This window comes from Melopsittacus undulatus, chromosome Z (genome assembly GCF_012275295.1).
Source record: "Melopsittacus undulatus isolate bMelUnd1 chromosome Z, bMelUnd1.mat.Z, whole genome shotgun sequence".
Taxonomy (NCBI): domain Eukaryota; kingdom Metazoa; phylum Chordata; class Aves; order Psittaciformes; family Psittaculidae; genus Melopsittacus; species Melopsittacus undulatus.
Window position 1 is genome coordinate 19,368,434 of NC_047557.1, and position 136,338 is coordinate 19,504,771.

Genomic DNA, 136,338 nt, shown 5'->3' on the forward strand with positions numbered 1-136,338 from the left:
CAGCTAAGAATAATTGCCAGTATGAAGACGGAGTCATGTGAACAGGAAACAATATTCATGTTGCAATCTTAGGTGACTATCAAGCTGAAATTAGAAACCAGAGAGTTTTCCCTTCACTAGCAATGTTTAGGTTTACTATTCTACCTACAGTATTCCTACACCTGTGAATCCTTTCAGATGAGCTGCTTTTCCGTTTTTCTTTTTCTTGTCCTTTTCCTTTCTTTTTGTTTTCTTTGTTTTCTTTTCCTTCCTGCCTTCTTTTCTTTTTCTTTTCTTTTTTCTTTTCTTTTCTTTTCTTTTCTTTTCTTTTCTTTTCTTTTCTTTTCTTTTCTTTTCTTTCTTTTCTTTTCTTTTCTTTTCTTTTCTTTTCTTTTCTTTTCTTTTCTTTTCTTTTCTTTTCTTTTCTTTTCTTTTCTTTTTCTTTTTTTCTTTTTTCTTTTTCTTTTTTCTTTTTTCTTTTTTCTTTTTCTTTTTTCTTTTTTCTTTTTTCTTTTTTCTTTTTTCTTTTTTCTTTTTTCTTTTTTCTTTTTTCTTTTTTCTTTTTTCTTTTTTCTTTTTTCTTTTTTCTTTTTTCTTTTTTCTTTTTTCTTTTTTCTTTTTTCTTTTTTCTTTTTTCTTTTTTCTTTTTTCTTTTTTCTTTCTCTTTTCTTTTCTCACCAGTGATTAAAATTCCTTTCTCAATAAGATCCTGAAATATTACATACAGACATACAACCATGTTAAATCCTGATAATCAATTAATTATAGTTCAGGAAATGCCCACTGAGGTGTACTAATACAATCAAAAATGTTTACAGGAGCTTAGAAACCACAGCTAAACCTATTCTCAAATTAGGTTACCTCTCAAATGCACATTAACATTTGCTCCCAGTTCTTCAAGAAAGCTTAAAAAGTTGTGTGCTATGAGTCTTTTTGGAATGTTGCCATCAGTTCCACTGTGAGGGTGGCTGAGTGTTGAGTGAGCAATTCTGAAAGTGCTTTCCAGTCATGTTTGAGAGTTGAGTATTGGAAAGCATGACCTACTCCAAAAGTATAGCCCACTGCATGGGGCAGCAAAAATATGGCAACTGTCAAGGACCACATGTAAGCATCATGCAATACATCTTTACATAGACTACTGTAAGCACTCACTGCTCTGGAAGTCATTAGATTGGAATAGGTTTCCAATAACAGAAATGTGTTAAGTAAATCATCATATATACCTGGATGGTGGTGAATCATGTCCAACAGGCATTCAGTGACAGAGAACAAATAACTGTTGCAGGCTTAAGGGCATTCACATTTTCAAGGTTAAGGTCTTCCAGTGTGTTCAGATACCTGAGAGAACACAATTTGAGGTGTCACTTTGCATTGACATGACAGATACCTGCACTCATACCACACAACTTGTGCAGGCATGCAGTCCTTAAAAGAAGCAGCAACTTTTGGCTCCAGTCAATAGTACGTGCATCTTGACACATTACTTTTGTTTAAGATCTTGGCTGGGAGTCCAACCTTTGGGTCACTGAGTCAGTACTGCACAGAAGATATTTTCCTGTATTTGGTAACACCAGATTTTTCAGAAACATATCAGTAGTGCTAAGTCCACATTTCATTTTTGTATTCCATATTCCCATATGTGCATATGGACATCATAATGTAACACTGCAACAGTTCCACTGACCTCTGATATTTCTTCAGTGCCAGTTGCAAGGATTTTGCTGATGAATATCTGAACCCTACCTGATATGCACCTTTTTCAGTAGAAAAGTTACCGTGCAACTGGTCATGCTCTGTTGCTGAGCATGTTTCGGACCATGCATTGGAACAGATAGCCTCACTCCAAAACTTCCACTGGATTTTGACTGACACATTGTAATCTACAAGAATCAATATGCTAATCGCTGTAAATTTGGCATCCTTTCTCTTACTGCAGCCCATGCTGTGTGATATTTCCTCCCCCAGTCTATATGAGAATACTGCAGTTAACTATATAAAACTTTCTTAACTTCAATATTCTTTGAAAGCCATGAGCAAAGCATCAGGCCTGAATTGCCCATACAGAACAGATCCAGACTACAAATGATAGACAACACACCTCAGAATGATGTACAAATGGTTCCCATGCAACTAAATGCCACTTTTTTTAAGGAGCAGGAATTAACATTGCAGCATACATACAAGACAGAAGCCTTCAGCAGCTTCCCTTTAGTGCAGTGCTCAGCTTGAAGACTGAAAGAAACTTCACAAGAGCACCACCAGCCCCAGCTCTGGTCAAACTGAGTTCAGGGGATAGCTTGTGAGATCAGGCCCTTTGTAACAGGCTAAATCCTGCTGTGCTAATACATCTTTTGCACAGTCTAGTGGTGGGATGCAGATCAAGAAACCTACCCTTTCTTCACAGATAGTTTGTCCAGGAACTGGCTGAGTCACCTCACACAAAGCCCTTTATCTGAGACTTCAGTGGCTGGTTTAGATGCCTTCAGATAAGGAGCTTCCAACAGAAGACATTACTTCCTGGCAGACAACTTATTCTAGAAGCAATGCTCCTCAGCTCTTCCCCCTACAGACTCACAAATACAACATGATGACCGTCATGGGTTTCATTTTGGGTGACTGCTTGTCTCTTGGGAAGAGCCTGGGCTGACTCTGGAGCACTGGCACACTAATGTTATTCATACACTGAAACTACTTACTACAACATCGTAGAGTGGCTTCCAAATACACCCCCTGCTTAGCTTGAATACATTTTACCATGACCTTCCACAGTACTTAATGGAATCCCTGGTGCACTTCAGCAGTGTACTCAGCAGAAGTCTATGAAAATGGATGAGATAAAAAGAGTTGTTTGTTTTTTTTTTTCAAAATTCTTCATGTTTCTGTCTGTCACAAGTAGTCAGAATTCCCTGTCCTACGGTTGGTGTAGTATTGTTAAGCCCTCCACACAGTTCTAAGATTGTTATAGCTATAAAATGGTTCTTAGTGAGCCCTACTTTCTTACTTGTGGGAAAAAGAAAACAGTATTATATCCCACAGCATGGCAAGCAAAACATATTTCATTTTAGACTACTATAAAAGCAAACACTAAAAATTGCTAGATGAAAACCTCAAGGTATTTACCAGAACATTTTCTGATTTTTTTTTTAATAAAAATGGTTGTGTTTTCCTTCCTTTTATATATAGATAGAGGACACTTTTTTCCCAGGATGCCTTCCTGAGGTTAAGACTTTGCGATGGGGGTAGAAGTTAAAATTAGAGTTATTTATTTATTTATTGTACCTAGGTACATGACTGGCACTTGGTTGCATTGTTTTCTCTTACAGTAAGTAATCAACATTTTTCTTTGTCATATCACATTTCAATCTTCATTTAGCAGTAGTTTAAACATATCAATATTAACAATTGTAAGCATACCCTGAAATAAACACACTACGGTGCAAGATGCCTCGTGTTCTGCTTTTAATTCCAATTAAAGGTTTAGTAGAAACTCTCCTGGAAGAAAATATAACCTCAAGCAAACTATTTTAATGCTGTAAGGGCAAACAAACTCTCATGGAAAGCTAAACACAGCTCACGGTAAATTACAGGCCAGTCTTTCCCAGAGTATGAAAAGATATAAGCAGACTAAACTGACTTTCTCCACATTCACAAAGGAGAAAGAACACGTGGCAGAGAGAGAAGTCATTTGTCTGACCCTGAAATAAAGACCCAGGATAATGTTATGATTACGGTTGTGGATATTCTCAATAGAACTGCTCTGCTTTATGCCCATCCCTGCAGACAGATCTCAGATGTGCAAGCATGCTCCCTTACAAACAGTTCTTCAATAAAAGACTAGAAAATATGAAAAATGTGAAAATGAGAAGAAGCCCACTTGTAACTTGTCTAACGTTAGGCAGGGATGTGCTAGACCTGTATTCTGACTGATGTCAAACACAGACCCTGTAGGGCCATTACTTTGTGTTATATATATAAACACCTTCTCCTGTGCCCTGACTTCCAAGACCAAGAAAACATTCTTATTTAGGTTCACAAGGAAAACAGAAGTAAAAAGTGTCTGGCAGTTTCTGAAGGAGAAACACGTTAATTACATGGAGACAGGCAGATTGCCTGCCTGTGGAAAGCTAAGTTTGATAGCTAGGCTTGATGTAAACTGGCCACCTGTTGAAGAGCTTTCCTGTTTAGTATTCACTTACAAGATAGCTAACCAAAGTGGAACCCCTTGTACTTCATTAATAGATGTTGTTACTAAAATGAAACCAATTTCCTGGATTCTTTTAAATAAAGCTACCCAAAATAATCTCGTACCACTGCCAAAAATTTAATGCAGTACAAATTCCCATGGAAAGCATCAGTGTGTAGTATTTTCTTCAGCTGGGGTATAATTACTGCCCAAATGAAATGCCACATGCCTCACCTGGAGTTTGGGAGCCACTGCCACGATCCATAAAAAAGGAGGCTATGTAGCATACTTCTTTTTCATGTTGCGTTGAAAGGAGAATGCTTATAATAATGAGGCATTGGAGGCAATGTTGTACTATAAGGGTTGTTCAATACATCAAATAGAAAATACAGTCTGTTCTAAAAAATTTGGCAATGGCTCTACATCAAAACTAATAAGGTCACAACAGGAGTACATATAGAAATCTGGAATCTAAGGGCCAAATCTTTTGAGATGCAGAGTGGTCTCATCTTACTCAGAGTATTAAGCGTTGTGTGGTCTCTGTAACTAGCCCCAGTTACAGAAGAATAAATGTAATAACTCATATCACGAGGTCAGAAAGACTAATACTGATACTAAAAATAGTTTCTTACGTGTTTTTAACTGTCCCAGACCCTAAGTTTACAGTTACGGAACACTACTCCTTTAACTGAGAACTTGTTAATCTTTCCCTTTGCATTTCAGTATAAGTCATCCTGGGGTTCCCTGCATGACCTGAGATTGCTCTTGGGAGCTGTTTTATAAATCAGTACTTGTGGCTAAGCTTGTACATTCTGATATCTCTGTTAGCTGCAGCAGTTTGTTAGTGTAATAGACTGTGGTATTAGCATTTAATTTCAGGATCTTTTATGAGCTTTGTGTGAGGCTCTGTTTTGTGCATTCCTTTTAAAAAGGACAGGATCAATATTGTTTCAATTGTGATTTGGTTCTTTTTGTATGCAAGATACACAAGAAACTCTCATCCTTAAAAGCATTTCCCTGCAATACAGCACTGTTCATTGTGACAGGGATCAGGAAATGCTGTGGAAACTGTGGATGGTTGAAGTCAGAAGAATGTAATTATGTAATGGAAAATTAGCTGCAGCAATGCTTTTCAACCTCTTCCTTTTGGGAGCACCTAAAAATCTGCAAGTGTGTACAAATCACTTTTCAGAACAGAAGTTACTTGCTAATGTACTGGTGTTCAGTTTGTCTTTCACAAACCCTTTAGAAGAGTAACTGCTAAGCTACAACATTATTACAGAGGTTCCTTCTTCACAATCTGGGAAATGCCAAGGGTTTTTTATCATAACTTGTGGTGAGAACATCAGTTGCTAGGATTTTAACCACTGAAAAGTTATTTATTTCAGCAACAGCATGCACAAACACCCTCCTGATTTGAGCTGTTGCAAAGAAAAGCCATATTGGTATCTTCTGACAGTTATTTGGATTTTTCTTGGCCGAATGCTCTACAGCTTTAGTAATACTTAATTTTACATTTCCTGTCATCATGGACTGAAACGATCTATTTCCAACAGAGTCATTCTTAATTGTCAGTATTAACTAGCACGGATTCTGTTGTTCAGTGGTTATACAGCTATGAACTTGCTGAATGGTGTTCTATGATTTGACTGTACTTGCTGAATAATTTATGTCTTATATTTATTTGTTCATTTTTAAAATATTAGGAGAATAATGTCAGCTTCTATCTCCTTTTCTCCCTCTACAACTTCATCTAGTAAGTGTCCTGTCTACACTTCATCCCTCTACTACATCCCTATCTGAAAACAAAGATAAACATTCTCTGAGAGATATATGGCACAGATGATAAAGCATCATTCTCAAGGAAGAATCTTGATCAATTTGCATCCCTGCTCTTTTGTGTTTAGAGCACTAGAACTCCATTATGATAATCACATATTTCGGAGGGACTTTAGACTCCAATACTATTTGCTCTTCAAGCACAGGAACTATCCACATTGTAGGAATTCTTTCTTTCATAAATATCCAGTCAAGATTTATTCCTTGCACACAAATGCCCTCCTCCTCTGAGCTTTGAGAAACTGCGAATCCTTCCCAGGGTGAATCATAAATAAAGATTCTTGCTACACTGAATTTTTACATAAGAGCCTCTAGCCTTCAGCCTTAGTAATCAAGCTTGGTTACTAAAATATGTGGTTATTTTTGGTTAATGAGAACTTTTGAAGTTACACTTGAATGTTTGGTTTTTTCCTTTCCCTGTATCTCCCTGTTCATAGCATTTTCCATTAGCAGTTGTGTCAACATCGCTTAGAGAAATTGGAAGGAAACAAGCTAGAAGACTTTTAGCATGTAGTCACTTTGTGGTATAAAGGTACTTATACAGATTATTGAAAAATTTTAAACACCTGGTGTGGATAAAAGACACGTGAATAATTTCTGATGGTCCGTGATTTTCTTACATTAAAGCAGCCATTGGGCTCTGTTTGGAAATAGAATTTGGTTATTTATTTTCATTTCCAATAGAAACCAGTATTTACTATTTAGCCCCTTTACACATCTTTAGTCATCCTTTAAAGTATTTCCTTGCAACACAACACTGCTCACGGAAATTGGAGATTTGTGTGAAGAAATGAGAAGTAAACAAATTGACATCACAATTGGAAATTTTGAAATGAATGTTACAACATAAAACCATTTTTATGTTCCATAACATAGCCTTGGGTTTCAATGTGACTGCATGGACCATCCAGCTTTGTGCTGGAACCAGGCTGGCAAAGAAACTGTTCCAGAATTTCTCCCAACAGCTGGAGCCTTCCTCAGAGCTGTAGGAAGTGTTTTTCTGGTTTCGAGCATACACATAAATGTGTAGCTTGATAGGTTCGGATTTATTACAGAAAGATGTGTTGTCACATGCAGCCACTGTGGAGTCTATTTCAAGCATACTTTTAATAGGAAGATACATGCAATAGAGAACTCCAAGGTAAAAAGACAGTGGACTAAATTATTTATTGTGAAATACAGTGTCCTCATGTAAGCCTAGCTTGTGAGAGGATGGGTTTTGTTCTGACAAGGAACTACTAGAAGACTTCTCTTGATTCCTGATGTAGAGGCTTCAGTGTCACATGGAAATGATCTAGGATATGTACTGAGTGGATATTCTCAAAGTGAGTAGCTATAAAATTTTTTCGCACATGGAAAATGATCTCATTGAAAGAGATGGCTTGAGACAAATGAAATTTAAATCTGAACATCTCTGGAGAAGTAGCTAACCAACAAAACAGCTGATGATCTTAATGAGTCATCTGGAGGTTTAAGAAAATAAAAGGTAGGTAATTTGTTAGAGGAAGAAATGATGAGAGATTGCACATTTTAGGAGATCAGTTGTGTTCATAAAGCCAGCAAGAGAACTGTTCCAAACTCTAGCCAGTGGAGATCCTGATCTCAGAGTGCCAAACTCAAATTTGTTAAAATGTGAAAGTAGTTGTTTGATTTACATATTTGTTGAGCCACTCAATGTGCTACGTGAGTTAGGAGTTGTTTGCATGGAGAGAGAAAGCAATGAACTGAAGCACTCACTTGGTCAGACTCCTAGAAAGCCTGGGCTGCAGACATGAAGCACTTCTATGGGCACCCAGACCACAGAGTCCTGTTAATCAGCTGGACAGCAAAGGGCACCTGGGCAACCATAGCTCAACTGCCCCATGATGCAGGAGCAAGGGATTTAGCTGGGGAGCACAGACCAGTCCTTGTACCTTTGCAATCTGAGATTGAAAATGCTTTGGGGCAGGGATTGCTTCACTGTTTCTGGTATAACAGTGGGATTCACATCTCAAGCACCACAATAAAGCAAATAATGACAGTCATCTCCAGTAAACCTACTGAACCCCTGACTCTATTTCAAGGAAGGCACCAGGATTATTAGTTCCTTGCTGGGTAACAAGTATAAACTCTCAGCATTTATTTTGCTCTCTAATTTTCTTTCAAGCTTTTTTTTTTTTAGTTAACTAAAATAATCCTTATTTTAATGAATAGCTTTTGAGCAGGTAAATACAGAGAGTGTATTAAGAGTTAGCCAATTTGAATTTGAATTTGAAGTGCCTACTTCTGTCCTTACCTCTGCTTTAAATGTACTTCATCAGAGAGGAAGCTATAAATAACGCAATCTTATATATTCTGTCTGTAGGACAGAGAATGCAAATGTCAGTGCATGCCTGAATGAGCACTGGAACTAAGCAGACTAGCCCATTCCAACATTTTGATGTGTTCTTACACATTATTAACATATTAATGTGTTGGAAACCATGGAAACACCTTAGAATGGCCACATAGGAATTAAGGCTTCTCCCCTGGAAAAGGTGGTGAAATCAATAGCCCAACTGAAGTGCATCTACACCAATGCACACAGGATGGGCAACAAACAGGAGGAGCTGGAAGCCATTGTGCAGCAGGAAAACTGTGACATAGTTGCTGTCACGGAAACATGGTGGGATGACTCACACAACTGGATTGCAGTGGATGGCTATAACCTCTTCAGAAGGACTAGGCAAGGACAGTGGAATAGGCTTGTATGGTGGGGAGGGTTTTGATTAGAATTTAATGATGGTAATAGTAAGGTTGAGCGTTTATGGGTAAGAACCAGGGGGAAGGCCAGCAAGGCAGATACCATGGTGGCAGTCTGTTACAGACCACCCAACCAGGAGGAGGAGGCAGATAAATTTTCCTATAAGCAGCAGGAAAAAGTCTCACAATTGCTATCCCTTGTTCTCATGAGGTACTTGAACTTACCAAGTGTCTGCTGGAAATACAACATAATGGAGAGGAAACAGTCTATGAGGTTCCTGGAGTGTGTGGAAGGTAACTTCCTGACAAGCTGGTGGAGACAAAGTTCTGGGTGAACAGAGAGCTTTGGATGGGAATCAAGTAGAAGGGAGTTCATGACCTTTGGAAGAAGGAGCGGGCAGCTCAGGAAGACTAAAAGGATGTCATGGGGTTATGTGAGGAGAAAATTACAAGGCCCAAAGAACAGCTACGACTTAACCTGCCCACAGCTGAAAAAGACTGTTTTTGCAAAAATTGTTTCTATAGATACATTACCAACAGAAGGAGGGCTGAGAAGAATCCCCATCCTTTATTGGATGCAGGCAGAAACAGTGAAAAATGATGAAGAAAAGGCTGAGGTACTTAATGCCTTCTTTGCCTCAGCCTGTAACAGTAAGACCAGTTGTTCTCTGGGTACCCAGCCCTCTGAGCTGGAAAACAGGGACAGGGAGCACAATGAAGCCCCCATAATCCAAGGGAAATGGTCATCAACCTGCCACACACCTTAGACACAAAAGTCTATGGGGCCAGATGGGACCCACACAAGAGACTGAGGGAGCTGGGGGAAGTGCTCACTCAGCCACTTCCTATCTTGCATCAGCAGTCCTGGCTGACCAGGGATGTCCCAGTTGACTGGAGGTTAACAAATGTGACTCCCATTTACAAGAAGGGCTGGAAGAGGGTCTGGGGAACTACAGGTCTGTCAAAACTGGCCTCGGTGCCAGGGATGGTTATGGAGCAGATCATCTTGAGTGCCATCACACGGCACATACAGCACAACCAGCTGATCAGGCCCAGTCAGCATGGGGTTAGGAAAGGCAGGTGCTGCTTGACCAACCTGATCTCCTGTCACAGGGTGATCCACTTAGTGGGTGAGGGAAAGGCTGTGGATATTATGTAGACTTTAGTAAAGCATTTAATAGAGCCTTTCTACCCTCCAGCAGATCAACACTCCTGCCCAACCTGTGTCATCTGCAGACTCACTGAATCTGTACTTGGCCCCCTTTGTCCAGGTCACTGATCAAGATATTAAACAGAACTGGAAAAATGGCCCAAATATTAAGCCCTGGTATATTTGATATCATAGAATCATAGAATAGTTAGGGTTGGAAAGGACCTTAAGATCATCTAGTTCCAACCCCTCTGCCATGGGCAGGGACACCTCACACTAAACCATATCACCCAAGACTTCATCCAACCTGGATATCAAATATATCTGAATCAAAGTGGTATGGTAGACAAATCTAACCAAAGTTTGTTACAGATTATCATGTTATGCATAATCCCATCTAGCCATTTAATAGTGAGCAAACCACATGAAAAATAATCTACAGACACTTTTATAACAGAGCTATTAAAGAAACAGGCTCTTCTATAAGATATGCATCTTAACAGCTGCTGACTGTGAGCAATAGAGAGGTTGAATTAATTTCTAAAAACCTGGCTATTTATTTAAGTGCTACATGTGGATTTAGGTGCATGAATGTCAACATGTATTTTATAATCTTTCAGTCATGTGGCCTTTTCAGATATGGATAAATTATGATCAGGCACAGTCACGTGCCCCAATTAACTTCAAGAAAGGCTGCAGCAGCACATTTGACACTAAAGAAGGGCTCAAATGGTCTAATACTTGCATGAGAAAGGAGGACAGATACTGCATAGGCCTTCATGCCTTGACTTGTAACTCATTCCCTGGCTCTGATCTGCTATAAAGCTGCCATTAGTTCAGTGCCTGGGTGTGCTGGAAACCATTGATGGAGTCACTGTTTTGACAGTGAAAAATGCTAGGCTGATAATGCCTGAATGTCTCCCACTGAGCACATGGCAGTCAACAGCAGGCTCTCACCTGGATTCATCTGTGTTTCTGTAGGGTACAAAGTCTTTCAATCCCATGTGCCTTGCACTTATTCCATGTATGTATAAAACTGGGCATCTCCCAGATGACTGTTAAGGGGACTACAGGCTATTATTTTTACCTAATTACAATAATGACTCATAAATCATTACCAGGACTTGCTCACTTCCTAGCAGCTCAGCCATTCAGCTGTACTGATGCAGGATAAGCTTCTCATTCCATTACTTTTCCAAGGCCCTGGGTCATGTTTGCCACTGACCCAACCATTGCCTTGAGGCCATGGGTCCTCATCAGTCCAGGGGTGACCCTCTTAAAGGTCTAGCTTAACCTCTAGTATCAGGTAAAAAAAAGAAACAATTGGGTGGGTTTTTTGAGGAAATGACAGATCTGCAGTTTGGTCTAGTTAGTTTCCATGCCATCCCTCATTCCTTAGAATACAGCAGGGAATGAGCACTCCTGGAGCCAGGGGTCTGAAATCAGTTTGTTGCAAAGGCAGTTATTCTCAAATCATAAACCCAAGAGTTAGAAATAGATGTCAGGCTGTTGCGTTCCTCTCATTGACAGTTTCCAGTTGTCAGAACATTTTTTAGCTGCTGTCTGACAAAGAGCTCTTAACTAAAAGGCAAACATGACACCTTTCTGAACTGATTCTAAACTTTCAATTTGTTTAATGGGTGGGGAATTGAAAAGAACATTTTGAAAGCCAAATGAATGTCTCTATTTTCCATCCTGTAAAGGCTGGAATGCCGCTTTTTGAAGTGTACAAAATAGAAACACATGCTGACATTTTAGCGACATGTCATTTCGATAACTGGTCATGCAGCATTATTTTATCCTGTTTGTGTTTGGGATACTTGATTAAGGTACTCACAACCCAGGATGAGTGTGAAGTCTGTTTCATATCCTATGACATATAAATAATCTCAAAGAAGACAAACACAAGGCTGTCTTCATTTTGTGAGGCTGATTAGGTTGCAAATCTTTTAAAAAAGCAGCAAATTATAATTTATATTAATATAGAATTACTACTGTGGCTCTTATAACACCAGTAGTCTCTAAATTAATGTAAGGATGTAGAGGACTGGTCTGAGGAAACCCAAGTGTGGGGCTAGTATTTCCACAGCCAGCCACTGACTTTATAGCAAATTCCTGCCGGAGATACTTAAGACTGTAAAATTTCCCCCATAAGAACATAGATCATTCTTGTCAAAGAAACTAGTATTAAGTGAAAAGCAGAAACATAAAACTTTAATGTCTTGACATCCTCGTCAGATTACGCTGTTTCTCCATATAATTAATCACACGGATTGTTCACGGCATGTTTTGTAGCACTTTCTGCTTTTACTGGTGGTGCTCATGTAACGGAAGTTTCTGACAGCACTAACATTTTTAAAAGGCTTCTTGTGAGTTCTTACCACAATTTAAAAATAATACATGATGATCAATCCTTTTACTAAATCTGGAAAAGAAAATAAGTAACACTTTTAACTGCATATTCCAATCAATCAAAGGGAGCAGTAAAAATACAAGAGGTCTGAACAAGATACTTTTTTATCTCTTCATCGCTCTTTTCTGTTAGTAGTGCTCAGATTTGTTTCCCAAAGTATAAGCAAACAACACCCTGAATTTTGTAAATACATGTTTGTTATCATGGCACCCAGGTTCAAACAATGCAAAAATAATACGTGTTCACTTATAAAAGATTAGGCTCAGACTTTTGGTCTGTCTGCTTTCTGTCTCCAGTCTTACACTTCTGCTTTTCTCTCTTGGCATTTTATCACCCAAAAGTGGCCTTTATCTATGCTGTATCTTTCCAGCTTTTCTTTCTCCCCTAGGTACTGATTTGGCCCTGAGTGGCTTAGGGCATTGAAGACCCCAAGGTAACTTCTTGTCTAAGACAGAGTAAGATGAACTACAGAACACAGCATAGGAATGCCTTCCTAAACTCAGTGTAAGCTTCTGGTTTTTAGGACTATCCTATCTTCTCTGTGATCAGTGCACATCATCCTTGTGAGTATGAGTGATGCTCTTGCTACAGCCTTGCATTTAGGGCAGCACAGGAGCGTAATCATGCACATCTTGAACCAAATTTTCCAGTGTTTGGGTTCACAAGTCTGCAAAAAGCTGAAGTGTAACTTGGATGTACCCAAAACTGCTTCCAGACTTCTGGGTTTTTTTCATTGCATGTATCTAAACAAGACAAGTCCAGGTTGGATGGGAAGTGAGCAACCTGATCTAGTGGAAGGTGTCCCTGCCCATGGCAGGGAGTGTTGGTACTACATGATCTTTAAGGTCCCTTCCAACCCAAAGCATTCTATGATTCTATGAAACACAAATGCATCAAGGTTTACTTAAGGCAACTAAAGGATTAATGAGTCTGGATCACAAGTGTATATCAGGTAAGTTTAAGTCCAGAAGAGCAGCTCTGTTTCCCTTGGCTCACAGCTCCCAGGTGCATTCTATGCATGAGTGTATCGAAGTCCTTCTCCATGCTTTCAGCAGAGCAGGTTCAACCTGATAACAATGATGAGTTTTCTGACAGAAGAAACAGTCTGTTGCACTGAAAATCCAGCTAACTGGAGAGCTTTCAAATCATGTTAAAGAAATCCAAACATCAGATGCTCTGTAATTCTTCAGAACCTGATGATCTAAGACCTATAACTGATTCAATGACGAACTTGAAGATTTTTCAGGATTGCATTAAACTCTGCACATAATTATGTAATAAGTACTTCCTAAGTAACTCCGACACAATGACTTTCATGGCCAGTCAAGTAACCTGTCCAACATTCCCCAAACAATGGGACATCAGGAAGCATTCTGGCACAGATACTACCATAAGCACCAGCTAATTCAATTTGTTCCAACAGCATAAGGCAGCGGTAAAACATTTTGTAAGCTGTCTTTAGTATTTTGCAAAATAAATCTTGGCCAAATGCATGATTCTGAGTTTTGTGTTCTCTTTTTTGAGTCCAGGAAAATATGTTTGACCCTGAACAATCACATTAACATAAAAAACACTTCTATTTAGATTAAACATTGCTGGTTTCTCCACTGTCAATACCCATGTCTTACTTTATGTTTTAAAGGAAAATTAACTTTCCTCTGCCTTTAATGTAAGTGCCAAAGGAATACGTTTTCATATTTATTCCAGTGTAAATTTTATGCCAAAGTTTGAAATGAAGACAAGTATTCCCTAATCTGCCCCTCTGCCCCTTACAGTATCTGGTATACTACAGAGGAGCAGGGCTGAAGCCCGATGGACTAACAGTAAAGTTCAGACAAGGCACCACACGCTTGTGTTGCAGCAACTAGCTATAAGAATGATCCGATTTTATATAAATGGTAGATTCCTTTCCCTGAATATAAGGCCTTGTTGTGCATCAAACTGCATCAAAAAGAAAGTGCTTTCAAGTGTTTTCTTAGGGAAAAAAAAACACAAAAAGACAAAAAACAACTAAAAAAACAGACCAAAAACCAAAACACTAAAAAAATAAAATTCCAAAAGACTTTTTCTGATTACTTTGTTTTTTTTCTGGACTCGAAGATTATTCCCCCCATTTTCTGTTGGGGTAATTGGTACCATGAAAAACAAGTTGAGAAGAGATGCGTTAAGCCTGAAATTTTCCCTGCTGTGCCAAAAAGCCATAAATGGTTTGGCAGAAAATAAATGACTTAAATTAGGCTTCAAATCTCTTTCCGATAAAGCCATTTCATGGTTTAATAAAAACACTACGTTTTTGTGACTGGAACAGCTATGAAGCTCCTTTATCTAAGCAGTACATCACAGGTTACGTGACAAAAGTACCCATTTGTGAATACAGTGTTACTGCTGCAATCCTTTCCTGCCCTGGGAGTCTCTTGACCTCTCATTTAGAAAGATGATCTCATTGGGTTTACATGATAAAAAAATGAAATAATAAGAAAAATTACTGCTCTAGCTCAATAATCTTAAGTTTCCTTCCAGAGAAGTATAATACCAGAAACATGCTTTGAACTACATTTTTCTAAGTAGGTAGTCTTGAGTGATTAATGTGAGTAAAAGGTACCTTATCAACCCCCTCCACCACTTCTTACATTCTGTGAAGAAAGTATCACATGTAGACACAACGGAATTCTTACGTATTTTTTAAAGCATGTTTTCCATTCATTTTACACTTCTGGGGAAGAGACAGCACCCAGCTGATGGGTGTCTGTGCAGATCATATAGCTCTTAGTAGGCTTTAAAACTGTCTTAATTATTAGTAGACCCAGAGCATGCATACCTTCAAACCTATTTAATCCTTGCTGAAATCAGTTCATCTTGTCTAAACACAAGGTGCTTCCTTTGCACATTGCTTATAAGATGATGATTGCTCTAAGGGACTTTATAATGCATATTCCCTTTCGGTTCTTTGAATTTTGATCTCCAAAATGGCTTTAGTAGTACTATTCTTGTGTTACAGGTTGTTAAAATACGTGAATGCACTGTAATTGAAAGAATATTGAAATTTTGCATGGCTATTCCGCATTTACTAAATGTACAACTTCAGCGCCAAGTACACACAGCTGTATTCATACGATCATGTTTCATCTTCTTATTCTTTCTCAGCTGCTAATCCCCTGCCAAGTTTCACTGCTGGCAGTTTTGTATAATATAGACTTGAAATCAGTATGCAGCTGGCAAAAATTACAGAAATTAGTTAAAGGATCCCAGTCCATTACTTATTTTTAAAGTGTCTTGACAATTTTCTTTCTCAAGTTAGTAGCACAAATCATCCCTTTTGTGTCTTGGGCTAGGCTTCTCTCAATTGCTGTTTCACAATATCAGTTTCACAACGCTGAGGCAACAGACAAACTAGTCTGCCTTGGCGACAGACATTGCTATCCGTTCACATTTCCTTTTAAATATTGCTGGAAAATTAGGGAGGAGGAGGGCTGCTGCAAAAATACAGTTTAATTGCATTGCCATTGTGTTAGCCATGAGAACAATGTTTATCTTTGGCTATAATTCCAAGAATTCAATATGAGATGTAATCAATGAACCTTGATATGACTTCAGATGTCCCAAGGTTTTTTCTTAGCAAGAACATGAGAGCACTTGGGTTTTGTCACCTCACAGGGGGCAGAGGGAAAAAACTGAGGTGATGACCATGGGCTTAGGTAACTGGGGTCATATCACTACGTTGAAACCCCAACCAGGAGGTACCACTGGAAAACAGATTATCTGGCTGTTGTAACTGGCCTGACAAAGCCTTTGTCTCATGGCTTCCCAGAGCAAAAGAAAGCATGCTTTGCTGCCGGTGCCAGTATCAAAGGCTTGTAGTGGGGCACATTAGTAGCTATCAGTGTGTTTATAACAAGGATCTCTCCATCCCTTGCAGTGAGCTGTGCCAGCCACTAGCATCCTACTGCTGCCGTGGGCAAAGGACTTCCTGCCACTCCAAAGCACAGACATACGGTGATTTCTTTGTCTGCAGAGATTAAACTCATCATTTTCTCATTCTTTTTATTTACACAGGGAAACATTAGAAGTCACAAATACGAACAGTGTTGTGATGACAGTCATCTCTACTGCCTTCCTCGAGGTCTTTGATGTTTCAGTCCCAGATAAATTATTTCTTTTGTCTGTTGTGTCTTCAAGACAGTAAAACTTTGATCTACACTTAAATGTGTGTAGTCATGGCCTTTATTTACATAGCTCAGATGTTAGGGAAGAAATGATGCTTCTGATCTTGAAGGCTCTGCCACTGGACTATTAAAACTCTGAGCATATGGTCCTTATATGTCTGGCTCAAAATGCAAGCAGACTCCATTTCTTACCTCTGTTTGCTGGTTATTGTGGTTGGGTAGAATGAGTTTTAGAAGTGCTTTGGATAGAAATAAGGGTAATGTCTCAGTGTCCCACTGCTCTGTGCAGTGTAGGCTGGGCTGTGTCCAGACCTTTTGCCAGACTCTGCTGGCTTGTTTCTCTTCAGAGAGAAGGGACCTGGCTCCTTAACACGCTCCATCTCAGCACACCCTGCGCAGAGTTGCTTTCAGACCTTGCCTACCAAAATGTCCCTAGTGTGACAGCCACAGCCAGACCCGGCACACAGAGCTGGGTATCAGTGTGTGTGGACAGTCCCTCCCGGGAAAGCATGTCAAGGGTGAGAAAGTCTATCAAGAGCTCCAGAAAAACTGCAGATCTCCCAGGCATCCTCCCGCCAACTTCTCTGACTGAGCTGCATTGGGTCTCAGCCATGCCAGAATCTCCCACAGCTGCGGTCCTTTGCACCCAGGGCATCAGGGAGGTTTGAGAATGAGGATGAGAATGTTTGTAAGGCCCATCTGACAGAAGATGACATTGTCAAGGTGGGGACAGCAGCAAATATTACCTGCAGATAACAATACAAGGAGATATTTTACAGCTAGTGGACTGAATTGCCATACTAGAGCAGGGTGTGGCTGTACATCAGCTCTGTCAAGACAGAAGGTGGTTTTCAAGTCATGGTTCCTTGTTTCTGCCTCCCATGCTAGAAGCTGCCACCTCTCTGTTGTGCCAGTAGCTATTGCTCTGGCTGCTCTTAAACTGGATATGTTTACGATCTGAATCAGAAAATAGCAAATGAACAAATAAACTAGATGTGGAGCCTTTAGAAAAGATTCTAATTCACCAGGGGGGAAAGCATACCTTGGGATGGTTGCCAAGGTCATTACTGACAATTTCATTTGCCACTCCCCAGTTACAGAGATGAATATGAACAAGTTGAATATGAACCAGCACAGTTTACAGTAGAATTTGAAAGCAAATGGCACATTGCCATTTGCAGTATTTCAGCAGCTCATCTGTCCATGCACAGAGGACAGTGTCCTGAGCCGCCAGCCTCAGCCATGCTGCATATGCTCAAGTCAGTGCTCTTGGCAGAATATGTTGGGGTTTTAAGCAGGATCATTGCACAACTTTAATTGAGACAAGCCATATAAGAAACAGAATAAACACGACTATGGGGATAGAAACTTTCGGGATGCTGAGACCAAACTGCCAGGCTTAGAAGTTTGGTAATGTCTTGAATAGATCTGCTCCCAACAGATTAATCATGTGTAATGGGAATCCAGTTTGGATGCAGAGATAACCCAGATCAGAGTGTAGGATTTGACTGTGACACAGCTTGTGATTCAGAAGGCTATAAAAGGAGAATATATGCATTCTGCAGTGCCAGTATTTGGAGGTTTATGCTCTCAAAATTTTCTGGGGTTTATGTGGTGAAAAAAATTGCTGTGTATAAAAAAAAACAACCTAAACTAAGAGAGACTAATAAGAAACATAAGTTTATTCAGTTTAAACTGAAGCAACAAAAGAGCTTTCTTCATACACCAGTGGTTTAGGAAAAGTTAGAAATCTATGGCCTATTCCTGTAAATTATTATTTGCAGCAAGTTCTTCCACATGTATATCTTAATTTCCTGTACTGCATTCTTCTTTAAATGCTCATTGCCAGAAAGCCCATACATCCACTTTCATTCTGAAAGTATTTTAAGGTATCTTTCAGAATATTCAACAAAAATAAGATTGTTGAACGTGAAATTTCACTTAATTTATTGCATATCCATTTTTCTTGATGGATTTGGTAACATTAGATGCATGAGCTGACAGTTTGTCAGCTGTTCTTCATCTGATGGTGCTGTGAGCAGTTACGTAAAAGGATGACATGGCTTTTGCAGCAACAAAAATTAGCAGGACCTCTGACTTGACATCTTAAAATATGTCTAATATATGTCTGTTGCTATGCGCATTATTGTATTTTTCAGCAGAAAAAAAATAAATAAAATTGGGCTTTGGATATGTCTTCTTAGCATCTTGCTACTTTTCTGTAACTGATAATTTCTAGAGTTGTAAAATAGCCACAACAAACCTATGCTTAGCAAGAACTTCAATGTCCTCATGTTGATACTGTCTGCTTCTGATTTTGTCTTGATTTGTGCATATTTCTTCTAGTAAGATATTGTTCTGTGAAGGAGCTTATCAGGAGACACTGAATAAATACCATTAACTTTCACTCTAAACAAAATAACTTTGATAGCTTCGATAAATGACCGTTCTAATTCTGCTTTACTGTTGCTCTAAAAACATCCAGTTCATCATCAGCTGCTCTGGAAGAACTCAGTAATATACAAAGGTTGTTCATAGTTGTACAGAGATATACAGAAATGTTTGAAACCAAATACATTTTAGGTGTCCCCAAAGAAAAAGCCTTGAACATAATTTGTTCAAAACCCAATACTTCTACCCAAAGGTTACCACTGCAGTCAAACTCCCAATGACATAAGGGAAGCCAAAATTTCACTTGTCTCTAAGAGTGTTCCAGAATCTTATAAATGTGACTAACAAAAGCCCTAAGCCAAGCAATTCACCAGCAGAAGGGTTTCTTCATTTAAAAATGGCTTTCTCTTGAATTCGAAATTAACACTCCAAAGGAAAAGTCTGAGGAGAAAAATAAATTAGCTGAAATCAACATAAACATTTTGTTCTGATAAGACATTTCGCTTTAGGTTTGACTGCTATATGATCAATTTATATACTATAATCTGAGATAAAAACTTAAAATGCACAGAAAAAATAATTAGAAAACAGTTTATGCCTTATCAGAATCCTTACAGGGCTTCTTTACCCAAACAACTATATGACAAACACTGCCACAGATGTGATACATTTCTAGGTAGAAAATGGTTCCCTTAACTGTTTCTGCCTGGCTCTAATTAATAGCAATGCACAGTATACTTGTGAAAATGGTTGCTTCAGATTAGCTATGCCCTACACAGAAGATAACATAGATGTTTATACTTCTTTTGCTTTGTCTTTTTCCTTGTGACAAAAGGGAAAGACAAAATGTCTTCCCATTTCTGATAAGGCATTGATAGTAAAATGAGTCTGTGGTACCTTTCCCATACTTGGATTTTTCTTGCAAGTCAGTAGCCTTTAGGAGCACTGGGCAAAAAGGAATGACAAAGGTTACAGATCACAATACAGATCACAAAAATTGCTGACCTACATAATTTTTATTTTTTTGTTGCAAAGGAAAAGACGAACCTGAACAGGAGCTAAGTATAATTTCTAATAGGAGCTCACCTTCTTATTCACCTGTAGAACTGGGTTAATGACTGCAACCTATTACTAAAATGCTTCAGCACCTCCTTATACACAACACAAGATTTAGTTTATATGAAAAACTGATTAATTCTTTCCTTGACAAAACAGACGGCATACCATAGCAAATCAAGTGTGTTCATTTTTTGAGATGAAGAATTTCACTAACTTGGCAATTCTACAGGAGTTTATCCATTCTCACGCTTTCTTTTTTTCTCAAGATACTACAGGCCAATCCAAATGTAAGATCCATTGAATTAACACCAAGTTTGAAACTGCAAGACCGTAGAAATGTTGTTTGGAAGGACTCTCTTGAGATTATATAGCCCAACCTCCTGCTCAAAGCAAGACTATTGCCAGCATTAAATCAGGTCAGTTGTGGTGGTGTCTAACTGAGCCTTGGAAACTTCCAAGGATGGAGATGTCACTACTCCCCTCAGGTTCCAGTGACAGAGAAATCATGTTTAACAGAAAAAACATCCACCAGCAGCCCACAGCTTGACAGCTCAATGTTAGAACAGCCTTACTGAAAGCATAACCTGAGTTTATGACTGCATCCTGAAGGCTGGAAGGAAGATAGGATATTGCATTTACTCGTTTTTATCTCTTCTTGCTCCTTCTTAAATTAGTTGCGTGCTTACACTTTGGCTGGTTTATGTTCAGCTATAGCACTGTATTTTGGCTATTAGATGGTTATTTATGATCTGAACATAACTTCAGAGCTAATTTTCTGTGGTCTGACTTTGGTGGAAGAAGAGAGGCTCTAGACAAATTACAGGTGATTCCAATAATTTTTTGCATGGCAAAAAAGTAAATTCTAAGAGGTGGACATTCTGTTAGGAGCTAACATTATATAAAACACACTTTAAAGTACAGCAAATAAGACCTATTATTTTGTATTTTTTTCAAGCTTATGACTACCATGAAATCACTGGCTCACCATTATAAGGTTAGCAGAAATGTGATCCTCAAAGCACATTCATGGCAGGAAAACTTGGAAACCCCATGTGGCTTTGTGGCTGAAACACTGAATTGGGCAGACACAGGTTTTTATTCCCAGCTTTCTACTTGCCCACATTAGGCAAATCATTTCATCTGTTCCCCATCTGAAAAACAGAGTAAATGGTAGTGACCTACTTTATAAACTGATCTATTGAATTAAAAAAAAAAAAAAAAGAAAGAAAGAAAAGAGACTTTGCTGATGCTAAATAACAGGCCTTATCTCTGGAAATTACTTAAAGGGGCTCCGAGTCTTCATACAAGAGGATTGCTCTGATTTAAATATGCTCCTTTAGAAAGTGATTGAGTTAAATCATTGCAATTTCTGTGGTATAGACAAGACCAAAGAAAAAATCTGAAGCAGTAAGTACAGGGGGAAGGGAATGTATTAATAGGTCAAGCAGTGCAGAGCAAAATTCTCTGAAGCAAGCACTTCAGTCACAACCAGTTCTCACTGGCTTTCACCTCATCCTGCTTTAACTTGGGATCACACTATGACAAAAAAGATCCAGCCCTTTTAACTGAAGCGCAACTACCCGTTGCTCTGTGCTGCTGTATAAACCATTCTTGTAACTTTCTGTAGATCATGAAGCCACAGAGCATAATTAAAAAGAGCTAAGGAACAACCTGTGCTAGACATGGACTTCCTACTATATTTTGAAGCAGAGATGATTCATTTTGGCAGCAGTACAAAGCCTGAGGCGAGGGGGCAGGGAGAGAGGGGGAGCAGGGAGCAGGCTGTAGGGTGCTTAGCCTGAAGGATAGATGGTGTTGTCACTGTCATCCTTCCTCATAGTTTTGTCTGGAACAGCTTAAGAGCCTTTTCAGCAGAGCATGCTGAATCAACTCATTCTTGGCCAGCTCAGTTTGCTTTTTGCTGAGTCCAGTGCAGGCAAAGAGGAGGGTGTGACCACCGCAGCCTCTTTATTCTGCAGACTTCCTAGTCCATTTGTCATGGTTTCTGCTACCTGGACCTAGTGAAAACTGATCTGTGTCCATTGTCCACTGTGACTTGTGATAGGAGTTGTAATTTTTATGCATGTCCTTAATGTGCAAAAAAATCTTTGTCATTTACTACAGTGCTTCTACAAGCACCCTTATCTGATGCATGTTTTCAAAAAGTTATTAGAGCTTAAAAATATTAATGTGGGCTTTTTTGACTTTAACAAGAAGAGGAAATAAATGACATAGAATGCAATGGCTTAGATTAATTAATTCGATCCTGGATGACATTCTATTAGTCTGTGGGAGAAATGCATGTGTTTGCAGCAAACTCTAGATGAGTCTGTAAGGATTCTGGTAAGAGTATTTTGATGCTTGTATGCAAGAGAAACAGTATCTAGCCAACCTACTATCATAACTGAAATCAATGGCATTTAGACTAAGAAGCACTGTACAGAGCACTGGATCTCTCTCTTCCAAACTTTGTTGCTAAGGCAAAGAGCAAGCCCAAGCCAGGACATGGAATCCCCATAAGTCCTTTATCTTTCCACAAGACATGCCTGGACCTAGTAACCAAAGTAGATGGTTCTTGTTCAGGTTAGACCATGAATTTTCTGTGTGATGGCAAGTTGTTTCACTTGTCTGTGCTTTAGGAATTGCTGTTATACAAATAAAGTCTGGATATTTAGATTTACAGTGTTAAAGGTGTGGGGCAATCTTAACACTTTACCTCACAATGGTTGCTTTGCAGTATTAATATAATATGCCACACACCTTTCATTCATTAGATGTACAGGAGAATGACACACAGTATTTTCACATATCTTTGCCTTATTTAGATAAAAATACCTTTAATTTTTTTAAGAGGCTCTTTTAAACATCTCACAGGGACAAGATCCAGAACTTGAATGTTGGGGTCTGGGCAAGAAAGGACTTTAGGCACATGTTGCTTTGCCTGGGCTCAGGGACTTTAGCAAGAATGATAATAGCATCCTTCCCCATCACTGGAATTGAACCATCTGGACCATGACTGTTGCTCTACAAAATCTAAGCTGAAATTGCAGTGGAGAAGTGGACAGATTTTGCCTTTCTGCTGTAATTTTGGAGTCGCCATGTATCATCTCCTAGACCAATGAATGCCAAAATACTTAGAAAATCATACAGTAAACTTGGGCTTATTAGCAAGATTTTCATTCATACTTTCCCATCTTCTGCAGCAAGACTAGAATGCAAGATATCACTGGAATTCAGACCTACGACCTTCTGAATATTCACAATGAACCCGCATTGAAAGCATTATACACTTCAATCTCAGGACAGCTTTTGTTGTCTTTGGAGTGGTACAATTACTAAAATAAGATGGTTGGAATGCCTTTCCATGTACCAACATAGACTACCAACATCCTCACACAGCTCATGCATCTGACGTTAAATCTAGTTTTGGTTATGGTTTCAAAAAAATTAATTGACAGACTTACAAAGCCAGTCTAAGTCTCAGATATGAATCTTTATTATTCCAAATAATAGTTATCTGTTTCATGCTTTGCTGGGGGGAAAATAGAAACATTTCTACAACTTCAGCTTTCATGACATCATAAAAATGCACTTCAATTTAGCTTCTCTACTTTCAGTACTTAAAAAAAAAAGAAAAAAGAGGTAAAGAGTTTATGTTACATATATCTCTAATATGCTGTCATTAGTAAGAGTTTTAGAATAAAAAATAAGAACTAAATATAAAAAAAAGACAAAGAATTTTGCATTTGTTGAACGATTAACACATATGTCCAGATGAGTCACAGAAATGGTTCTATTTAAGATATAAATAAATTGCTTTATACCACTCACATTAGGGGAAATTCTGGGTTTAAAATGTAGGATTTGTTTCTCTGCAGCATTTCCAATTGGCCATATTCTTCTTTCACAGTTTTCTCAAGTGATCCTTCTCTAACACTCTTCAGCTTCCTTCAAATATTGGGTAAATTAGAATGGTGAGCAAATGTGCTGTGATGTTCTCTGGTACCCAGACTCATACAGTAGTGTACATATTATCCCAAATCCTTCAAAATCTGAAAGAGAAGCTTCTTGTGGACAAGTATATTGCTCCATAGAAGTATGTATCTGACCATTGTGTTAAGATTGAAAATTCCCCTAAAAAAAAGTTGAGTTTTAGAAACCTGAAGGGATTTTTGGAAATGTGGAAAAGAATCAGGACTCTACTAGTCAGGGAGATAAGAGAGCTATATACTGATTAGTGATGCAGTGAGTGGCAATCTACTGTATTAAAATTTAATTGGCAGGATAAGAGAATAAAGGATTAACTCGAACTATGAGGCTGTTTTAACATATGAAAAGTACCTTTTCTTAGTGTTTAATGTGTTTAATGTCTGCCTGTAGTTTAACTGACATGGAGAGCTGGAGAGCTGGGCTTTCCTCACACTAAAGATGTTGCTGCAATTACGTGCGTTTCCTCACACTTAAAATAAATGTTGCTGTAATTATGTATAAGAGTTTTCACTGAACTAAACTCAAATAAATCTAGGTTTTCTGTGAAAAGAAGAAATACATATTGTCACAATTCATAGTAAATATGGGGACTTAGAATATACAAAGGAATGTGGGAATAACTCAGAAAGGTTGGGGTTTAGGAACTTAAAAAAAAAGATGAGGTGCTATTTTCTTTATTTAGCTTCTTCACCCTTCACTTTACCTTTACATTTTCTATCTCTCCATACTTAAAATATATATATGTATGATGCAGAGGGTGAAAGAAGTTATAAGAGACTGGCCTGCAGTAGTTCTTACCGTAGGCTGAAAGGTATGCTACCACCCTTAAAAGTATTGTTTGTTCTGGTAAGGATTGTTTGTTCTGGTTAAACACAGCAAACAGTTAAAATCTCAAGACTTCTGTGTCTGAGATTTGTTTACATATCTGACTAATATGTAAATGTGTTAATACATGTTCTTATCTTGCACAGAAATTAAAAAAAAAAACATTCTTTTCACCATAAAGCAGACAGTTCATGCAGCTTTATGATTAAGATGCAAGGGACTACATAATTAAGTTAATATAATGAAATTTGTGCTAATATTTGTAAGTAAAATTACTTCCAGATGTTCTGTCTAGAGGACAGAAAAGTAAGAGCAGCAGCTCAGTAGTGTTCCTTTGTTAAAGAAGTTCAAGGTAAAACAGTGACATGTATTTTTGGACTTGCACTGTTAGGATCATGCACAACAAGCTTGATTAAGGCACTGTCCTTGAAAAGCAGTTGTGCAACTGGCTGGAAGTGGTTTGCGTGGTTAATTCCTTCATCAGTAAGTGGTCAGTTATGCTCTTTGAGACTTGCAAGCCTTTGTCAAAAATCTGAAAAGTTTTTGGCTTAAACCACAAAGAACAAGGAAGGTAGGCAATTTATCAAAATATATTATTTGTCCTACCTTGGCAAGCATTAAATTAATGCCCTCCCTCTGATCCACAGAAACATCATCAGTCAAGGTCATTCTTTGCTTCTCGAGGCCTTTCATAGTGCATGTAAAGTCAGCTCAGTTTTATAGCCTGACAATGCTTTTAGGTTACAACACCAAGATAAAATGAAATAATCAAAATTAAAATTGCAAAATATAAACCCAATCTATTAAAGAATCAGTATATATACGCTGTCCATATTATAATATGTTGCCCATATGTTTATAGTAGATACATGTTTTTATGTTACACACAAATTACGTTTGGCAGTGCCAAAAATTATCAACTAATACAATATCTATTCTCTGTGATTTCTGTATCCAAAAGAAAGATGGCAAATATGCTGAAAGCGGAGGATTTGTCTACTGGTGGGATTCATTAGTATCTACAAACACGAATTTAAATGAACCAGGTGTAGGAAAGGAAGCTATGATATAGAGCAGCAATAGCCCTGGTCAGATCTGAAGAAAGGTATGAAATTTGTTTTGCAAAGTTACATTTGATTTCACTGTATTTCTTTTGGAGCCAGTTGCTCATGCAAGGTAGAGGTAAATTGTTCGGTTTTAATATTATCCAAATACTAAGACTGAGAATTTATTTTCTTCAGAATTCTCCAGTGCAATCTTTCTTTTTTTCCCAGAAACTGCCTTGGAAATATTTTTGTGATTCCTGCGCTCCTACTTCCTTCTGTATGCACAGAAGAGAAGACTGTTGAAGCAACACAACACTTAATTACTTTGTCTGAGGATAGGGAAATACCTACTGCTCATGTCCACATCATCTGGCTCTGGAGGATGTTTAGTTTAGATAGCAGCTTGGGAAACTGTGATTAACTATCTTTGGAAATACCTTTTTCAGGAACTGTCACTGGCACAAAAGCAATAAACTAGTGTTTCATCTACTATATTTGCTGCAGGGAATAACTTAAATTTATGAGCTTACTAAAAACATGGTGCAGCCTTTTCTAAAAAGGTGGTAAAAAGGTGGATATAATATAAATCTGACTGTTCAGACATAAAAGATCCCATAGCTATTTTTAAGATCTGTGGACTCCCTGTCATCATTACAGCAAAAAGCTGTCTGATTCACTTCTACCACTGTGACAGAAAATTGACAGGCCTGGTATAAAGGGATCACACAATGAGCTAGGCCCTAATGTCACTGCTGAGATTCTCTTACTCCTTCTGACAGCTGTGAGGGCCTTGACAGTTCTGCCTGCTGGATTAGGGAAGAGGAATAGCACTGCCATCACTGCTAGCCATCATGAATGAAAGCATACAGATAGTATTACTAGAGGGGCAGGGTGGGATGAACAGAAATAAAAAGGAGGGAGAGACTGAATCAGACTGGATGCCATTACTGTACCAAGAAATGGTTATTCAGATATGCACTGGCTCTAGAGAAAGCAAGCAGGATACTCTGTGGAAGGTCTTCTTGCCAGTTCCTTGCTGTCTGGTGATTATTTAGGGAGACAGTTATCCAGATACAGCTGTCAAATTGTGTCACTTTTGTCTGTTCCTCTTCTACAGGATTCTCATAAGGCTTGTGTGCTATGTGCTGGATATACCAACCACGCGAGACTGTTGTTTCACAGCCATAGCCACGCTGAGACACACCAACAAGACTTGCCCTTGTTTTTACATTTGTTGATGGCTGAATTTGTGTGTTGTCATGTTACTGTCCTCTAGCAGCTAAAGTTTATTGTTGGTATTGTATAGTTCTGCTGCTGGCAAAAAGATGACAGAGCAACTGGCAAGGGAAAAGAATAAATGCAGAGTCTCTGATGAAAGGGAGAAAGTGGTCCTTCTTCCACTGGCTTTTCATGCTCCCTTTCAGTAGGTTCCTGTATTGCCCTTAGAGACAAAAATAAGAATGAAATTCTTTCATCTGCTACCTTGTAATTTGGAAATCTATAGCTTCCAGTGGAGAAAAGCTTCCACAGTTGGTTAATAGCTGTGCTTTTATCTGTCTCTTTGTCTCACAGAACAGAAGCAATAATAAGCACCTAGGCTGAAAAAGATGTAACAGCCAGTGTTAGTAGTAGGGTAAAGGAAAACTAAGCTATTGCTGGTCTCCTGAGTCTGAAACGGTATAGTTACTTCCCCCTGGAGAGGAAACAGATAGTGGCACTAACTGCAGATCCAGGCAAGAGCTATGTGGTCAGTCAGGAGTCTGAAACAATGTAAGAGAAAGAGCTGAGTGCTGCAATAATTTTGTTAGCTCTTCGTAAGTGATGTACAAGAAGAGATTTAACAGGTCTTGCTCACTTCATTACTATACTTCCTTTGAGCAAGGTTCACCTGGAAACTCAGTATTAAATCCCTTGTGTCAGGCCTGAAGTAGGTATATGTATTTGTCACCCAGTTACAGTTGGAGAAAATTGAGCCATAAAAGGATGGTGGCTTATTCAAGGTCAGAAAAATCCTTGGTAGCACAGCCAAGAAAAATATTCAAAATAGACATCGAAGTAACAGTATTTTAAAGACTGAGGTCACAAAATGAGCTGATTTTATTAGTTAATGAAAGATGTACAAAATAGTGACCAGAAAAAATCAAGGCAGCAGATAGATTTCAGCTGTACAATGACGACAATCTAGCTTGATGATTGCTCTGTTCTTCATCTGCCTTTCGTATATAAATTGCAGACTCTTTGTAAACAGATTACCTTTTTCTTTTGGATCATATGGTGGATAGACCAAAGGATTCCCCAGTCCATAAGTACCTAGACCTTGGGCCCACTGTACGAGAGGATCTGGTTCAAGACCATCTTAAGAACCTGAATGTACACAAGTCCATGGGACCTGACCCATCCGTGGGTCCTGAAGGAGCTGGCGAACGAAGTTGCAAAGCCGCTGGCCATCCTGACCAATTTGGTGGCCTTCTATGATGAGGCTATGAAATAATGGACAGGGGCAGAGCAGTTGACGTCATCTACCTGGACTTGTGCAAAGCGTTTGACACTGTCCCACATGACATCCTTGTCTCTAAGTTGGAGTGTCATCAATTTGATAGGTGGACCACTCGGTGGATAAAGAACTGGCTGGATGGTCGCACTCAAAGAGTTGTGGTCAATGGCTCAATGTCCAGCTGGAGACCAGTAACGAGTGGTGTCCCTCAGGGATTGGTGTTGGGACCTGTCTTGTTTAATATCTTTGTCGTTGACATGGACAGTGGGATTGAGTGTGCCCTCAGCAAGTTTGCCCATGACACCAAGCTGTGTGGTTCTGTTGATACGCTGGAGGGAAGGAATGCCATTCAGAGGGACCTTGACACACTTGTGAGGTGGGCTGATGCCAACCTCATGAAGTTTAACCATGACAAGTGCAAGGTCCTACACCTGGGCCAGAGCAATCCCAGGCACAGCTACAGGTTGGGCAAAAAGGAAATTCAGAGCAACCCTGTGGAGAAGGACTTGGGGGTGTTGGTGGATGAGAAGCTGAACATGAGCTGGCTTCAGTGTGTGCTCACAGCCCAGAAAGCCAACCGTGTGCTGGGCTGCATCAAGAGGAGTGTGACCAGCAGGTCAAAGGAGGTGATCCTGCTCCTCTACTCTGCTCTCGTGAGACCTCACTTGCAGTATTGTGTGCAGTTCTGGTGTCCTCAACATAAAAAGGACATGGAACTGTTAGAACAAGTCCAGAGAAGGGACACGAGGATGATCAGGGGACTGGAGCACCTCCCGTATGAAGACAGGCTGAGAAAGTTGGGGCTGTTCAGTCTGGAGAAGAGAAGGCTGCGTGGAGACCTCATAGCAGCCTTCCAGTATCTGAAGGGGGCCTACAGGGATGCTGGAGAGGGACTGTTCTTTAGTGACTGTAGTGACAGGACAAGGGGTAACGGGTTGAAACTTAAACAGCAGAGGTTTAGACTGGATATAAGGAAGAAATTCTTTCCTGTTAGGGTGGTGAGGTACTCAAATGGGTTGCCCAAGGAAGCTGTGAATGCTCCATCCCTGGCAGTGTTCAAGGCCAGGTTGGACAGAGCCTTGGGTGACTTGGTTTAGTGTGAGGTGTCCCTGCCCATGGCAGGTGGGTTGGAACTAGATGATCTTGAGGTCCTTTCCAACCCTAACTATTCTATGATTCTATGATTCTATGCTACAGGACGAAAACTGATAACTGTCATTAATGTGACTAGACAGTGCAAGGCTGCTAGAAGAAACATCAGTATTCTTAGTTCTCAAAAAGAAACAGTAAACTGTTATCACATGTTTGGCAGAAAAAGGAGATTTATGTGCACCTCATATAATGTGTCTGACACCTAGGTCAAGACGTATTCTTAAGTTTTGTGGATCTGAAATACATCTTTAACAAAAGTTCAGCTCTGTGTGAGGGAAGAAATTTTTAAACACATGTTCCATGGAAATCAATGCTGAAATTAATAGGTAAACCAGTATGAAAAATACGTAAGTAACAGTGAGACTAGATAGTCTCAGTGTGTACTAAATCCACAGAATTTGCTGCAACAGATTCTGGTCTCACTCTCCTGAAAAGTCATATGTTATCCTGATTTTCTTCTTCTAAAAGGCATACACTATGAAGTTAGAACTGAGCATCAGCAAGATGGCAAAGCATTTCTACAGGTGAGACACCAGAAGATTTTCATCAGGTCCTACAAAAAAAAGAATGAAAAGGACCTCAGAGTCTATGTCCTAATTTAGTTGCTTGACTTCTTCATTACACACAGGAGTAAACAGGAAAGGATTATGGCTGAGGAGCAAGATTGTTTTCCCTTTCTCATAATGGAAAGAATGAATGGAAGATCAAGGTTAGGATAAGTCTTTCTACACAGAAGTACAAGACTGGGAGGATTTAATTTGTATGCAGTATTAAGTACTTTTTGCATGTTTAGTCAAGATCAGAAACTACGGACTGTGTTATCTCTCATATTTATTCTGTTTGTGGATGATGATGCCTAGGTCATGTAGTCAGGGGCATAGCAGATTCCTATCTCAAGCATGTTGAAAATTGTTGGTAAGTCATGACACTGTTACAGGTTTTGTGCAACAAGGAAAATCCTTGGCTTGCAAAATCTGAGTATGTTCCCAAACAGAAGTTTCTTTGTGTACAACAGTTGATGTTCCAAATGTTGCATGATGCTAATTTGAGGCCAAAGGCTTCTGTTTCATAACAAACCCTGGGTGCCGCTACTTATGACTTAGGGGGAAACAGGCCCTCTGCAAACTGCTAAAAGTCTCATTTTACCCTCCCGAGCTGTATTTTAGTTAGACTGAGAAATAATCTGTGCAAAAGGCAACTGACTGTCTTTCTGAGCTCTTTTGTAAATTTTATGCTTTTTACAAAACGGTCAACCAACTCACATTAATTAAGCACAGAAGGATTTTTAAGAGCAGATCATAAAAAACACAGATGTCAACCAGCATGTTCCGATACTGATTTCAGAATTTAGTACTTCCATTAAGGTCTCAACATTGTGCATAAATCCACATTGCATACAGGCACTGCTGTACCCAGAATTCTGGAGTGAGGCCTTGCAGGTGTTTTCTTTTTGCTGCTGCACCTGTCCTGGTCAGGGTAGAGTGGAGAAACATCCATCTGAGAGAGTAAGGTGAACTTAATGTTCATAGGCAAATTGTAACTCATTAGAGTTGGATTTCAGCCAGTAATCAGGGTATAAATAGCCCTTACAAGTCATGCCATGTATTCTTTGATGACTAAATTGTGAGTTTTTTACACTTTCCATCTTATCCAAAAGTAACTGGCCTTACTTAAAAAGAGCTGGCCTTACTCAAAAGGCAAAGTCATTCCTTAACAGGGATGGTGACAGCACTTGTCTGCACTTTATTATTTCTTATACTGGTGCCTCCCACTGCCCTTGGATTTCATGTTTTGCCCTGTTTAGCTGCTTTCCAGAAAGCATTTCACCTCAGTGCACATGCACATTCCTCAGCACCCATTGCCACCCTGACATTTTGCCTTGAATTTCCCAAGTTTTCTTCTCCTTTAGGCCTTGTTGGAGCCTTGGCACCCTGGGAGAGGTGTCCAATAGGACTCTGTCAGGCTGAAAGGATGTGTATGCACTCTTACCTCCTAGATTTATTAGAAGTTTGCTTTTTCTTCTCTGTATCCCTTTCCAGCCACTTGCTATTCAAAGCCATATTCCTCCTCTCTGTGACAAGTGTTTACTAAATTCATAAAGCTGTATTCTTTGCTGTTTAGAGTATTTTAAAAGCATTGGTATTTGGGGAGTTTGTGGGGGGTGTTTGGTTTGCAGTTTTTATTTGCTTGTTTTCCCATTAATGTGGGTTTATGGCTTATGGCAGAGAGGAATATTTGAAAAAAAAATTAGTGTAGTGTTTGTTGGTTTATTTTCTATATAAGACTAGAGAATCTTGTGTACATGCAGGTTACACTACCAGCAACTGGTAATAATTTGGGTTCGTTTCAACCATCTGCTTCAGCATTTGCATGCAACTAATCTCATGCTGCTTGTTCAAAGCACATACTTTGCTCTCTTCTTCCCTGCATTTAGTAACATACTCAATTTGACAATAAGGCTTGGCTTAGGAGTTTTCCAGAAAACCATCTCTAACTTATAGTAGAGGGTTTAAACAAGTGTTAAATACTATCCTTATTAAATTCAGAATTAATTTCTCTTTACATGTACATCCCTGAATTGTACATTATAGGAGCATATTTAGATGACCCGCTTATCCCAAAGGCACCCTACTTACAAGACAACAATGACAAAACTTTCCTACAACAACCTTCACTGGAAAACCCTCACATAGGTGGCTACAGTGTGGCATCTTGACAGACCACCTAAGTGACTCATTTAGTGTGACCTTGAGGCCATGTGCCTACTGACACTATTCTGCAATTACATGCAGTGAAAAGAGTTTCCTCGGGCTTTTGCTTCTGGAAGTCCAGGGGTAAAGACTTGTTCAAAACTGCCTGTCATACCGTTTAGCAAAGACTCTTAGATCAGCATCTGAACACGTCTGTAAGGCAAGAAACAATCTGCTTCTGTTAGGAGGCACTTCTCACTCAACTAGTGCTTCAGATCAAAGCAGTGATCCCAGCAAAGTGACCGTGCTAATAATCATTGCCGAAGTGCTTAGTTAATGTTACACTTGGGGTATACACAAGCAAATTCAGAAAAGCAAGGAATTTATTCAGCTAACGAGAATCACTTTGAACTGCGTGACTTCTAGGTGCGTGGAGAATCACTCCAGCCCGAAAACAGCCTTGTTAGCATAGTGACATTTCGTTTTCCTTCCCTTAGATTAAATCAGCACTCAAACTTGTAGGTTTGTTTAAAGGCAGTAACACCCTTCTGACAGCAACGCACTCCACTCTGTTCTCGTAAAACTGTAGGTCCCTTCTCTGCAGCTCGGGGTTGAAAGCAAAACCAGCCCGCTGTGGTCGGGTGGAAATCTAGACCAAGAGTAAATTCTGCTTGGACCTCCCCAAGGTTCTGGTCATGTGATGTCTCCTGCCTTTCTTCTCTCTCCCAGCCTGCTGGGACGCAGTCGCAGGGATCGGGGTGTGTTATAACCCAAGCTGGATGTGCGTACGTGTAGTTACGGTGTGCTCCGCGGAGAGCAGCGCTTCTGAGTAGTTACGGGGATGGAAAAGCGGCCAGGGACGGGTGAAGCGACGCCTGCCAAGTGAGGGCAGCCCAGGGAAGGACACGTGCAGGCTGCAAGCAAGGATGCGCATTGAATTTCGAGCTAATCCCGCAGAGGAATGAGCAGGTAAACTCGAGCACAGCAGCGACTTCCCGGCGGCGAGGCACCGCGGGTAGCTCAAACTCCCTCCTGCCCCATGGCTGGCTCCCTCCCCGGAGGGCGCCGCCTGGGGATGTTTTATGGAACGGGGGCACACAGCACACACCAGGGTGCCGCGACCGTGTCCGGAGCCGGCGTCACTTTCGGGAAGGGCTTCCCAGCGCCTCGCGCGACGGCGGCTGCTCCCCGGAGCCCCCGCCGCTCCCCCGCACGTGGGAAGGGCCCCTTGGGGGCGGGGACGCTCTCCCCTCCCAGCGCCTCCGCAGGCTCCCTGCCCGGCCCGGTCCGTCGGTCCGTCTGCGGGTGGCCAGTCCCGGCCCGGCCCTTCCCCTCACGGCCGGGAGCGGCGGGAGCGGGCGCGGCGCCGCCGAGCGCCAACACCTGCGCGGGGGCGGGCGGGGCGGGGCGCTGCACCTACAAGCGGCCGCCCCGCCCCTCGCCGCCTGCAGCCACCAATCGGTGGCCGCCTCTCTACGCCGGTTGCGTAGGCAGCGCTGTTTGCGCAGCGGGTCAGAGTGCTGTCTCCCCCCGGTCCTCGGGATCCCGATGTGACCCGCCAGAGAAAATGGCGGCGGCGGCGGGGAATCGCACCTCGTCGTCGGGATTACCCTCGGGCGGCAGCGCGGAGGCGGCCGCCGCCGCCGCCTGCGGGAGCCTGAAGGGCAGCGCGGTCGTGGGCAGCGTTGCTGGGAGCGGCGGGGGGCTCTTGCAAGAGGCGGGAGGCGGCTGCCGAGAGCAGCGCTCCGACTGGAGACGGAAGCAGCTGCGCAAAGTGCGGAGCGTGGAGCTGGACCGGCTGCCGGAGGCGCCCCTTTTCCTCGCCACCGCCCCGGCTGCCGCCTCCTCTTCCTCCTCCTCCTCCTCGCCGGAGACCCCCGAGACACTGCTGCTCCACTACCTGCCCGGGCCGCCGCGCTCCAGCCCCGCCAGCCCGGCTGCCTCTCCTAGCCGCTGCGCCGAGCTCCTGGAGCTGCTGACGGTGGGGAGCCCGGCGGGGACCGACTCCGCCGCGGAGCGGAGGATGGAACCGTCCCCTCCCGGGAGGTGAGCGGACACTGGGGGGAACTGAAGCGGTGTGCGGGGCTCGACCCCGGGCGGTGGCGGTGACAGCAGTGGCGGGGCGGCTGTTCCCGCGGGGAGAACTAGAGGTGGGCTCCAGCGCGCCGTTCCCCGCGGCGGGTCGGCTGCGGAGCGGCGGGAGCTGCCTGCGGAGAGCAGGGCTGGGGCGCAGGGGCACCCGGTGCGGTGTTGGGGTGCCCGCAGCTGTCAGCGGCGGCGGCTGCACGGAGCCCGGTAGTCGGAGGAGCGGGTCGGGCTGCGCGGCGTCCGAGCCGCGGGGGGTGGCGTGTGTGTTTGCGGGGGGTGCTTTTGTGTTTGACTCCTGCCGGAGTTCCGAAAGGCTTTGAAGTGTGAGTTGTGGTGGTGGCGGGGCCCGGGCCGGATGTGTCAGCTACTGGGTGTCGGGGCTAGCGCAGCCCGTGAGCTCTGCCGCAGCTCCGCCGTGCGGGGCAGGGCGCAGACTGTGCTCCTGTCTCCTCGGTGCTCACCGGGCACCTGGCCGCTGCCTGCATCTTCCCGGCGGTTCGCTGCACAACGTTACGGGTTTGCTTTTTGTGGTGCGGTTATTATTGAAGGACATTTCCGAATTCCTAATTACGATTTGTAGTATTGTGATATTGCAGAACTGATTTCCTTAATCTTTATGAACGGAGGGGAGGGGGGAGGCCTAGGGGGGGAAGAGATCCTTTCAGACGTCCACTCATTTCTTCAAGAGAAAGTAGTTCTGTGGTGGTTTCCTCTAGACTATGCATTCCAGTGGATTAATTTAGTGCCTTGTTGGTGTTTGTAGCCCCTGTTTGCCTTCCGTAGGTAATATTTGATAAGTCAATTTTCTTGAGGTTTCATAGAACTACTCACATTCTGCCTTTTGACATGTGTAGAAGTGTGGTGGATGTGAAAGCGAAGTCATGTCCGTGGTGAAGCAGTTTGAGTACTTAAGAATACTTTAGGCTTTAACGTGCAGTTGATAGGTCTAGCTGATACGTGTGTGGGAAGGCACTGCAGTGGTGATGGTGTAATTTTAATGTGAAGTTGACAAATTCATATGGATTTCTTGTAAGGTTTTGTATGATGTGGACTACACAGTTTAAGAACTTAGTATCAACATCTGAGGACCTGTTTTAATGCTGCCTTAAAGTTTGTGTGCCTAATTATTTAAACTCCTCAAGAAATCTAGTTTCAGCTTGAACATATGACTTGTATGTTCTTTTCAGTTGTGCCTTATATCATGTAAATCTCAAGGATATTTTTTAAAGGTTGACTTGTCTTGGGACTACTGTAGTAATGACTGTTTTGTAAAATAATGTTCTGTTGAATGAATTCCAAGCAATTCAGATGGATTTGTGTCTATTTCTAGGACAGTATAAAAATGCTTAATACAGTGCAGTCATAACAGGTAAGAAATAACTCTGTGCTTAGAGGGTTAGTGAGAAGTCTTGTGGGGGGAGGATAAGGTTTTAATTTTAGCAAATTACTTGTCTTTTTATGACTCTTAGCACCATCTTTGTCTCTATCAAGTAGTGAAATCATAATGTACTGTATCTTGTATTGCAATGTAACCAGTTTCATTACTTTCCAAGAAAATAAGATTCGGTGTCAGGATGTGTTTAAAATAAATCAGGGCCTTATGGTGATAGCAAACGAGAGTTAGGTTTGATATTAAAGGTTCAGGAAGGTCAATATATGTTGCATTGATGCTGAAACACTTAAGTCTATCCTTGCTAGTCTGTCACACAGCAGCAATGACAGAGGAGCTGTGGACCTTTTTTCCTTTGCCATGGACAGTTTTGCTTACTTTTAAGTACCTGCCTTTGGAGTGTGTGTACAAGTTAACCTTTCTACTAAATGCTCTCTGACATTTTGACTGGAAATGTTAACAACTTGTAGAAAATACTAAATGCCAAGTGCTTTTCTCTCTAATATTTTAGTAAGATAATCTACTTGGAATTTATCATCAGTTGAAAGTACATGGCAACATTAATAGACATTATTCTTCAGAAATATCCTATAAATGCTCATGTAGAGTATCTCAGCAATTCTGTATGTCATGTTACCAGTAAACAGATGTTAGACAAAGTACTACTTTGTCTGGCTCTATCAAGAATTTAAAACATCTCTCTGCCCTTACTGTGATATTAATTGACTTGCTCTAGCCAAAGGAGGGAGCTTTAATTTTTCTGTAAGTGTATTGCACATTAAATTTCAACATGCAGCTGTTTCCCAGACATTTATTAAGAAGCAAACTGAAGGGTATAATCAAAATGTATTATGTGGAGGTTTTCTGATCTGTTTTTAAATACAGTTGTCATATTTTCCTGTAATGATCTACTGTTAGTTAAGATACTGTGCTTGCTCTGAAGTCCCCCTACCAGTCTCCCTGGTGTTAACAGTTACTTTCATTTTAAACAGATTTTCTGTTTGTGTTTATGCTGGAAGACCTGCATGAGCTACAAAATGAAGCTAACAAAGGAAACTGACTCTGCTGTTAAATTCCAATTATAAATATTACCTTTTTTTTTTACTCCCTCAAGCATTCTGCTTGCTACAGCAGACAGCAAATAATTTCACTAAAAGCTGTGAAGGTTGTAAGTTATCTTAGTGTATCACTGTAAGGAGGAGGTGGTAGTTTTACTAGGAATTGCAGCTTCAATGTAAAGCACTTCACACCTCTTTTTCCATATCTGTAGTGACAGTATGCTGATTTGGTTTATATTAAAAGATTCAAATAGTGAGATCAGTTATAATTGTAGTATGATTTCTTGTAACTTGAGGGAAATCCATGAAGGCAAAATGCACCTCCTTCTCTGCAGCCTTAACAATGTTCTTTTAAAGCATTCAGACCCTGTAAGTGATATTTATTTGTGTCTGAAATTGGTGTAGGTGACTTTACATCTGTAAATACAGTATTAGTTATACTGCCATGACCATGTTTTTATAAAAAATTAAAAGGAGGAAATGATGTAGTTGATCTCAGCATACAGTAACTATGTGGTTTGTGTGAAAATTGTTTGAATTTGAAAATGCATATGCTAGATACAGCAGATTTGTCACAGTTCTGCTGCAAGACAATCTTGGCAGATATTTATACTGCATTTTCTGCAGTTGCTGTTTCGTACCTGCTAGAGACACCAAAGACACACGGTGAAACTGCAGTTTATATATACTATACTTATATATTATTATTTTATGTATACAGATATTATATATTTTATATATATATAATATATATATTATTATATATATTGCCCATATACTATATGGGCAAGCGTACTAATGAAAGCTTATCAGTTTTAGCTCTGCTCATCAATTTGTAGCACCTTTGACTTTTCAGAGGAGGGCACAAATGCTTTAAAAGAGCATTGGACTGGGCAGTGGAATGAGAACAGAGAGCATATACCGTCAAAGCACAGTATAGCCAAAGTTTGGGTGCTTTTTTTTTTTATTGTTGCACTGAAATGGTGATGACTTTGTGTTATCTAAAATACAGCTAGGGTAAAAAATGCAGCTGTTATTGACCTTCGGTATTCCTAGTTAAGGTAAAATATTTTGTGTTTTAACCAAGTTCATCATGCTTCATCTTTTTAACTGTCGGCTTAAATAAATCACCAGTTTGTCTGCTAGATATAGCTCTGAGAGAAAATTCACTTCCCACCTCTTCTGTGCTCTGTAGCTTGAGAGTACTTTTGGAAGAGGGTCACCCTCTACTGTGTCTGATTTTTATCACTCTTAGTTATTGCAAGTGGTAGGGTTCTGCTTAAATGGTCTGATCTGTTATGGCAGTTTCTTTGTTCCTGTGCAAAGTAAATAGATTGTAACTAACTAATCTGGAGCTTTCTGTCTCATTGGATTTACTGATACTAAAGGTTCAGTCTCCACTGTCAGTCAGTGGAGTCTAAGTACTGCTAAGTGCAATACCTGTGTGGAGACATGCGCAATTTGTGTCTTACCCAAAGGTCAAACATGTAGAGCGTAAGACTTGAAGATCAGTTTTCCTTCTGTGTGATAAATTTGAGCTTCATGGGATCTTTCAGTGTGCTGATGCACTTGTTTTGAAGTTGGAGTAAAGGTGAGGGTGCAGCTGTAGAAAAGCTTATCCTGGTGCAAAAGAGAATGAGGCTGAAGTGGAAATAAGCTGCTGGGGGTGGGGTGGCTGTGGGAATGCTTCTGTTGGCTTTCACAGGCTTCCAGTATTGGTGAAACTTGGCTTAAGCTTGTTTAAAATAGAAATTATACGTTGGCACGTAGCTGTTCTTTAAACAAACTTGTAAAGCTTGTTTTCAGCAGCAGTGGTGATAAGAGAATGGATCTGGTTTGAGTTTGAGTTTCTAATGCTAATCTCTGTGTTCTTGGAGGAATCTCTGTAAAGACCATAGGGTTATCTTATTTTACTTTTTATCTGCTCTCACTTAAAACTCTAGAATTACTGTTTATTCTTTTGCTGAAGGAAGAGTGGACAGAAAGGCTTTAAAAGCGCTTCATAACTTGTGTCTAGCTAGGAGAGATGGTTAAGTCGAAAGTTGTTTTCTGTTGCTTCCCTCCCTTTTTATCTTTACCCGGAGGCTGAGTGTGTTGCCTGCAGGATGCTTCTAATTTCCTGTCTCACTATGCTGCAGAACTGGAGAAACCTGGTCAGTGATGAATAGTGTTGATTATTTTTTGACTGAGAGAGATGTTTGGGGGCTTTTTGTTATTGCCTGTTTGTTTCTTAGTTTGTGGGGGTTCGGGGTGTATTGTTTTTTTCTTGGGTTTTGGATGTTAGCTTTTTTGGTGGCTGGGTGATTTGTCTAGGTTTTTTGAATCTTGGCTGAAAAATGTCCTGAAAAAAAAAAAGCAGTGCTATTTACTTGGTACTTAAGAGCCATTTGAAATTGGGATTTGTTTACCTTCTGTCTGGAAATGGATGAAGGACTTCTCAAATTTTCCTAATAAAAGCTGATACAGCCATAACTCCCTGTTAGAAAATTTGGCGCTTCTGAGTAAAATTTATAGTGCTTAGTACCATCTGATGACTGAGATTTGAAGGTGTTTGCAAAAAGAGACATGTTTCTTAAAAAAAATAAAAAGAAAAAAAGTAAAATGTCATTGAGTATTCCTATTTCTCTGCTGTGAGATTAAACTGGAAATCAAATCAGTCTACCTTTGTTTAATACTATCTCCACATATTTTCTTTGTGTCCCTAAAGCGTTAACTATTTACATCATTCATGGAAATATAATACTGTTTGTTCTCATCTTTGTTATCCTAATATTCAAATTTGTAGTGGAATGGCTACTAATTTACTTAAAATGACAGATGACAACAGGACTTCCCATCAGCAGATTTTGCACTGCCGTTGATACTGCAGTTCCTTGTAACTTACACAGAGGCAGTGTGGAAGGTGGGAGTGCTGGAAAAATGAATGGTGTCTGCCAGACCACACTGACATCGACCACATCTGACATCTTGTTTTCTAAGCTCTTTCATCCTTTTCTTGAGCATCCAGTCATCTTGCTTTTGAGCAAACTGTAATTAGCCTTTTCTCAGCTGTCAGCAGTGATGATCAGGTCCCTTTGTGAGCTGGTAAGTTAACCCTCAAAGGTGTGCAACTGACACTTTTTGTTTTGGCCCATAGATATGCATTTCATTTCCCTAGTTATTTCTTTCAAATAAAATTCTCTTAAATCCAGAGGTCCTTTTTGTATGTCCTAACTATCATGCTTATATCTTCAGGATTGTTCTTTTCAGATACTGACAAGTCTTTGTGTAAGTATTTTAAGTGTTGAAGAAAAGAAATAACTTTGTAATTATACCAAATTGAGAAGGTTTGGGGGCATTGGGGGTTTGGGTTTTTTTGTTTTGTTTTAAAATTAATTGTTTCTACCCATTCTACTGCCAATAAACGCTTGCAGAGTTTTATTTTCTTAATTTGTGTTTTCTAAAAACAATGCTTCAAAGCTCAGTGAATAATAGAATCTCCTGATTACCCCCAGGTAATATTTAACTGTTCCGCATCTGGAGAGGCATACAAAAAGTGTGGTAAAACTTGTAGTGACCTCCAGTTTGCAGTTCATGTAGAATTTATTGAGCTTGTCAGATTAATACACTCTAGCAGGCAAGTGTTCGTTTATTGTCATGGTTAAGACAATATCCTAACTGCTTTGGATTATGACAGTACCTGAATTTCTGGTCATTGAATCTGTACTTTGAAAACTCATGTGAATCAGTGAGTTTTCTCAGTTTATCAATAATTTATGCCTTTTTTTGTTTTCTAAGTTCTTCCATACTTTTAGACTGTGAAGTTGCTATGTATGGTAATATTCCTTTTGATTTTTTTTCTCTTGTTACAAGTTTTAACTCTACAACCATATATGTAATCAGTGTCTTGTATGTTCCCATAAAATACATCTGAAATAAATTTATTTCACTAAATACTTCTACAGATGTCTAGCTTATGACTAAAGACTTGTTTGCATAATGTATGAAAATATTGCAGTTGTCACTAGCATGGAGGCTCACTGAAGTAGTGTTAATGTGTTCTTAAAATTTTTGGAAAGTATCTCCCATATTAAAGATTTGTGTTGCTTACTGATTTTGTTGGATTATTCCTATAAATAAAACACAGGTGGTGGCTCTTATAGTTGTGTCAAGTTGTTAGGCAGTTCAAACTTGAAATGGAGATGTGAACAGCTGGTTTTTAAAAGGAGTGGAGCTGGATAGAATTTCTCTTAGAACTGTACTAAGATGCAGAAGTTTATTTCTAAAAGTTATTTCAGTAATGCCTGCATATAGTTCCAGAACATGAACTCTTCTGTAAATATAGGATGGACATTAATTTCTTGGGTTTTTAACTGTCAGTTGTGCATTTATTCTGTAAGCTCAATATGGTAGGTTTTCTGATCTCTGCAGCCACATCAGATGCCCCAGCCTGTAGGAAGTGCTTGGGCACTGCAGTCTGTAATAGGTTTTCCATGGTAAGTGTGAAAACTAGTTCTTCCTTAATGCCCAGCAAACACAGCCTGGTTCTTCACCACCTGCCCAGCTGTGGTGGCTGCTAGCTTCTGGCAAGTTCACTATATAGAGCAGAATGAACTTTCCCTTTGAATCTCCAAGGTTATGGCCAGGATTTTGTGCAGTGGGATATTCTACTCCACACAGCCTTGTTCACTCCTAACATGTTCCTAAAACCAAGTGTTCCCAGTTTCTTCCACTGACAACAATATGCAACTAATGTTTCTTATCCCTCACAGAGTCTCTTGTGAGGAAGGGCTGGGATACATGGAGAAGGGGACTCAGACATGCAGATTGTTCTCTGTATGTGTTTTAAGCTGGTATTGCAGGAAGAGGGAAGGAAAGGAGCTCCCACTCCCTCTGTCCTTGTGTATTAGAAGGCATGAAACAAAACTCCTGAGGCAGAGAGCAATGCAGATACTTTTCAGGGTTGTTGGTTGAGAATTGTGGTTTACTGAACTGATGCACAAGTGATTGGATGACAGATCTTCTTGGTTTCTCTCACTGTGAAGAAACATACAGACTGACATTCAGACTGCATTTTTTTTTTTGTGGAAAGAAGGCAGATAATCTCCATTAGGAAGCTGAGTAATAAAATATTTTGGATTAAACTAAGATGTCTTCCATCTGTTCAAAGTTGTAAGGTGCTTTCATGTAAGGATGTGTTCAGTGTTGTAAACCTGTATATACTGAATCCCTCAGCAAGCAGATTGAGGAGAAATAGTAATGGCTGGCAAAGTGTTTGGCTTGGGTGGTACAGGGCAATTTAGAATTGCTCCAGTGGGTTACAGTGGTGCCGTGTCATGTGTGATCATGGCTTTTGGCTTCTGCTTCAGTTCAGTATGCCTCCTTTCACAGTGGTTACTGTTATCAGCCATTTTAACTGTGTGGTTGATAGTGAAGGATTCAGTTTTTGGAGAAAACTTTTTCTTTGTGTAGCTACTTTAGAGCCAGGTGGGTCCAAGTGACTCACTTGGGAATGGAAAACTGGATTAAAGAGTTAGAAAGTAGATCAGTAAACTAAACAATGTGAACAGTTCCCTTATACATGCAGTGCTAATCATTTCAGCCCAAAAGAATTCTCAGGCCAAGCTTTTCTTCTGTCTGCAAAAGAGAAGTTTAGGTTTGCGGACTGCACTCCTAAACTCCGGTATGAATTCTCTTCACAGTGAAAGCTGGACTTCCCTTTCTGAAGGGGGGAAAAAAAATTGTTGAAAGGGTTTGGGCTGAAAGTTACCCTGTGAGATGTCCATGAGAAAGGTCTTGGTGACCTTATTCAAATGTTTACTGTCTGTACCTAATACATCAGTGGCAGTATCTTTCCCGGGCTGTGGCTCTTCCAATACTCTCTCTATTTTTTTTCTGTTTTTATTTTTATTTTTTACTGATAACATCTTAAACCTTTGTGAAAACCCTGGCCTTTCTCATCTTTAACCATCTCTCTCCCCTATTTTCTTACACAGTTTCATTAGTTTAATATCATTAAATGTTCATATTTCTATACTCAGGGTATAATTATTCTTGGTCTTGAAATAACATTATTTACATTGAAAACTTTGAAGTATATATTAGCTGTTTTTAAAGTTATGTGTACTTATGGGAAAAGAGCTACTGTTTCTTCAGTTTTGTCTTGTTCCAGCATGTTCAGGTACAATGGTAAACCATCTTATCCTGGTAAATATGCTGAAGTGTATAATTTGCCTTAGTATCTCAGCAGAAAATTAGTATGCTTTACTGTTTGCTTGTTCAGACTTGCTGAGCTGCATGGTTGTGGCAGAATTTTACAGTTCTGCCACTAGTGAGGGTGCCCAGCAAAATCAAGTGGGGAAGGACAGTTGCTTCAGCATTTTGAAATCATCTACGTGTGAATTGTGTTCCTGTATTTTAAAACCAACTGCAAAGAAAGTATAGGTCCAATGTAGAACCCTGGGAGGATAGGCTGCAGGGGAGAGCATATCCAGCTCTTCTGGCTTCCTTTCAGCCCATAGGGTGGACTGCTGAGTTGCTAACAAGGGGAAGTAGTGGGAAATGTGCCAGCTTCTACCATGTAGACAAAGTTCCATAGGAGCTTCACCAGAATGGGTCTCTGACTTTTTCTGGACTTACAGGGGTTTTTTTGAAAGGGTTTCTTTCTAGGCAGCAGTTTAGCTGTATTCATAAGTATTTCCACTGTCTTCAAAGTACTCACATGTGCATAAGTAGTTGAGACCTAAATAACCATAAATAGTTGTGACTTAAATAAAAATACAGGTTTTAAACTTGTGAGTGAGCCGCTAATAAACCCCTTATGCAGTGGTGGAGTCTCTTAGGCTTTTTGATATCCTTTATAAGCAGTTAATTTCTTGTGTATTTATCTCATTTGCAGTATTGGTGCCTTAGGCTGAGTAGGTGGAGCTATTCCAAGTTGGGTTTTGTTTGGAATATGAATCCCAGTTTAGAGGAAAAACAGAACCTGATTTACTGCTATGCCCACCTTGGAGCTGCATGTTATTTGCAGGTCTCTGAGAGAAGCTTCTCTGCTCACCAACTCTGAAGCCTCTGGCAGTAGGCAGTAGTAGCATAAAACATGTTGCACTTAAAATGACTAAGTAAGTGCTGTACATCTTCCGGTCTTTGGGGGGTAAAACGAAGGATACAGGATCTGGTGGTGTAGTATGTGTTACAAACTGCAAGTTCTGGTTCAAACAGGATCTCCACATACAAATGTGTGTTTGAGTTTACATAGGTTTTATACTCTTAGGTTGCTTCTGCCTAGGCCATGCTAATAGTGTTTTGGTACCTGCTAATTTGTGAAATATGTAAAAACTATGAGTTTCTGTTGATTCAAAGGATGTAACACTGAAAATTGCCAGAAGTATGGTGTTTTTTTTTCTCTAATACACGCAGGACCTTTTTAATTATAAATAGCTATACGTAAGGACCCATAAGAATTTGAAAATAATTTGTTTCTTCTGTTACTCAGAAATAATTTCTTTGTTCTAATTAATATTTGTAAGGGGTAGACTACTGAACAAATTTGCCTTCTCTGGTTGCCATTGGTAGAAAATGTACCGTAAGTTTCTGTGATTGTATAACCAAACTGGCTACATATCTCCCTCATTTACAATCCACTTTACTTAGTTGGTAGGTAAACTGGGTTGGAACAAAGCCAAAAACCACATGGAGGACTGGTTTATGCAGTTGCAGCATTTTCAGATCTGTGAAACGTGGTTATCTGTCTAAAAGCTGTACTGGTTATACTAGTTGGGACCAGCTGTGCTCTGTCTCCCCTCTGTGGGAAGAATGCAGCACATGTTATGGGAGCTGGTACCTTAAGGAGGACAGGCTCTTTAAGTATTCTCAGTTAATCTCTAGGGAAGAAGACACCATTGCCTCTGGATTTCAGAACACTTTCTCGTGCAGCAAATGTGATGGCAAATATATTTGTGATTTATTAGAGACACAAAGCAGGCCTCTGGATTTTGCCCTACAGAAAATTTTAAAACTTCCCCCCCCCCGAAACCACAAATAATTAGTGCATAATCATAAATGCAGCCAAAGTTTTCATTGTAGTCATAATTGGGTAAGGTTTTGTCATTTGTCAGTAGAATGTCTATCCAATTTTTCCTCTAGTTTCTTTACAATAACTTTTGGAAAATAAAATATACTATGCAGAGCTTGTTCTTCCCTCCACCCCTTATTCCCCAGCCAGGTTCACTTTAGAGAACCAACATTTCACTTTCTCTTCTGAAGGCCCAGTGTCTGCTTTATTGCGTTTCTGAGCCTTATTGTGACAAGCTCTGCATTTTGATACCTAAAAGGAAATAGGAAATGAGGCAATATGCGTCCTTTCCATGTTCAAATAAATGGCATGTTTTTATAGCTGGGAGGGGATAAAGCTGGCTCTCACAAGGGAAGTGGTTAGTGTAGCTGATTCTTACCGTGGTGACTTTTGATAAGGATTTGTTGGGTTATTGTATACTTCTTTGCTGTTGCTAAAATAATCTGTAATTACAGGATTTAAAACATTGGAGTCTTTTAGTTTAACTGTTCCTTCAGAAGCTGCAAATAGGCAGTCAGAATTGAAAGCTGCTTACCCATATTCATACAGAAGTTGTATGTAGAAATTTGTGTAGATATGTGGCTGGCTGGCTAATGCTTAACCCAGACATATTAAGCAAGTAGATAGGAAGGCTCTCTTTTGAAGCTGTTGACCTTTTCTATCTGCAGTGTTCAAAGAGCTACAGTTTGGGTCCTGTATCTGAATGTTCACCTAGTATTTGTTGCTAGAAATGGCTGAAGCTGACTATGCAAATGCCTTTAGTCTTCTAGGATAGTATTACATGACAGTATGTTCTTTGCTGGTCCTGTGCAGTCTGGATTGAGGTTGGCCTTGTTCTAACTCTGTTTCAGAGGCACGTCTTCCTCCGGTATCTGTGTGGACATGGGACTCCCAGCACCATAGTCATAGGCTGCCTGTCAGTTTAATGTAGCAATTAATTTAACAGGTGACATTAGTCTTCTTTTTTACAGACAGGTCAGTTCCAGTACACAGTATAAGATTAACTTGTTGAAAAAGGCATTTCCATAAACAGTCCGTTAGTAAGACACAAGGGCATGACTTGTGCCACACATGGACTTTCCCCCAACTGTAGTTCCAACAGTGTTTCATGGAAACTAGTCTTTATTTCTGGTCTCTTACATACCTGGTATAGTTTCATAGTGATTTGAAAAGCACTTGCACACCTGTTGAGACAGTTACAACTGCTTTCTCTGTTACTGTCTCATTCCTAAGAGGCTGCTTCTGTGATACAAGTCCCCATGGTAAGAAGTAAAATGAGTCTGAAGTCTTTTGTGATCTCAAATGTTTGATTAATCTTTGAATATTTAATTAAAATTTAAAAAGGAGTTTACCTGTGTGTTAAGACAAAAACTTTTTACTTCCTCTTAGACATTTGTCTTGTAAAGATCTTTTAGAATAGCATTCTTCTCATTGACCTTAAGATCAGCATATTGCAAATGTTTTTCAGTAATGTAAGACATCTAAAATGTCTTACAGGTTTTACTACGACTAACAAGATCATGCATTGATTTGACATAAGATTCCTTTTGTAATTTCTCAATATGTGGCAGTGCCATTAAAGAGGAACACCTTCCAGAATTGTAAGAGGTCTGGACTTTTTTCTGCTTTTTTCATTCTTTCCAAGTACATTGTATAGCAGAGTACAGAAAATGAAATTTGATTACAGATCTCTAATAATTAGACATATTCTGTGGTAGATTTCTTACTGTGTCATGTTAACACAAGCTGTTTGTAACTAAGGGTGAAAGTCCATTCAGAAGAGTTGTAACACAGCAGGGTGGTCACAAATGGGACTGTAATCTAGTACAGCTGCCATGCTGGTCAGACTGCTTGGCAGGTCAGCTGTTTAGCTCCTTGCTGCCTCATCTGCTTAATATGCTGAAGCACAGCTGATGAGTAAAAGCTTTCTTGGTAGAACCTCAGGGAACTACTTCAGATTCAGTTGTTGTTACAGAGGAAATATCTTTCACCCAAAGGAAATCAGTAACCAGGGGGTTAATTTCCCTTCAAGTTGGTTCAGTGAAACTTTGCAGTCTCATTTCCCATACTTTTATGACTATTTACTACTAAAAATTACTAGGTATTACTGTACTGCTTCAAGTCACTGTCTGAGTTTATTTCCTATATTTGTGTTGGTTAAAAACAAAACAAAACAAAAATCACAAAAAAACCCCACAAAAAACCCAACCCAAACAAAAAAAAAACCTGCTCTGCTTTAGATTACTACTGATTTGCGCATGGATTCAGATTTTAAATTCTCAAGTAGGTGGTGGAAGTGTGGACAACATACAACTTACTGAGATTTCACTTACAACTTTCTGGAAGAAACACCTATGACAATTTTAGAGGAAAGCTTTATAAGGTGGACTTGACAATGGGGTATTTCCCAATAAGAAGACATGAGCTTGAAGAAAATTAGCTCTTCATTTCATTTAATTTTGAGTAAGACAGTTACAGCCGCTTGCAAATAAGTCAGTTTAAAAACTGTTTATTGGTCTAAGTCTAGTACTAGACCACTAGAGTGAGCCACTAATAACTTGCTTCAGAAGAAAGAAGAAAAATATAAAAAAATATAGACACTCTTGAGCTGTGCATGTTTAGATTTTTTTTTACAGTGTGAAGATACTTTAACCTAATTGAGTGTACAGAGAATTACAGGAATCAGTTCAAACAGAAATTAGTTGTGCTTCATCAAATACAAAAAAAAAATAAAAAAAAAAAGGATTAGGTGAGTTGGGCCTCACCTGTAGCTTAAGTACATGCTGGTACTTGAGTAGGATCACAAACCAAGCCAAAACTCCTAGCTAGCAACTTCTTCATTTGTTTTTTTTTGTTGTTTTTTTTATATCCACTTGTATTCTTACTCAATCTTGTCTCATTTTCCTCATGATTAGGCTTTTTTCAAAGTAACTCATATTCCTTATTCAGTGTTTTTTAATATTGGACTTTTAAAACACATTCTAGTCTTCTGTTCCTGCATTCTAGATTTATACAGAACTTCCATCTGAATGTTCATACCAAAAAAAAACAGCCTTCAAGTTACACACATTTTGATTACATTTGAATAAATAGTTCAGAATTTCTCTTGCTAGTACTTGGTTTATGTTTTCTGGAGATGAATGCATATTCTTTTTGCTTTGCTGTGCCCTCCTTGATTAGAATTGCTTATGCAGAAAGTAAGGGTTGGGTTTTAAATAAATCTGAAATGCGGAATTAGGTTCTGAAATGTAAAGCCTAAATTTGGTACCATCTTTGGCTTTTTTTTTTTTTTATTACTTTTTTTAGAAAACCAGATTGCTCCTATGGATACTCCCATATGAGTTGGGAAGCTTTTGTAATGTGAAGGCAGGGAGGAGAATCATCCAGAGCAGCAGTCACTGGTAATCTTTCCCCTTCAGAAATGCACTGCTGTTGTTTTTCTGAAGCCAGCAATGGGAACAAATTAGCAGAAGAGTATGTTAGCCAGTTTGCTCAAGTGATGTGGTTTATTGTGACTTTTCTTAGGATTGAGTGCATGTATTATGCAATGCTATTTGCATTATTAATTTGAAGTTGGAAGCTGTTAAGTATCTCCTAAGTATAATGCCAAAATTTTACTTTTCTTTTGCTTGAGATGCTTTTTTAAGTGTTTTTGAAGAGACACTGGTTTGGCCTTTGTCCACCAATTTGAAAGCCAGTAAGATTTTTTTTTAAGGTCATCATTCTAATGGACCAGAATTTTTGCTGATGAAGAAATTTTCTGTGTGAACAGAAATGCAAGATCTGGTCAATGTCTATATAACCTTCCCTTAGACCACTGATAGAAAATTTACTGGGAAAGCTCCAGAAACCAGATTAATATACACTCAAAAGCATGGATTCATTTAGTCCCTTTCTTAATTTAGGACATCATGGTGGTCAAAACTACAGTAAAATCTTCAGGAGAAACTGGTAATAGATGGAAGAAAAAAAATGCAGCAGGAATATATGCATTAGTTTCAGAAATTTCTGTTAAAACTGCAGTGCAGAAAGAGGAGCCTTTGGACCTGTTGTAAGATAAAATGGTTTCCTAGCCAGCTTCCAGAGTTGTAGTCTGTGTTGGTAGGGCTTTATGTCTGGCAGTAAGATATGGGGAGGAAAAGAGACAGGTCTTGGCATTGCTGAAACTGGAGCTGGTTCAGCATTGTTATTTATGGCCTATTCTGGGTTTGCTTTTGTTGTGCACGTATGTTTCAATTATTTTCCATTTGTTGTTCTTCACTGTGCTAAACAGTATGGTCAAAGTTAAGGAAAAAATATTTCTGTAGTTAGGTTCTGTACTAGAACCTAGATCTTGGGAATGGGGTTTCTGATTTTGGAATGAATGCTCATTTAAGAAAGATGATTTTGTAGATGCAAAACCACGTAGATGGCTTTCAAACAACATTAAAAAAATAAAGCACATTCTTCCTTAATTATACTGATGTCTAGGTGAAATACTGTTGTTTAAAACCCCTTAAATTTATGTAGTATTTTTGAATCGTGTATACTACCAAGTCAGTCCTGCACTTTTAGTATTTTTTGGGATGGTTTCTTAAGGTTTTAAAATCAGAGAAATTGTATAATTATGGAGTTTGCTTTCATTGGAGATGCAAAAATCCTAACCTGCAGCGTGAAATTTTCTATCAGATAACCATTTCTATCAGATAACCAAGAAAGGTGTCCTAGATACATGGGGATAAAATCACACACAGTATTTGCTATGAAGTAGGAAATCTGGAAGCCACTTCTAAAGAATAAAGGTTAAAAAAATAAAAAAGTGGGAAATAAATATAAAAACTCCAGATAACTAACTTGCTTCACACATTGATTATATTTTTTTGTTGGCAACACATTAATGCATGGACTACTTTTCATGCTCAGCTTTATTCTCAGTAAGAACATTGCTTTTAAGTTAATACTGTTACATAGGTGTGAACACCTCTCTTTACTTATTGGGTCCTGGTCTGGAGGGAATATGGATTGCTGTTGCATGTCCTATGGTTGTGTAGGTAGTTTACTCTTTAATGCACTGTGAAATTGGAGTTGGTAAGTAGCAAATGGAACAGCCAGCTGCTACTTACAAAGTAACATCTCTCAAATTAGCTAATGTTTTTTTGCTGTACTGCTTCCAACTAGATGTATTACATGTGCATGACACAAGATTTCCTGTAAAAAGGATAATTTTATAAGATAAATATTTGTGTTTTGTGGACTGTAAAATGACTCTCTTTAAAGGCAGTTCTGAGTTTGTTGCTCCTCGATGAACTTTTAAAAATACTGCTGTAAAAGCCTGCAGAAATAAATTGCAGGTGACAAGGGTCTTGTACTTTTTTAGCTTAACTCATGCAGCTGAGTTTTTAGTCGATGGTGACTTTGCTGTGGATGAAGTTACATGAAGTAACTAACCAAATAGTTACTGCAGAGAATGGGCCCAGTGAGTGCATTCTGCAGTGCAAAGAAACAAGTCCTGATCTCCACTGAAGTGCTTCCTGTTGTGTTCTTAACAGCTCTGTGGCAGTAAATTGTTTATTACTTAAGCAAGTCGTCTGAGGAGAAGCTGAATTCTGACAGATTGTATAGTGTAGTGAAGTTCAGTTCTATGCTGATCATATCCAGTTTATGTAAGCATTGTGTACTTTAAATTGAGTCAGCACTGTACTGTGCTGTTCATAACAATTCAGTGTAAAAATCATTTAAGACTCATGTGTGTTTCCCTTTTTATAATTGTTGAAACAAACAGCTGTATTTCTACATTGTCTATTCTGGCTCTTTGAATGTAATGATCCATCAGAAAAGAATCGCGTCCTGAAACATGCTGAGATGTTAGAACAGGACTTGAAAATAATTTCTGTTTTCCAGATTTCTGCCTCCCATTAACTGAGTTTCACAGAGATTGGTTGTTGTTTGGTTGTTTGTTTTTGTTTTTTTTTTTTTGCATGGTACACCAGGAAAGAGAAGGGTTTTTTCTTGGCCAGATAAAAGAACCTGAAAGCATGCAGCTAACTTCTGCAAAATCTTTTCATTCTCCACTTCCGCAAGGGAAGGAGAACTTAAGAAGCTGCCTTTAACTTCTGTTAGTAACTATATTTGTCTTCATGCTGTTTGTGTTACAGCAAACATAATTTGAAAATCCTGTCTTTTTGTATTTATGTTTCAGAGAGAGCATGAGACTGTGTCTCTTTTTGACTAATGTCTGCTCTTGTTCTGTCTAGGCCTTGGAAAGAGATTGCCTATTTTTGTTGATGCCTTGAGGAATTTGAGGATGTTTTTTTGTTTTGTTTATCTTTAATTCTTCTGTCAGCTTTCCTTCACAGTGTGTTAATAAAACACTATCAGCGTTGATGTACAATAATCTCTTCATGTCCGTTAAATGTCGAAAAAGGGACAGTCATTTTGATAGCTTTGCAAAGCAGGAAATTGCAGACTTCTTACGCTTTGTCAGAAACTTCAATGCCTAGAGCAGGAAGAACTGCTGAGATCCCTAAGAACATGTTCCAAGATACAAACATAGTGTTTCTGTTTTAGCTTCACTGTTTGTAAGGAAATGTCTGACTGAACACTTTATTTTTTTTCTTAATAGTTTGTAGTAATTGATAATTATCTTGGTATTTGTTTAGGTATGACTTGCAAGTCATTTTTCAACAAGCCAAGGTGTGATTGGACCTTACTTCTAAGAATTCACTGCTAGTTTAGTTACCTCAGGGAAAGCCTTCATGAAATGAAACTTGTCTGCCTTCGTCATCTCTTCTGGGCTGTATGTATGTGATAACGCTGACAGATCTGTTTGTTGAATGTCTGGTTGCATGGCCAGCTTCTTTCAGAGCTTTAATGTAAACTGTAGTTGTACAGTTTCTCCTTGTTTCCTCTGCCAAAGGTCAAGTAGGTCATTTGGGATTTTCCATTTGCTGGTTTGAGTGAAGCTTACTGAGTATATCAAGCATTTTGTAGCAATATCAGATGTCCTAATCTTAAGTACCGTTTCTCTTCATCCTTATCCATCTTTTTTCTAAAAGGGGTCAGAAGTGTTAAGGAAAGCTAAGATAGTAGATTACATATACTGCTCTAGGAAATGCTGTGTGTAACTCATGGTAATATATATTAGTCTCTTGTTCTCTGCATTGGGAGAATTGTTTGGGGTTTGTAGTATAAACACAGTTGTATGTAGTGCATTTCTTGTGTAAGATTTTTCTGAATATTAAAACAGTGGGATTTCTTGAGTATTCTTGTGTATTAAAGATAATGACATGTAAGTAAGGATATGCAATGTCTTCTACATAGAGAAGGTAAGTACCTTCTTAAGATAAACTTACTCAGAGTAAAAATAAGGAAAGCAAAGCCTGTACTTTGTATATCAGTTAGTTTTCTCAATACTTTGAAGGATACCTGAGTACCCTTCTCCTTCTTGACTTAGCTGCAGGAGCAGATTGATGATTACAGGGTTTTTTTTATCTTGCCTTAGGATTTCAAAAGAAAACAGGAAGCTCAAAGTGTGTGTCTTTATGGGAATTCTTTAAGTTACTGTATTTGTAGGCCTTCAATATTTTGGTTTTGTAACAGCGAGTTTTGTTCTCTGACCTACATTTGTACAAAAGCTGGCATGTAAATTGAAATAAACAAAGTGCATTTACTGCTAACGTAACTTCTGTTAATTTCAGCTGTTTTTCCCTGAGGTCAGCCCAGCTTTTTTTAAACATCTCTGGTTACTTCATGTGACATACCTTTGGTTTCTAGAGTGCACACTACCTACAAACCAGCAGATGAGAGCTTATGTCAGATAAAAAAATCAGAGTGATCCTCCTCCAATTCCTCCCTGGAGCCTCACATTGCTGGTGAACATGGGGAAGAATCTAGGGGAAGAGGTTGCCCCTGTGGTTTTACTACAGAATGCACAGGCAGTTGCTGTTTGACGTAGGATACTGGGCTGGGTGGACTTCTGGTTTGGTCTTGTAGAGATGGTTTTATGGGGAGATCCTGTGGAGTGACAGACTGTGCAGCTGGGAGCCTTGTAAATGCACAAGGGTCTGCAGCTGCCTATAAGCAGTAAGCTCTGTTCTTATATTTATCTTTGAGTCACACTGCTGTGCTTTCTTTCTGTCCTGAAAATATAGTGGTTTATTCCTACCATAAATAGGAATCAAAGGAAGTAGTTATTTTGGGGGATCAACCTATTGAACAGAAAACAAACAAACAAGAAAAGTATTATTTGCTTTTGGAGTGTTAAGCTTTCATAGAATAACAGAATGGCTTGGGTTGGAAAGGGCCCTAAGATCATTTAGTTACAGCCCCACCACCATGGTCAGGGACACTTCACATTAGACTCTGTTGCCCAAGACTCTGTCTAACCTGGCCTTGAGCACTGCCAGGGGTGGAGCACTCAGCTTCCTTGGGCAGCCTGTGCTAGTGCCTCACCACCCTCACAATGAAGAACTTCCTTATATCTAAGCTAAACTTTCCCTGTTTAAGCCCATTACCCCTTGTCCTTTTGCTACGTATCTCATCTCATGGCTGCAGGACATATAACCCCTGCTAACTTGCTCAGTAAATTCAGGTTGAGGAGCAAACTTGAGATTTTGGGGGCTGTGGTTCCTTCTGCAGCTTCATTTTAATAATAACTTTCTTCATCCTATGGAACTCTAGTACTGAGTGTGGTAAATTCCACTGCATGCGGGGCATCTACTGGAATAACTTTATCACAGCATCAGTACTGTTAAAATGGAACACCTTACTATTATGTGTTAGAAGACTGACTGAAGCTTGTTAATCAGAAATGCCATCATGTCTATTTTCTTGGGAAATTGGTGCAGGACCATGTTATAATTGTACTGGAAATAAAATCCCATTAAGCAATTTTGCATTTTCTTCTTACCAACTTCAAATTTCAGAATGTGTGGTGTTGGTTTTACGGGATTTTATTGGTTTTTTTGTTTGTTTGGGGTTTCTTGTTTCTTTGTTTTTAAGTCAGGGCTGTATCAGAAAAGAGGAGTAGAAATTAATAATCGAGATGGGGAGCAGGAACTCCTCGAACTGAGGTTGCTTCTGAGAAGATGGTATATGCATTCAGGTTACCTGTGCAAGTTAGGATGACTCTGGCCCCTCCTTCCTCTGTAGTGGCATATATAGCTGTTCATTTAGAACCTAGGTATTTAAATTACCTAATGTGTTTCTAGGCTTCTTACTATGCCAGTTCTAATGTTAGTATTTGATCTAAGAATATTCTAGCAGCAAATTCAAGTTTCTGCTTGTATGTAAATATTTTATGGATCTTTTATTATTTTTTTAAATACTGCAGGGTTTTTTTATGTTTAAAAGCATCTTTATGTAACTTAAGTATTTATGGCTGAAATTTAGGTTCATAACTGAACTGAAAAACCTAAAGTACTCCCAACAGCTGTAACTTGGTTTTTCTTTAATGGATACTGAATGGCAAATAGGGGAGTTAAAAGGAATTATATTTGGATGTCTTGCTCAATCAAATGGGCTTGCTTTCAGATGAATACTCTGAAAAACTGTTAACTTTCTTGCTTTTTGCATAGATTTTGAAAGCTGCTTAGTAAAGAAACAAAAAAAGGGCAATTTTTATTTTTTGTGTTGTCCCTGAAATAAATTTTCAGTAATCATTATGAATCTCCAGTTTTACAAATGTTCTGCACATCATTTGGTTTGCCAGCATTCCATGAGATTCAGTTCAGCTACTGTTAAAGTCTGTATTACAATGCTCTACTCATTCTATGATTCTATAATGCTAAAATATCTCTTGTCACACACTGCTGTAAATTGGAAGTGTTTAGAACTTTGTTGCAGACTGCTATGAGCTGATTAATGTTGCAAAAAAAAATGCAGTACTTGTCATTCTCCTGTTTTATGATCTTGTGCAACTCTGGCCTGTGAAGTAGACACTGTGTCTAATTTCACGTCTGTTGTATGAGCATGTCATTTGCAATATTGAAAATATTGGAGCATTAAAAGTGTAATTGTCAGAATTACTTGGGTTTTAGTTAAAATTCGACATTCCTATTTAGTTGACTTTGTGTTTTCTGATGAGCTAATTAGGAAAAATGTATCTTGTGTTTATGCATGACAGGTTTTAAGAAATGAATTGCACAGTGTTTTTCTGTAGTAGCTTTAGTATTTCCTAATGTATTGAACATTAGGAAGTTAACTTAAAAACTGCCATCAGGAAGTAGTTATTTTGAACTGAACTACAGAGAAAACAAAGCTTTCCATTGAGGCTTATGTTCAAAATCTGCTGCTTTCATGTGGTAGCTAGCTCTATGCCAACAATATATCATTTCTTAACTGTGCCTCTTTCCTGAAAAGGGGAGCACAGCAGTCCTCATGCGTCTAAATGCATGTCACACACTGCTGTAACTGCATTTTGACACTAGCACTTGAGCTATATTTAAGGATGTCATTTTTACAGTAGCATGGTTTCCTGGTCTAACTGCATGTTTTACACACTCCACCCAGTGCTGAATTCTGTGTTACATTAGTTGCACTGACAGTGTTAGGCCCTAAGTCGAAAACTGGTCTGCTCTGGGAGTCCAGGGCTGCAATTGTGTTGTATCCCCCTAGAGCAGGTGAGTGTGGCTGTAAGCATGACCATGTTTCCTACTTTTTGTTATATTTGAATTGTCTGAAATAAAACACTGCTGGGGGCAGCATTAAAGTTTAATATGTTGGCAAATACAGGTAATGAGTAAAACACATCTGTGCATTTAAACAGTGTTCCTGTTAAAGTTTCCTTGTGCAGAAGGATACATGTAATATGCTTGCAGCAGCATCCAGAGTTGTTCTGCTTTTGAAACCTGACAGAGCTACAGAAGTACTGTCCTGTACATAGGGCTTTTGTAGCAGGCTCTCTGCTTAATGTGGATTTCTAGAATGTTAATGTATTTCTGGCAACAGAATTTACAATGAAGCACATTCATTTTATGATGCCTTCATAAATGAGACACTTGTACCAGAGACTGACACAGTTTTAAGTGCTTTTCCTGTATTACTTTAACTTCCCCTGCAGGTCCTTTTTTATAAAAATTAGAGAAAATAAACATTTTCTGAAGACAGTGGCAATACATGTGAAACTCTGGTGGTACTTTACAAAACCTAAGACATGCATGGATAATTTGAATAAAATATCTGCTGTTCAGGACCAAAGCTTCTATTGAGCTGTTTTACTTTAAATGTAAAAATGTTTTCATTTGCTGCCTGAATCATGCTCACTAATTTCTAATGATCATAGAGTAAGCTAGATTGGAAAAGACCTTTAAGATTATCAAGTCCAGCCATTACCCCAGGACTGCTGTGGTGGTGATGGTAGTGACAACTAGGAAGCAGAGAAATACAAGCACAATATTTGTAATATGTCTTTCTCTTATTTCAGCTTACTTAAGGATGGGCATGTTGGTTGTTTCTTTTTGTTTCGTTGTTTTTGTTTTTTTTTTTAGGGAGTCATGTTAAGAAATGTAGAAAAATAGTAGTTGGGACAAGGAATTGCTTTCACTCGAATATGTTGCTGACAGTGGAATTCTGTGCAAAAGACTTCAAGGGGTTAAATGTAGATGAATGATACGCAGCTATGTAAGTCATACTATTAGTCTCCATATCTGCTGAGCGATGGAAGACACCTTAAAAAAAAGTGGATATTTATATTTGACTCTGCTTGTATGTTCAACAGCAGGCACTCCTGAAACAGGGGCCCACGTATTTCTTCAGGGTTTATAGTTTAGTTATATTTCACAATTTCTGTAAAAATTAGCAAGGCTTTTCTATACTAAAGTGTCATTTTAAAATGAAAAATAGTCCACAAATCAAGATGTTTGAAAACCATGCTGTGAATTTGGACTTGGTAAGAAAGCATTCTATAGGAAACGTAATTTGTCATCATTTTAACTTCATTATGGTCTTGCTTCTCATGTGTCATAGTGAAATGTCATCTTCCAGATGGATAATAGGAGGTTTCTCTTTTGTTTATACAAATTTCTCAAATATGCATCATGCAGAGTTTGAGAAAACTGGAAATTCTTTGCATGTATGTATAACTAAATGATTGTTCAACCTATCAAAGCTGATTTTAACAATTTTAATCTGGTTGAAGTTGTCTTTCTGTATACCTTAGGTTTGTTTTTTAATGAAGTTGCTGTTATAAACACATAAGTACATTCTGTTTTCTGGTCTCAAGGAGGCAGTACCACTGCTTTCACTTCACTGTAAAGTTCAGATAAGCATTGATATTTCATGGTAGCCTGACCACATGTTTTATATCCATTTTTAAAATTAGTGCTTTTGGGTAGGGACAGAGGGATGAAGCAAAGAAACCTTGTCATTGCTGTACATGAGTAGAATCATAGAATAGTTAGGGTTGGAAAGGACCTTAAGATCATCAAGTTCCAGCCCCCCTGCCGTGGGCAGGGACACCTCACACTAAACCAAGTCACCCAAGGCTCTGTCCAACGTGGCCTTGAGCACTGCCAGGGATGGAGCATTCACAGCTTCCTTGGGCAACCCATTCCAATGCCTCACCACCCTAACAGTAAAGAATTTCTTCCTTATATGCAATCTAAACCTCTGCTGTTTAAGTTTCAACCCATTACCCCTTGTTCTATCACTACAGTCCCTAATGAATAGTCCCTCACCAGCATTCCTATAGGCCCCCTTCAGATACTGGAAGGCTGCTATGAGGTCTCCATGCAGCCTTCTCTTCTCCAGACTGAACAGCCCCAACTTTCTCAGCCTGTCTTCATACGGGAGGTGCTCCAGTCCCCTGATCATCCTCATGGCCCTCCTCTGGACTTGTTCCAATAGTTCTATGTCCTTTTTATGTTGAGGACACCAGAACTGCACACAATACTCCAAGTGAGGCCTGACGAGAGCAGAGTAGAGGGGCAGGATCACCTCCTTCGACCTGCTGGTCACGCTTCTTTTGATGCAGCCCAGGATGTGGTTGGCTTTCTGGGCTGTTAGGCATTGTGAACTTCACATGGGACTATCACAGCATTCTCCGCTGTACTGGGAATATTTGTGAAAGGGCCTTGCTGTTGTTTTAGATTTCTCAATGTAGGTTTATTGATAACATCAGAATTCCAGAGAACTGCTCCATTAAATTTTAAGACTTGATTTATGGAGTGTGAACACAATTGTGGACTGCAGATGGATGTTTGAGCTTCCATGAGCGGTGCCCAATAACCTAGTGTGTTAATATTGCACAATGAACACAATCTTTGTCTTTTGGGCTGTGTGGGAGAGCAATTTAAATATCTGAAAGTACACCTGTGTGTTAATGTTTGTCTGTTTTTCCTTTGAAGCCATGGACTTCAGCTATCTCAGCTGAAACAGCGCTTGAGGGTACTGCACAAATGGTTAATAACCATTTCCTCCCTTGCACTTCTGGGTCCTTTAGCATAGATGGATTGCATGGCAATTCTTAGCCAAATTTTAATTGCATTGCTTGCTGTTTCACAGCTTGGAGTCTTTCTGGCAGTTCTGCTTTGACTGAGTTAATCAAAAAGCTTGAGTGGCCCCAGGCTTATTCTATAAGCTACCTTAGAAACTGTAGAAAGAATTAGTTGTAGGTCATATGTATTGAAGAAAAAATATCGCTGGTCTTCAGTGGTAACTGATAACTGGTCAACAACAAACAGGAAATCAGAACCTATTAGTTTGAATGCTGACAACCAATTTCTCATGAAATAAATTTAAATAGGCAGATAATTTAAAAGAAGTATCTAATATCATGCTCTTGTACTAAATATTCTGTTCCATTTCTGATGATTGTCAGTATTAAATATTTTAAATAAGTGCCAAATAAAGCAAAACTCTAATTTTAAGAGCATTATTGTAATCCTGTTTAAGTTCCCTTTTCAAGTGAATCCAGTATGTGAGTTTGTCATTGAAAACATCTCCTCTGCCTGAAGTACATGTACATCTCTCTGTTAGTCTGCTCCAGATAATTATCTTGCAGATACACTTGGCCTGCGTCCCACCGAAAATACCTTTGGTGCTTATCTTGCAACCAGTGCTGTTGAGTACAGGTCTCTCAATAAGCAAATAAATGCTTCTTTTTAATCATACCTATTTAGTAGCTTCAGCAATGTAAGATTACTTCCTCTTCAAAAACAATGGTTGTTTCTTTTTTTGTGCTTGTGGGTGAGAGTAAATGAAAAAGCTTTCTTACAAGTCACTTTAATGTGATACCTGTCTGTGGCAATAAAGAAAACTACTCAAGTGCTGCTCATGATGTTTTTGAAATGAGTGTGTTTGAGATTTTTGACTCTTCAATTGTTTGACTTTTTACAGTTTTTTGAACTCCCTTGCATGTCCACAAAACTTGGGTACCATGGTTACCTGTGCATATTCCTGTCCATAAATTCCATGGTTTTCCAACTTTTTTTCCTCCTTCCCGGGTGATCCCTTTCAATCAGAAAAAGAGGATATTGGTAAATTTAGCTGTTCTGATTCAACAGTAGTATATGAAAGTTTGAGTTGCTACAGTTGTAACTCCTTCCTAGACAAAAAACATAGTTATCTTGGGGAGGAGATCTCGCAGTGGAGTTAAGAACTGGAATTGCTCTTTGGTTCTGCTGTGCTGCTGATCAGAAAGCACAGTGAAAATTTAACTCTCTAGGTAGAAAACTTATTTTGATTCGTTTTTAACAGTAGCAAGAAATGATTCATCATTCTGCCATACATACAGTTGGCATGATACAGTTTTATTAATTTTAAAATATTACTTATTTTCAATACAAATTGTGGCCTCAAAGTCCTACATGAGTTTAGAGACAGATTTGTTCCCACTACTATATAAGAACATATACCAGAATGTTCAAATAATGCAATATGGGGAGATGGGTGAATATCAGTGTAGACTTGGGGTTGTTCTGTAGTGTGGGGTTTTTTTTGTCCTGTTGGTCATTTCTTAATCTTTATGTACTTCCTTAGATACAGGATTGCTCTCAGTGTTCAAAGTGATATAGTGTCGTTAGCAGTTATATTTTATGAATTTCTACAAGACAGTAACTACACAATCTTAATGGAAGGAAAAGACTTCTTGTACCTGACAAGCACAGGGATTCTAAGAAGTGCTGTCCTTCAATCAGAAAGTGCTATTTCATTTCAAAAATAAATGCAAAAAAAGAAAAGTAACCAAAATGTTTTCTGAAAAAAGGCAGAACTGAAGTCACCATCCCCAGCTTCCCCATAGCATTCATTTTATTTGAATAGAAAATATTTGACTTTTTGTGGGAAAGTGTAGTGCTTTTTGTGTATTTTATTTTTCACTTACTATTTTGCCTTTAATGATTACTGATGCCAGAGGTCTTGAGAATGTGGTGAGTGTGGTCAAACTGAGATGCAGAGAGCTGGTTTGTACTATTCTAGCAGGGAGAGAGATGACATTGCTTGGTGGCCCACAAAACTTGCTGAGGGTTGGCAGTAATCTGGGAAATTAGTGGCATAATAGAAATCTGAAGGTAGTAAAGGCATTTTTTTTCACTACTCATGTCTATTTAAAGCTTTCCACATTGTCAAATAATGCTACTCTTTCACGAAGCTGGACTTAGTAGGACCACATACATCTCAATAGACAAAAATAAATTGTTTCATTAAGATTGTTTCATAGGATAATATAAAATGATAGTTAACCCAGTAGCTTTTACTTTTTACCTTCCCCCTCAAATACTGTATAAATGCTCAATACTGCTTCTGTTGCATATATTAGCATGTTGTGCATAAGTGTAATACCTATCTATATGATTTCATATGCATGTATCTTTCTTGATGTACATAATGCTATTTTTATCTGTTTTGGAGGGGTGCCCATTGTTTGTGAAACTGGTTTTTTCCCAGGTGCTTGCATATGGGAGATTTTGTGTTTAAGAGCCTGGGAGGGAATGGCTAAATTGAAACTTGTATGCAAAGCCTTTTTGATCAGATTCTGTTCACATGTAACATAGTGTCCTTTCTCAAATCACTGGTGACAAGCTGGAGCTCTTCTAGGCAATGTCATTACTGTTATGCTTTCAGACTGCTATGTGAATATGTTTGCAATTTTTATGTCAGTTTTTAAGCAAATACTGAAGATACCCCTTTTCCTTTATCTGGGCTCCTTTTGAAGGAATGTGTACTCACTGCATTTTCACTCTATGTAATTTATAATTAATACCAAGTATTTAATTTCTAACGAAGCATGTGTTGCTATAAATTAAAAACCTAAATGCATTCTTAAAGTGAGGCATGAATGCAGCAGAATGTTTTTTCTTAAATAAAATTCAGTAGTACACTGGGGATGATAAAAGGTATATTTGCTAAGGAATAGTATATATACTGACTCTTCTGTAATTGGCTTCCTTGCTTTGTTATCGCAGACCTATATGATTATTATGCTTGCTATAACATTGATTTTTAAACTGATTTTATTTTTAAGTTACTCAATACTACCTCGTCATCAGATAAGATTCCTGCAGTTAGTTTCTGTTTGTACTATGGATTTTGAAGAAGCTGAAAGGGGATTTACTGAAACTCTAGCCATTTTTAGCCATATGCTTGCAGAAGTTTTGAATGCCTTTTCCTGTCATTTTTTGTCATGCTAGCTTGTTGTTATCTTACATAAATAAACATTTGTAATAGTAGCTGCCATTGTTAAAGTGGGTGTAGTTACTCTATGCTTGGCCGTGGCTAGATTAGTTGACAGATATCACAGGAAAGTCTCCTTGTCGCACAAGGAGATCGTGCTCTCCCCATACACGCAGAGCACTTGACAGGACAGGAACATTTTGAATAGTTCTGTATTGAGCAGACATTCATCTCTTTAGCAATCTTTAATGCTTATTTAGTACAGATTATTATTCCTGTGTTAGAAGATAACATTAATTATATTAATTCGCAGAGTAACTCAGATTGGTAAATACAGGGACAAGAAATATGAAGAGATGTATAAACAAAGTAGAGCATAAGCTTAAAAAAGATAAGTACCAGGCAACACAACCAGACACAGAAGTTATACAAAAAAAAATCCCAAATGGACTGATTAGCATACTAGGACCCTGCTTTGTAAGTCCTAAATGCTACTTCAGGATAACTGGTAGATAACAATAATAATAATAATAATGCAAACCTTTTGGATGTGAAAGTGAAGAGCTTGAGAGATCGTGTAACTACTATTTTTATATCCTGAAAATGCCATAATGTGTATACATACACACACACACATACATACATATACCTTGATGCATTTGAGTTGGTACTGGGAGATTAAATAACAGCAGGAGGGATGAGAGCCCTAGGAGCTTTTGAAATACCGGAGAAGGCTGAGGTACTGGGAGAATAAAGAACCACTCGCTGTAAGAGAAGATCATGTTTGTGCACCTTTCTGTTCCTTAGATGGTCTCAAGTCCATGGGGCCTGATGACATTCATCAACGGGGCCTAAAAACTGGTGAATGGAATAGCTCAGCCACTCTACATTGTGTCTAAGAAGTTTTGGCACTCTGGCACAGTCTGCTGGCTAAAGAAGGGGAAACATAGCTCCCATTTTTAAAAAGGGAAGAAGACCTGGGGAACTACAGGGTGGTCAGTGTCACCTCTGTGCCTGGCATGCTCATGTAGCAAATCCTCCTGGAAACTATGCTAAGGCATGTGGAAAATGAGGTGATTGGTGACAGTCAACATGGTTTCATTATTGGCAAGTTTGCAGGTCTTCTGCAACAGGTTAACTGTTCATGAATAAGAGAAGAGTGACTTATGTAATTTACCTGGACTTGTGCAAGATACTTGACACTCCTGCATGGCATCCTTGCCTCTAAACTGGAGAGGATGACTTGGTGGATAAGGAATTGGCTGGATGGTTGTGCTCAAAGATTTAGTTCTTCTTATCTCTGTACATCCATCTGAGCTCATCCCCAATGTTGGTTGTCACCATATATGACATTTGCACTGAGCAGAATATATGATTTCTTGTATATTTGTGCCTTATCATTCAGTGCTTTTCCACAGAAGCCAGGGCTCTTCTCCTCACAACCTGTTGTTCAATACATTGATTGTTCTGATAGAGCTGCTTTGCCACCACTTGTTCGTGAATATTTTCTGTGGTCACCAATGGTTTGACCACTTCTGATATGCAAGTTACCTTTGCCAGTGTGCTTCAAACAAATGTAAAATAAATAAAAATAAAATTTAAAAAAAAATTACTCAGCAGCTTATAACTTTTTTCCTTCCTTTGACTGGGTATTTGTGGATATAGCAGACAGAGTTTCCCTTTTCTTCGTGAATTGACTCTTAGCTATTTCAAAACTGCCTTTTTCCTGTTTTCCTTTTGCCCATAAAATATGGTCCAGCTTGGCTACTGAATAAAGCTGTTTGCCCAAGTACAATAGCAGAGAAGCAAAGAGAAGCTGTATCTAAACATTAAGAACAGGAAAATTATTTGGGACTATGATTCAGCTTTTCCAAATTGTTATATGCCCTTTGTAAGAATAATACTTGCAGAGAATAAGTATTAAATTTACTGAGCTATTCAGAAGTGAGTCTTGCTTGTGCATTTCATAGTAGTTTGCTAAATAACAAGTGTATTGCATGCCTTATTTTAAAATATTGAATCATTGGTCCATAGAGAGCAAGTTGTTAATGATCTAACTATTCAGTTACTCTTTGCAAGTCTTCAAAATTAAGATGGAAACAAAGGACAATGTTTTGCCTTCTTCATTGCACAAGATGTTCAGTTGATTCTTCCCATGCAGTGCATTAATCTTATTGTAGTTAGTTTCATAGTTCATGAAGCAAATAATCCAAAGTGAATAATGCAGTTATTAATGTGCAGACCACTGAGCTTATGCATTTAAAAAAAAAAAATTGCAGTTGTCACACTGTTGAGCTTGTTTAATACTTTAGAATTAAAATTTAGGTTCATTTCCTTGGCATTTCTTGACTAGTAATACAGGAGTAATGCTGTTGGTTTGAAACTACTAATGAAAATAATTGAGAAGATCTGTAATGCTGCCTTTTTGGGAGGGTGCAAAGTTTGAAAGTTAAGTTTTATCTGGAAGAAAGAGCCTTTTGTCTTTTTCTTCTGATTCATGAGAAGCTGAAACATTTGAAAGCAAAATCCGTGCTCCATTATGAAGCAGGGGTTGGGCTGTTGAGAAACATCAGGCACCCTAGTCAAAGCTAGAGGATTCTCTGAGATTCGGTTTTCAGCCTGTTTATTAGTTTTGTCACTGCTGTTCAAACAAAGCACCACCTGGCAGTTACTTCAGCACGTTGTTACCTTGATTTACATATAGGTTTTGCTGTATCAGAATGCTCCCAATACTGCAGGATTAAATCCTCAGTGGAATAGACTCTGCATTTATTATTCTTATGTTGTTCTGAGGTACAGTGATAGTGAGACTGGCAACCGAGCCATTGTGCATCTTGCAGGGAAACTTCAGCTTGCCTGGAAGAGATGAGGGGGTTTGCTTTAAATTAAAACAATAAGAAGCTAAAAAGTTCAGGTTCAGGAACATAAAATGAAGATTTCTTGTAGTACTCAGGAGTTCTGTGCAGTCACAGGAAGATATTTTTTCCGCAGACTTAATAGCATCAGAATAGTCAAATATTTTAGCCAACCTTGAGCAAATATGTGAAATTTTCTTGAGCACTTCAGAAAACATATTCTATAAAAAATACACATAATACTTAAATTCTGCAAAAAATATAATCATGGTTTACTCTGCAGAACCTTTCAGACTGGGTTGGTCTTTCCCACCTGCGTGGAGGAAAGGCACAAGAGTTCTTTGTGCAGGCAAGAGTAGATCAGTTTAGCTGTCACATGAGAGGAAGATAGCGGCTTCTGCTTTTTCGAGAACAGGCACAGATTGTGAAGCCTCTGCTGTTGTATTACATTGTTCAAGGGCCTCTAAAAGGCTTTTTTTATATCAGTAGGGAAGTTAATCATGGTTATATGAACAAATGAAATACTGTGTCATTCTTTCACTGCTACGATAGTGTTTTCTGTCTTGTATACAAAATACTTGTGCAACTAAGATGGTTCATGTCATGGAATAACTAACATTAAAAAAGAGTATATTTAAAACTTGCAGCTGTATCATTTCAGAGCTGTACTGTTCTTTAATGCCAAAATTTTTGTCTTTGAATGGATTTTTTGACTGAGGGCAAAACATGAAGTTGACCCTTCTTAAACATAAGCTGTTTCCTTATTTTAAACTTTTAAGACATGTTCTCCATTTGAAGTCATCCTGCTGCTATTAAATCTTTGTTTTTCATGAATTATCACTAGGGGTGTTTTTTTAATCTCTATTTCTAGAAAGCAATAGTATGGAATTTGGTTCTGGAACAAAAATAATTGTCAATTGTCACTAGTTTTGAAGTTATGCATTAATACTTAACCTCTGAAAAAGTTCTTAGGTAGATTGTGTTTCTGTGTATAAGCTTTTTGAAGTCTGTAATTGCTAGACAGAATGCTGAATGTCTAAAATCAGTTATTAACAGTAGGTTTAGATGCTGCTTGAAAGAAAATATATTTTGTTTACAGTATCCATCTGCTTATTATGTTTCAGCACTAAACAGGAAGACTTATTTCCTGCCTCAGAATACTTTGTTTCCTTTGTCTTTACAATGAGAGAAAACAAATACAACAGGAATGCTCCTTCTGACCAGGGAAAACTTGTACTTTTTCTAAGTAGGGTTTTGTCATAAGTAAACCTTAGTGTAATACATTGCTGATGCAGATAGGAATTGTAATTTCAACATCTTATTGTGGTGTTACAGGGAGTATGCTGTAGGTCATCATAGCATACATAAATGTAGTTTTAACTGCATAGCTGAATGTTGTAGAAGCTAAAGGCTACATGCATGAAACCAGCAGTTGAAACTAGTATATAGCCTTATCTTCTCCCACTTTGAGTTGTGATTTGATTTTTTTCAGATAAAATTCCATTTTGAGACTTGGCTTAATCAAGTTTGCTTACTTTTAAAGACAACTAACTTCAAGAAGATGGGTGGGGATCATGTGCTGCTGCTTAAGAATGTGGTTTTCTTGTGATTTAGCAGATAGCTCAACAGAATCAGGAAATCTTCCAGACTGTTCGTATTTTTCAGTGTCTGAGAGTGTTTTTTGCTTTTTTGTTGTTGCCAGCAATCACAATGAACTACTTTGCTGTAGGTCAAAAAGCACAAGCCTAAATGGATTACACTTTCATTTTACAGATATGAACTTGCTGTGAATTCTACTGTAATTATATCTGTGTTGAAGAGCTTTTGAGTCATCAGTCACTTGGAAAGCAGCTCTCAAGGCCAATAGCCATGAGTTTGAACGTACTTACAGTGTATTAGTTTTAAAGTCCTATTTTAAGGAAAAGTTCATGTATAGGAAGAGGTGCTGTATACATAGTTTCACACTTGTGCACCATATGAAGGCAGAAAATTCTCACCACTGGTTTACACTCATTTTGTAAACTGTTTTAAGGCAGAGACTGCAAGCTTTGAATTGCCAAGGGGGGTACATGAACAATCACAGCACTCATGAAACCTTTGGTGAATTGCATGACATGTAGGGTTATTATTGTATTGGTTTAGTGTTTGCCAAGACCTTCAATTTTACTGAGTGTCCAAACAGAACATGCTTTTTAATGGAATAGCCCTCCAAACAGGTATGCTGCAAATGGCAGACTAGCAAATTATTCTTGAAAGGCTTGCTGCAGTTGGTTGGAAGTAATGTTTTAGCAGCTGCATTGTAAAGAGAGGGAAAACAGGATGGTACAAAGTTTAGGAATGTTGTGGTGGTGTACTTTAACTAAAATTAATTGTGTGTATGACTTTTGGTTTTTTTTGTTTTTTTTTTCTTCTTTGCTGTAGTCGTGACATGGAGAATAAAGAAACCCTCAGGGGGCTGCAAAAGATGGATGACCGCCCAGAAGAGCGCATGATCAGGGAGAAACTCAAGGCAACGTGTATGCCAGCCTGGAAGCATGAATGGCTGGAAAGAAGAAGCAGGAGAGGCCCTGTGGTAGGTGGCACTTATGAAATGGGAGTATCTGTAACAGCTATTACAAATTAAAATCCTTTAAATTCCTTTCTATTAGAAATCTTGTTTTCTTAACAATTTGCATACTCATAATTATGGTCCTCCTGTTCACTTTTTTTAAGTGATTTAACAGGAAACTGTGGCTGACTTTCTGAAATGTATGCATTTCTTAAGCTGTATTTTTTAGGGAAAAGGCATAAAGCTATGCAGCTGACTTGTATAGCATAAAATCCTGGGACAACACTGCCCTCTAATGTCTGTAACAATAGCAGCTCCTGTTCATTAGGTTAAAACTTATGTGCAAAAAACTGCACTATGGTGTTTCATACTCCCTTGATACTTACAGGATTCGTGACTTCAGTTTTCCTTAATTGGAAAGTGTTAATCTTCTGTGTATTGAAACCGAAATATGTGGAATTTTTTGCTAGAAGGAAAACCAAACTGCATTCTTACTAGAACCAGACAAAACCAAACTTGTGTAACAATCTCAGACAAGTCTCAGCTCTGCTAAACTTTGGCTGCCAGAATATTCAGATAGGCTTTTGGGTAATGCTCTTGAATGGATGGCTAAGAAGTGATGTTAAGAATTGCAGGTAGATCAGATACAAAACTTATTGACAGAGTAACAATTCTATTTAATATAATGCTCACTAATTAATAGCCATTAGTTACCTATAGGTGCAGTTGCATTGATTCATTGATTCCCGTGTACTGCTTGATGGCAGTGCTAATTGAAAATAATCTGATTCAGTAAAAAAGTGTTTGGGACAGCTTTTCTAGGACAGAAATAAGAGAGTTCTGTGGTTAACTTTTTGTCATTAGAGAGTACTTTGAAAATACTTAGTGCACAAAAATAACAATACCTCAAAGGGTCAAAAAACAGTTCTTTAATAATTTTTAAATGCATCTTGGTTACTGCATAACTTGAAGTTTTTGCCTTGCTCAGGCCACTTCCCTTGAGGTTTCTGGTATAACTTGTCCATAGGCACATGAATCTGCATTCTGACCTTGCAGGAAAGCAAAAGCATTACAGTACTTAGTAGGACTTAAAAAAAAAAAACCAACCAACAAACAAAAGGCCACCCTGCGTTTTATACTTCTCTTTTGTCCTGTTCACTTTCATAATCAGATGCCAGTCTGTTTAAAAACAGTATGATGCCTTTTTAAAGTAAAATGAGCATTTCTTGGCTCAAGACTATAAAAGTGGGTTTTTCTACTCTTTGGCAGTGCCTAACTACTACATCACAACCTCCTCATTGTCCTCTTCTCTGTTGCCTGCTGAAACTGAAGTGCATTTCTGGATAGTGGAATAGCTTCAGTTCAATGAGTTAAATGCTTCAGTTTAAAATAGCATTTGACCTTGTGGATGCAGTCCAAATCATCAGGTAGAAAGGCACTGAGTCTGCACATGTCTTTCTGCTTGTACCCCAGGCAGAGAAAGCCCCTTCCATTTTTTCCCTAAAACAGAGATCTCTGGAACTTTCTAGGAGAGGTCTGCTCTTAACCTGAAGTGTAACCTGGAGCTTCCTTCCAGCTTTGAATCAAGCCTCTTAAGACATGGAAACATTTAGAACTAAAATTGAATTACCCTCTGTAACTGCTTTTGATTCCGGAGCCTTATGCATTGTGTGCGCCTGAGAGGCAGACAGATGAAAGTTGTCTTGAAATACTCCACACATCACTGTCAAAGTGCAGTGTTAGTACAACAAAGCGCTTTATTGGGAGTGTATGTACTCTGCTTGAGTACATGTGTCCATTCTTGTAATGCAGCATTGTGCACAATTATTAGCTCAGATACCAGCTGTAGCATAGCTTTTCTACTTCTATGGCAGGCAGAAAACCCAGGTGTGCTTCTTATAGGGCAGAGTACACCTTAATTCTGCTTCATTGTCTCCAGGTTTAAAGCAATTTTTATTTTGCAACAAGTGTGTTGCAAAAATAGCAACCCTAGTATTTCTCAAGTGATACTGTATAAAACAGATGGATCCAATGTTTTGGCTCTTAATAAGCAGACAATGCCTGTAGAAAAGTCTTTTGGCTCCACCTATAAAATGGGTGGACTGTTGTTCTTTGAGATGTCATGAATGACAATTATGGAAGTACTTTGAGAATCAAATCGGTTGTGGCTACAACTAATATGAACAGCACAAATGGACAGAAAAAAACTTATTCTCACTTTTTTGTTGCATATAGATTAAAAGATAACCCGTATTAGATGTTGATATTAGAATCTATGAAATATGCAGACTTCAGATGTCTGGATAATGTGTTAATTACATAATGCTAGCAAAACAACTTTTAATTAATTTGTTTTGCTGTAGTGTAAAATGATCAATTTGTAAATCTAACATGTTTTAATTTCTGCAAGGTGGTGAAACCTATCCCTGGTAAAGGAGATGGATCAGACATGAATAAACTCTCTTTAGAACCTCAAGCTGAAGGACCTTCACCTACACAGAAAGGAAGACGTAGTCCTTCCCCCAGTAGCTCCTCTTCATCTTCATCTAGAACGGTTAAATCTGAATCACCTGGTGTTAGAAGAAAAAGGGTATCTCCAGTGCCTGTAAGTAGCAAGCTGTGATGTAATTTTCACTTTGCCTGTATTCTGCAATTCTTTGCTGATAGAGGCAATTAATCCTCCTTGTGCTGATATAAAGGGGTTATGACAGGGTATCACTTGAGTGAGATACGTAGAGCATATCTGATGTTACATTTCTCATGTATGCAATTTTAGTCTCTAAAGTGTGGGTTTTCTGTTGCTTCAGTCCTGCTTTAAATTTTTATTTGTAGGAAATAAAAAATATGGATACGTAGTCATGAAAACGTGTATTTTCTCTTAACTTGATTTGCATAAGGATGTGCTAATACTTAGGGGTTTTTCCTGCAGTTTTGCATGTCAGTTCTCCAGGCCGGTGTATTCCATGGGGGACAGCATTATTGACTGTATTAAGATTCCTGCAGAAAAATGTTACTGGCATGCTATTTGTGATCCTCTATTCCAGAACTGATCTTTATGTACAGGTTAGATAAGATTTAGAATATATGCTTTGTTAGTAGACTAAACTCTGTTACAGCATTTGGGAAGATCTGGAATAGAATGTCTTGAGCAATAGTAATTGACTTCATTAAAGAAGATCAAGAATATAATGTTTTGAGTGACAGTATTTAATGGATTTCCTTGTTATAAAAATGCTCACCCACAATTAAGCTTCAGTTGACTTGTCTAAAACTTCACAGTATAATTAGAGCAAGAATACAGTCTAATTGCTTTTATTGTCCTATTGCTCTAAACAAGGTTTCAAAAACAAAATCTGTACTGCCATTCCACATTCCTCTGAACTTGGAATGAATATCACACGTTACAGTGCTGCAGCACAGCTCCTTTCCTCTTGACAAGAGAAATTGAAGGGGGGGGTGGGGGGATGGACAACAACCAGAAAAACCCCAGAAAATGCAAAAACCTGTTTAATTTAGTCTTTGATCCATATTTACTTGATTGTTTTCCTTTATTTTACCTTAACCTTTCACGTGGAAAACCTAGAAATCTAGACTGTCTCTTACTTGACTGATGGACAGTAAGTTTATTATAACCTGTATTGTAACATAAAATTCAACATGGATGTAAATCAAAGCAGAAGAGCTGAAGTTCGACAAAGTCATTAATGCATATTAAGGCATTAGAAAAGTGAAGAATTTAAATGAAAAAAAGTTCAAAAATGTTTAGGCCACTGAGTTCTTGATCATGGGCAAATGAAACACAAAAACCATCCTGAGCTGAAAGTTGCTTTAATTGTGCAAAGGAGAGGAAGCTGTGTCCTTTTTCCTTTTCTTTGGAATTTCTTTTGTTCTTCATTGACTGTATGTTCCCTTTTGTAAACTGCAGTCATAGGATTTCCTCATTTCTGAAATGTGTTAGCATTATAACCTTATATTACAATTTCCTCTATTAAGTCACAAGTCTATGATTATCTTCTGATTGAATTATACTTGATAATTCCATAGTAACATTGTAAGGCAACCAATGAAGACTTGAGAAGCAATTTAAAAGACTTCTGTAATAATGGCAACATTTCAGTTGCCAAAAGCTTCAGTTTTCCTTCTGCCATCAGATTCTGGGCATGGAGGAAAAGTAATCCTTTTATTGTTATACAGTCTAAGCAGGTTTTAGTAGTTTCAAGGACTATTATCTGCTACTTGGAGGAAAAAAAAAAACCAAAAAAAAACCAAAACAAAATATGCCCCACCAAATCAGCACCTAATTAAACTTGCTGTGATCCTGGAAATGCTTATGATGGTATTGCTTATTTAGTTTCAGAGTGGACGAATAACACCACCTCGACGAGCCCCATCTCCAGATGGCTTCTCTCCATACAGCCCTGAGGAAACAAATCGTCGTGTCAACAAAGTTATGAGAGCCAGGCTGTACTTGCTGCAGCAGATAGGACCCAACTCTTTCTTAATTGGAGGAGACAGCCCTGACAACAAATATAGAGTGTTTATTGGGCCTCAGGTAGAGAACATCTTTGTGTTGTCTGTAGCTTTTATTAATTTAGGCTTTATTTATTTATTTATTTAATCTCGGAAAGCTGTTCAAAACCAATTTAGGTCAAGTTAGTTGCCAACCATAATAATTGCTATGTAAAGTAATGTTTAAAAGTTGTAATCTGTGCTCGTGTGATGTAATGATCAGCTTGTGTTTTGTCAAATACCTAGCAAGTATATTAATTGGTTTTGTCTAAAGTCTGTCTTTTAAAGAAAGACTCCAGTCTTTTTCTCCTTCCTAGAAATGGCTCCAAATTATGTCTTAAATACTTTGGTAAGAATTTGCCACTTCATTTTCCTAGTTTCTCACTCTGAAACACTTCATCCCATCTGTTCATGGGATATATATAAATGACAAGCACATAACATCATTCCTTTAATATTATGATAACTTTGTTAATATACCCAAAGTGAGGTCCTTTTTGTAGACTTTAATAGTACTAATTTGATGCTGCATTAAGGAATATTTAGGGTTTTGAGTAAGTAGAAGCATCTCATTTAAGTTTGATTACTGGCATGTTATGGAGATATAGAGATTATATGCATAAATTCCTTCCAGGAGGAAGTATAGCAAGAACTTCAGTCAGTGTTTAAAAAAAAAAAAAGTTGGTAAAAAAAGAAAGTCAGTTGAAAACAGATGTTGTAATTTTCTGCTTTTCAGTGTATATTCCCAAATAATGCTTTAGGAAATATTGTAGGCTGTGTAAGCCTTTTATGCCTATATGTGAAATATATTAACTTTTTTATTATTGACTTTACATTTATTATTAACTTTATATGTTTACTTTTTTTTTTTTTTAGGTTTTAAGGGCTGGGGGGCAGTATACATTCTATGATGCATTTGAATGTGTGAAATTATCTATGTAATTATCAACTCAGTAGAGCCTTAACATATACTTTTCTTTGCAGACTTGTAGCTGTGGCCGTGGGACGTTTTGTATTCATTTGCTGTTTGTTATGCTGCGGGTGTTCCAGCTTGAACCTTCAGACCCAATGCTCTGGAGAAAGACACTGAAAAACTTTGAGGTAATTGATTTCTAACAGATCTAATAGTAGAACTAAAATAAACTCTCTAGGTAAAAGTCTTTAGGACAGTATTGTGAAAATGATGAAAACCATTGCTTTGAAAAGCAACAAGAATATATGTTTTTAATTGTATCTTTAATTCAGTCTCAAGAAAATAAGAGACATAACTAAGAGGAACAGTGGAGAGCTGTAGTTTAGTGAGCGGTGAGCAATTCAAATTCTGGATTATCTGCTCAAGTTTGTATACCTGTCTAACCAATTAGCTGAAAAGTAAACAGAATGAGGATCTTCAGAAGTAATATACTTAAAGCTCTTGTTTAGTACGCAAATAAGTTTTTTCTTGTAAAGTGTCTTCTTTGATCTGTTTATTAGACTCGTGAAATTCTTGCTGCTGCTACTAGTGCTAATGCATTATTGTGAAGGTGAATAGAACTCTTTGTAGCAGTAGTTAAACTTTGGTAATGTTACCTTTAATTACAGGCTATTCATAGCATAAATGCGACTGTTGCTGTCTCTTTCTGATGTTAGGTTGAGAGTTTGTTCCAGAAATATCACAGTAGGCGTAGCTCCAGGATCAAAGCTCCATCTCGTAACACCATCCAGAAGTTTGTCTCACGCATGTCAAATTCTCATACATTGTCATCATCTAGTACTTCTACATCTAGTTCAGAAAACAGGTTAGTATTTTTCTAAAGGTATTAAAAGCTTTATTCTGTAATTTTCTTTGAATTTTGGAGGTTTAGAGTCACCTGCATTCTTTTCTGTTGAAAGCTGTTTTCATTTCAAGCCATGTTAAGTCTCTGTATTTGCAAACAATTGAGACAAGCATGCATTAGTCACTGTGGGACCAAGTGCGCATATTTGCTTTAATGTTAGGTAGAGTTGTAGAAAGTTTTTAGTTTTGTTTTTGGTGTGTTTTTTTTTTTTTTTTTTGGACCTTTAATGAATTTGGAAAACAAACTTCTGAAATGTAAGTGCATGTGTTAACTTTGGAAACCTACTTGTGTGCATTTGTTCAAATACAGCACTTGTGCAAATGTTGACAAATGAAGAAACAGGATTTTTCTTTTTCTCTTACCCCACTTTGGAGAATGCTTGTATCTATGATAGTATGCTGCAAGAATTTTGGGCAAATGCACTCTGTTTGTGTAAACATATATAAAATACAGGTTCACTTACATTTTTATATATGTATATATAAAAAAAACCCTCAACACCTAAAATAGGCGATTACATTATTTTGAGAGCTGTTAATCTACTATTTTTTTAAAGTTTATACAGTATTAAGCAGTACCTTAATTATCAATGTTAAGTGAAGTTAGTTCTTCAATTATTTTTCCCCTGACTACTTCTACTTGAGTGCTTTTGCATGTTCTTTTCCTTGATTTTGGAAATATAATGGTTAATTTTTAAACAAGTGATTTATGCATTCATTACTGGGTGAACTAAACAACCTCTGGAGTGGTCAAACTATAGAAGATAACCTAAATTATGTCTGAGTAAAGTGAAACATAATTTAAGGAGTACTTTGATTTTATGATAATAAGCTTATAGTTAGATTAATATATTTGGACAGGCTTATAAACCTGATACACAGATTGAGAACTTCATTTCCTATCATCTTTCATTTATTTTTCCAGCTTGCCAAATTGTGTCAGTGTAAATAAATTGCATAAACAAAGCAGTTAAATACATAGTTTTCTCTGGAACTCCTTATCTGTCAAGCCAGTTCCTTTAATGTAGATGCCTTGTATAGGAACTTTTTTTTATTTTATTTTATAGAATTGGCTTCATTGGACTGTGAACTTCATTGCAATAGTTCTCATTTTTACAGGATGAAAGATTTTTCAGCTGTTTCACAGTACAGCTGATATTAGTTCCTAGCATTACTGGTTCCATGAGATAAGTTACTGTTTTGTGCAAGTCTAATCTTGCATGATGTAAGTATGTGAGCATCAGATTCATTTGAGATAAAAGTTTACTTTGTTCTTATAATTACTGTGACTTGCAATTATCTTCGGTTTATAGCTAATTATTCAAAAACAAGTTTTAATTTAATTCTTGTCTTTCTATACCTGCTGTGGAAATGAGTTTGTAAGATTATTTTTATGGATTTTTCAAGGAAAAAAGCGTCAATCATTTTCAAGGAAGTAGGAGTAAATGTACGTGTATAGAAATTATGCATGAACAAATGAATTTAAAAAAACGTCGAGTATGGGGTTCCAGCAGACTTTTGGACACTCACTATAACTATAACTTTAATTTTTGCTATGAATAGTAAGCTTTGTATATTTAAACAATATTACAGAAGTTTAAAATCTGTGTTTTTCACTGTGTTATTTAAGTTCAGAATAATTTTTCTGACTAAGTCTTTTGTGATATGTATTTAAAAATTAAGGTGAAGATGAAGTGGAAGCAACTGTAAAATAGGAATTTTTTTTTTTTAAATCTACATGTGATGTGTGTTCACATGAATCTGTTGCATCTGTTTCTGCTAGTGTCAGAGAATTATTGAGTGGCTGTTCTGCTAATTTTTTGTGTACTAAGTAAGTTTGTTAGATAGTATTTGCAGTTTCCTGTAATGGGCTAAAAACTGCCTTGTGACTCAATACTGTGAAAGGATTGTGATGGAAAACAAATGTGGGTAGCTTTCAAAATAGAAAACAATCAAGTTTTTTTTCAAAACCAGATGAAGAGTAGAAAAGTAAAGGTCAGTTTGTTTTAAGTAGAAACCTTAGAGGAAAAAAGTGCCTAGCACTGGGCCTTTCAATCTGATCAGTATCTGACCTAGTTTGAAGAGATGTCATGGGTTTTGTGACTTTCTCTTTCATTTGAACAAAGTGTTGTCTGTACTCGGTGCTTCTAAAGTTTGATGGCTTAATTATTCAGATCAAGGTTCAGCAGTACGATTTGTGAATAACTGTAGTTATTCATAAGTGACTTTTACAAAGCTGGAAGTTGTATTTTTTTCACTGTTACAGGCTGCTCTGAATTCTGATATGCCACTTTTACAATCACAAATATCTATTTTTGTAGCATGAAGGATGAAGAAGAACAGATGTGCCCCATTTGTTTGTTAGGCATGCTGGATGAAGAAAGCCTAACTGTGTGTGAAGATGGCTGCAGGAACAAATTACACCACCACTGCATGTCAATATGTACGTTGTCATCTTTGTCTTGTTAAGTTCTGGTGACTCTAAATATGCAAAAGTTTTACAACTTAGTGTGTTTTCATTGTTTCTTTGTTTAAGAGTCAAAAAAACAAAAACCCAAACCTGCTCATAAGTGATGACTGGTAGCTCTATGTGAGAGTTTGGTATCATTCAGGTACTGTTGATATTCCTTACTTAATCAGCTATTCACAAATAAAATTTGTAATTTGATGCTTTGAGAAAGAAGTTAACTGCAGGGCTGGAGGTTTGAGCCTCTTTCGCCTGAGTGAAAGACTATGTCCAGTTTGAGCAATTTTAGGAACAGATTTTTAGCCCCCTGTGTCTTGTCATTAGAATGCATGAAATTCATCTACTATCAGCTAGGATTATATAGTGAATTATGAAGTATGCTTACATACTACATTAAGTATATGAATACTTACATTTTGCTTTAACAAAAAAAAATCCATCTCCTGTATTTTAATACTTCTGAAAAAGTTGCCTATGTCTGAGGTTCAAAATGCATTTCAGCTCATAACTTTAAAAGTTAATTGTAGTGATAAACTGAAGCATTCCTGCATGCAAAAAAGTGTAAATGCCCGTATTTATCAGGCTGCTGCAAGTGTCTCAGATCAGAAGTGTCTATGCTGAAACTAACATTCTTCAGTAAAACTTTAAACCAGAAGATGGCGTTACTGTCTGTATACCCTGTAGAACAGAAGTATGCATTATCCTGTTGCTGTGTTTCAGGGGCAGAAGAATGCAGAAGAAACAGAGAGCCACTTATTTGTCCTCTTTGCAGATCTAAATGGAGATCTCATGATTTCTATAGGTAAGGATTTAATCTGTGTATAACAAACTGTTTCTGGATCCTTAGCTGATGTTCCAAAATATGCTGAAGTATTTAATTCAGTACATGTTTAATTCGTTAATCCACATCATTTGTTGCATTCTGTAGTCATGAATTGCCAAGCCCCGTGGATTCTTCTGTGCTCCGTATGGTTCAGCAACAAACTCAGCAGCAGTCTACAGCTGGATCACAGAGAAGAACCCAAGATAGCAGTTTTAACCTTACTCATTATGGAGTCCAGCAGATCCCTTCTGCCTATAAAGATTTAGCTGAGCCATGGATTCAGGTAATCTTACTTTATATAAGAAGCTTCAAATGTAAGAACTTATTTTTGACTGGTTTTGCCAGATTCATCATAGCAATTCAAAAATTTTATTCTGAATCCCATCAGCTTTATAATTGACTGGAAAGCATTATATTTAACATACATCAGAAGAGAAGGTTTTCCAGTCTTGTTTAACTGGAGTTTCAGTTTTGGACTTCATCCCAGGCCTCCTATGAAGGGTCCATGTAATAAAATGTAGTATTCTAATTTTGCCTGTGCAAGTGTCACATGATTACAAAGCTGGCATTTGTTGTTACTCAAGTTGTGCTACAAGAGCTGAATGGCATTTTAGTTAACATCATCTAGAGGTGGGCTCAGCAGAGCAGGGGGTCACACACTTAAAAGTGGGAGAACTTGTATTGCCTTTATTTCTGCTGTTATTTTTGTCCAGTGTAGATTCATTGTTAATATCTGTGTCTAGAAACAAGCTCCATAGTAGGTAATTAAAATTCAGAGTGAATGAAACCATGCAGTCATCCCCTTACTTCTCTTAAGAGAGTTTTTGAAGAACCAATAATATACTATTTATGATGTTTCTTTTCTGTCACAGAGTCTTTTTTTTAAGACACTGTACCTTCTTCCACATTTTTGTTGTCAGGCTTCTTGTTGTCAGGTGTTTGTTTGTTTTTCACCAGAAACATATCTTTGTTGTACTTCATTGCTCTTCTTGGGTACTTAAGTTGCAGTGTCACTCAGTTTAACTTCTGCAATGTCGCTTGTTCCTTGGCAGGTGTTTGGGATGGAGTTAGTTGGCTGTTTGTTTTCTCGGAACTGGAATATACGAGAGATGGCGCTTAGACGTCTTTCTCATGATGTTAGTGGTGCTCTATTACTGGCTAATGGTGAAAGCACAGGAAATTCTGGAAGTAACAATGGAAATAACACAAGTGCTGGAGCTCTGGGAGCAGCTAGTGGGTCATCTCAGACCAGTATCTCAGGAGATGTGGTGGTGGAATCCTGCTGCAGTGTGCTGTCCATGGTCTGTGCTGACCCTGTCTACAAAGTGTATGTTGCTGCTTTAGTAAGTACTTGTTTTCTTGTTGTATTCTAGTAATTTCAAAACCACTTAATTTTTGAAGGGGAGGGAAAGGGAGGCGATAGATGAAGTCAGGAATCCTAGTAATCATTGTTGGGCACCACTGATAACTTTTAACCATCATCTGAAATTGGGATGATCAAAATCCTCAGCAAGAGTGAAATGATGTAGCTCCACCGGCCAAATAAAAGGAAATGCTTACTACAGTGCTAACATTAACACTACTTGTATGACTAGGTTCTTTCCAGTCTCAAAAGATACGTGCCTGCTTCTAACAGTGGACATGTAGTAAGCTGTTTATCATTTGAATGTTTCACTGGTATTGTGAATGCAATTTATGTAAAACTATTTAAAACTCTTTAAAAATATGTAGCTGATTTAATTTCATGGGTATTGCTTTTTCCTTTCTCTTAGAAAACTCTGAGAGCCATGCTGGTGTATACTCCCTGTCATACTTTGGCAGAGAGGACTAAACTACAGCGACTTCTCAAGCCAGTTGTAGAGACAATATTAGTTAAATGTGCTGATGCCAACAGGTATGATGTCTTACGAGCTTTACATTCCTTTTGGATTGTTTCTGAAATGTCTCCAAGCTTCATTTATGCTATTTATGTGGAACTAGGAGACCATTTGTAGTTGGTGATAAAACATGTGAATCATAACTATAAATATATCATGTAAAAGTCTTATTGCTACCAGCAAACATTTGGCTTTAAAGATGCAGATTTTGCAGGTGCCTTACTGTACTTTTAGAAAACTTGCAGATCTTAGATGATACTTTCATAAGACCTTTTTCTCCCTTAAAGTAAAGGAAGATGCTAGGTGCAGTCAGGAATCATCCCCTCAATCTCAGATGATAATTGTTTTGGTTTAATGCACCCTTAAGCAGTCAGCGAGTACCCTTCAGCAAGTACCAATCGTGCAACAGCTTTTGCTGAAGTAGGAAACACACATCTGTGCCATGAAGTGTTAATGTAACACTTTATTTTTACAATGTGGTAGTAGGAGATAGCTGTTGTGAGTAAATGCCCTTGACATTTCTGGTTTGAGTAGGCCTTGTCTTCCTGTCCTTAGCTAAACAGTTTTATTTGCTGGACCAACCATTTCTTCTTTACATGTGCTGTAAAACAGATGCAGAAGTTCACCAGCTTGATTTTTGTTTAGGTTTGGTTCCTAAGCAGCATTTCTTCTGATTCTGTAGCTAGAGATGTTCAGGCAATAGTTTAGCAGCAGAATTTCTAAAGTTAAAGGAATAAGTGAAATCACACTGCTCCTGGATGCCTGTTTTTGCAAGAGGAAGAGGTCCTACTTGGTTTTTTTTTTGTTTGTTTATTAGTGGTAGACATTACACTTATGGAAGTATCCTTGTAAAAAATCCTACAACTATTGGTAGGTTACAGATGGGGGATTTTAGAAATTATTAGGAATAAAGTGATGTGAAATTCTTTTCTACACACAATTCTAAGGTAATGATTTTTGCAATATAATTATTAGACTGTATTTTCTCTGAAAGCTTCTACTAAGAGAGTACTTTTATTTTAATTTCTTATAGCCGAACAAGTCAACTTTCAGTCTCAACACTACTGGAGATGTGTAAAGGCCAAGCAGGCGAGCTGGCAGTTGGGAGAGAAATACTTAAATCTGGTAATAATAGCTTTTCATATATAAATGAACTATAATTATAAGCAAATATACTGAAGTGTTTTAAATTTAATACAGGATTTATTCAGTATCAGCATGACAAAGAGGACAGTATTTCTGCAGTTTGGGAGGGGAATAATTTGGGCACATAATGTGTATTTCCGTACAGTACAGTTCTGATATTTATTTAACTAAGATATTTGATTCTGAACATATCTAATCCTTAATTTACCAACTTTATTTTATAGGATCCATTGGTATTGGTGGTGTTGATTATGTCTTAACTTGTATTCTTGGAACCCAAACTGAATCTAGCAACTGGCAAGCGCTATTGGGGCGACTCTGTCTAATAGACAGACTTCTGTTGGAATTTCCTGGTGAATTTTATCCCCACATTGTCTGTGGAGATGTTCTGCAGGCTGATACCATAGTAGACAGGTACTTGCTTACACTATGTGATATTACTCTTTGTAGCTGAATGTGTTGTTAGTGACTTCTTAAAAAAAAATAGCTGTTCCAAGTCCTGTAAACAAATAGTATATGTTTATATGCAAAAGTGTCCATACTGTAGAGAGTATATGGTTGCCTTTTTTAAAAACTTCTGACCTGTGAATCAGTTTTGAAGCACCGGTGTAGCAATAAGTCTCCTTTCTGCTAAATAGCTAAATAAGTTCTCTTGAAATGGCTTTCTTGGCACTAATCAACTCAAGCATATCGGTTTATAAAACACCTCTTTTCTTTTTTTAGGTATAAGAAACTTCTCTCCCTCTTAACTTTCACCTTGCAGTCAATTGACAATTCCCACTCAATGGTTGGTAAACTATCACGGAGAGTATTTTTGAGTGCAGCAAGAATGGTGGCAAGAGTGCCCCATGTTTTTGTAAAGCTGTTAGAAATGTTGAGTGTGACAAGTTCCACTCATTATGCAAGGATGCGCCGACGTCTGATGGCAATAGCAGATGAAATGGAAATTGCAGAAGCCATCCAGCTAGGCATGGAAGACATGCACTCTGGGGAATGCCAACATGAAGACTTTTTGCAGCCACCTGTACCAGATAACTCTCCAGAAGCCACAGAAAGTAATACTCCTAACAATACTGTCCAGTTATCAGGGAAAAGTGGGAAAGGGTTAAGCGATAAAAAAATGAGCTCAAGTCCAGAGGATGTTTCTGAGATGCTGGCTGGCCTTGCTGTGGGACTTCCTGTTTCGTCAGCAACCACTGAGCAACCAAAGCCAGCCATTCAAACAAAAGGAAAAACCTCTAGTCAGTGTGTGAACTCCTCTCCCTCATCCAGTCATCCCCAGTCACTGTTCCCAGCACATTTGTCTCCTTCAAACCCATCTGTACCAGCTGGCACTGTAACAGATGTCTCTAAACTCAGAACTCCAGGATTTGTTCCCTGCAAAATCCCCTCACCTTCTCCTCAAACACAGCGGAAACTTTCTCTCCAGTTTCAAAGAAGCTATTGTGAAAACAAAGAGTCAGAGAAGCTCTCTCCAGTTTTTACCCAAGCCAGGCCATTGCCATCCAGTCACATACACAGGCCAAAGCCATCACGGCCCACTCCTGGTGATGTGAACAAGCAGGGAGAAAACTTAAAAAAGAGTATGACACTTGATCTGAATGATATTTCACAATGTGATGGCAATAGTAGTAGTAGCAGCGCAGTTATACCAAGTGAAGAGACGGTGTTTACACCAGTAGATGAAAAATGTCGTTTGGATGTTAATGCAGAGCTCAATTCCAGTATTGAGGACTTGCTTGAGGCCTCCATGCCAACAAGTGATGGCACAGTTACATTCAAGTCTGAAGTTGCAGTTCTTTCTCCTGAGCGGGCAGAAAATGACGACACTTACAAAGATGATGTAAGTCATAATCAGAAATGCAAAGAAAAGATGGAAGCTGAAGAGGAGGAAGCTTTAGCTATTGCTATGGCAATGTCAGCGTCTCAAGATGCTCTGCCAGTAATCCCTCAACTACAGGTCGAAAATGGTGAAGATATCATAATCATTCAGCAGGATGTAAGTATACACATGGGAATTTAGCATAAGTCATTATCGAGATTCACTGTATTTATAAAATAGGGCTGTTATATTTCTGAAGTTACACAAAACACGAAGGTGCTCAGTACCTTCTCCCAAGAGTTAAGATATAAACATGTTGCCAGTTGAGGGTGCTGACAGAATTCTTCCATGATATTAACAAGTTTAGAGAGGTTATTTGAAAGAGAAACATATATATATGCTTTTGTCATATAACAGCCTTTCAAAAGGCAGAAAAGGAACTGTAGAAATTGGGGAATCAGAAAATGAGAGCAAAGTTTTTAAGCAGAACTGTGCAAATCTTAATGCTAATCTACCTTGAAGGCAATTGTACAAAAGCAAACAAGTTTCTGAAAGAAAAGGTAGAGTTGGAAGAGATTTTGTTGTCAGTGCATCTTGAGAGAGAAGATGCAAGATCCTTTAGGAGTCAGAAAAAAACCGTACTTGTTTGTAAATGCACAAAAGCCTAAGAAATAAAAAGAAGTATTTTATTTGTGATCCTTTGAATGATTTAACAACATGTGAAGCATAAAATGGGGGAAGTAAGTAAAACAACATTATTTTGCTTCTGCTTACTATAGGGGCTAATGAAAACCTTAACTAGATGTGAGATCAGGAATGAAAAAGAAGTCTTGCTCCCAGTTGTGTCATTAAATCTTGCCTTTCTTCTTCAGATAGTAACATAGAGGCAGGTCTGTTCTTGCATACAGTAGAAGTATGTGGACTACAGAATACACTGGTGTTCCGATCTCAGCTAAAAGTATATAACCCGCAGAACACAGAACTGTAGGGGAGAGGCATAGGAGCTTGGATATTTCTCAGCTTTCCAAGATGTCTACATTTTAGGTGTCTACATTAGGTGCCTGCTGGTAAATTGATTTCAAATTTAATTTGCAGACACCAGAAACCCTGCCTGGACATACCAAAGCAAAGCACCATTACAGAGAAGATGCAGAATGGCTTAAAGGTCAGCAGATTGGTCTTGGAGCTTTCTCTTCCTGTTACCAAGCTCAAGACGTAGGAACAGGGACATTAATGGCTGTAAAACAGGTAAATATTTCAAATACTCCACCTTCTTGAATATATTGTGCTTGTTTTTTTTCAGTATTTCTTTTGATTAAATATAAAAGCTCTCTGCTCTCACAGACTTCTTGTATTCCTTGCTTCCTATGCTCCTGCTGTTTTCTCTCATAACAAAGTCTTTACGTGCATATTAATGTAACGCTTCCAGGTTTTTACTTCTTAAACTGAAAGCAGACAAAAACCGCTGTACTTTTTTACATGCACACTTTTTTCATCATTCTTCAAATGCATTTTTATTTTTATTAAGTCCATAAATGAGTGACAGAGTTAGGAACACAGCCCAGATTTCCTGATTCCAAATAAACTCCATATATGCAAGGTAGCTATTAAAAGTAGTTTCCCCTTACTTGTCAAGTTGCTTTTTGTTTGTTTGTATGTTTTTTCCTGAAAATAGTTTCAGCAGAGGAAATGCAGTTTAATGTTTTTTTTCTGCTGATCTAACAGCAAACTTTAGGGCAACTGTTTTTAATACTTAAATGAATAAACACAGAATTGTGACTGTGAAGGGTCAGATGCACATTCTTCACTCAAGATTCTTGAAGGTTTTAGGTGTGAGTAAATCTTTGAAACTTAAGGTGCCCTAGGTCTAAATCAGTGATGCCAACACAGAGAGAATCTTAGTCCTAACATTTCAGTCTAGAATTGATAAGAAACTTACAGTTAGGAAATTCAGCAATTTAAAGATATTTAGTCAAGGAAAGAATATCTGCAGTCAGCTATTCCATCTCTTGCCTGTGAAAGAGTAGGACTGTCCATGTAGTTGTTGGGCTTCTGGAGATACAAAGTTGATTCTGATGCCCACAGGGCATTCTCTGCAGTGTATTATTATTTCAGATTTAATACAGATCAGAGCTGGGATTGGCTCCAGTTCCATTACATGACTTCTGATCTGTTTTCCTCACCACCATCACACCCCCACTGAATTTCTGGGATAAAAGATTTAATTATGAAACAGCTAATATGGCATTAAAATCATAAAATTCTGACAAATAATGTCATAATCACATTTTGATCCTTATCTTTCTTCCTTCAACATCTGGAATTTTTTTTCCTAGTTGATACAGAGGAGAGTGAAGAGGGAAATTTCCTCACTCCATTCTTGTAGATAATTTTGTTAATATTTTCCCAGAAGATCACTCTTAATTTTCTGTGACTGTCTCACATACAGATACATTCAGCTGAAAAAGCTTGAGATAAAAGAATACTTGGTTTTTACAGAGAGTGAAAAGGGACAGAAAGCCATTCATTCTTGTTACTGTAATGAAGGGGGGGGTTACAGGACTGGTAAATTATGTAAGGTAAGTCTGAATACCTGTATTTCAAAACAGGTGACATATGTCAGGAACACATCATCCGAGCAAGAAGAGGTAGTTGAAGCACTGAGAGAAGAAATAAGAATGATGAGTCATCTGAACCATCCTAACATCATCCGAATGTTGGGTGCTACCTGTGAGAAGAGCAACTATAACCTCTTTATTGAATGGATGGCAGGTAAATAACAACTGTGGCAAAGAAAATTAAGATACTAGTTGAGTCTAGAACTATGTAATTTCATGCTGCATTTTGCATCACTTCAATTTGCAAATTCATATCTTCATTGCTCTTGGTAACCAGTATAAAAGTCTACTTACAGAACAGCTTAAGTGGTCATAGCAACAATCTCACTGGTGCACCCTTTTTTTGATTTGGAGTTTTCCATACCTAATCTGTGATAGTTAAAGCACTAGGAATCCCTGAACAAAAGTTTTACTTTTTCCTCAGTTTCTGAGTTCAAATGGAGAATTAGAAACTTTGCATTTGAACAGGCTGCCCACGGCCATGGTGGAATCACTGTCCCTGGAAGTGTTCAAAAGCCATGTAGACAAGGCCTTTAGTGACATGGTTTAGTGGTTGGATTTGGTGATATAAAGGTCTCTCTCCAAATGGTTGGATTTGATGATCTAAAGGTCTCTTCCAGCCTGGCTGATTCTGTGATTCTAAACTGTTGCATTTTTGATGCATTTTTTACTATAAAGTTTGGAATACCTATCACTTGTCTTTGTCCCAAGTGTTTTCATAAAAATCGTGTGAGGTAACAAGCCAAAGACATTTAAGAACTTAAAGTGAATTTATAATTTAATAATAAGTAGTAAGCAGGACACTTCAGGAAAAGCATGTTCAGATCTCAAGTAGTCATTTAGTATCAAATAGTAAAATCTTTTCATGGTTCTAGAAGCAGGGACAAGAAAGTCTATATCCTTTCTTTCTTTTTAAAGAAGGAGCTTTATTAATTTTGTGATGAGGTTATATGTCCAGTTTGCCAAGACTGTATTTGGTGTCATATATGCTATTATTTATTACAAAAGAAAGCATTGCACCTTAACTTGCATTCTCTGGCAGAAACCACTTAGCAATACCTAAGTGCTAACAAGCAAAGCCCAAATATTTGTTATTACAAGTAGTGCAGAAAATACTTTCTTAGAACTAAGGGTGGGGGTTTTTTTTGAGTATAATTTTCCTGACATAATATTTAGATAATAAAATACCGCATTCAAGCCTAACTTCTATTAGAATACTTTGAGAGGCACAATGGAAATAAAAAATCTTGAGGATTTATATGCCAACTGGGGGGAAGAGGGGGAAGAAGAAGACAATACTTTTTCTTGCTTTTCTACTTGCTTCTGTATTTTAGTACTTGGACAGTAACAGAAGTAAATTAAGATCCTCAGAGGGAGTGCTTGCTGGAGTCACTTATATGTTGCCCCAGGGGAAGCTGCTGCTTAAATATTAATGCAAAATATGGATAAATATGTGTCTTTGATGTGTACAGTTCCAGGTAGAAAGTAATTAAGTAACTAAGGATATTACTTTCTGCCTATGAAACTTTTTTATGTGTTGGGGGAGGAAATATAAATTAGGGATAACAATACTAAGTTCCAATATCAGGAAGCAGTGCTGCCTTCTACTAATAAAAAACGTAAGTGATGATAAAATGTTTTTGGGGGGTTTCTTTTGTATCTTCTAGGGGGCTCAGTTGCTCATTTGTTAAGTAAATATGGAGCCTTCAAAGAATCAGTTATTATTAATTACACAGAACAACTGCTACGTGGCCTTTCTTATCTCCATGAGAACCAGATAATCCATAGAGATGTTAAAGGTAAGAATTACCTGTAATGTCTTTTCAAATGGTATATTCAGAAAGCAGCAACCTGGAATGTCTTTTAAAAGGGATATCGGAAAGCAGCATCTGTTTTGGATTGAGAATTATTGCTTCTTTCAAATATCATCTTAGGAGTGCTATTTTCTTGTGTTCTCTGCTCATTCTTAAGAATCTTTAATTACTGAAATTAATCAGAATGTTCATACCATGCTTGGGGATATTTGCTACTTGTGCTGATACAGAAAAACTGGTTTTCTGAATTGGTTCAAATAAAATATGAAGTTGCCATGTAGCTTTGAAGATTGCTAGTTTAACATAAATGTTTACACTGAAATAACAGTAAAATCTGTGCACAAACCAAGATAAAGGGGTCAGGTTTCCAATGTATAGGAATACTGTGATGAGTTTTCATCATCCTAATTGAACATAAGTACAGTCGTATTGTGTTTGGACAAAATGTGAACTTGACTGGGAAATACCAGTCCTACTAAACTTTTCCCTTTAATGTTAGTAACTGTCCATGAACTGGTGAGATACCCAGATAAGTAGCAATGTAGCTGTGGTAAATATTTGTCTTTTAATATTTGTTCTTGAAATAGGAAAACTTTTAATTCACTCTCTAATTCTCTTCAAGACAACCCAAAGTTGCTTAAGGATGAAATGAGTTTTTTTTTTCACAGGCAGCTGCAGACAATGAAAACCTTCAGGGTTTTCGGTCACCATTTTCTTCTGTTATTCCATCTCCAGGCATTGCTCCAAAATCCTGTGTTTGCCCTACTTTGAAAGTTTTACTGCTTCTCCAAATCTCTGACAGCCTCAAGATGTGTGTAGTATCATTCAGGCATAACAGAAAACTGACATTAGACTTTGTCCTTGATTTTTAGATTTTCTTGATACTGGGGGTGGAGAACATCAACTGGTGCATAGTTTTGAAGCAGAGGGTGGAAAAGTGTCTGTTCATCCTTTTGCCTTTAACAGAAAGCCAACTAGCAATATTTTTATTATACTGTTGACAGGTGCCAATTTGCTAATTGACAGCACAGGTCATAGATTAAGAATTGCTGATTTTGGAGCTGCAGCCAGGTTGGCATCCAAAGGAACTGGTGCTGGAGAGTTTCAGGGACAGTTGTTGGGAACTATTGCATTTATGGCACCAGAGGTAAGAAACCAGTTTTGGAAGTTACTTCAAAAACTTCATTTAAACTCTTTGAGCTAATTCATACAGCCAAATAGCAGAAAATTGCTGTAAATGCTTCAAATATATGTTAAATGCACTTGTTACAAAGAATGATTCCAACATGGAAGTAATGACATTTCTTTCTTGCTGTCAAAGTTGGTTTAATTAGTTTGCTACAAGATCTCTGTCAAAGTATTGTCACTAAAGCCCTAATGACCATTTGGTCAAAAGTTTTTCCCTTGCTCATGCATTTTATTTGGTAGCTCTCTACAGATGTATAAATCTTATAATATTTACAGCACTGATCACTGTGTCAACCTGAAATGTCAGTCAGAGTGCACTTAGCTGATGATATCAGGGGGGTTTACATGTAAATAACTTACAGAGTTAAGCTCTGAGCTTTGTTCTGTCTGTCTGTTCAGGTTCTGAGAGGCCAGCAGTATGGTAGGAGCTGTGATGTATGGAGTGTTGGCTGTGTTGTTATAGAAATGGCATGTGCTAAACCTCCCTGGAATGCAGAGAAACACTCCAATCATCTTGCTCTGATATTTAAGGTGAGGTATTTTGTTGCTACCAATATGTTACAAAAGATGCTGACTAATTTAATAAACAGCAATATGAATTACACAGAAGTATGCTAGTAGGGGTTGTTCCAATAGCTTTTCTTTATATTGGAGCTGTTAATACAAAATCAATATTAATACTTGCTTTTTTTTTATTAAAGCAGTGATGATCTTCAGATGGCAGTAGAAAATATGCTAAGTGGAGAAAAGCTCATAAATACAACTTGTCATCTGAAAATTATAAGCTTGTGGAACGTTTTGGGTGTAGGAGAGGGTGCTTGAGTGACTTCTAAAAAGTTATTTTCCCTTTGTTCAGATTGCTAGTGCAACTACGGCTCCATCAATCCCTACACATCTGTCTCCTGGCTTGAAAGATGTGACTCTTCGGTGTTTAGAACTTCAACCTCAGGACAGACCCCCATCAAGGGAGCTGCTGAAACACCCAGTCTTCCGTACTACATGGTAGCTACTTATGTACAAGGCTGATATACTGAAGATGCTACTGTATATACAATAACTGTCTCACAGTGCAGTTAAGCACAGCAAATTGTATTACTCTGCTGGCCTTAATAATAGATACATCAAGGACTTAAGGCCAGTGGAGTACCCTGTCTAAGTATGTGATTGACAAATCGAGATCTTTACCTAAGCTCAGTATGCAATGTTTCACAACTTGTGCAGAGATTTGTAAACTGTGCCTTTCTCAAATATCTGGCTTTTTGTGAACACAAAAGCATTTTTCCTTAAATCTGCATGATTATTTAGCAGATAAGTGATTTTTATTTTATTTGGAGCACTTTTTCAGCAATATTAGTAGCTGAGGGGCTCGAGATATACTTTAATATAGCAATCACTGTTCTATTTTACATCATGTAGATGTAAGCAGAGGGTTCTGCAATTAATCAGTTTTCAGAACTGGTTAAAAGGAAGTTCTGTATTTGTTCCTTTCAATTATACAAAGTTCTCTGAGTAACAAATCCAAACATTGGTGGATACTTTAAAAAGAAAAATATTTTGCCTTCCTTCAAGTACGATCAGACAGTTGTGGTTCACTGTGCATTTACTGCTGGCCATGTAATTTCTTTTGAAATTAGTTTGTTTTCATTGTATTTTTAACTTTGAGATAAAGGGGATATTTTAAAGTAGTCTTTAGAAAAAGATGCAAGCTGTGTCATGGAACATCATTGTGACACGAGAGTTTTAAAAACAGATTTGCTGGAAATCTGGGATAAAATAAAATACCACCTTCAACAAGGTAGTGTTGAAGGCTCTGATAGTAAAGGTTATTTAAATAAACAGTTTAGTCTGAATCATGCTAAAAGTTGCTGAGCCTTTTTACATAGCAGCTTCTTCTGGCAAATCATGTAGAGAAGTTTCATGTCAAAGGCTCTAAACACAGCTCCCCTTAAAGTTTATGGGAGGCTTTGTCCTGTACTTCAGTGGGAGCAGGTGCAAACTATGAGCAAATCTCATTCTTTGTGTAACAAAGCTGAGGTCACATTCTCTACTGATAATAAGTTTTACCTGCTGTTTTCCTTCCGGCGTACATCATCTATTTACTGTAGCCATTAGCGATAATTTAATTTGAAAATGTTAAAAATATTACCACAAGAAGGTATTTATTTTAACAAAAAACAAACTTGGACTTGAAAAGCAAAATAAAATGTGAAGTAAAGCTTCACCTCTAGTGCAAAACTTGTGGGTTTTAGCAGGTGTTTTTTTTAAAAAGTTTTTAAAATTATTTTAAAGGCAGGCTTTTAGATTCTGATGCATGTAATTCTGAAGGAAAATGGCAGCTTTTCTTTTGCTTTTATTAAAGGGGATCTTTTTAAATCAAATACTGATTGTGTTTAATCCTTTTGGAGAAAAATACTGTTTGTCTTCTAACTCTTCAGAAGCCAGTTGGATTGTTGGACTGAAATAGAATTGGTTATTTTAAAGACTCAGGACAAACTAAATAAGCTATAGTACCTTAAAAATGTACAACACAAATTGGAAGTAAAACATCTTTAAGATAAGTTTACAGAAATGATAGTGCTCATACTAATAAAGAAAAAGCGGTGTCATTAGTTGTGAATGTGTTTCTTTTGGAAATTTTACATTCCTTTGTTTTGGAAGATTGGTGGACTTCGAAGAGTTAAAAAGATAATATTGAAATGTGAAGTTTGGTAGCTCTGTTTTGTACTTGACTTTTTTGTTTTTTTTGACCACTTTAGAATTTCTCATTCTAGTAAGATTGTTTCCAAGTCTTTCTTATGTGCAAGCTTTAAAGGATGCACTCTTGCCAATTCATGTACTGGAAAATCAGTTGTCAGATTAATACTGTTTCTGACAGAAACGTAAACTGTATAAACTGATGAACCTCAGCTAATCAGTATTACTTTGTAGATCACCATGCCTACCACATTTCAAACTCAAACTGCCTCTTGGTGTCCAATTGCATTTGTTTGAGTTTGTTTGCATTTCCCTTGGCTTGCTGGTAATTGTGGTGTTTTTAAAATGCAGATGTGATATAATATTCTTATTTTCTTTGGATCAAAGCTGGACTGAAAATTGTATCGTGTAATTATTTTTTCGTGTTCTTAATGTTATTTGGTACTTAAGTTGTAAATAACGTCTACTGCTGTTTATTCCAGTTTCTACTACCTCAGGTGTCCTATAGAGTTTCTTCTACCAAAGTTCACTTTCACAATGAAACTATATTTGCTATGTGACTGATTCCTAAGACTTCCAGGGCTTAAGGGCTAACTTCTATTAGCACCTTACTGTGCAAGCAAATTTTACAGAGATCTCTGGGTTAAGAAATTTGGCTTCATTGTATCCTTTGTTATTTTAAATATATCAAGATATTTTAATTAAAAATTTTTACCCCATTGAACCAATTTTATATAGTATAATTTGTATGTATTTTGGTGGTCTCTGTCTTTATAGTAAATAAAAGCTTTTGAACAAATCTTGTCCTTTGCTTATTGTAAACACATTCAGTTTACTGATGTGAATAATATTTCTGGTACACTTCACTGTTTAAACACAATTTTCATACACAGTTTCTAATATTAATTTGCATTAATATTAAATCTAACATTAAATCTAATATTAAATCTAACATTAAATTATTAATTATTATTGGCTGATATATATCTCAGTTTTACCAAATAATGCTTGAATAAATTGTGGGAACAAGCACTAATTTTTTTAACACTGATTAATTTCTCTTATGAAACACTGTAGCTATGAACCTCGCTTGCTTTTATTCCTTAGATAAAACATTAAATGCCTAAATTTTGCATTGCTGCAAATGTAGCTGTTAAATTACCAAGTCAGGTGAGCTGGTCTGGTTAGATCAGTTCTGGAGCCATTGAGGTGGGAAGTCAATCTCCTATGTCATGTTTTCGGTGAAATGATTCTTTTTCTTGTGATTTAAGTAGCAAACGTAAGCATTTCCTTATTCAGACTGTCTGAATACATACTGCAAAGCTAGAGCTTGTTTCAGTTGCTTGTCTTATGTTGTTTTTCAGTTGGTTTTGTGTTGTTTGTTTTTTCTTTTTTTGGGAGGGGGGTAATTTTTAAAACTAATCCATTTTTTTTAATAGTGGAAAATCCAGTGTTTTGTAGCCTTTTTTGTGAGGACTAAATTCTACATCTCATGAGACCCCACCTGCAGTATTGCTTCCAGCTCTGGGGGCTGCAACACTAGAGGGACATGGACCTGTTGGAGCAAGTCCAAAGGAGGCAGTGAAGATGCTCAGGGGGCTGGAGCACCTCCTCTATGGGGACAGGCTGAGAGGGGTGGGCTTGTTCAGCCTGGAGAAGAGAAGACCCTGGAGAGACATTAGAGCAGCTTCCAGTGCCTAAACGGGTCTACAAGAAATCTGGAGAGGTGCTTCTTACAAGTAGTGACAAGAAATCCTTTCCTGTGAGGGTGCTAAGGAGCTGTCACAGGGTGCCCAGAAAAGCACCCAGAAAAGTTCAACTGTTCAAGGCCAGGGTGGATGGGGCTCAGAGCAACCTGATCTAGTGGAAGATGTCCCTGCCCAGGGCAGAGGGTGTGAAACTGGATGAGCTTTAATGTCCTTTCAACCCAAACCATTCTATGCTTCTATCATCACTCTTTTTGCAGTCTCACTTATTCATGTGCCTCTCTCCAAATAGAAATTAATGTGTCAATTCACCAGCAAAAATTGGCAACAGAAATCTTCTAATACCTGATTTTTAAATTCAGAAAAATGTGCCAATGGAAATATCAAGAAGGAAAATGTATAACGAGGATTAAATATAAATTGAGCCTAGTGTGACTTCCTTTATTTGATTTACTACAGAACTGAATCCTTACTGTGTGGTAATTGCAGTGTTGCAGTCTCCTTTTTAGGAACAAGGAATGGCAGAGATCACTGTCCCAGCAGTCGGCAGTAAATGTCAAAGACACCTACTTATAGAAGCAAGCGTCTTCATTTGCAAAGGGCATGTTCAGTTCTTCTGAAGGCAAGCAGTAAGCTAGGCCCACGCTGGTTTTTCTGGTGGGGGTAACATTACATTCAGTGTTCCACGTGGCAGTCACAAGATGAAGTCTGATAGTGTCTCAACTTCACAAGCTGTTGTTGAAAGGTAACGACTACTTTCAGAGTGTGTTGGGGTGTCAGGATGAACCATCTGAGTGCAAAACTTGGAGGTGTGGCTGCTGTGACCTGCCTTCCACCTCCTTGGATACTGTACCTCCCTTCCTAAAGTTTCTCCCATTGCTTAGCGTTCCTTGCTGAGCTGAATCACGAATGTGAAAGGCTTTTTAAGAACCATACTGTGCGCATACGGTGGCAAATGTGCACGTTGTTTCACCTATGACACGCAGCTGCAGGAATGTGGAAGTTGGGAATTCTGACTTTTCTTCCCTGTTGTTACCAAGGAAGCCCAGCAGATGGCAGGGAAGCCTTATGAGGCAGCGGCTACGCCGTTTACCCTTTATCTCCTTCAATTATTTCAGTTTGCAATGTATCACCGCCAGGCCCCTCTTCTGTGCCAGTGCCCTACCTCCCTCTTCCTGAGGAATTCCTTCGCCCTGCTCTAACTCAACCCCCTTTTAAACGCCTAATTAATAACCCCGTCATCGCACCCCTCCGGCCCACCCTAGACCTAACCGACCAATGGCGGCTCCGTACGCACAGAGGGCACCGCCCATCCGGCGCGGTGATTGGTTGGGCCGCTCGCGCGGGCGCGGCTGGAAGGAGGGCGGTGGGCATGGCGGCCATGAGGTGAGGGAGAGGATGTCGCTCGTCTGCTGCCATGCTGCGAGGGCTGCGGCGGCGGTGGGACTCCTACAAGTACCGCTTCGTGCCTTGGCTGGCCCTCAACCTCCGCCGCAAGCGCAGGTGAGGCGGAGGAGAACGTCCTGGGCGCTGCAGGGTAGCGGGGAGGTGTGCCCCGCTGTCCTTCCTGCCTTCCGGCGGCGGGAGGTGGCGACAGGCGCTGCTGGGGGGTTTCCCGCAGGGTATTTCGGCCTGGAGTAGCTCCTGGAGCAGGGTGAGAGATTTCCTCAGGGGTCGAGGAGCTCTTGTGGTTGGGACCATGCTTGCAGCATGCGCTGAGGCACAGCCTGGTGTCTTTCACAGGGGGTTCTGCAACTGGTTCCTCCATGTGTGCCACTGCACTGGCCTAAAACCCTTAACACTGGCATACTTCGAAGTGGTATTTAATGTTAAATCTAGGTAGATAGGTTTTGTTTGGGGGTTGTGTGGGTGTGTTTTGTGTAAGGACTTTTTTATGTGTTTTTGATTAAAACTCAATACTGGGATACTTTGAAGTGGTCTTCAGTGTTAAGCCTAGGTAGATCGGGTTTTTTGGTTTGTTTTGTGTGTGTGTTCTCTTTTTAAACGTGAAAATAGTGATTGAAGTTGACTGCACCATTGTTATATATATCATAAATCAGTCTCCCTAGTCAACATAATGTTTGTCCTCACCTCATTTGAAGTGTAATGAGCCCTACGTAAACTTAGGTAAACACATATATTTTGGGTTTGGTATGCCTGTCATTAATAGCGTGGTTTAACCTGCTTGTCTTGCTGCAAATACACAGATGATGATTTTGTAGTAGTTTGGGCATGAAAGAATATTTTTTAGAGTTTTTGTTTGTTTAAGCCAACAGTGCATATAAGCTGTGGCTGTGAAATTGCTCTTCTATATTTTATTTAGGATAAATTTAACTTTAACATACAATTGTTTTCTTATTTTTTCTCTTACAGGACCCTCAGATATGTTCCCGAAAGCTCCCAAGACAAGATTATCTCTGATGAAGATGTCTTTGAAACACTACTGAAGATATTCAAAGCTCTGTTCCTAAATGACTTCAGTAGACAAGCACATATTTTGGCCTTTCTTCCAGAAATCAAACATAAATACCTGGAGTTACTGGCTGTGGAACAGAAGCTATCAAAAGTACACTCATGTAACCATCTAAGTCAACATGTGTTTAGTCCAGAGGAAGTTCTGTTTAATACACTAGGGTTCATGGTTAGTAGGGACCAAAGTTCCCTGGTGTCTGCTGGAACTGGAGTCTTTGTTACCAAAGGTTTTGTACCAAAGGGGACGGTTGTATCTATGTATCCTGGTAATGCAGCATTCTTATTTCTGGTTGAGTTAGGTCTGATATCTAACCATCTAATTATAGAATGCCAAAGTGCTGCACTAGTTTTTATTTCACAGGTTTAATTTGTGTCATCCCTTAACAAAATCATAAGTTACAATGAATGAGAATATACCTGTGTATTTTGACTAGAGGTCTGTTGGAAATGAACTAAGCAATACAGAGGGGGGATAATTTTGCTTATTAAAAAAACCAAGACCGAACAGAAACAAAACCAAAACCCAAACAAGTTTCAGTACTCAAAGTTTGATTTTTCAGCTGCTAGATAAGTTGTTCCACATTCTTGAAACACAGATGCAGGGGAGCAGTTTCAAGTAGGTGAATGATACAGTTAATTCTTGAGGGCTCCTTTTGAATAAAGATCTGAGAATGAGATTTTGAAATACCCACACAGATCAGCAGACATGACTATAAACTTTTTCAAAGCACAGAAATGCAAATTGGAGAATGAAAGTAAAACCTATATTTAGCAGAACTGCCTTCCATGAAATATATTTGGAAAATTGGCATTTTTCTGTTCCTCCTCCTCATTTTTCGGACCTGTCTTTGGTTACATTAAAAAAATTGTAATTCTGCCAGAATGGCCAAGCTAAGACAGCTCTGCTGAAGTGCTTTGGGTTTGTTTCTGTTTTCATCTGTCAATAGAATTATCTTTTGTGTGTGGTCCCTTGCTTCTACCAGCATTGCCAGTTAAGACCAGTCAAAGCAGTGGGCAGCAGAGCATGTTTTTGCCATGGCAAAGCAGGAGTTTGGCCATTACCACTGACCAGTAAATCGACTAATGACCAAATGACAATCACAGGGAATGAGCCTGCCACCTTTCAACTTGCTTCAAATTTCAGGCACATGCTAAATGTGAGAGTAGTTTTATTGAGAGTCCCCAGCAATAGCTCATGTAGCAACACAGGATGAGCTGCTGCCATGCTTTCCTTCTTCAGGGGCATGAAGGAAGCTGCAGGGTTGCTGGCTAGGGAAAAGACCCTGTGGAGAGAGCAGGTCAGTGCTCTCCTGCTTGTTTGGCGTCCAATGCAGCCTGCTGGTGAGGCCTTCACCTAGCTCCTTGTGAGGTAGCAGTGAAGGGTTTCTGCAGAGGGTTGTAGAAGATGTAGTGGGTGTGAGAGATGTAAGACTTGCAAGCTAGTCTGTGGTCACTTCTCTTTGCTTGGAACCCAAGGCAGGTTAAGTTCTGTCCATAAACTTGAGAAATGCTCTGCTGAAATAACTTGTCCTTGGTTTGGCATTTCCCTCTGCTGTTTCAAACAAACTGCCCAATCCTGATGGTGGAGGGAGGTGTTTCAAGTTCTTCACTGTCTGTGTGTGCGCTTCTTAAAGACACCTGACACAGCAGTTAACGGTACAGTTTAATGTCTTCAGCTGCACTTTCCTAAAGAAGCTTTGCTTCATGTTTTCCCTCTACAAAGCAGACCAGTTGGCTATGATGCTTTATCTGCCTCTCACATTGATTCTGGACAACGGCATTTTTCACAATTTCCTTCAGTGGCTTTTCTCTTTGGAATATCTCAGCTCATGTAGGGCTGGCATGGTTTAGCATCCCACAAAATGGGTCTGAAAGCTTGTAGGTTAACAAGTGTTAATGTTATTAATTAAGAGAGGAATTCTATCCCCTCTGTCTCCTTGGAATTTCTGTATGGATGGGACTGCATGAAACCATAAGCCCATTCTGACAATTAACTTACTTTCTTCTAAAATAACCATATCTGTCTTGCAACAGGTACAGTATACAGAAAGCATGAGCCCATCTTTTCCAGTCCCTTGGCAATCCCTTTATTTTTAGGTGCATAGATGGTGTCCTTATTGATGGGAATGATAAAGGACTATCAAGATCAGTGTACAGGTAAGCAGTCAAAGAAATGGGGCAATGCCACACAGCTGATTTCAAATGGTACTCACAGTCTCGGTTCCCTTTTTTTGTATCCTGAATTGAGTTATATTTGAGTATCATCCATCTGTGTGCACAAGGGCAAGATCTGCTGGATGGGATCCTTTATGTACTCCTTGTGTCTTCATCTGTAATGCGAGTGAGAGGTGTTTTGATGTACCTCCATAAAGAAAATAGTTTTAGTAGGAGCAGGATATAGCATAAAGATTTTTAAATGCTTCTGAGCTGTTAATCAAATCTGCTTAGTGTATAAAATAAAACAACAAACCCCAAACTAAGAGGCCTCTATGTACACCTGTTAATACCACAGAGGTGACTGGTAACCTCTGGCTCTGTCTATAGGTGAGCAGCATTTAGGAAGGGATCAGTAGCTTCCAATAATGATAATCGTCATTATCTCACATTGGAAGGGACCCGTAAGGACCATTGGGTCCAATTCACTTTGCAGGACTGCCTAAAACTAAACCATATGACCAAGAGCATCATCCAGACACTCCTTAAACTGGGACAGGATTGGTGTTGTGACTGTTTCCCTGGGGAGCCTGTTCCAGTGACAGACCACCTCTCAGTGAGGAACCCTTTCCTAATGTCCAGTCTGGATTCTCCTGACCCAGCTAGCCTAGACTGTTTTAGCTTACCTGGAAGTATAATTTGTAGCAAGTTGTGTTCAAATATGACATGAAAAAAAGTCCCAAAATTAATAGCAAGCAAAATGGTCTAAAATAATACCTAAATTTGAATAGTGATACCTAACTAATACAAGATTTTAATTCTCGGAATTGGTTTGAAGTTGATACTGTAATGATCTTTCATATCTTTAGTGGTGGATGAGATGTGTTGACACTTCTGAAATTGTAACATTTGATGCTGGTTTCTGGAACTGCATATGATGCTTTTGTATTGGTTCTTCCACCAGAGTCTGAGAAACACCACACACTCATGGGAGGTTTAAATGTACTTTGAAAGTATCAGTGAGGTGCTGATCTGTGCACACACACACACCCCTAGTGCTGTCCTGTCTCCCAGGTGGTTTGGACAGCTGTGGCTTTGCTTAGTGACCATGGCCATTTCTGCAGGAGGAAGTACAGGTAACCCTTAAGTGAAGGAGGGATTCCTATTTAGGCTGTTGGTCATTACAGGTCTTGCTGCAGAAGAGACCAGCTTGGCCCGTTTCAAATGAGCGATGAGAGCTGGCTCACAGCTGCCCTGCAGAACCCACTGGCAGTGGGACAGTATGTCAACAACTGCTCACATGGTGAGTTGCCAGGAGAATTTTCCTGTTTGTGTTTATGGATATAAATTATTTTGGAAGTGATACAGAGAACCAGATGCTGATCTGGGGGGGCAGGAGTGCTGTTTAAAACAAGATAAACAATGGGATAAAAAGTTCTTGAGACCTTTTGTGACAGCTGGGTGTTAGAATCCTTCAGTGCAGCAACACTTCAAATATCCTTGTGCTTTTCTCAGCAACTTCCCCAGTCTCCTTCCTGGTATGTAGAATTAAAGGCACACATCCCAAAGTGTGAGATGGTGGGAAAGGGTATCTGGCAAAGGACAGTAGAGCTGAGGCAGTACACAGAGTTACAGATCAAATTAACATATGCACAGTTGACATATACGGTAAGATTGTCACTGCTTAGTTTGAACTATAAAACTTCTTTTAGATGTCCTTATGTTTATGTGCAAAATCTAGGAACTGTTGGTATGATCTAGCTAGTGGGCATGAAGAAGAAAACTCTTCACTTACTCTATCTCGTGCTGTACGTGTTGGTCTTAAAGGTCTGGGGGAATAAAGAGCTCATGGGAATGGTTGTGATTCAGGAGACTGAACTGCTAGCATACCTTCTGCTTCTAAGTGGCTTTCAGAGCCTCCGTTACACTAAAAATACCCTGCCTCTGGGCAACATCCAGAAGGGTTGCTGGAGTAGCAAACCAGGCATGCTAGGAAACTGGTATGGAAACAAAGGCTGTCCCATCAAACTGTTTCTTCCAGGCCCAATGTCCATGTAAGAAAAATTCTCTTCTTCCTGCTGGACAGATGGTGATATTTATCCCTGACTTTATTTATAACATTTTCTGCCACCAGGAATTATATTTTTTTTTAAGATTTTTTTTCACCTATAAAAGCAAACGTATATTAACAGCATTTAGCAATGCAGAGAGCTACCCTGGTGCTATGCAAAATTGTGCCCCTTCATACACATGTTGATAATCAGGTAATCCTGCTAAATGCAGTAAGGATGAATTAAAGCTCATATAGTTGGTTTTGTATGTCTTGTGTCAGTTCAAAGCAGACTTCAGAGCTGTGAGGTGGCTCCCAACAGAGGCATTGTTTTCAGGCTTGGTGAAGCATCTGGTGCTTTTGCAGCAGTCTGTTTGATGTTTTTACACGTCTTTTAACCCTGAGATTTTCTTGATATCGCAGAGACTTTTTTTTCTTTTTTTTCTTGTTTCTAGAAAAAGCAGCCAACGTGTGTTATCAGGAGTTTGATGTGCCAGCGTATTTTCCAGTAGAACTGAAACAGTATCTTCCAAACATTGTCTACAGCCATGACATAGAGAGGTTAGCAATAAATCAAAGAGCAAATTGATTTTTATGATACAAAGCGTACTGCATGTATAAAAAAGACAAACTTTGTTTAAGAATAATGTTATTCCATGTGAAGATGAGTTACACAAAAGTGCACACCTGTATGAAAAGACATAGCTCTTTCAGTATACTAATTTTAAGTGATTTATGAGACTATTTCTTTTTGTTCCTTTTTCCAGATCTTTACAAGTGAGATCAGAATAGCTCCAGAGACATGTTTTTACAGGCAGTGTTTACACTGTAGTGTGACTCTTCTGAATCCAATAAGGCACTAGTTACATTTCGCTTGTATCATAGTGCCAAGGTTTTTGAGTATGAATTTCAAACGTAGTTAGCAGCTCTTGACCAATCAAAGCCCTTCTGAGGTAGTTGAGAGGTAGGCTCCTTACACTCCTTTTTCCATGTCTTCTGCTTACATGAGAAATGGGCAGATTAATTTGCAAATATACCTCTTAATAGTAATTTGTATTGAGACAAGTGAAATACTCTACAGTATGAAGGCATGTGACTTGTAGTTACACTGCTCAATTACAATGTCCTCATTATGACCTGAAAATCTACCTCTTTGAGAAATTAAAGCATCTAGAAACCTTTCTCAGATTTCTGTTTGGAAATGTGGGAAAAGTAACAGATTAATATGTACAAGGAGCAGTGTGGACAACAAAGAGAGATAGTATGTCTGAGTGTCCTGTACTGGAATGTAGTCAATAACTTTGAAGCTGTGACAAAGTAAGTTGTAATGTTAGTGATGAATTTAATACAAAAAAAAATGGCATGTAGAGGATGTATAAGGATTTTAAAGTGGATAATCTAGACTTTCTATGTAATTCTGGGGCTATTTTAAAATCCTTGAAATTTGCTTGGAGAAATGTATGGTGCATATTGGAAAACTGGTTTTTCTGACTAAACTTAGACTTTGTTGAGGCAAGGTTAGACACACTTGTAATCTGCAGATAAATAAAAAATTATAATAAAATTAAAACTGTGAGACTGAACTTTCAGAAAGCCTGAATGTTGTACTTGAAGTGTAGAAAAGCACATGAGCAGAGCTAAGCTACGGGACCATTTCAGGAAGGGGAAATTTTGCTCTGTTTCTTGGAATCTGTCCAAGAAAATACAGTATTTCAGTCATCAGTTCTCCCAGTGTACAGCTGCTAGATGGAAGATCCTATCTGCTTCCAATTGCTTGTTTTGATGCTAGTATTTACAGTACTGACAACGTAGGTAATCTGGTTTCTAAATCTTTTTCTATATTGTAAAATAGTCCCTAGTACTTATTTACCTTTTTGTTGTTTGATTTGTTCCAAAATGGCCTCACACTGTATTTCTTAGTGGTGGGGGCTGTGTGGGTTGGTGCTGTTCCTTACTTTCACATTCCTCAGCATCAGAAGAATGTGATCTCCTTCCTGGGATAGATACTCAGCTTTAGAGCATGGACATTTACTTAAGTTGAAGGGGTAGGTTCGCAAATCTCTCCAAGAAAACTGTGCCAGCCAATGATTTGAGCTGAGGGTTTGTGGAGGTTTGCTCATCACTGTCAGTCACAGCAGGTCTCTGATGTGTTCAGAGAGTGAACTACAGAGAGTGGACTTAGCCAACTAGCAGCTGTAGGTGTGTCTAGAGGAAGGATTTCTGCTCTTCAGCCTTGCTGTAGCTGCTGTCTGTGTCTTTCTGTCTTGACTAATCCTTTTCATTTCTGAATAATTGTGTGAGTTGAAAAGTTATTTGTATACCCACAGAGAGTGTACTTTTGTTTTATTTTTTGAAATGATACTGTTTTGCTTTTACTTGCTATCTGTATTTCATTGTTGTTTTTCCAGGCTCCCTGGCCTGTGTTATGCATACATGTCATGGTTTAAGCCCAGCTGGCAACTCAGCACCACGTAGCTACTTGCTCATTCCCTCTTTTTCCCCGATTCCTGGGTGGGATGGGGAGGAAAATTGAAAGAATGTAAATCCCACAGATTGAGATAAGAACGGTCCAGTTACTAAAATATAACACAAAAATACTACTGCTATTACTAATAATAAAGAATAATGATAAGGGAAATAATAAGGAGGGAGAACATAAAACTGAAAGAGGAAAAGAAACCAATAAACACAAGTAATGCACAGTATGATTGCTCACCACCCACTGACTGATACCCAACCCAACCCGAGCAGTGATCTGCCCTTCCATGTAACTGCTCCCAGTTTACATACCGGGCATGACATGCTAGTTTGGGTCAGGGATCCTGCTCTGCTTCCTCCTGGCTTCTCATGCCCCTCCTTACTGCCAGAGCATGAGAGACTGAAAAGTCCTTAATCAGAGTAAATGCTATTTAGCAGCAGCTAAAGCATTGGTGTGTTATCAGCATTGTTTTCAGACTAAAGCCAAAACACTGTGCTAGCTATTGGGAAGGAGAAAAATGACTGTAGCGGTTGAACCCAGGACAATATTATTCCCCAAAGTAATCCAGAGACATTGTTTTAGCTCCTCGCCATGGAGAGTTAAAAAAAGAGAAAAGGGAAATAAAATCGTTAATTTTTTGCTCTTCCTTTTTTACAGCCTCCTGCGGTGCGTTGTGCTTGTCACTCTGAGAGACATCAAGCAAGGAGAAGAACTTTTTTCCAATTACTACACTGTTGTCAGCTGAGTTAATAAATTCAAGCCTGTGTCATTAAAATATTTACTGGGTGGGTACTTCAAGCTTCATGAGCATTTCTACATAATGTAGGGCTGTAGTTTTACCATGTAGGAAGCAAGCTGCAGGGTTGTAATTCCCTGAAAATGCTCCACATTTGATGCAGAGGTGAAGGTGTAACCTTTTACATCATTAGGTTCTCAGCTGTCTCCTGTTGATGTTATTGCTTACTGGTGTTCCAGCTGTCCAACAATAGCTCATAAATAAAAACCTAGGTTCTGGACACATCAGTTAATCCGGTTTGCACAGTTTTCTGTAGCTGTGGCTCAGTTTTACTGTTTTGCCATTTCACTTGTTGGGGACATTGTAAAAATTGCCACCCTCTCATGAACATTCCTTGGAAAATCCTCATAGTTCATGGTAATTACTAGGTCTTGTTCTGGCTTTCTTGGAGTTGGTCCCTTTGGTATCTGCTTCCTTTTAGAAAGTATTTCAGCGTAGCCAGTTGTCCACGTTTTTTTATGAACCCAGTTTTGAAGTAGTGCTGATGTGCACTTCAGGTGTGCGTATCAGGTGTGTGTGTGTATGTGTATCCTGAGGCCTGTCCAAGATTCAGTGGTTCAGTGAAAGGTTCCTGGCATGTGGCAGCTTTTGTAGCTTTTATTCTCAAAGAGAGAGGATGTCATGTGCCATGTAGCTGGAGGAAACAATGCTCACCAAGTGTGATGTGTATGTTTGAGTGAGTTACTGGCATAAACAGAGCCAGCCGTTCCTACATTAATTCTTGCTTCTATCTGCAAACTGCCCTCAGAAAGTAAACAAGAGACAGCTTGTCAGTGTTTCAGTCTGGCTAAACAGCTTGGGAAAGGAAAATTATCCCATCATTTACTGTAAAACTCCAAGCAAGTATCCCAGTGAATGAATATGTGGTTGGCATAAGTTCATGAGAAAGGAGGGGTAGGAAGTGGTGTGCTGTGTTGTGATCTGGCAGTGGCTGAGGCAGCTGGGTTCCCGGATTAGCTGCAGAAGTCTCCTGTTCAGAATGCAAAGCTTTTCAGTGTCAGTGTTATTTGGTCTCCTTCCAAACCTGAACTTTGTCTTTCATATTCATCTGGAAGCCCTTCCAGCCCTCTCAGGAAGCTTTAAATAGCAGAGCTGTGAGAGAGCAGCATGTGGCTCAGTGTGGGTTGGACAACTTTTATGGGATGCTGGGGACAACTTCTAATGACAGTACTTGGGTCTTCACTTGCATGGTGGCAGATGAAAGCAGGCATTGTTCTACAGTCTACTGAAGGTAATGCTCATCCTCTGCCTGAGGATCCCTTCTCTCTGGAGCGGGATTCTACCCAGCACTCCTGGTGGGGGTCACTGGGCATCTCCCAACCACTGAAGAGGGGGCTAGTACTCAGGGTGCCTGCCTCAGCAGGTCAGGGTTGATGGGTAGGTAGGGAACGCTGGTCGTAGCATCCCAGAAAGACAAGTGCTATTGGTGATCCCCGGGCTGAGATGCTGTCAGGTGAGGACGTGAATGACCTCAGCTTGTTTGCACTTTAAATGGCAGGGTTTGACGGCGTACTCCTGTCTGACAGCTGTGGAGATTAGGTTTACGGCTCTGTTTACCGCACTTGCTGCCTCTTGCCTGTGGATGGCGCGCAGTCGTGGGGGACTGCAGTGCTCAAGTGCAGGATGCCTGTCACTGACGGTACCTGGGACTGGCTTCTCTTCTCTGAAGTCCTGAAACCTGGCAGCCTGCTTCAGGGACTGCTCAGACACGAGGGAAAGTAGGACCTGGCCTGCAATGGGCAGCAGCAGCTGATTTCTGTCTGCTCGTGGCTATAGAAGGCCAAAAAGCAGGAGGAGAAGGAGGTACAGTCAGGTGCTGCTTCTGAGGAAGAAGCAGCACAACATGGGGACTGAGCAGGAGGAAGTAAAATGGTAGAGTAGGAATAATAGTCCTGTAAAGTTCTACAGCCTGTGAAAGGGCTCCAGGTATGTCAGATCTTCCTTGTTGTCTTCAGCATCCCATGTGTCCATTAAGGGTGAAGGTCATTCTAATCCCCTGTGTGCCCACTCATTACTACCAGACAGCACCAGTGCCTGAGAGGAGGGTGTATTCTGATGTTACATCAGATGCAATGTGCAGTCTGATAATAACCCTGTGAAATTCTCTGAACAATCTGTTTATGATTTATTAATAATCATATTCTCTCCCAAATATATATTGAATATATAAAATCTCTCAAAATATGATTTGCATGGGTGATTTCCATTGGAATTCCCTACAAACAGGGACTTAACATGGCTAAATTTGCCTATACACACCTATACACTTAGTGGTAGGAGGCAGAAAGAAAAATGGAGCTAAAATTTAAGGTAGTTTCAGTTACTGACATGGTAGATCTACAAATTCTGCCTCCTGGATGTGGATCTATACTCATGCTAAACACTGAACTGATTCAGGATAGTGTCTATGGTTAAATCCATTGCCTCCATGGGTGTCTCCAGCTGCCTCGGGCCTGGCTGGGACAGAGCTCCCCTTCCCACAGCATCCTTTGTGGTACCTGGCAGGGTGCTGGTGCCAGGCAGTGGTCCCAGCACAGCACCCAGGCTGCCGCTCCAGCTCCCTTGCCCCAGTGGCTGGGGGCAGGAAAGACGCTGGGAGGGGGCAGATCCAGGACGGCTGTCCCAGGCTGACCAAAGGGACATTCTATACCATATGATGTCATGATCAGCAACAAGAGAAAGGAGCAAGCCAGGAGCATTTGTTGTTAAAGCATTTGCCTTCTGGACCAGCTGCTCCACGTGCAGAGGCCCTGCTTCCCAGGCACCAGCTGTATGTTGCCAACCTGCTGATGAGCAATGGAGAGTATTTGTGCTTACCTTTGCTCTTTCCTTACTGAACTGCCTTTGGACTCACAACTTCCTTTCATCCTGCTGTCATGAACTGTCCCCCACTGTCATGCTGAGGAGGGGAGCACTACTGTGCTTGGTGGGCACGTGGTGTCCAGCGTAAGAACAAAACTAGGGGCACATGGGGAAGGTGGAAAGGGCCAACACTGCGCTGGGGGTTTAAGGCTTACTTTTCCTGTATTTGGCTAACTCCTTCCGCCTGTGATAAGGGTCCTGGTACTCTTGCTGCCAGCAGGGGTGTCCTGGAGTCCAGGAGTGCAGCTTGCCAACCAGGATGGAGGTTGAAAGGCTGAGATGGTTAGCGGGGTGGGGGGGGGGGCTGAATCCATGTCCCTTCTCAGCAGGAGCCTTTATGTTGCATATAAAGGTGATGCTGTGCTTACCTGTCAGCCTCTTGCTGCCTGCTGTGCTGCTCTGTATCTTCGCTGTAATAGAACTGGAGCTCTCCCAGCGACACAGGAGACAGTCAGTCACTGCAGCTAAGGGGAGCGATGCAGTGTTGCAGCAGAGGTGTGCAGCACAGAGGCAGAGAAGCCAGTGGGGTAAGTACGATGCTGCAGGGCAGGATGGCAGCAGAACCTATTCATGCTGGCCTCCTCCCACAGCAGGGACCAAGGTTTGCTGGGAGCAATAAATGACTTTTCCCAGCAAAGGGAAGAGAAAACCAGGGACTGGTAAAGTGTTTCAGGAAATGCATTGCTGGGGTTTATGGTTCCAGTCTTTGTTGCCTTGTGCTCTGTGGACAAAACAAGGACTTGGGCACCTGGCATCCAAGCACCGTATGGACTTCAGGGGCTGCTCATCTTTTTAGTGGCAGAAGTGGCTGTGTCCTCATTAACTGGCACTGAAGAAGTTAAGGCTCTGTGAAGGATGATGTGTGTGAAAGCTGAAGAATCTCCAGTTTTAGGAAATAAGGTTTCCTGAGCTAAACTTTGAAAAGCTGAGCAAACCAGGAGATAATTGTGTCTCTATAGGAACCTGATTCATTGTAACAGTAAAAATGGCACCTCCTGAGAGACCCTTGCCTCCAGAGACCCCTGCTCTTGTAGTATGCACACTGAAAACACTATGAACTGTTTTTAAAGGCCAAGAGAGAATGTAGTAGCGGTTGTAGCTACACTGTCCATAAACAGAAGACAGTGGTTTTTGCTGTTTAACAAATGGAAGAGGGCAGCTGGCAAGCTGAGGGTGTGCTGCCTTTGTGGAACTAACACATAGCACCCTACTTTGCACAAATATGAATCAGTATCTTTTGTGTGTGAGCCTGGCTTACTGCACAGCAGATGAACCATCCCATATCTGGGATATCCTCACATTAATTGAAATGCAAGTTTCCATTGGGCTGGGGGAAAGAGTCTACATTATATACACACATACACTAATTAAAACCATTTTTAAGACAGCAGCATCACACAGCTAACAATTAGAATCATAGAATTGCATCAGAACAGGGACCAGATGGGGCCAGTCATTATGATTTGTTCTAGCAACATTGATCTTTACTCTGAACAACCAGAGAAGGGAGGTGCAGCTTGTCACTAGAATTTTGGATGGGTGTTCTCTTTTGCACCTCTAGCAACCAACCACTAGACACTTGTCTTCCATCTCCTCATAGGGGGAAGTAAAGCTCATTGTTTTTTGGCAGATTGGAACTTTTTCTCTTCGGGATGGTAACAGCTTGCATCTTATCTAATTAAAAAAAATAAAAATAAAAATAACCATTTCTTTGCCCAAGGCTTTGTTGTGCCAGAAACAAGCTGAAACAAGCACACTGGACCTAGGAAGTAGAGCCTTTGACAGCATTGGCATGCAAGATCCTAGAAGTAATACAATGCTTTTCAGGGTCCAAGGTTAGCGTTCATTTTCTTGAGACAAAGGAAAATCAGGACAAAAAAAGCATTTGAAATAGTTTACCTTTGGCATAAATGCCTAAACCGAGTGGTATTTTTATAACCTCACCTGTAATCCAGCTTGATGTGGATTTAAGGATTTGGGCAAGTTTTCTTCCTCTAGAGAACAAGAATGCAGGTCCCCCATTGGCTCACCATGCACTCTGAATGCTGGGTTACAGGGCTGGGACGTGTTACTCTGAGATGTTCAAGTCCCACCTATGATTTTGCTATACTGAAGCCACGATGTTTTCACATCTGAGGGAAATCATTACTTACCGTTTAACCTGCATTGCATTATTCTCTCTATGTATGCTAGGTAGCATGGTAGCATGCACTTTAGTGGTACCTACAGTTCTTAAAGTGCATTCCGAGTTACTGCTAAGCATCTCTGAAAATCAGGTAGCAAATACAGTGCAGATGCATGAAAAGCTTGACAAGCAAAGAAAGGTTTCCAGACATTTATTTCTGGAACTGTACACCAGGTATTAAAGTACAACAAATACAAAATAAGGCTCAAAAAAATCAGTGTTTATGTACAAATATTAAAACCAATGCAACAACAGCGACTTCCTCTTGAACATCTGATACTAAAACATGTTCCGATTGTCACTAGATTTGTTGTTATGCACAGGGTATGTACTTTGAACTGCGAATAACTAGAATCTCTGTTTTATCAGGAGGACTATAACCATTCCTACCGTATTTTACAACTGCTAATATCTTCCTCCTTCTTTCAATGAAAAATAGAAATAAAAAAAATAGTAACCTTGTAATTACTTTATAAATTACTGTATTTAGTTTCCCTGTCTGTAGACAATGTGCTTGTAATGCTGGGCAAAGAGTGTCCCTGTTGGTCAGTTTATCCATTAGTTTACATTCAAAGTTGAAACACTCACTATAGACTTTGGTTAAATTAAGTAGTATCACTATGTTCTACTTGATCTGAAGTTTTCCTACGTTTTTGACCCTCAGTTTTAAAAATTAAGAACAGGAAACAATTGCACAATTCATTGACCTAATCGTACACAATTTAGTATTCTTCTAACAGTATTGTACATCCTTCAAGTAAATTCAGCGGCTTGACCATGACAAGAGGAAAACTAAACATTTAAAAACCTATTATGAGGAGACGTATGACTTACCAAAGCAAAAGTATTGCTATAATCACAGCACCAGTTACACTTCTAAATGAATCAGCTACCTTCTTCAGGTTCCCTGTACATAAAAAGGATACATCTACCAACACTGCAATTGCCCCTTATGCATTTTTTGGTTTGTCTGTAGGAAGAACAAGTGTGTCAAAGGACAAAGAATTCATCACAGTTTGTTATAAGAATTGTGCTTCACCATCTAGGGACCAAGGCAATGTAATTTCTTCCTATGGTTGCAATTCAGTTATATTCATGCTGACTTTCAAAACACAATTCTTTTAATAAACAGTAACAAGTTCTCCATTTAAATGTTTAAACTGAGAGAAAAATAAGTAAGTCCAGCTTTTAAAGGAAATCTTCAATAAATAGCTATTTTACATGGATAAAGTCATAGTGGTACAAATTTATGAATGTCACATCAAGCATGCACAAAAATGTTACTATACACGGAAGTAGTCAGAAAATATTGAAATAGATATCTAAAAAGATATGAAGAATTTACATATTTACAAAATCTTGCAAATTATTGCCTCTTTTTAACAAGGAATTAAAAGTAAACGACACCAGCTAGCTAGCCAACAGGCTAAATATGATCAGCATTAAAAAATCTATTAGACTAGCCGGAATTCATTTTTCTCTCATATCATTTTCTGAATTTTGGTCAAAAGTATTTATTAAATAACTAAAGTGTCCATTCAACTTGCTGACAACCCAAACCTTAGACAAGCCTCTGTCTACATTAAGAGCCCAGCAATGCATAGATAAACTGAATATATTACTGCATCAGCTAATGAGAATGGGCATGTTCATTTAAGTGCAACTGGTATAAGCATTCAGTCATCTTTGTATAATGATTTCTGTACAGACCAGCCACTCACTGTAAACCCATAGATAAACTTGAATGTATAACAATGGAAGATCATGGCCAGTATTTTACAAAATTACATAAAACGTGCTGATTCATAAAGAAAAGAAACCGGGTACAAAGTTCAGCACAAAATGCAGCAAGAAGCTGACAACTTGGCTAAAAATGTCAAGAGTACAACACAGGGCCAAGGCTACCCGTTATTTACTGTGTACTTACTAAAGTTACCTATTTCAGATGTGGAAGTTAAGCACTGATTACAAAATCTTCTCTACTTTTGTCCACTGTGCTAAACTAATTTGTTTTTAATACGGTAAATGTGCTATTGTATGAACACTTCAAAGCAATCTTCATTACAATGCTGTAAAGAGAACTCCACGTGCTGCATCCCAAACTCAGGATGTCAATGCAGTTCACAGTATGCATAATAAATACCCTCTTCCCTTTCAAATATTAAAGTCACTACTTTCTAATCACTCAGCATAACCTTGAAGCAACCACTACAAATATCAACAACACAAACTTAATCACTTGAATAATGAAAACAAATCAGTGGCAATTAAATCTGTAATACAAACAGTGCAAAGAAAAAGCATGGAGGGAAAGAGATTATTCTATTTAAGTGAGGTTCAGATTCTAATCGAAAAACCCTGTAAGTTCTGTGCTACAACATGTTGCAATCCAGTCCTATGTTTGGTTTGACTTCCCTGCAGGAATCAGAACAAACGTTAGCCAGACAAACTTCCTGGATAGCTAAATTGCACTCAATGTTCAAAATAAAAAATTTATGGAAGTTAAGCAGCTGCTGAGAAAATTTTTACTTAACCTTTCCTATTTGAGCAACGGAGCGAAGTGCCATTTTTAAGCCAATGACTTATCTAAACAAATAAACGCAATCCATACTACAGAAAAACCTTAATAAAATACATACTTCAAGGTTCTACTATTCCTATCTAAACTAGACAGTCCCTCAAAACTAACACTTTGAACTGCAGTGCTCCAAACAATTTAAGATGTCTTCCAAATGCAGACTGTTTGTTTAGTGGTAAATCCCAAGCTGTGAGGACTATAGCTTTATACACCAACAGCTGTCTTAGGTATATGATCGTATTACTCTCCAAGGTTGTGGACAAAACCCATCGAAACACAATATAGCCTAAATAGCATCTGTTTCAGCCAGTAATTTAAAAGTACACAGACACCTATGGCTGCATGATTACTTCTGTGTAAGGTAGCCATGGCCTGTAGTTTTTTGCAACAGGTTCGAAGTGTAGGTCTTCACACTTTACCCATGTTAAGTCCCTTGTGCTAGCTTCCACCAAGATGAACTTGCTGTTTTGTAAACTGAAGTGCTCTAGTTTAGTATCACATGAGAGAAGGTTCCATTTCAAAAACATCCGTGTATGTTTGTGCAGTTTAAATTAAAGAAACCCATCCCTGCCTTTATAAGAAAAAAAAAAATGCTACATTGAGCAGGGATCAGGATCGGTACCTGTAAACATTGATATTCCACTGCATCCGTCACAGCAAAAGTAACTTAGACTGAAAAGCCACTCCAATCCAGTCAGAACTTCTGTGCTGGTTTTGAAATGGTGGCCTCCATCTACAGGCTTTAAAAAAAAAAAATGGAAGCAGAGCTTAAAGCTGCACCACAGAGTTCTCTGAGTCCCAAACTCCGCCTAACATCCTATGACATTTCCACATTTATGGACTGAAAAAAGAAATTACTCTTGATAAATCAAGATATAGTTCTATACATACAAAGACATCACTGATGTCATAAAGTTCAAACTTCCAGTGAAAGACTAAGCAAACCTGATAGCTCCCATCAAGTTTACTACTGCATAAAGTACCCACTGTTTGTTTAGTTTTCCACAGTCATTCTGAGTGAAGGGCAGCATGTTGGTGAAGAGCATGGGTACTGATAAAACCATTTGTTTCATTTGCAGATAGACTGCTGAAGTCAGCCACTGAAACAGCCATTTTGGCACTGGTAATATGATGTGTATGGTTCTCCAAGTCTACACCGAGGTTATTTACAGAGACATCATTCATGAAAGATTCTGGGACAGGAATCCCCATTTTCAATCTCTTTGCAGGCCTTTCTGTCTCCTCACTGCACACGTTCACTGGGTTTAGCTCTGAATGATAAAAGCCAGTCTCAAATAAATTAAAACAATCACTTTCACCATTGCTGGGCAAGCTGAGCAATTCTTCTGTTCCAACAGGCACATGATTAACTGGTGCTCGGGGTAAGCTGTCCATAGGAGGAAAGGCATCATCCAGGCAGTTCACATCTGAAGTATGGCAGACTGTAGCTACACTGTTTGTCAATGCTGGAGAGAAGATGAACACAAATGCAGGTGAAATAGCCGTTTGCATAGTTACAAGAAAAAGATTTCTTTTTTTCTTAATTTACCTGTCAACTCATTGGCAGTGATAGAGTTCAGAATGCTCAGTTGTTGATCGGGAATGGTTTCTGTTCGATTATTAGATGCTAAGGCTGAAGAATGCACAGCTCCACCAAGGGCTTCTGCTTCATCTACCAAACGATCCATGTAGTCCCTAAAATAAATTTGCATCCATAATGTTTTTACTTAACAGGACAACAAAGCCTAAAAATTATGATGGTTTTAATTTCAGCTGCTGTAGCCACTGCAGCATTAAACTGCAATGACAGCAGGGAAAAAAATATTCCGCATTCATGATTTGTAACAGAAAACACATTCCAAGAATGTTTTACTTACGTAACTCCTGGATGATGGTTATATCTCTTCTTTCCAAATCTTGTTTGCTGAGCAAAGTAGTCATAACGTTCTGACTTTTTCCACATGTAATAGAAAGCCACACACTCAGCCACTGTTCTGGTTCTTACCTAAAAGAAGGCAGGAAGAACTGACAAGATTAACATAAAGACTGACATTTTGACATCTCCCCCATTCTCGTTCATGCAATATCATTAATTTTATTGTTCTAGTATCTGGAACAAACCAATTAAATCAGGAGATTTCAAACACATTAATAGCATTGCATAGTATTACATTTGTTCTACTGTATACATTACTAACTTTTAAAAACTAGACTCAAACTATATCTACATCTAAAGCATTTATATATATATAAATAAATATATATAACAATTTTTTAAACTTTTAAGATGCAGAAAGCTGAGCAGATCAATGACCTAAGAGAAATGAAGCAGAAAAGATTTGCGTACTTATGCCTTTTGGGAAAGTGGAGGGATTCAACAATAAATATTCAAACAACAAAATAAAACTGTAATCTGGTTGAGTATGTATAAAGGACTCAAAAAAACTCATTTTGATCTATGTTAACTCTCTGTCTCCCCAAAATGTAGACAGCTATGTGAAGTCAATTTCTTGGAGAAAAAGTAATTACTTCTACCTATATTCTTACAAACTATGTCCCTTTTTAGATGCAGAAACATTTCACAACATTTCACATCATGATCGGCCCACAGTTCCAGTTTAAGTTTTACAATTAAAATATACAGCTCTATCCAGATATAGTCTGGCAGTAAACTATACTTGAGCTTCATCAAACTTAAGAGAAACATCAGAGGGAAACCCAAAATGCCTTGGGTGTAAGTAGTAAACCTTGCTAGTGTAGGCACAACCATATCAGGCAGGGGAGGAAATGAACAGATATCCTTATGCCTAGTACATGAACTCCCAGTGACAATGCTTTGCAGTACAGGGGTGATGATACATCTAGTTAAATTTCTCCACATACTTATACTGACTAGCCAATACTTTCCATACACAAATGACATCAGCTATGCTGGGTCCCAGAACTTTCCCTAAGCTTTCTGGTATTTTACCTACTTGAAAAGAAAACCGCTGCAGATTTCTTAGACAAATTTTGCTCCCTCCTGGCAGATACATCAACATATGTACTTTCCTGCATGTTGGAAAAAGCATTTTTAAATTGTTTCTTTGCATATCTGATAAATTACTGTTTATTGGCTAGGCCCATTTAAAATACGAACCACCTAAATATTATCTAGGACAAGTTAAACCAGGTATTGAGCAGCAGCACCTGACTGTTGTTGAACAGCAACCAAAGTTCACCTGAAATACAACAAAAACACCAGACTTCTGAAGAAAAAGAGCCTTCAAGGTGGTATCAAAGCATAAAGGAGATACACAGAAGATTTGGGAACAGGCATATTGTCAGCTCTTGCTTTTTGACCACAAAAAAATTATCCCTATTCTGTAGGCACAGAGGAGTCAATCAGAAGCTGTCCAGAGCAAGGTTAGAACTCCTTCACTGGCCAGAAAAGAGTACCAATGGAAGACTACACTTCCTGAGAACACAAATAGCTAAGCCTGTTTCTGTTAACTATGCCTTCCTCATGACAAAAGTAAAATTAAGTAAAGATGCACCTTCCCCTCCCACAGCCATAGTATTGAAATACTGTACTTCTAGGAGAGCACACATTTAAAGTAACTTATAATACAAATGAAAAAATGGATGCAACATCAATGTAAGTCAATTTCAGAGTGATACATTTACTCATCTTGCAATGCCTAGTTTTTCTAATGGCATCTAAGAAAAAAATCAGGACAAAAATTCCAAGCTGGTTTTAATATCTTGGTTCTAGTTTCAGTCTTTTTCATGGCTTCTGACAAATGTGTTGTTTTTACAGATTCTCAGCATTGTATCATGTACCAATTCTTCCATTTAACTGTAAAATACTAACCTTGTTTTTCTGTATGAGATGAAAGTCTTTTCCATAAATCCTAAGCGCGTCTTCAAAGCTTCTGCATTCTTCTTCTGTCCATGCTGTCATCTCTTCTAGACAATTTTAAAAGTAGCATGATAAACTCACCAAGCTTTTACAAAGAATAAAACATTTGTTGCTAACGGATGAATACCCAAATGCATTTTAGAAAACCCAAGAGTTCAGTTATTTAGATCCATGCTCTCTTCTCTATGGTACAGACATCCTACCTGAAATCTAACATTTGTTATAAAGACTCATAGAAGAATTTGATTTCTAAGATCTTTACTCATTAAGGGCAAAGGACATTCAAAAGATTTATTATTTAATAAATTTGTCATCAAAACATGAAGCTTGATAACATCACCAAGGTATAAGCAAGATAAATTGTCTGAATATTCCTTCTCACAAGATATAAAGAACAGCAGTTGCTGGGAAAAAAAGTGAAGGAACAACCTGTTGCAATGGATGCCCCTGCTCCGATTCAGGCACCACCGACACAAAAGCCTGACTGAGATCAGGCCTGCTGTGAAAACCTGTAAGAACTGTGCTAGGCTGCATCTCCTCAGGACCTAAGGAGTCTAGGCCATATCCTACCAAGAGCCTGAGCTGGGACCAGACAAAACTAGAACTGCTACAGCTGCACAAAAAATAAAGGAGGGGTTGACTATGAGCAGTTTGCTTTACACTGTAAGTATGTGTAGCCTCTGAAAGCCCACTGAACTCTCCTGTACAGCAGCAGGCTGCAAAGACATGACCTCTGCTACAGCAAGGAATAGGCATCTCTCAAGAGGACCCTTCAGGGCTGAGACACCACTTACCCAGCACCAGACAGCTGTAATAAAGTAAACTGTATTTTACCTAAAGCCTAAAAGTATACTATATACTAGCGACATGTATTTATATTAAGTTATAGCTTAATTATTAGAAGTGTAGTAAGTAGAGTTTGACCACTGCCCAATTACTGATTATTGTTATTGTTAAATTGTTTAACTATTATTCAATTATTGCTTAATTATAACTTGATCATTTAATAATTTAAATTTCGTTAATCCCGTAACAATGACGTTTAATAATTTACCTATGACAAAAACTGGTGCAGTTGTCAGGATGGCACTGACTACTTACAGAGGCATGGAGATAACCCTCCACTGAATTTTTCTGATGACATGGATGTGTGAAAAGCAGGACAATTGAAGTAAGATAAAATAACAAGAGGAAAAGAGAAACTGAAAGATGGCAACAAGAAGGTGATAATAATATACAAGATATTGAAAACGTATTTATTAGCTGCATATCAGCATAAGGAATGTGGTCAAGAAATGAGACCATTACAAGATGAGGTTGAAAAAAGAAAGCGTCAAGAAATGCTGTTACCTCTCTGAATAGATCAACTGTTTAAACAACTTGGGGAGGAGACAAACATGAGGGCAGAGGATAAACTAGAACTCATGATAATCTGGGCCACCCAGATTATCCAGATCTTGTATGATTCCCAGATATTGTGAAATTCATTAGCTAATAATTTCCCCAGAAGACAATGATGGAGAGATCAGAATTCAATGTAGCCCGTTACTGAAACAAGTATATGCTGGGCCGCAAGGAGGCAAATGGAGAAATACCATAAAGACCACTCCATGGGACCCCATTCAACTGGCCAATCTGCACAAAAAAATATGTGTGGAAGTCTTGTGAAAGCAAGACTGAGCATCTTCAACATGTCCCCTTAATTGGAGGAGGATTGTATTATTTTAGATCACTATGGCTTTTGTGGACCAAGAGTGCTCTTGACTAAGGGATCATCCCTAATACTGAACCACACTCTATTACCTGCTGAGTATCATATTGGTCAGGAAGCACAGACCCTCAGGACAGAGGGGAGCCCATGGCTATACCAGTAAGATTAAGTGAACTTTCTACTGCTGTAGACTACAAAAGCAGTCTGCCTTCAGGCTACGAATGACAGTGCAAATAGTGATTACCCTATCTCTGTCCCTGTAGATATACCACAAAGCCATGAAACCACTTGTTTCATGCGGGACAGAGTTAATTTTCTTACCCAGTAGCTGGCACAGTGCTGCATTTTGGCTTTAGTCTGAAAACAATGCTGGTAACACACCAATGTTTTAGTTGCTGCTCAGAAGAACTCTGAACAAAGACTCTTCAGCTTCCCATGCTCTGCCAGTAAGGCAGGGCACAGGAAGCCAGGAGGAAGCAGAGACAGGACACCTGACCCAAACTAGCCAAAGGGGTGTTCCATACCACAGCACATCATACCCAGTATATAAACTGGTGGCAGTTACCCAGAAAGGCTACATCGCTGCTTGGGCTGGGCTGGGTGTCTGCTGGTGGGTGGTGAGCAATTGTACTGTGCATTAATTACTAGTGTTTATTGTTTTTTTGTCCCTTCTCTTTTTAATTTCATATTCTCTCCCCTTGTTACCTCCCTTATCATCACTATTGTTAGTAGTAGTTTATACTTTACTGTATATATCATACTCTAGTTATGGACTGTTTGTATCTCAACCCATGGGAGTTAACGTTCTTTTGATTTTCCTCACCACCCAGACTGGGAGTTGGGGGGCAGGAGGAAGAGGGAGTTTGCTGTGTGGGTCTGAGCTACTGGCTGGGCTTAAACCATGACAATAACCCTTTCAGACTTCTTAAAAAGGTCCTGCAAACTCCCTTCTCACCCCCTCCCCACCCCACCCCCCTTTTTTTAATGATAAAACATGCAGTTTCCAAACTAAATTTTATAAACAAACAAATTAAATAACCCACAAATAAAAGAGTAAAACTTTTAAAGCAAACTAGCTCCTTTGGATAGGTTTGGTTTGTCTCATGTATTGTTGCTTCTCTATCTTGATTATTGCTTTGGATCTAATTAAGAAGGGGTATTTCAGGCATTCTACATTCAGACTGGTGATCCAGAAATTTTCCGATAAGCTGACATTTAAAGCCAATAGGTGGAAAAAATACCCCCATGTTTCAAAATATTTCTGGCAGCAGACACTGAAATCAAGACTCTGCTGCTCCCAGATGAAGGTGATAATCATCTCACTGCAAGGTCATTTCTTTCTTCCTCACCCCATTAATTTTGCACTCCTTACTACAAAGTTCTCAAGCTGTGAAGAGAAGATCTTTACCACTGTAAAGTCTGACTGTTAAGAAATTATCTTGGGAGTGATAAGATTTTTTAATTCTTGTGAATAATTTTTTAATTCTTCCATGAACTTCAGTGCATGGAAGCAGTGAATTAACCCCAGTTACTCTAAAACACAGGCAGAGAAAGTATTACCCTCCTTTACCATTTTTAATGAGGGTACAGTAAGTCCCATCTGATTAGGGCAGGTACTAGTCCTTGGGACAGAATTTTGGGTTCTGAACCACAAATGGGAAGAGGCAATTTTCAATCTCCAAACAGGAATCCAAATCCTACACGTGTGTGAGTTTGGATACAACCCAGCAACTGGTACTTCCTTATTGATTAGGTCTACACAATCTCTTGTTGTACATGAGCTTTCTGAAGCACTGCTCTAATAGTCCTTATTATCCACTTCAGCTTTACCTTAGATACTTTCACAGCCCTTGTAAACACCAAAGTTCCCTCTAGATCCAGTTCTTAGTAGGGAACATCTGCAAGAATATCAACTTATACCAAGGCTCACACTCCATGCTTTATGCAACACGTATGTTAAAATACAGGACAAAGAACTGCCTTCGTCAAATGATAAACTCAGATTTTCATTTAAGGGAATAATACAGTAAGGGACAAACAAGACAGAAACTTGTTGTCACTGTAAACTCAAGCAAAGCTTTCCCTGCTCTACGAAAGACTTGTGGACTTACACACTAGAACAAATTTAGGTTTGGCATAGTATAATGTTAATACTGAGGAAGAGAGTGAGACCTTTTTATAGAGCTAGCTATATTCTCCTGATTTCAGTATAAATATCATTGTATCACAGCTGATCATGATCTCAGAAAGATACTGTAATGTGGGTAAGAACTGCTCAAGAGCAAATACACTTCTCCCCCAACCCCCTCTCCTCAGTCTCTGCCATTGTTACACAAGCAATAAAGGAAAAAAGGGAGGGTGAAAAGCTGACCCTCAACTTCTATACGAGTTACAAACTTCTCTAGCAGGAACTTCCAAGTGGCCAACAGTCAGATTATACCTAATCAGTGCTAAAAACATCATGGAAAGGGATACGCTCATCAATCTGATTCTTCCTTAAGGTTTAACTATACAACTTTCTTTTATTCTTTTTTCATTTTTTCCCAACACACATTTCTGACAACACAGGTACTCTCTTACCCTGAGATGTCTTTCCTTTTGAGCAGTATCTCTCAATTGCTTCTTTAACATTATGGCTACTTTTAAGAAGTTCATGCAGTGCCTATAAAATGGAGAAAGTCTTTAGAAAAAGTCAAAGTTTGCAAATATTAAATCTAGACCAGCAAAACTAGCTTTCAGTGAGCATATCTAATGTAATAAAGGAAATTCATCTTTATACATGATGAAAATTTCAAAATATCAACCAAAACTGTCAAAAACCTGAGAAGTTTTAATTAAAAAAAAAATAAAACATTATATGCAATTATTAGAAGAGCTGGATTTGTCAGCTGCATGGCAATCAGAAACATCACAGATCACATCACTGGCAATATTCAAATACTCCATGCTTAAAATTACAAATAAGATCCTGACCCCAATAACAGCAAATTTAAAAAAAATAAAGAAACTGAGTATTGTTGCATGCGTAATACAAGGCAGAGAAAGAGAACACATGTTAACTGCAAAGCAATGTGTCACAAATGAAACAGGATATAAAACATACTTGTTCATTGTCCCGTGTATGTAGTCCTTCAGGAATTCTGCCAATCATTTTTTCATTTCCTGTTCTTAAGGAAGTTTCAAAAAGGTATTCTTTAACTTTACTTTCTGAGATCACACCAGGTTTCCAAAGTAAATGGTCTTCATTTTCATAGGCTGTTGAAACAGAAAGCCATTAACACCAAATGTGACATTTTTAAGGCTGTAACATTAAAAGCTGTTTAACAAGGATACAGAACAGGAACACAAAAGTAACCAAATCAAGCACCATCATGCAACTTTTAAATTGCAGCTCACTTTTCCCTTAAGAGCTTCAGTTAAGAAACAATGTGACATGGCAAAGAGATTCAGGTTCCATAATGATAAGGGATGGAACTATTGAGACAAGGAGTCTACAGAAGGACAGCCTGCTGACAGCTAGATGATTCAAGTCTAATTATGTGTATATATTCATCATCTTCATATAAACAAACTAGCCAAACCATTAACAGTTGTATTCAGCTGTTTTCAAAATTTACAGTATAGTTCTATCGTTTACAGTAAAAGAGTACAGTATATTATTTTACTATTTCAAGAGTTACATGTAAAAAAAAAAAAAAAAAGAGAAAAAAAAAGAAGAGGCTAACTGGTCAATTTCAACTAGAATGTGCCAAAAATTACTTAAGAGAATGGAAATCTAGGTCTGAATGTGGTAATCTGTTCTTCCACTCACTAAAAAACTGAATGCTGTTAAGAATTTGTATGCTGCATACTTGACAAGCAACCAGGATATACAGTCCTCCTTCATATTATGTTGAAACCAAGTATGCACCTCTTAAACAGCTTATTTGAAAGACAATATACTGGAAATATGCTAGAGTTGGCCTGAATCTTTGTTGGCCTTTGCACATGTTTCAATTCTAGATTAAATCCTATACTCTGATCAATAGATGTGGTTAACATTGCACATATTGTTTCATATACTTTCTTGGCAATACAAAATCAGACTTATTAAAGTCAAACACACAAGTATAATGGTGTGAAAAGATGAAGATTCTCAATTCTCATAAAACTGCAAGAAACAGTATTAAGGTAAGGTGAGGAATAGAATTACATCTCTGAAAGTTCTCTTACGGCTTAAGAACATGGAAACTTTTAACAGACATGTTACAAGTGTAAGGTTTACAGCTAATCAGAACTGCCTTATAGCACAATTCTGCTAGCTGGGAATACACAGCAGAAATTTAAGCCAGTTTGCAATCACAAGCTCTTCATGGAATACAGAAGAGGCTCTCACAACATCCTCCACCCCTACAGCCAGGTCCAACCTCTTCAGAACACTGCTTATGCTCATCTTCAACCTCCTTTATCAACCAAGACAGCCTAGCACTTCTAGCTGGGGTCCATGACTGATAATCACAAGAGGAGCTCCTCTGTCTTTCCCATTTTGCAGCTACATCATTGCTCTTGGCCATGCCAGCAGACAAGGCTCTTGATGGTTCTCTCTAGCACCAACTCATTCCAGATAAAGTTGTCAGATTAACCCCTTCCTGGTCATCTTCTGGTTATTGGCATTTCTCCAGTTCTTGGCTGAGGAGAAGTCAAGATGTATAAACAGTAAAAGGACTATCCAGATAAATCCAGTCTTACTCCTCCATTTCTTACAAACAATAAGCATCATGCTTAAGTCGTAGAAAATAGGAGAATTCCCTAGGTCTTAAGCAACACAAGAGATGCTCACTTGCCAATACTTCCGGCTCCATCCATACCCAACATTCTTCTTCTCTACTGCAAAGCATGATTCTTCAAAAAAGCAGCTGGTAATGGTGAAAAGACTTTATATACTACACTAGAATAATGTCCCCATGAAATGTTACAGTGCAAACACAAGTAACTTGCAGAAAATTTACAGAAAACAAACAGAATGCCCTTCATTTGTTAATATATCCCCCAAATTGTCCTGTAATTTCCCAGGTGTTCCACCCATTAGCAAATTTCTTTCATTAGTTGCTTTCTCAATTCCACAGCTATATGCGCTCTACTTTTCTCATAGTAAAGTTTTCTAAAAATACTAAATAGAACTCTTATTTTTTCTACTCTAGCACAAATTGTGGCTTTTAACCTGAATTTGTACTGGAATAATATAATACTTAAAACATAGAATATTTTAGAAGACAGAAGTACCTACATTTTCTACTCATGCCATGGAAATTTAGTTTATTGCATTGTTTTCTGTATCCATTTTGTAACCCACACTGTTGTGATCCCAAAAAGAAAAGTAAAATACTGTTTTGAAGATCTTCAGTGTTAACTAAGTTACATGCTCACAGTCCAATTACAATACTCTAATGAATGCATTTCCTTCTTAACCCTTTTTGCTGCACTCTAATAATACTTCAGTACTAACACTGTAATCCACCTTCCAATGTTTTCTTGGGAATGTCCTTTTGAAACTGAGTTTCAAAGAAGAAATCAAATTTCTGAGATGTAATGATGTGATTGGGTTATTCCAGTTTTTTTAGTGCCTTTTTGTGTGTATGTGTGGTTTTCTATTGTTTGGGGTTTTGCTCGTTTGGTTTCTTTAAGATCTGTGAGTCTTTAAGCCACCAAATTTATCTTATAAATTTAAAGAACATTTTTTCATCAACTACTATGTATAAGCATAAAAGAAGAAGTAAAATATTCAGAAGAACTTACCCTTTTCATTATCAGTGTATTTGCCAAGATAGGGTGGAATTTCAGCCTGGTACTGTGAACCAACCATTATTTCCTGAAGATGTAACAAAAGTGAAAAGACAAAAGTATTAACTAAGTATTTTGTGTACGGAAGCATTAAAAATGCCATTAACCTGGCATTTGACAGAGAATTTCAGAATTAAGGTAATGTTTTAGATATGTACTATAAATCAATGCATTTTTTGTCACAGTAAAGGCTTTTTAAACTTTTTTTAAAGATATAATTATTACCTTTCTCAAATCTTCAGATGAATTACCATTGTCTGCCTCAACATCTTCACCATCTGATTCTTTATCTCCATCACAGGTAGTGTTTGCTTCAGACACAAAGATGTTTGGTTTTAGCCAGCAAGAATTTTCAGTTCAAGCACAGAACTACAAGGTATCACTGACTTTTGAAAGGAGCACCTGCTTTTATTCTGGGAGACACTTACCATGAATCTATTAACCTACATTTTTATGAAACTAGCATGAAGTCAGAAAGTCCTGGTATGGGTATACTGCAGAACAGAAACGTTAATCATCACTGCAGCTTAGACAATCTACTTTATTTCTAAGAGTCAAAAAGAAATGAGACCATTTTTCTTCATCTATTTTATCAATAAAGGCTTCTACCTTACAGAAAAGGTATGAGAAAAACAACTTCCACAGCTATGACTTAGCCTCAGGTTAATCACAAAGAAAGTAAAGTTGAAGGCATGTCTTTATAACCTACTAAAACCTTTCATCAGGAGTTTTAATGGGCACTCAAAACATCAACATAGGTTGCCTGAGCAAGGAGTGAAAACACAGGAGAGATACACAAAATGGAATAAACAAAAACCAGCAACAGACTGCTTACTCGTCTTTAATCTCCCCGCCTCCACCCTTCTCCCTCTACCCCACAAAGAAATACCCGCAGAGCACTCCAAGCAATTCAAATCCATAGAAGAATTCATATTTTATAATCTGAAACACTTTGGTACCAGGTTCTGAAGTAATTCTATTTTTATAGCTGTATAATCCTAGCAGAATGAAATCTATAATTCTGATACGATTAAAGCTATTTTGTATTCTCTAACTTCAGAAACAACATACTTATAGATAAGGTTGCAATTTTAGCTTCATCACAACTAAACAGAATCATCAGAGACAATATTCCAAGATTGTGTGAACTGAGGCTCTTCTGTAGTCATTACCACAATCACCAGTCTTACCTCTTTTTTATTGTTAGAAGCTTTAGTTAGAAGCAAAAAGCTAACAAAAACGTGTGAAACAACAGCATGCCTGGATAATTGTAGGCAATTATTTCTTCCAGTTAATGCAAATTTAATAAAATAGCCTATATTATATAGTAGCCACGTTTATCTTAAAACTTAATGTAATCTTAGTGTCTGAGGAATAGACAGACATAGAAAAAAAGATGAAATTGCCAGCAGCAGAAAGGACAACTCCCTCCCTGAAATGGCAGAAATTTGATTTTAAAATGTCCAGCCAAAAGTTTTAATAGAGAAAGTAACACTCTGATAGAAAGCCATGACATCTGAAAACAATGGTGACTGTTTTTTAATCCTCTGTATGATGACAGGCTAGTAACTTTTTCTATAAAGCTGCCACACTTTCATTCTCATATAAAACAGTTCACAAGCAGAGTTTCAATGCCAGCCAAGTTTGGCCTTTGCTTGATTAAAAAAGGGCATGATAATTTTTAACATTTTTGTATCTCTCTTTCAATATGAGTATCTTGTATTTAGCATAAAATCAGCAGCATACAAGGGGCTACAACTGTTGATGACTGAGGCAGAACATCCCCTTTATTATCCCCTTCTCTAGAGAAATGAAATACCTCAGAAATAGCATGAGATACTTGCCAAATTAAAACCATAAGAATCCTCCACATTGCTCTAGTACACCAGTGAACAAAGAAGCTGCAACAGCAGTGAGGACTACCTCGTGCAGGTTAGGTAAGTGAACCACTGGTTCTCAGGTCTTTCCTGTAATAGCTCCATGAGCAGTGAAATTTTGGTGGTCATGGGTTTATAGGCCCCATCGAATGTAAAACCACTTTGGATCACCCTGTGAAATTCTAGTGGAAAAGTGTTTCATGTATGAAAGGAAATAACCATAAAGAAACTGCATCCCTGTTCACATATACAGGCTGCATGGAGGAGTCCCTGCCTTAAAAGCAGCAGCAAATAATTTAGAAGAGAAACATTGACTTAGTAGAATGGGTTTCATATTAATGTAACTCACTAAACTATTGAAAACCATTAAGGGTCTTCCTCAATACCACATTAACTATTAACTTATTGTATTTGTAGAAAAATTAATTTTACTTGTGCTTTGAACACAGTACCAAATACAAGTCTTTAAGGTAAGACCAAAGACAACAGTCATATATAACATCCTGCAAAGTACTGTTTCTCAATTCCCAGTAAAGTCAGCACTACTCTGCAATTCTGATATTTTAAACTAAGAATCTGTATACAATGCTAAGACTTTTTAGTACTATTATAAAATTAGGTCTCCTACATCTTAATGGCCGAGGAAAGAAGTCGGTAGCTTCATGTGAAGTAACTGATGGTGTCAAGTCATCAGCAGAGGACTGTGTTTCTTCATCATCACCCGACAAGAGGTCTTTAGCAATTTCCTCCTGTATCATTAAAATAAAAAAATAAAACCTCCGACTGACTGTTAAGTATAGACTGGTGAGCATTTAGATACAGCAAATTCTAGGTATCATCAATTAAAATGCTTTACTGTAAATAAATTTAGCAGACCACATTCCCTTAATTAAAATGATAGTTTGCTCCTCCTAAATCTAAGACTAAATACACCCATTCATTTCAGAGTTGGACACATGGGTTAATTTTCCCTTAGTCTTCTATTAAAATAAATGCACAGGAAGTAACTTCTGCAAGCATAAAATGTTCTTCCAACTGCTTCCAATGAAAAATGCCAGTGGAAACTGCCACAAATCTTTGGAATTCTGTCATTCTTTGCATCACAGACACACTAGAGCTTTAAAAGGCTGTTTTCCCTTAAACTCTGGGAAAAACCAAAGCAAAACAGCCAAGCACTTTTGTAGACTTTTGCTGTGAGGACAGTTACAGGTCACAGACAACATGTTATCTTCACAAAACATGCACAAAAAATGTTGTTTCTGTATGTTAAAAAAAAAAAGAAAAAAAAAGAAGAGGATATTAAGAAAGAAAAAGCACACTTCCTCCACTAGCAGACGCGTTTGAGCCCCTTTGTATAGAGGTTAGGAAGGGAAGAACTGCGTTAGACAACAAGCCGACTACATTTTTGTAGCCTCAACACCATCATGAGTTCTAATGAGAATCAGATGTGCAGAGCCATCATTATACCCTACTTTCTGCGGAGTTCACCATTACATCATACTCAGAGAGAGGGAAAAAAAAGAGACATATACCTACTACCTCCATTCTTTATAATCCAAACTACTAACTGCATATGCTTTATAGCAGAAAATCAGACTAAAATCTCAGAATTCAAAGTTAGCTTGCAAAATCACTAAACCCAAAGTTTCAGGTTTCTACATCAGCAACGCAATACGTTCAGTCAGTGCACGTAAAAGAATTTCTCGCACTCCCCCAAGTTAAGACCTTTCCAAACAATATGCATTTGAAAGCCACATTCTAAAGCATTCAGAAGTGCATTTTCAAGTTATCCACAAATGTTCTGATATTTGGCAAGTGTGTTATAAGCCAGAATTATTATTTTTGGACACTGCAAACATTATAAAAAAAAACCTACTTCTATTAAAAAAAAAAAGAAATCCAACCCATTTAAAGTTCTTTGGATGTGTTTTAGGACAACCGTTAACTTTCTAATTTTCTCATTTTAGTAACATAGTGCTAATTACGTTGCTATGCATTTTTAAGTGTGGTAATAAGAATTAGAATAAAATCCTCAATATCCTTGAAAAAGAATTAATTCGGAGTAAAACTGTACATTGATATTAACAAAGGTACATGATTTGTAATATCAAGAGACAGTGCAAAATATTTTAAGGTCACTTCATTTTCAGATTTTAAACCATAATACATGGTCAAACGGTTCTGACTTACTTTATCTAGAGTCATATCTGGAAGTTCATCTGCAAGTTCACTTGGAGAGCTATCTGCACTGGAACCCGCCATAACTGGAATCGTGGGTTCATAGCCATAGAATGCCAGTAAATCTTCCAATGGCATGTTTCCTTCCTAATACAAGAGGATTTACAAACATATCAACACACTGCCAAATACTTGTAAGCAGTTCAGACCTAAAAGGTTAAGAGATTACTCTGAAGAACAGAAGTAAAAACCAGCAAAAAAAAAAAACTAAACAAACTTAACTGAAACCATGAATCTTGATTAGAGATTTAAGGTATTTTCAGGCACAGGACTGAAATTATTCATAACCATATCTCTCAGCATAAAGGGAAATTCCACCAACCTGCTGAATAAAACTGTTTACTGCATGAAACTAAAGAATAAATATAAAAAACTTCCTCTTACTGAATTTACACTGTAAAGCATGATTTGCTTATATTTCAAGACAGTGGATACCCTAGTATCACTAACAACCCCCCTACAAAAGAGAAATCCAGAAAAACTTGAAGTCTTCAGTCCTACATAGTTACAGCTGCAAGTGTGCAAACCCCCGTAAAAATAAAACAGTCTAGCAGATTTAAAGCCCTCCTTTCCATCTCCCACAGAATATAATTTTATCATGATCACTGAGAAGGTAATAGAAGATGAACTCTTGATTTGTAACTTGCTTTTTCCAAGAGCTTCTGCTCAAGTGATTTTAGCAAGCATCATTATACTTGCACCCTAATACAATTAATAAAACAATAAACAGCAAATATTTTTTTAGTTACCTGACTCAAGCCATCAAAATATTAAAAGTATTTTCCAATATTTATACCTTTAAAAGTTATATTACCTTTAAAAAATTCTTGTTGAACTCATACACTGATTAAATTACTTGTTTTCTTTAGTCAGCTAAGGTCTTAGTCCTGTAAAGACTTTTCACAATAGGTATACGTAAACTCATGTCCAAGTCTTTCCAGGATCGGGACCTAAAGTAATAAAGCGTTTAAGATGAGTGGCTCTCTCTTCTTCCTTCATTATAGAAGCAACAAGATAATTTTGTGGAGTAACAATTCCATTTTAACCACTAGACTTGGCAACCTGCTTTGCTATTATAATTGCAAGATCATAATTACCAAAAACTCTAATTGTAAAGGTAGCATGACAGAAAAAAAAAAAAAACCAAAACAACAAACCAACCAACAAACAAAAAAAACCCCAAAAGCCAGGAGTATAAACAGTGTCAACTCTATACTTAGAAAATTGTTTTTTACATGGACTATAAAAACGCTGCCTCTTATCTGATGCTAAAAATTACTTCCTTGGGGCTCTGTTGACCAAAATCTGCAGTTATGCCGAGTGCTGTAAGGGGGTCACTGAACAATAATGCAAACAGCATCAGTCTGTGGGTGTTCAGCATACTTTCAAATGTTTTATGCACTGCCACAGATAAACAAGAAGTTTACACAGGAAAAAACACGTCATTAAAAATTGTAAAATGGAATAAGGAAAGCCAAGGTGCGCATTTGTCATTTCATACACCCACCAAATGCCAAGCTGATGAAACTAAGACGCAGAACTGCCATTTACATAGCAAACGAATGTGATCCATCACACCTAAAACAGGATTGTTTGTCTGTATACTGGAAAAGCAAAACCTGACCAACAGAATCAAATACATCTAGCTGGTCACTTACCAGTATGCAAAATGGGCAGTGTCAACGTATATACAACTTACAAAACTTAGAAGTGATACTGGAAGACAGGACTCTAAAACTTGCTTCGATGATTCCCTTACCAAAACGAAAGGACTACTAAACGAACTTAGAAGTGATATTAGATGACAAGACTCTAAAACCTGCTTCTGTGATTCCTCTACCAAAGTGAAAGGATTACTAAATGAAAAGTATGAAGTTAATATAACACTAATGTGAACTTATCATAACACTAGTATCTAAACTAAGTTCAGCCTTTTTGTGAAAATGCACTACTACATCCTAACAGGACCTGATTTTCTTTAACTGCAAAGGCATGTTGCAGTAAACTGACTTATACAATACAAACTGAGGAGCAGGCTGAGTTCTGAGCTGAGCTCAATACTCAGGTTGAGCTACAATACTAGAAATATTGTAACATGTATGGACATCTACAAGAAGGCGAGTCACTCTTACCTTTTCCAAATCTTCAATTTCGGTGCTGAAATTTTTGCTCTCTTCCATCATTTCCTCTTCCTCAAGGGTTCGCTCGTCATCATAATCATGTACCAGCATCTCAGCAGATGGGTCAAAGTCATGATCCTCTGACGATAAAGAGCCAACTATCAAAAAAACTTAATTTGAGTAATCTTTTTTTTCTATACCAACATATGAAATTACATCATAGAAAAAAAAAAAGTTAGCGTGAATTCTCTTACATACAGGGTCAGAACTCTCAATGAAGTAACGCAAAGTCCTAACTACTTGACAAATTCAGCTGTTTTTAGCTGACCTCTTTCTGTGTTTGCAAGCAATAGGTGCAGTTTTCTCTTTTGCAGTATAGAATACTTGGAAGAAGTACCTAAACTACTAAAATAAAGTTTCATAAAGTAAAATCCCAAATTAATATTTTACTGAATAAAAGGTTGTTCAAAATACCATTGAAATCATCATTAAGGTACAAAGCACAGACGTCAAGGTTTGAGATGCTGCAAGACCATGATTTACAGAGTCTGTTTCTACTCATGTGATGTATATGGCAATGAGTGTATTTTTTCACTACTAAACAGCTAAATTAGGTTATGAATTAAGAAGGTATGTAAACAATAAAGATTTGCTTCAGATTTGCATCACAGATGTAGCTTTTATTAAAACTACTTTAATTCTTAGCACTTGACCTACAACGGAAGAATAAATGTAGTAGTTTCAAGAAATATTGAGGAAAATATACTGGAAATGAAGCAAAGCTTCCAGTAGTTCACAAGCCATGGTGACAGCTCTGTGGTCCAACGCTTTTTTGTTACTTATGAGGTACTAAATCATAAAAAGTACTGTTATTAAGTGTATTTTGTATTTATATTTTAAGTATATTTTAAATGTATTTTAATGATAACCTTTCTGTTATAAAGGTTATCATTAGATTCAACAAGTTTTAAAGATGCAAATATTTTGCACCCCAAAGTGGTGATAAAAATTACTAAATTACAGGGTTACTTTGCTCTTTAGTGTTAACTTTCTTACAGAGGAAAGAAACAGATTGGGGCATATCTCTTTCACGTCTGGTTTCCCTTTTAGTTCTTACATTCTAGTGCTCTGTTGCAATTCTTGGCTTACAAGCAGCTAAGAAAAGGTTTACTAAGATTTCCATGTAAGAACTTCTGAGGAAGTTCTGCAGGGAACAGCTACAAATTTTCAATCCTCTCCAAGAAAAATAAAGCAGTATCCCTCTTTGCACCACTTCCAGTCTTGAAAGAGACAGTTCTATACACTAATGCTTCTGAGCCTTAAAGCATCTAACTAATTTTTCATCTATTAAGTGCTCATTCCTAATATGCAGGTAATTAAAGCAAACTTTCGCTGCTCGCTTAATATTGTGAAAGTTTGTATCATACTGTAGAGAAAAATTCATGCCTTAACGTATTTATATATATGTGTGCTCAAGATTATTGTTTCTAACCCATATTCTAACTCATTTTACGTCTGAGTAACTAAAGTGAAAGTTCTTTTATCTAAAGTCTCTGACAGGAATAAAGCCCCAATTATTCAAAAACAAGCTCAATAAATGTCGTAATAGTTAAAAGAGACAACAACCAATGCAGAAGCAGCTATGCAGAAATACAGCCCCCAAATACTATTTTGAGAGTAGCCCTGCTGCTGTTAACTATGTGTGCTTGTGTAAAGTATTCCAAAGAAACTTAACAGCAATTAAAACCTTAAAAATTACTTATCACTATGATTTAAAATGTCCTGTTATTACTAAGAAGTATAAAATTTACACAAGCATATAGTTATCAGCAACAAGAGAAGCAGTCTCTCTCTAGGCTACCTGGCTTTACTGAGATGCTGACTTAAATGTGCAACAAAACGTTGTCCTCTTTTTGGGTTCCGAGCAGCTAATTACTAACTGCAACCAGAGTTAAGGGAAGGACTTCACAGTTCACATCTCCTTCTCTCAAATTTATCTAGCAGGCGGTTAATTGCGTGGAGATGAAGCGTTAGGAAAGGTACGAAACGATAAATTTGGGAAGAATCAGGAAGGCGAGCGCGGCGTGCGGGCTGCAGGCCGGGTGCCGGAGCAGGAGGTGGGCGAGGACGAACCTGGGCTCGAACTCCCAAAGGAAGCCTGCGGAGAGAAGCGAGAGCGAAGTGAGAGCAGGCTCTCATCGGCCGGACAGCAGTCAAGGGTCTTCATTTAATGCTCCCCGCCTCCATCCCCGATGCTGTCCGCCTTTCCATTACCGCCCCGCACCAGCCCTAGCCCCTTCGTCCCGCCCTGCTGGCCCGTCCATCCCGTTCACCCTCAGCCTTCCCTCCTTCGCTAGCTTGCTCCTCGCCTGCCGCTGTCCTCTCCTCCTTCCCCGCGGGTAAAAGACCCCCAGGAGCTGAGCCCAGCCCGACCGGCGCTCCTGGTCACTCCAGCTGTGGCCGAGAGAGACATGACAGGGGCACGTAGCACCGGACCGGCCGCCGCCTCTTCCCCGCTCCCAGCCCGGGGCTTGCTCCTCCTCCCTCCCGCCGGGCGCTTCTCCATCGCCCGAACTACGGAGCCGCCGGCCCGACCCGCTCCACCCTGGGCCCTCCGCACCGGCCGCGCCCCCCTCTGCTCCCGGCCCAGGCCTGTCGGCCGCCCGCGGGCTGCGAACCCGGCACCCGCGCTGCGCGGCGCCCGTCGTGCGGCCTAGTCGCGCAGGCTCCGGCGGCGCCGGCGGCTCCACCGTCCGTCCCGCCGCCCTGCAGCCCGCACGCCTTCCCGCGGCGCCGGGCGGTCCCGGAGGCGCCTTACGGGGATGTCGAGGCGGGCGCGGGGGGTCTGCCGGTGGCGGCGGCCCACGGGGAGCCGGCCGAACTCCGGCGCCCCAACCCGCTTTCCCCGCTCACCTCCGCCATATTGGGACGATCGGCTGAGGAGCAGCGCTGCGCCGAGTGCCCGGATGGGGCCGCTAAGCCAATGGCAGCCGCCGAGCCCCAGCCGAAGCCGGCCGGGAGAGAGCGGAGGGGCCGTCAGGACCGGGCTGGGGCGGAGGAGGCGGCGCCGGGGCAGCGCTGGGACCCCACCTCCGGCGGCGCAGAGTCCTTTCGCCCCGGCCGGCGAGGGCGCTCTGCCCTTCCCGGTCCGCTGCGCCCAGGGCCTGCCCCGCCCGGAGAGGGCGCTCAGCGCCAACCTCTCAGCCCAGGCCACAGCGGCTTCCGCCCGCCCTGCCTAAGGAAGCTTGAACGGGCTGAGGCTGCCAGCTCGGGGGTGAGGCGAGCGGCAGTCATGCCGCCCCAGACTGCCCCCGGCCGGCTGGAGCGGAGGCAGCTGGGTCATCATGACCGTCTGGGTCAGCATGTCTGCGACCGCCGCGCTGTGCTGCCCAGTCCCGGCCCGAGGGTGCCCTGCGAGAGCAGTATCCGGCTGTGTCACCCGCGCCTCCCTCGGTGTCGAGCCCCTTTCCAGGTGATGGAGTGGAGGGCGGCTGGCAGTTACACTGACACTGAGCATCCTAAGAGCCTGGGGCAGGAGAGAAAATGTCCAAGCCTTCAAACCGTGCTGTTGTTGTTTGCCTTCTGTGGCTTAAACAGAGAAAGTTCAATTTATTTTACAGTGAGGTTTCCTATACAAATGTTGAATCGTTTTATATGCAAGTAGTATTTATTCTATTTCTCTGTGGTCTTTTTTTTTGCCCTGGTACACATAAAGTGTGAGTCAGGCAGTTTAAAGTTTGATTTCTTCATCCCAGGCTACAAAGACTTAATTTCAGAGTCACATGTTTCTGCTTCTGGCCGAAATAGCCTCTGCCATGCTATCTATATCGAATACTGCTCTGTTGAGGGGGTGCTGCACACCACAGCAACACTCGTGCAGCAGTGCCCCAGACTGCATCCTGCCCCAGGAATCTGAGAGGTTCGAGGATGTGTTACAAAGTGAACAGCTTCTTTGGGTGCGTCCTAAGTTAGGTTTGTGGACAGTGTAGAGATCCCAAGCTAGTTAGTACTTTGGCAGTGCAGCTGTTTATTTATTCTGCCGGGACCTGTTGCTCTGAGAATGCGTAAATTAACTTGTGTCAGAGGCTGCACTAATGAGTCTAGTCTAATTCCAGTATATAAGCTCTGTGTGTACCTTCATGTTACACAGCAGCCAACAATGTAGACATACCTGTAGATGTACCTGGTAAGGTGCTGACAGCTTAAAAATCTCAAAGAACTTGCAGAAATGCTTTTCTTTTTCAGGAAACTTGTCACAGTCACAAACAGCTACAGCAGTACCTCATCCTCTGACTGTTGATCAGTCTTTGCCTTTTCCCAAAGTTGTATACAGTGTACCTTGCATGTACTCAAAAATTAGGAAGAAATACTTAATAATTTCATTTGATGGGTCTGGAATGCCATTACATCACTAATATTCCTTAGAGTCTTTCAGTTTTGGTGCTCCCCACATACATGGAAACCCAGTTTCTCTCCCTTTTCCCTTGAAGCCTCAGCTCAGGTAAGATTCTGATGAACATGGAACATGTAACACATATGCAAGCCTTTTCATCTTTTCAACAAAATAGAACAGAAAGTGCAGCAGGAAGAATCACCAGTTCAATAAATATTTGCTACTATATACATTCTCTCAATAGGAATTCTTGCCAATTTGGATGCAAGCAGTTATTTCCTAACTTCTGAATAATTTACTACTTCAACTGTTCTTGTTCTTCAAGAATCTTTCAACTGTTTCATATGATCAAGTTTTTCAGTTGTGTGCAATTTTACAGAAAAATCTTCTGTTACTAGTTTGCTGCTTCATCTTTTACCAGGTTTAGATCAGATTTAGAATCGAGGAGTTTTATTATGATTCAGACCTCTCTGATAAAATAGTATGAACTTACAGCTCTACCACAGCAGGTCAGAGGGTGTGTTCCAGAGCTGTCATAGAAGCTGCAGCAAGAATTCTGAATTCTGGAAAAACTAGTGCTCAGAGCTGTGGACAGGGAAAAGAAAATAATAATACAAAATATTAAAACTTACTGGGTTCTAAATCATAACAGTAGAACAAAACAAGCATTTATTTTTCTTGTCTTTCCTTGGGGTTTTGCACTTGGAAATTGCAGCTGTACATAAAAGCTTACAAGTATTTGCAGATTCCAATATCGACAAAAAAAAAAAAAAATGAGGTGGCAAAAATCTGGCTCCTGAAGATTTGAAAATGGCTGATATGATCCTGTATCTGAGGAATGGATTATGACAGCAATATCTGCTGTGCAGTTATGTTCTATGCTATTACAACATGTTTTACCTCCTGCTGAGGATGGTGAAGTTATTGGGGCAAGCTCGTTTGATGGGGATGGAAAGGAATAAGATTGTGATTGCACAACCTCTTCCTCAGTTAACATTTTTTTTTCTCCAGAAAAGGGGCAGTGTTGCATGCTCTTAAAATGTAGCTTGGAAACCAAACTACCTTGTGCTTTTGTAGAGCCTGGTATGATGTTGGTATGAAGCTTCTACCAGAGCCCAGTGTTTTCATGGATGCACTTCTCCTTGCCTCACCTCCCTCAGCAGAAAGGCAAGACTGTTCTTTCCATTTTAAGGGGACTCAGAAGTAGAGGTGGCTGAGCAAAGTATGTATGTGCATATATACAATGAATTGAATAGTTACATCAATACAAATACAGTTTTCCATAGAAGCTGGGCATACAAGACTGTGGAGTTCTGTATTTCAGTGTGTCTTTTCTCTTGAACTGTGATCAAAAAGATTCGACAAAAATCTGATTAAACTGTTCTCTCCGAAGTAAGAGAGGAAGACATATTTTGTGCCTATATTTTGGGTATATTTTATCATCCAGGTTATTCTCAAGTTAAAAAAGAAGAAAAAGTTAGTTGATTTTTTTTAATTGGTTCTTTCAAAAGAACTGAAACTAATTAGAAAAGCAAAATCCAGTCTTTTTCTTTTTTTAAAAAACCAATAATGCAATGAAGCTGATAAGTTACAGATGAAGAGTTTTAAGGTAAGAGTGCAGCTCTAGAAGAAAATCTGTTGATCTGTAACATTTTTTCTCCTTTACCCTTTAAGAACAGTGTAATGTCTTTTCTGTTCTCCAGTCTTAGGTGTATGCTATCAGGGATGCATTCAACAGCTATTTGGTGATTGGAGAATATCATAACCGTGTTTGAAGTCTTGTCCTGTATCTGGGTGGTGTGAATGTTTTGATAATTTTTCACTTCAGTCCACGCTCTTCTAGCAAACCGGTTGCACAAAGCCCTAGAGTAATGGGTCTCAGATAGCCCTTCCTGTAGGCATAATGGGAAGAAGTAAAGCCTACTTGTTCAGGAAATGGAGCTGGTCTTAGATCCTTCAGCTGTATCTCTACTGGTAAAGTTAAGTATGCTGAGGAATGTTTCCTAGACATTGAAAACACCAAAAAGCACAAGGCTGCCCACATCTCTGCTAGCAAAACCTCTGCTTTCTTCAGTTCTGTGACAGATGGACCATCGAACACAGTAACTCCTGAAGGGTATGGAGCAGGCAAGCTGGTGTGAGAAGTGCATGAAGCATGTGGAGACCATCCTAATAGCCTGATGTGATGGATTACCATATGCCAGTGCTATTTAACTTACCAGAAAAGATAAAATCATAAAAATACGAGTCACCATCTCCTGCCAATCTATATTCTTTGAGCTTTGAGATGGGAGGATGGAAGGAAGCCCATCTCTGTATTAGGCATATAGAATCACAGAATCACAGAATCCCAAGGGTTGGAAGGAACCTCGAAAGATCTGCCATAGCAGGGTAACCGAGAATACATCACACAGGAACTTGTCCAGGCGGGCCTTGAATATCTCCAACATAGGAGACTCCACAACTTCCCTGGGCAACCTGTTCCAGTGCTCTGTCACTCTCACAGTAAAGAAGTTCTTCCTGATGTTAACGTGGAACCTCCTATGCTCCAGTTTACACCCATTGTCCCTTGTCCTATCACTGGATATCACTGAAAAAAGCCTAGCTCCATCATCCTGACACCCACCCTTTACATATTTGTAAACACTGATGAGGTCACCCCTCAGTCTCCTCCAAGCTAAAGAGACCCAGCTCCCTCAGCCTCTCCTCATAAGGGAGGTGTTCCACTCCCTTCATCATCTCTGTGGCTCTGTGCTGGACTCTTTCAAGCAATTCCCTGTCCTTCTTGAACTGAGGGGCCCAGAACTGGATGCAATATTCCAGATGCGGCCTCATCAAGGCCCCTCAAGTAGAGGGGGAGGAGAACCTCTCTTGCCCTACTAACCACAGCCTTTCTAATGCACCCTAGGATGCCATTTGCCTTCTTGGCCACAAGGGCACATTGCTGGCTCATGGTCATCGTCCTATCCACCAGGACCCCCAGGTCCCTTTCCCCTTCACTACTTTCCAGCAGGTCAACCCCCAGCTTGTACTGGTACCACTTACTACTCTTAATAACGTATCTTGCTTGTTGTGCAGATACTATGGTTTTGAGGATCATATTTGCAAAAGAGAATGGATATGCAAAAGAAGTTTTTAAATCCTTAGTGGTGTCTGTATCCCAGTACTTTAATTTTCATGAGTGCAAGTAACACAGCTTTCTGCAGTACTGACTGAATTACTGGCTAATGTAAGGAAGTTTGAATTTTTAAATAGTCCCGCTCATACCAAGTATGAGCTCTCATACCAAGTTTTCAAACAGAATAGTTTCCCATACTGCTTTTAGTATTCTGCTGTTTTTTAAAAAAAGAAAGTGTAATTTCTCCCTAGAGAACCTGGATAAAAAGTTCTAAGTGATTTACTTCTCATAATAATAATAATAATTTTATTAACATGCACACCAGCCTGTTTTTCTCTGAAGCTTATCAGCAGCTGCAGACTTACAGCAAGGAGGTGTTTTACCCAGACTTACAGGCAGATACAGCACATACATAATGACAGCACAGGCGATTATGTAAGAGATGGTGTAATATGAGCATAATAAATATTTTTAATTTCTGGAACATTTTTGTGGTTTCTTTCATGAATTTAAACAATTTCATTTGTATATAATCATAAACAGTTGTAAACAAAAGGTTTGATATTGTAGCAGGAATGTAGGCAGCCTGACTCTCCTGGCTGTGTTACTCCCTCAGTTAATTTTTACCAGGAGAAGCAGCTTTTCGATGAGCACTTCCCTCCAAACCATCCTTAATTGGAATCACTGTCTTTGTTTGCACTTATTGTCACTCAGTCTAAAGCACCAAGGGGCTTCTAGGTAGCTAGTGTATTTTTCAGATTGCCTTCCAGCCTCTTTTACACATTGCTGGCATTGCATGTACTGCCTTTCTCCCTTTTTCTAGACAATGCATCCTCTCACATCCCATGTGGCTTCTCTGTTTCCTGACTCATCCCCATGCAGCCCCTGCGCACCGCAGCTCCCTTGGGCATTTTGAAGATGTGGTCTGAGGAATGTTTCTTACCAGGGGCTCACCTTAGGCTGCACCCTGCAGCTCTTCTGGTTTTACCACTAAAGGGATGGGATAATGCTGGTGCGAACAGGACAAGCCCCATGCTCCCTGAGGAGCTCAGCTCTCCCAGAAAGGGCTGCTTGCTTAGAGAAAGAGGCTTTCTGATTGTCTTCATGCTGAAATGTGACTTCATTTTAATATAACTGAAACCAACTGTTAGCTATGTATAGAAAAACAAATGACCAAGTACCTCCTCTGTATGTCTTACTGTTGGGAAATGAAGAGTGTTGGAGTTTATAATCAATGGGTACGTGTGTGATTAAATTGTAAGCAATTAAACACATGATGAGAGACAATTTCTCCTACGTATAGTATCACACCTCACTAATTGTCATTTTATAGCATTGACAGATATGTCACATTGTATGAAGGAAAAAAACATCAAGCTTTTTGGTGTCTCTCAAAATATTTTAAGCATATACAAAGTAGCCAGCATAATCAGCAAAATATTTCCAGGAAATCTGCCTTTTTTCTAGTGAAGAAATGCTATTAGCCATTTTGGCAAAGTTACTATAGTGTAATAGTATATCATTGTTTTGGAAGGACTGAAAAGGAATTTTTCTTAAAAAGGAAGCCCTATACTTGTGTTTTGAAGGTGTTTTGTCTATTTCTTTTGAGCCAAGTTAAAATAACTAGGAAGTTTACAGAAAGTATCATCATTGCCTTTCAAAAAGTTCACGAAGATATGCAAGCATTTATATATGACTCTGCAGACTGTGAAAGCTAACACACAGAAAAGTAAAAAACAAAACAAAATGAAACACACACCCCCCCCCAAACTGGGCCAAAGGCTAATGCAGGATCTCTGGCAGAAGTGAAAATCGAAACAAGACAATGCTGATTTGAAGCTATTGCATCATCTTTGCAGATTAAAGTTTGTATTTCAAGGATTTCGAATTTATTTTCCACAAATACCAGGAGTTGCTATTAGCAACATACAAAAATGCCACTATGTGAGAGTATCACTTTTGTTGGGTAGGTGTCTGTATAGAGGGACATTTCCAGTTCCATTGTGAACATGCAGCTGAAGGACATGTAAAACTTCGGAATAAGGACTGTTTATTAGAACTGTTTGTACTGAAGAACTCTCACTGAGTTTGGGATCTGGCTGTACAAATACTTCTCTGTTGAGAGGAGCATGTATTAGAACTGGGGTTTTATTATTAAGTTAGCATTTTCTTCCTACTTTTTAAATACAGGGCTCACTTTATCAGAAGCTTTCTGGATCAAATCTGTATTAATCAGATTTTAAATTCGTTACATAAAAAATTTTATTTTGGCCTTCTGCCTGAATCTTTGGTTCAACTGGTTCATTTGTCACACTGGGATTTTAGTACAAGGTCAAGTGTTTTGTACATCCTCGTGAGTGACATGAAAATGTGTAGTAGTAAGTAATTAAGTATGTACCCATACTTTCTTAATATTTGCTCAATTAACAA

The 136,338-nt window shown here is 38.9% G+C and overlaps 3 protein-coding genes across 7 annotated transcripts; 2 read left to right on the plus strand and 1 right to left on the minus strand.

Annotated features, from left to right (window-relative positions):
- Positions 1 to 32,843: 32,843 nt before the first annotated feature.
- MAP3K1 (mitogen-activated protein kinase kinase kinase 1) lies at positions 32,844 to 90,247 on the plus strand. Of its 2 annotated transcripts, none has more exons than XM_005151943.3 (20): positions 32,844 to 33,064; positions 66,548 to 66,698; positions 69,085 to 69,279; positions 71,026 to 71,226; positions 72,168 to 72,284; positions 72,813 to 72,961; positions 75,321 to 75,442; positions 76,187 to 76,268; positions 76,395 to 76,572; positions 77,342 to 77,632; positions 78,062 to 78,183; positions 79,200 to 79,291; positions 79,537 to 79,726; positions 80,036 to 81,311; positions 82,230 to 82,382; positions 83,744 to 83,906; positions 85,420 to 85,551; positions 86,571 to 86,713; positions 87,154 to 87,285; positions 87,611 to 90,247. In XM_005151943.3, the coding sequence occupies exons 1-20, from the start codon at positions 33,057 to 33,059 to the stop codon at positions 87,758 to 87,760; spliced, it is 4,047 nt and encodes a 1,348-aa protein (XP_005152000.2). In that variant the 5' UTR covers positions 32,844 to 33,056; the 3' UTR covers positions 87,761 to 90,247. The 2 variants fall into 2 exon arrangements, with proteins under 2 accessions (XP_005152000.2, XP_033928684.1); XM_034072793.1 differs by lacking the exon at positions 32,844 to 33,064 and adding an exon at positions 33,642 to 34,141.
- A 2,272-nt stretch (positions 90,248 to 92,519) lies between these two features.
- On the plus strand, positions 92,520 to 101,086 carry SETD9 (SET domain containing 9). The gene is given in 7 exon segments (XM_005151942.3): positions 92,520 to 92,657; positions 93,528 to 93,892; positions 95,661 to 95,687; positions 95,690 to 95,783; positions 96,968 to 97,083; positions 98,286 to 98,391; positions 100,967 to 101,086. Coding segments are annotated over 7 exon segments (882 nt in total). The 5' UTR covers positions 92,520 to 92,571; the 3' UTR covers positions 101,055 to 101,086.
- Positions 101,087 to 106,287: 5,201 nt separating this feature from the next.
- Positions 106,288 to 129,347, minus strand: MIER3 (MIER family member 3). 4 transcript variants are annotated; one of them, XM_005151941.3, is made up of 13 exons: positions 129,311 to 129,347; positions 128,531 to 128,555; positions 126,410 to 126,555; positions 124,230 to 124,364; positions 122,668 to 122,788; positions 120,388 to 120,473; positions 120,118 to 120,190; positions 117,446 to 117,597; positions 116,923 to 117,004; positions 112,584 to 112,675; positions 110,608 to 110,735; positions 110,280 to 110,425; positions 106,288 to 110,196 (listed from the first exon to the last, which is right to left on the minus strand). In XM_005151941.3, exons 1-13 carry the CDS (start codon positions 129,317 to 129,319, stop codon positions 109,739 to 109,741), a joined length of 1,653 nt encoding a protein of 550 aa, XP_005151998.2. In that variant the 5' UTR covers positions 129,320 to 129,347; the 3' UTR covers positions 106,288 to 109,738. The 4 variants fall into 4 exon arrangements, with proteins under 4 accessions (XP_005151998.2, XP_030907464.1, XP_030907465.1 ...); XM_031051604.2 differs by having other exon boundaries at positions 112,584 to 112,678; XM_031051605.2 differs by lacking the exon at positions 129,311 to 129,347 and having other exon boundaries at positions 112,584 to 112,678; positions 126,410 to 126,537; positions 128,531 to 128,554.
- Positions 129,348 to 136,338: the final 6,991 nt, after the last annotated feature.

Bases quoted from the DNA above. Each gene is read 5' to 3' on its own strand.
- MIER3 (XM_031051604.2), bottom strand. The intron at 126,556-128,530 runs GTTCGTCCTCGC...TTTTTTTGATAG, and splicing joins CTTTGGGAGTTCGAGCCCAG to TTGGCTCTTTATCGTCAGAG. The intron at 110,426-110,607 runs GTAAGTAAAACA...AATTTATTTTAG, and splicing joins AACCATCATCCAGGAGTTAC to GGACTACATGGATCGTTTGG.
- MAP3K1 (XM_034072793.1), top strand. From the start codon at position 33,663: ATGGCGGCGGCGGCGGGGAATCGCACCTCGTCGTCGGGATTACCCTCG. The intron at 34,142-66,547 runs GTGAGCGGACAC...TCTTTGCTGTAG, and splicing joins GAACCGTCCCCTCCCGGGAG to TCGTGACATGGAGAATAAAG. The intron at 82,383-83,743 runs GTAAATATTTCA...ATTTCAAAACAG, and splicing joins CATTAATGGCTGTAAAACAG to GTGACATATGTCAGGAACAC.